Below are 125,241 nucleotides of genomic sequence, written 5' to 3' on the forward strand. Positions count from 1 at the left end.
GCTACGAGTTGCTTTTTTTCTTTGTGCAATTATTTGTGTGAAGTTTTTGACACATAGGCTAAATAGAGATATCTAGAGAAATTTCTTTCTTTTTAAATAATTTCTCTTTTAAATTAAATTAAATGATTTTATTTATTTTTTTAAGTAAGCTATATGTCAGTGTGGGGCTTAAATTCACAACCCCAAGATCAAGAGTTGCCTGCTCTACCATCTGACAAGTCAGCTGCCCTGAAATTCATTTCTTTCTTACAGCTTTTGGTTCATCACCAATCCAGGACAGTTAGAAGCCCAACTAATGACATGAAGTTACTTTTGTCCAATGGTCAATGGCCAAGCAAATTTGGACTACAAATCATAGAATCTTTAGTCCGTGATTGCAGATTTCTTGAAAGAGTGGTTTGTTCACTTTTTGCTGACTCAGAGGCAAATGTCTGTAGAATATTCTCATACTTGAAGATAGACTAGATTTGGTTTGGCTGGGAGAAGACATTTTGAGCAATCACTTCATCACCCAACATTGCTACTTCACTTATTTGTGAGTATGAACTGGAGTTGAAAAAAGCTGGATCCATAACAACAAAGAAGGGAATTAGTTGAAAGATGCCATTTAGGAGTCACTTCTTCACCCAAACAGACTTGAGTGCCTGCAGTGTATAGATCGAGTTCTACTCTCCAATCACTGCTCCAAATGTTGAAAATTGTCATTCTTTTCCATTCCTGGCTCCCAATGCCCATTCCCAGAACATGTACTTCTCTTTCTATGTAAAAGAATTCCACACTTCAACAATCTTTGGGGCAGATATAGCTCCATCCATTGATTAGGGGAACCCACTTTGCTAGGATATGCGTTTGGACATGACATGACAGGACATGCAGTTGGACATGACATGAAGCATCAACAGTCACCTGCCAGATTTTGACTAAGGACACGTGACAGACACACTGGGACAGCATCCATGCATTTGGCACAGGTGGTTTGGGTATGTCACAATAGAGTCATGCAGCTACAAGAGGTAGTAGTGATAGCAGTCCTAACCTTGGGGTCAAGTGTCCTGCATCAGGGGAGTCACTGGTGTGAATGGTGGCATTGATACACAGTAGCAGGGCCTTGAGTGTAGGTGGGCCTCCACCTAGGGTTCACACTAGATTCTGTTCCTGGCTGTGTAACTTCAAGCCTGTATTGTGGTTTTCCTTGAAATAAAACAAGGTCTTCAATCTCTTTTCCCCAAGTATCTCTGTAACTGTACATATGTATCACAAGGGGTCATAAACCCTTGTAGGAAAGGGTTTCCAAGAGCAAGAATTCAGACATTTTTTTCCAGCTTTATGAAGATGTGATTGATATTCACCATTGTGTGAGTTTAGGGGTACAACCTGCTGATTGATACATTTCTATACTGCACATGATAGCAACCACTACAACCATAGCATTAGCTAACACCTGTATGATGACACATAGTTACCATTTCCTTTTCTGTGGTGCGAACATTTAAGACCTACATTCTTAGTAACTCAGAGATTTTATGTTGAGCTGATAACTTCCTCAATCTGCCACCTGTCTGTGTCCCATGGAAGAGAAAATGTGCATCTCCCAGCATATCTTGCATTTTGCTTCCTACAAAAATAGTATTACATATTTTATTAATTCAATATTCCAGAGATGGACAGAGTTCATGTGGACAAACAGGGGGAAGGGCAGGGGGAGAGAGAAAGAATATCAAGCAGACTCTGCACTGAGTGTGGAGCCCAACTCAGAGCTCCATCTCACCACCCTGTTATCATGACATCAGCTAAAACAAAGAGTTGGATGCCCAACTGACTGAGCCACAAGGTGCTCACCAAAACCCTTTAAATGTGTATGTAAGACCCCTTCCCACAATGAGGGCTCTCATCAATGATTCAATGACTCTCTATCTGCAGAGCCCCAGGATTGCTTGTGGGTTTGTGACAAATACTCAGGCCTCTCCCCAGACCCACCACCTTAGAATGTTGGACGTGGGGCCAGGAATCACTTACTTAATAAGTCCTACAGGACGGGCTGATGCACAGCCATGTGGGAATCCTGCTTCGTGTGCTTGCTACTCCATGTGGTATCTGAAGAGCAGTAGCAACACCACCAACCTTGTTATTAACGCAGCATCTCATGCTCTACCTCAGACTGTCTAGATCTTCATATCCCAGGAAATTCCTGTGCACACTGAAGGCTGAGCCTCCCTGGTCTATGTGCCTTCTAGACGCAGAACCACATCGTGCAGTGCACTCTGGGTGTGCGCTCTGATCAATTTGCTTAGCCCTGAGAAGTCCAGGGTTTCTTCCTATTCCTTTATCTTCTATGGTCATGACCCTCTTGGTCACCTCATCTATGCTGAAAGCTCTAATCATCATTTACATGATATCATCTCCCAAATCTATTTCTCCAACCTAGATACTTCTCTTACTCTGCAATCTATATCCAACTGTCAATCTCTTTCCATTTCTAGTAGACATTTCTATTCCACACACCTAAACTGGATGCCTGTGATGATGGTTCCCCAATGTCCCCCTTCCAGAGTCTTTCCTGTTCCCATGGATAGCACTCTGCATTTCTACTTGCAGTGTGAAATACTGGATGTCCTTCTTGATTCCTTCTTCTCACCACCCAGAACTATTCCAATAGGAAATGCTACAAAGTTCATCTTTAACTCTCTCCCATAGTCGATCACTTCCTATTGTCTTCCCTCCTCATACCCCATATGTGTCAGGTGTGCCCCATTTTCTTGGGTGAATGCCCCATCCTGGGACACTGCTGTAGTTTCCTACAAGTTCCCTTTGTTTGCTCCCATTGCAACTCTCAATTCTGAATAGGAGCAAAAAGATACTACTTAAGAAAAATCAATCCTTTTGATCTGTTCATTCCTTTTTTTAATTGTGTTATGGCAGTCACCATACAGTACATCATTAGTTTTTGATGTGGTATTCCATGATTCATTGTTTGCATATAACACCCAGTGCTCTACACAATCCATGCCTTCCTTAATACCCATCACCAGGATCACCCATCCCCCAGCCCCTCCATCACTTCTAAAACTCTCCGTTTGTTTCCCAGAGTCCATAGTCTCTCTTGGTTCACCTTGCACTCCCATTTCTCTCCCTTCATTTTCCCTTCTCCCAATGTCCTCCATGCTATTCCTTATGTTCCACCGATAAGTGACACTATATGATAATTGACTTTCTTTGTTTGACTTAATCCACTTAGCATAATCTCCTCCAGTCCCATCCATGTTGATGTAAAAGTTGTGTACTCATCTCTCTTTCTTTTTTCTTTTTTAAAATTTTTATTTATTTATGAGATTAAGAGTCACTTATGGTTTGTCTCCCTCCCAATCCCATCTTGTTTCATTTATTCTTCTACCCACTTAAGCCTCCATGTTGCATCACCACTTCCTCATATCAGGGAGATCATATGATAGTTGTCTTTCTCTGCTTGACTTATTTCGCTAAGCATGATACGCTCTAGTTCCATCCATGTTGTTGCAAATGGCAAGATTTCATTTCTTTTGATGGCTGCATAGTATTCCATTGTGTATATATACCACATCTTCTTGATCCATTCATCTGTTGAGGGTTGCCGGGGGGAGGGGGTTGGGGAGAAGGGGGTGGGATTATGGACATTGGGGAGGGTATGTGATTTGGTGAGTGCTGTGAAGTGTGTAAACCTGGTGATTCACAGACCTGGGGATAAAAATATATGTATATAAAAAATATATGTTTATAAAAAATAAAAAAAAAATAAAAATAAAAAAAAAAAAAAAAGAAAAAAAAAAAAAAATTTTTATTTATTTAAAATTTCTTTTTAGTATTCCAGAATTCATTGTTTATGCACCACATCCAGGGCTCCATGCCATATGTGCCCTCCATAATACCCACCACCAGGCTCACCCAATCTCCCTCCCCCCACCCCTCCAAAACCCTCAGATTGTTTTTCAGAGTCCACAGTCTCTCAAGGTTCATCTCCCCCTCCAGTTTCCCTCAACTCCCTTCTCTTCTCCATCTCCCCATTTCTTCCATGCTATTCCTTATACTCCACAAATAAGCAAAACCATATGATAATGGACTCTCTCTGCTTGACTTATTTTACTCAATAATCTCTTCCAGTCCTGTCCATGTTGATACAAAAGTTGGGTATTCATCTTTCTGAAGCTGAGTATATTCTGTTGTGTATATGGACCACATCTTCTTTATTCATTTGTCTGTTGAAGGGGATCTTGGCTCTTTCCATATTTTGTCTACTTGGACATTGCTGTTATGAACACTGGTGTGCATATGGCCCTTCTTTTCACTACATCTGTATCTTTGGGGTAAATACCCAGTAGTGCAATTGCTGAGTCATAGGGTAGGTCTATTTTTAATTTTTTGAGGAAACCTCTACATTGTTTTCCCAAGTGACGGTACCAATTTGCATTTCCACCAACAGTGTAAGAGGGTCCCCTTTCTCCACAACTTCTCTAACATTTGTTCTTTCTGCCATTCTAACTGGTATAATTTACTGCTGTAACGGTCTATTTCTGAGAGTGGGGTGTTAAGGTATCCTACAATTAATGTATTATTATCAGTATGTCTCTTTATTTTGATTAACAGTTGGCTTATATAGTTGGTTACTCCCATGCTGGGGGCATAGATACTTACCATTGTTAGATCTTCTTGTTGAATAGACCCTTTAAGAATGATATAATGTTCTTCTTTATCTCTAACTAAAGTCTTTAGCTTAAAATCTAATTTGTATAAAATGAGAATTGCTATCTCAGCTTTCTTTTGAGGTATATAGACATGAAAGACAGTTCTCCATCCCTTCACTTTCAGTCTGGATGTATCTTTAGGTTAAAAATGAGTCTCTTGTGGACAGCATAGGGATGGGTCCTGTCTTTTTATCCAATCTGCAACCCTGTGCCATTTTATGGGAGCATTTAGACCATTCATATTGAGAGTGATTATGAACAGACAGGATTTTGTTGTCATCATGTTGCCTTTGAAGTCCTCGTTTCTATGGATTGTCTCTTGTATATCTCTGTCTGTATCACTCTTGGGGTATTTCTCCTTTTATAGAAGCCCCCTTAATATATCTTGCAAGGCCAGCTTAGTGGTCACAAATTGTTTTAGTCTCGATTGGTCCTGGAAGTTTCTTATTTCTCCATCTATTCTGAATGAGAGCCTTGCTAGGTAAAGAATTCTTAGCTGTGTTTTCTTCTCCTTTAGTACCCTGAATATGCCTTGCCAGCCCTTTCTGTCTTGCCAGGCTTCTGTGGACAGGTCTGCCATTTTTCTGATGCTCCCCCCATCTATGTGAGTATTCTTGCCCCCAAGAGTCCTCAAAATGGTTTCCTTTGTTCTAAGATTTGTGGGTTTTACTATTACATGCCTGGGGATGGATCTGCTCTCATTGATCTTGAGGGGTGACCTATCTACTTCTAGGACATGATTATTTGTTTTATCCTGTAGATTGGGGAAGTTCTCAGCTACAATTTGGTCAAATATATCTTCTAGTCCTCTCTCTCTCCATTCTCTCAGGGATCCCAACAATTCTGACATGGGAACATTTCATGGCATCATTTATTTTTCTAATTCTATTTTTGTGGATTTTAAGCTGTTTGTTGCAGGCCTCCTCCTGCTCCTTGTTTTCTATCAGTTTGCCTTCAAGATCACTAGTTCATTCTTCTACTTCATTTCCCATAACTCTTAGAGTATCTAGATTAGATTGGATCTCATTGATTGCCTTTTAAAGTTCTGCCAGATCTTCTCTCACTTCTGCCCTTGACCAATCTATGTTGCCATTAATAGTTTTCTCTAGCTTGACTATTGTCTTCATAATTGCTACCTTGAAGTCTAGTTCTGATATCTTGCTTAGATTCATATCCATTAGATCTGCTGGAGAGGCCATTGTCTGTGGGTCTTTTATTTGTTGGGAATTCCTCTTCCTTGTCATTCTTTTGAGTTGTGGTTGAGAGGATGTATAGCTGAAAATATCAACAACTATCCATGCTAGGTGAACCCTGGGAAGTTTCAGAGCAATGGAAGTCATCTCTAAACGAAACAAAACAAACAAGCAAAAACCCAGCCAAAATGGGCCCCAAGACTAAGCTTTATAAAGTACAAAAATAAAAACAAGCAAACAAATAAAAAGACTGACAAAAGAAGAAAAAGAAAAAAAACTAAAGAGGGGGAGAGGTGGCTGGAAGGTGGTTATAATCCCTAGATGTGGGTGAGGAGGGTATTTCAGTTCTTTCTGTATGTATCTTATCTTTATTAGAGAACTCAAATTTCTAGAGATACAGGGAAATTAGAACAGGTATTTATATAAAGGTAATATTGAATAGGAAAAAATGGCTACATTGAAGCTTATATATATATATACATATAAAAAAGAAAAAAGAAAAAGATACATATGTAGAAAAAATTGAAATTACAAAGTTCCTATGGAAAATGTTGTATTAAATATCTAGTCGAGGGGTGCCTGGGTGGCTCAGTGGGTTAAGCTGCTGCCTTCGGTTCGGGTCATGATCTCAGGGTCCTGGGATCAAGTCCCGCATCGGGCTCTCTGCTCAGCAGGGAGCCTGCTTCCCTCTCTCTCTCTCTGCCTGCCTCTCCATCTACTTGCGATTTCTCTCTGTCAAATAAATAAATAAAATCTTTAAAAAATAAATAAATAAATATCTAGTTGAAGTGATAAGTAAGTTAAAAAAAAAAAACAAGAATAATGAGAAATAATTTTAAAAAGAGATAGAGAAAAGTTGTATCTAAGAAATATACAGGTTGTTAGGCAATACCAGGAGCTTAATATACTGTTTTCTGCTTATGGTGGGGTTTTGCAGTTTTATGGGGACCCTGTGGTGGTTGTTCTTTTGTTCTTTTGGCTTGTCTTCTGGGGGACAGGCCTGCCACGTTGCTTTTCTGTCAGTCTTGCTTGGACTGAGTTACCCTACCCTCTATCAAGGGACTTGGCTCTGTGGAAACTGTTTTTTTTTTTTGGTTTTTTTTTTTTTTTTTTTTTTTTTTTGGCTTTTGTTCTCTAGACACTTTTGTTCTCTGGTGGCTTTTTGCACCTGTTTAGAGCGTCAGAGTACAGTAAACTGTGTACACCTCTACCTACAAGTCAGAGAGAAGCCTCAGTCTTCTTCCCTCTGGATGGTTGAGAACACACAGACTCCTGCTCTGCAAACTCCACTGAACACTGCAACCTCCCACAGGAAGTGTGCATCCCCAGCTACCATCTCAGTGATCACTGGAGGACCCTGCTTGTTTTTGTACCAACATGTCACCAAAACCATGAGGGATATTGGTCTGGGTGAGCCTGGTCCCATGGCTGCAGTTCTTGAGACTGCTGACTCAAGTCCACGTCAGGTCCTCTCAGACGTAGACAGGTGGGTGGTCAGTGGGTGGCTGAGCTGTCTCTGGACTGTGGGCTTAGGTCCATGCCTGAAGCCACCCAGTTCCAGCAATTGTCCCTTTGTTCTGTCTGAGTGCTATTATCAGTCCCTTTCCATCTCGCAGCCACTGGTCTCCAAGCTATTGCTGGTCCCCAGCTCAGGACACTTTCACTTTGGGCTATTTTTTCCAATGGCTCACTTGTGCTGGGTCCCTCCCCCTTCTGTTTCTCCTCCGATATCTGTCTGCACAATCCCAGCTCCATGTTTTGTACCTCTTGAGTGATGATCCTCTGCCCCCATAGAGATCCAGATGTATAATCTTACATTTCAGGCTGATGTCATGGGTGTTCAGAGTGCTCTGATGGCTATTCAGCTCAATTCAGGGGACCGGTTGAAATAGGGTCCCCTACTCCTCTGCCATCTTGCCCCTACCCAGATCTGTTCATTCTTGTAACTCCACATTTCACTCAGAGAAAACTCAAAACATTTCTCACACCCTCAGGCCTGCATGATGTGGTCAGTATCTGACCTCATGTCACCTGATCTCTGCTGCAGCTGCAGTGACCTCCTCACCCCTCCTTGAACACAGGACATGCTCCTGCCCTAGTGCGTGTGCACTGGAGGATCCCTGCCTGAAAAGAACTCCCCCCAGGCCTCCTCTTACACAATTCCTTCATGTCCTTCCAATCTCTCAGAGGTCACTTTCTCAAGGAGGCTCACACTTACCACTGTTGTAAAATAGCCATCTTCCTTGTCCCCACACAGGTCTCCTCCAGGTCCCCTTCCTCACAGCACTTCCCAACTTCTAAAACACACACTTCCCTTAGTTACTAACAGACAGCCTTCCCCTCACTGCCAGAACATATGACCCACCAGGCGGACCCATTTGGTCTGTTTCTACTTCACTGAGGTGTCCCAGATGCCACAATAGTGTTCCTGAATCTGACACTCATTTATCACTTGGAGAAATGATCTGCACAGAGAACCTCTGTCTTCTAGATGAGTCTTAGGCCACAGCTGTTCCTGGAAGCTATCACTTTTCTCACCAGTGGTGGTCTCCTCCATGTCCCTATGTCCTCCTCCCCACATCACCCCCTCCTGCATGCACAGGAAACAATGACAGTTATCCTTTCAGAAAAGGTGTATCTAGGCCTATGGGTCATGTATTCCAGAGAAATGTGAATTCAAATTAAACACTGTTTCATCACTCTGTGAATCAGGAGTGGAACCAGAACTGGAATTACTAGTGTCAAGAACAGGGGAGCATGTGGAAAATAGACACTAAATAAGGAAATGTAATAAGGATGAGAAATTATCAGTTGCTGTCTCTAACTCAATAATCTGCTTTTTAAAAAAGATGGGGAGGGTGCCTGGGTAGCTCAGTTGGTTAAATGACTGTCTTCAGCTCAGGTCATGATCCTGGAGTCCCAGGATCGAGTCCCGCATTAGGCTCCCACCTCCACAGGGAGTCTGCTTCTTCCTCTGACCTTCCTCTCTCATGCTCTCTCTCACTGTCTCTCTCTGTCTCTCAAATAATAAATAAAATATTAAAAATAAATAAATAAATAAAAAAGATGGGGAAGGATGGAAAGAATGATCCAGAACAGCCCTAGAAGGAGATGAGCCCTTGAAGAGATGGACGAGTCTGAAAAGTCACCTTTAAACTCCACAGATACTCCTGTGGGCTCCAGGGGGCCTTGTGGGGACAATGAGAGACCAGAGGACCCTTGGGGCTGTCCCAGACTGGGAATACTGGGATTGGGGGGGGGGGGGGATGGGAGAAGGGGAGGGGGAGGAGAAGGAGAAAAGACAGACAAAACTTGGGGGCTGAGTCCTGACCCAGGCCTAAGCCTTGGCAACCCTGTTCACAGGAAGCTCTTGCTTCCCAAAGTCCAGGAGACAAGAGAGATCAAGTTCTTGTAATCCCTGGGCCTGGTGGGACAAGTTTCCACTGATGGGACAAGGGACAAAGGAGCAACAAATATTACCAGCAGAGCAGTGACCATGTCAAAGCCCAGGATACACTGAGCACAGGCTGGGCACAGTCCCCTCCATGCTGGCTCCTCACACACTCTTGCATCCCCACACCCAGAGGAAGCCCAGCAAACTTGCAGACCCTGGAATGCCCTCAGTGCTTCTGTTTATTTCCTCTCTTAAACTTTAGGAGTCCTCTTTTTATCTTTTAATTTTTATCTTTTAACTTTTTCCAACACTTTAAAATTTAAATTCAGTTAATTAACATCAGAGTATTACTGGTTTCAGAGTACAGGCCGGTGGTTCATCAGTCTTATATAACACCCAGTGCTCATTACAAATGTGTCCTCCTTAATGTCCATCACCCAGTGGCGCCATCCCTCCACCCATGTCTCCTCCAGCAACCCTCAGTTTGTTTCATATGATTAAGAGTCCCTTATGGTTTGTCTCTCTCACTGGTTTTATCTTGTTTTGTTTTTTCCTCTCTTCCTCTGAGATTCTGTTTCATTTCTCAAACTCCACATATGAGTGATATCATATAACTATCATTCTCTGGTTGACTTATTTTGCTTAGCATAATATCTCCTACTTCCATTTACATCATTGCAAATAGCAAAATTTCATTTTTTTGACTGCTGAGTAATATTCCAGTGTGTGCGTGTGTGTGTGTGTGTGTGTATACCATATCTATATCTATTCATCATCAGTGGGCATATGGGCTCTCTCTATAGTTTTGCTATTGTGCACATTGTTGCTATAAACATTGGGATGCACGTGCCCTTTTGGATCACTCCATTGGTATCTTTAGGTTAAATATCCAGTGGTACAATTGCTGGGTTGTAGGTTAGCTCTATTTTCAACTTTTTGAGGAACATCCATACTGTTTTCCAGAGTGGCTGCAACAGCTTGCATTCCCACAAACAGTGTAAGAGGATTCTCCTTTCTCCACATTCTTGCCAACATTTGATGTCTCCTGACTTATGAATTTCTGACTTGTGAGAGGTGATATCTCAATGTGATTTTGATTTTTTTAATAATTTTTTAATTTTTTATTTAAACATATATTTTTATCCCGAGGGGTACAGGTCTGTGAATCGCCAGGTGTGATTTTGATTTTAATTTCCCTGATGGCTAGTGATGAACATTTTTCATGTGTCTGTCAGACATTTATATATCTTCCCCAGAGAAGTGTCTGTTCATGTCTTCTGACCATTTTTCAACTTGACTGTTTTTTGGGATGTTGAGGTTAAGAAGTTCTTTATAGATCTTCAATATCAACCCTTTGACTGTGGTGCCATTGGCAAAAATCTTCTCCCATTTGTGGATTGCCTCTTTTCTTTTTATCTTAACAAAGTTCCAAAAGTTCATTTTCACTTTAGTTTCCCTCGCCTTTGGAGACATGTCTTAAAGTTGCAGTAGCCAATGTTGAAGAGGTTGCTGCCTATGTTCTCCTCTAGGATTTTGATGGATTCCTGTCTCAAATTGAGGAGGACCATTCCTGTCTCACATTGACAGCACCATTTATTGAAGTCTGTCTTTCTTCCATTGGATATTTTTTCCTGCTTTTTTGAAGATTAGTTGACCATAAAGTTGAGAGTCTATATCTGGGCTCTCTATTCTGTCCAATTGATCTATGTGTCTGTTTTTGTGCCAGTACCATGCTGTCTTGGTGATCACAGCTTCATAACATAGCTTGAAATCAGGCAACGTGATGCCCCCCAGCTTTGTTTTTCTTTTTAACATTTTTAAAAATTTTTTAAATTTTATTTTATTTTTTAAAATTATTTATTTGACAGACAGAGATCACAAGAGGGCAGAGAGGCAGACAGAGAGAGAGGAAGGGAAGCAGGCTCCCTGCTGAGCAGAAAGCCTGATGCGGGGCTCCATCCCAGGATCCCAGGATCATGACCTCAGCCAAAGGTAGAGGCTTCAAACCACTGAGCCATCCAGGCGCCCCCATTTGTGTGTGTGTGTGTGTGTGTGTGTGTGTGTGTGTGTGTGTGTGACTTGCGGTCTTTTCTGGTTCCATACAAATTTTAGGATTGTTTGTTTCAGCACTTTGAAAAACGCCATTGGTATTTTGATTGGGATGGCATTGAAAGTATAGATTGCTCTGGACAGCATAATCATTTTAACAATACTTATTCTTCCAATCCATGAGCATGGAATGTTTTTCCATCTTTTTGTGTATTCTTCAATTTCTCTCATGGGTGTTTTGTAGTTCCTACTATATAGATCCTTTACCTCCTTGGTTAGGTTTATTCCAAGATATCTTATGGGTTTTGGTACTATTGTAAATGGAACCGATTCTCTAATTTCTCTTTCTACAGTTTCATTGTTAGTGTATAAGAAAGCAACTGGTATCTGTAGATTGATTTTGAACCTGGCCACATTACTGAATTGCTGTATGCGTTCTAGTAATTTGAGGGTAGAGACTTTTGGGTTTTCCACATAGTGTACATGCCATCTGCAAAGAGAGAGAGTTCGACTTCTTCTTTGCTAATTTGAATACACATTAGTTCATTTTGTGGTCTGATTGCTGTTGCTGGGCCTTCTGGTACTATGTTGAACAATAGTGGCAAGAGTGGGCATCCTTGTCATTTTCCTGATCTCCATGGGAACCTTTTCCCTATTGGGAATGATATTCACTGTGGGTTCTTCATAGATGGATTTTATGAACTTGAGGAATATTCCCTCTATCCCTATACTCTGAAGAGTTTTAATCCAGAAAGGATGTTGTATTTTGTCAAATGCTTTTTGTGCATCAATTGAGAGGACCATGTGGTTCTTGTCTCTTCTCTTATTTATGTTTTATCACATTGATTGATTAGGAATGCTGGACCACCGTTGAATCCCAGGGTTAAATCCCACCTGGTGGTGATGGCTAATCCTTTAAATGTACTGTTGGATTGTATTAGCCGGGATCTTGTTGAGAATTTTGACATCCAATTCATCAGGGATATTGGCCTGAAATTCTCCTTTTTGATGGGGTCATTGCCTGGCTTGGGGCTCAAGGAAATGCTGGCCTCTTAGAATAAGTCAGAAAGCTTTCCTTCTCTATTTTTGAAACAGTTTCAGAAGAATAGGTATTATTTCTTCTTTGAATGTTTGGTAGAACTCCCCAGAGAATCCATCAGGCCCCAGACTCTTATTTTTTGGGAGGCTTTGATCACTACTTCAATTTCTGGATTCCACTAGGTGATGCTGTTTTGGCCCCTGAGGCTTTCAGCTCTGGTCAGTGGGGTGAATATGGCTGCACCTTGCTCTCTAGACCTGATCTGAAACTTCGCACTTCCCACTCTTTAGTGAGCCTGCACAGAAAAGCAATCAATCAGTCTGGTCTCCCCGGTCTCCCTATGAACTCTGCGTTCACCCAAGCGTTTTTATGTCAGGAACATGACTGAGTCTCAAAACTCCAAACTTGATGGACTCCTGCAGCAGGGACTGGTGCAGTTCCACCCAGGGGAGGTGGGGGTCTGCCTGTGCTTCTGTTGCTTATTCAGCCCCTGCTCAGAGAGTCGTTCACTAAATTGTGCAGCGGTTTCTGATTTATGGCAACATAGAGCAGAACGCCAACACCTAGACTCGCAGCATGCAGCTGGTTTCCTGGCTCCGATGCCTGGGAATTTTGCACACTCAGGCACCCCTGTTCTTTCTGTGACCCTGGGGATCCTGAGACCATGCTGTCCCACCTCAGATTCCGCCCCACTCCAACACCTCAGTACCTTTAAGCCAGGGACCTCCCGCACTGGAGCAGATTTCCTAAAGTCCCGATTTTGTGCTCTGCTGTTTATAATACTTGGCAGCTGCCTCCTGAAGCAAGCTGACTCTGCTCTGCCGTATCCTCTGATATTTCACCCGGGATTCATGTCTCCACACCTCCTACCTCCCAAACAGTGGTCCCTTTCCTACTTGTAGCCTTGTGGCATTTCTTTCTTCACACCTCCCCTTGATTCCTATGTGTTCAGAATGGTTTGATAACTATCTTGCTGATTCCAGGTACGAGATGAACTTTGGGTTTCCTACTCCTCCATCATCTTAAATCCTCCCTAAATTCCTGAATTTTCTGACCCTTCTCTTCAGATGCCCCAAAGACACATATCACCTACTATCCCTTCTCTGACCGTGAGGTCATGTTGAGGTGCTGGACCCTGGGCTTCTACCCTACAGAGATCACCCTGACCTAGCAGCATGATGAGTAGGACCTGACCCAGGACACAGAGCTTGTGGAGATCAGGCCTGCAGGAGATGGAAACTTCCAGAAGAGGGCAGCTGTGGTGGTGCCTTCTGGACAGGAGCAGAGATACACATGCCAAGTGCAGCATGAGGGGCTACCCAAGCACATTACCTTCAGATGCATTAAGGAGGGGCACCTGGGCACAGAGCCTCCTGTCAGGGACTTCAGGAGCTGTTGTGAAGATCTTCAGTAGGCTCTGGGCTGAGACCTAGGGGTCAAGACTCTCACCTTATCCTCTCTTCACAGAGTCCCCTCCATAGCCCCTCCTTCCCATCGTGGGCATCGTGGCTGGCCTGACTGTTGTTGTGGTCACTGGTACTGTGGTGGTTGGAGCTGTCATGTGGAGGAGGGAGAGCTCAGGTAGGGAAGGGAAGTGCTCTGAGTTTTCTTGTCCTTCTGCAGTGTCTCAAGCTCAGGTGGAAGTCTGTCCTGCCTTGTGTATGGGCAATGTCTTCTGCACACATGTGCCTGTCCACTGTGTGCTCATTGCTACATTCACTGTAGTAAAGCACAGGTGAGAGTAAGGGACATATTAATCACCCTGATGAATGTGGTGGGAACCCAATTCCCAGAAGTCACAGAGCAAGGTCCTTGCTGAGGACAGGCAACAGGAAGACGGTTAGTCTCACCCTGCCATCTCTTTCCTTCATGTCCCTGATCCTGCCCTCAGTCTGTAATGACTGTTCTGGAAACTTCCCTGTGGTCCAGGCTACCTATTTCATCTAGGATCCCGGGCCCTGTCTCCTGCATGTCATCTCATGGGATGTTTTCTTTCACCAGGTGAAAAAGGAAGGAGTAATGCTCAGGCTGAAAGTATGTATGGTGGGGGTTACCCATTGGCCATGTGCCAAATAGTCGGAGTCTGTGAGTCTGGGGAGATTGGGAGTCTGTGGGTCTGGGGAGAGGCCCGTGTGTTCTGAGAAGCCACACAAGCAAGCCTGGTGCTCAGCCAGATCTGGAACCACTGAGGTCAGAAAGGAGAGCAGGCCAGGTGGGGAGGGGAATTAAAATCACATTTACTATGTTTTTTCCCCCGTAAAGAGAGGGAGTACGTTTGTTTTCATAAGGTGTGTGATGTGTGAGATTTATGGCATCGTTTCATCACAGGGTGTCATCAGGGGGAGGATTAGGGAGCAGTTCACAGGGGGATGACGAGCATCTTGGAACGCTTGTTCTCTGCAGCTGTTCCTCTGAGCAAACCCTGGACCCAGCCCTGCGCAAACTTGGACAGGAGGTAGTGCACAAACACACGTATGCATGTGCGTCTTGTGTGGATGTAACGTGTTCCTGGGGGACGGTCATGGAACAGGCTGGGCTGTGTAGCCAGGAGCACACCTGCAGTGGCCACATCTGCAGCCACAGAAATCACTCTCTCACCGCTGACTTGATTGGGTCGGGACATGGGGGACACATGTCACTCACACCCCCGTCACATGCATCATGCACAGCGGCATCCTCTCTCTATCCCCGGGTCATGAGTTGGGTTCCGTGTGTGCTCCCCTGTTGGTGGAGCCTCAGGCCAGATCCCGTGGAAGGATGTGGGAGAAACTGGTCTTTCTGTCTGTGGAGGAAGGCAGTCTCTTCCGAATCCCTGACCGCGGAATTTTCCTCATGTCCAAAGGCCACTGGGGTGCTGGGGGTGGGGGATGGAGAGAGAACAACTAACTGTCATTCTCAGAGCACAGATCTGAGGCTGCAGCTTGACCTGATGCTTTGTAGGTGCTCAGGTTTGGCCGAGGGAACAAGTGGGTAATAAGTGACAGCTGTCCTCTTGTTTTCCTGACACTACGTGATTAGTCCCAGCTGTTGTCCACTGCAGTTCTCACAAACATGGGCAGTGGTGAGGTGGGCTGCTGGCCTAATGGCTCGGGGCAGATTTGCCCTCCTTTGTTCTTGCAAGGATGAGGAGCCCCAGGTCTGCAAGACGTGAGTGGTCTGTGTGCACCCAAGTGTCGTGTGTCTGTGTCTATTTCCCCGTGTGTGGCGATGTTCTGGGGAGAGACTCTCTAGCATCTCTCAGCATTCACGGGACCGCTGCCCAACTTGAACAACAGTGGCAGGGACAGGAGAACCTGAGAGCTAAAGTCATGGTAGATTAAGTTTGATGTTCTCGGTGGTGTGTGGCATCTGTGACTCCATGCTGGGCCCGCTGTCTCCTTTCTCAATAGGACCTGGAACAGCTGGTCGCATGTAGGCGGATGGACATGATAGACAGGCTTCCGTTCTGCTTATCCTTTGCTCCTAACAGGACGAGACTCAGGTTACTTGCTTGCTCTAACTCTCAAATTCTCTTTGTGGAGTGGAGAGGGTTTCTTCCCCCAACTGACCAGCTCTCTTATTCCCTGTCACCACCTGGATACCCTCTGATTTGTTCATTTCACACCTGACCCTGTCGATCTGGGGCGAGCACAGGTGTGAGGACTCATCTTGCAAGTTGACCTCAGCTCAGGGGCAAGTCTAAACTCTCAGGTTCCCATGTCCCTGGCACGGTTGTTTAAGTTGGGGGTACCATGGACGTTCAGTAGTTTGCTAGAAGGACTCCTAGGTCTCAGGAGAACTCTATGCTGACTCTGATGGTTTATTATAAGGACAGGCACAAGCAGCCAGATGAAGAGGCTTGGGAGTGTGGGAGCGTGCAGGTCCCAGTGCAGGAGTTTCTGTCCCTGTGGACTTGGAATGTGCCCCCCTTAGAGAAAGTGGACGTGTTCGCCATTTCAGAAGCTCTGTGAACCCCACTGTAGAGCAGTCTTTGTGGAAGCTTCATGACATAGGCACGCTTGATTCAGTCACTGTTTGTTGGGGACGGAGGTCAGCCTCCAGAGCCTCTCCACAGAGGTTGGGGAGTGAGGCTGATGGCACCAACTCTCTAGTCATGGCTTGGTCCTCCTGGTCGCTAGACACAACCTCAACTGTCTAAGACCCTCGGCCAAGTCATCTCATTAGAGTACCAGTGACAGTCTTATCACTCAGGAGATCCCAAGGGCTAGGGAGCTGGGTGCCAGGAACTGGGGACAAAGACCACATATTTTTCTTATCCTGCAGCCACACTGTGGTCTTTGAGCACAGATCCCCTGTAGCAGTGGGACCAGAACTGTGGAGATACTGGCCCAGTACTCATGTCCCATCAGGTCATTAACAGTCAGCCCATCTTCCTGCTGGAGGACAGTGTCTCCACTCAGGCCTGCTGGGTCCATTCAGTATTGCCAGGTTCCAGAATCAGGAATGTTCTCAGAGCACACGGCTTTTTCTCTCAGCGTCTGGGATGATGGATCTAAGAGACAGTATCATCTCTTGCTCACACTTCTAACAAGGTGCTGATATACCATGGATTTCCCTCATTATATAGTGAATTTATACCCTCTTTTACCCTCAGTTACTATTTCTACTTCTCTGCATTTATACCTCACTTTCGGCCATTGGAAGGGACATTATGTGTGGCTGCTGTGCTGGTATAGACTGCGGGCAGCAACATGAGTTAGACAAGCTCCCTTCGCCCCCCAGCCTACTCTCAGTCATAGCAGGGAGGGAAACACACGGACAGAACTGGCCGTTAAAGGACCACCAGCAGATGTAGCTGTGCTCGCTGTCAGCCCCAGCTTTGTCGGATGGGGTGAAGGCACAGCCCTCCCCTTCAGGCCCTCTGGATTCCACATCAGGGTTTAACACAGTACTTACAGTGTCTTAGGATCCTTCTCATTTCTGGCACTCACACTCGCATCCCTGTCTTGAGAGCCTGCATTGTGTAGGATGAGAGAATGTTGAGGTGAACATATATGTAAACATATATATAAAGTCATACCGAGGTCCTTTCCCTTGGGAAGGAGTGTAGAGTCACACTGGCACCTGTCCCCTCCCCTCTTCCTCAGATCCCCAAGGGAAAAGTGTGTAGTGGGGACCATCCTGTAGCCCCACTCATGCCAGGTGGAAGCGCACACTTGTGCAAACCAGCACTTCACACCTCCACGACCCCGATACCCCTTTTCCACAATGTTTCTGTTGCCTGTTCCCATGCTCTATGAAGCTGTTATTCTGTCAGCATGTGTGTATGCCCCTTGTGGGATGTTTTGGCTTGTCATGTGTTTGTGGTGTGAGGAACTGTGACTGAGCATTCTTCACTGGTTCAGTACTTTTTTTTTTTTTTTGAGGTTGCAGTTTTTTTTTTATATATAATTTTTTATTTTTTATAAACATATATTTTTATCCCCAGGGGTACAGGTCTGTGGGGATTATGGACATTGGGGAGGGTATGTGCTTTGGTGAGTGCTGTGAAGTGGTCCAGTACTTTTTTTCCACACACGCACCAAGAGCCGTGTACGAAAATGTCTCAGCAGTACTGTGTATGATCGCCCCAATGGGAAACAACTTAGACGCGTATGACGGGAAAATACATACATAAGTTGTAGCTTATCCATACAGTGGGATATCATGCAGCCCCGAGGAAGACTGGACCATGGCTACACCCTACAGCGTGGGGGAATCTCACGGACATAGCACTGAGAGAAAGAAGCCACACACAGGAGTATGACCCTTTGTATGTGAAGTTGAAGATCAGGACTAATTTATTATGTCAGAAGTCGGAGAGTGGTTACCTTTTCTGGTGACGTATTGACTGGGAATCTCTGTGAAGCTCAGCATGTTCTGCATCTTGCTCTGGGGGTAGTGCGTGGAGGTGTGCACATGTAACATTTCCTGAGCTGTCCTCCCAGGACCAGTCCTCTCTGTGCATTTTATTTTTTTAGACTTTTAATTGAAGCATAGCTACAATTTGTTTTAATAGCACTCTGACCATTTGCATCTACCACTGGGTGAACAAAGTACAATCCAGAATATGCATTCCTGTCAAGACCCTTTTGTCGCCCCTTGGGGTTACAGTTATGGCTCTGACTTGCCAGTTATGTTCAAGGCTTTCCTACTGAGGGGTCAGTCTCCTAGCTCTCTGTGGTGTTTGGTTGGCAGCCAGAACAGTTCTGTTTGGTATTTTGTGCCACAGAAGATGCAAGTGGACTGCAGAATTTCAGCCTTTCCCTGCATTCCCAGAACCCCCTCTGTCCCCTTATTTCCCTGACCTAGGTGGCTACCCCAAGAGAGGACACCAGGACACCCACTCATCCGTTCCAATCCACTTCCAAACTAAGAAGGTGGTTCTTGTGATGGGCATCAACATGTCCTCCTTCGAAGCACGCCCCAAATTCCCATAATGAGCAAGGGCCCAGACCCCCTGTGGCTATTCCTTTAATAGACCATGTTTCCATTACCATTCTGCCTCATCATGTGGCTGGCTGTTGGCCACTGGCCATGAATTGGTAAGTCCAAAACACGGGGGCTTTTCCCATTGTTCTATTTCTTCACTGTTATGCATCAACATAAACATTAGAACTGCCCTATGACAAAGAGACAAAATAATCCTGAGCCTGATACAGCCGTGGGGTCTTGGGTAATGTTGGAAAAACACTAATGGAGAGGACAGTGCCCAGAAGAATTCCATTAAAAGGTGGTAACAGTTAAAAAATTCTTTTACACACAATTTAGAAAACAGTATGACAAAATTAATGGCACATCCTACATAGTCTTCTGTAACCTTGACATTAAGAACACAGAAATGAACAGCTCAGTGAGCTGACCTGTGGGGAGTGATCTAACAGTTCTCCTGTAGTAAAGCTGGATTTTTTAAAAGCTAGGATTGGAATCCTCAATACAATGATTTTGGTTTTGCAAAACTTTGCTATGTGCCTGCTGCTTTGGGTGTTCTTCTTCATAAAGGAAGTCCACTGTCAACTCATCCCCATTTTCTCTCTTGATCTTTCTTTATTTTCTTTTTTTTTTTTTAAGATTTTATTTATTTGAAGGGCGCCTGGGTTGCTCAGTGGGTTAAGCCTCTGCCTTCAGCTCAGGTGATGATCTCAGGGTCTTGAAATCGAGCCCCACATGGGGCTCTATGCTCTGCGGGAAACCTGCTTCCCTCTCTCTCTCTGCCTGCCTGTCTACTTGTGATCTCTGTTTGTCAAATAAATAAAATTTAAAAATATATTTTATTTATTTGAGATAGAGAGAGAGAGACCATGCACAAGCAGAGGGGAGGGCAGAGGGAGAGAGATAAGCAGGCTCCCTGCCAAGCAGAGAGCAAGACATGGGGCTTGATCCCATGTCCCTGAGATCATGACCTGAGCTGAAGGCAGACACTTAACTGACTGAGGCCCAAGCACCCTATCTCGATCTTTCTAATGAAGTCCATTTGTAGTTGTCTTTCAATAGTTTCTGGCAGAGGGCTCTCACAGCTAGAATACAGTACCCGTTCTCTTTACTGCATGTCTATCCAGGCATTGAATAAATAAAAACTATGGACTTCAAACCGTCTCCTTCATGGGAACGTTTATATAGGAAGAAATCGTAGCATGCTAAATCCTTGGGAATCCTCCCTGGCAAGTCTTTCAGTTCTGTCTTTGTTGTGTTGGCCAAAATTATAATTTCATCTTTCATATCTATTTCCAATTACACATAGCTGTTACTTCATGTTTCCTAAGCTTGAAAAGCTTCTCGAAATATAGGAAATGCTACTCATGTAGTGTTTAATGCTGCGTGTCCTCACCCATGTCAGTTTGTACCTCATTAATTTTAATCTGTTGTGTTTCTTCCTCAGCTGTGGTCAATGGGGCAGGAGAAGATTGTGATGGCAAGTGTTTTTTATATCTGTGTAATGATGCATCTTCCTTTACTGTTCTGAACACTTCATCTGTAATGTGGCTCCCTTCAAACTCCCTTTTCAGATTCACACTTGTTCCTGCATTCAACAAATTTTGATGATCATGAGAATGTTCTGGAGACCAGGCAGTGAATATCCAGTCATATCCCTGGGCATCCTGAGAGTCTAACCTAAACACTATGTAGCACAGCTATTTGTCCTCCAGGAGGCGTAAGGAATCATAATGCTTGACCCAGGAATCAGAACACTGATTACAGGATCCAATCATGAGTTTCTCATTTTCTTTTTTTTTTTTAATTAATTATTTATTTATTTTCAGCATAACAGTATTCATTATTTTTGCACCACACCCAGTGCTCCATGCAATCCGTGCCCTCTATAATACCCACCACCTTGTACCGTGACCTCCCACCCCCCGCCCCTTCAAAACCCTCAGATTGTTTTTCAGAGTCCATAGTCTCTCATGGTTCACCTCCCCTTCCAATTTACCCCAACTCCCTTCTCTCTAACACCCCTTGTCCTCCATGCTATTTGTTATGCTCCACAAATAAGTGAAACCATATGATAATTGACTCTCTCTGCTTGACTTATTTCACTCAGCATAATCTCTACCAGTCCCATCCATGTTGCTACAAAAGTTGGGTATTCGTCCTTTCTGATGGAGGCATAATACTCCATAGTGTATATGGACCACATCTTCCTTATCCATTCGTCTGTTGAAGGGCATCTTGGTTCTTTCCACAGTTTGGCGACTGAGCCATTGCTGCTATAAACATTGAGGTACAGATGGCCCTTCTTTTCACTACATCTGTATCTTTGGGGTAAATACCCAGGAGTGCAATGGAAGGGTCATAGGGAAGTTCTATTTATAATTTCTTGAGGAATCTCCACACTGTTCTCCAAAGAGGCTGCGCCAACTTACATTCCCACCAACAGTATAAGAGGGTTCCCCTTTCTCCACATCCCCTCCAACACATGTTGTTTCGTGTCTTGCTAATTTTGGCCATTCGAACTGGTGTAAGGTGATATCTCAATGTGGTTTTAATTTGAATCTCCCTGATACCTAGTGATGATGAACATTTTTTCATGGATCTGATAGCCATTTGTATGTCTTCATTGGAGAAGTGTCTGTTCATATCTTCTGCCCATTTTTTGATATGATTGTCTGTTTTGTGTGTGTTGAGTTGGAGGAGTTCATTATAGAGCCTGGATATCAACCTTTTGTCTGTACTGTCATTTGCAAATATCTTCTCCCATTCCGTGGGTTGCCTCTTTGCTTTCTTGACTGTTTCCTTTGCTGTGCAGAAGCTTTTGATTTTGATGAAGTCCCAAAAGTTTATTTTCGCTTTTGTTTCCTTTACCTTTGGAGAGATATCTTGAAAGAAGTTGCTGTGGCTGATATCGAAGAGATTACTGCCTATGTTCTCCTCTAGGATTCTAATGGATTCCTGTCTCACGTTGAGGTCTTTTATCCATTTTGAGTTTATCTTTGTGTACGGTGTAAGAGAATGGTCGAGTTTTATTCTTCTACTTATAGCTGTCCAGTTTTCCCAGCACCATTTATAGAAGAGACTGTCTTTTTTCCACTGTATATTTGTTCCCATTTTGTCGAAGATTATTTGACCATAGAGTTGAGGGTCCATATCTGGGCTCTCTACTCTGTTCCACTGGTCTATGTGTCTGTTTTTATGCCAGTACCATGCTGTCTTGGTGATCACAGCTTTGTAGTAAAGCTTGAAATCAGGTAAAGTGATGCTCCCCATTTTATTTTTGTTTTTCAACATTTCCTTAGTGATTTGGGGTCTCTTCTGATTCCATACAAATTTTTGGATTATTTGCTCCAGCTCTTTGAAGAATACCGGTGGGATTTTTATCGGAATGGCATTAAAAGTATAGATTGCTCTAGGCAGTATAGACATTTTAACAATGTTTATTCTTCCGATCCAAGAGCATGGAATGGTCTTCCATCTTTTTGTGCCTTCTTCAATTTCTTTCATGAGTATTCTGTAGTTCCTCCTTTACCTCTTTGGTTAGGTTTATTCCCAGGTATTTTATGGTTCTTGGTGCTATAGTAAATGGAATCGATTCTCTAATTTCCCTTTCTGCATTTTCATTATTAGTGTATAAGAAGGCCACTGATTTCTGTGCATTGACTTTGTATCCTGCCATGTTGCTGAATTGTTGTATGAGTTCTAGTAGTTTGGGGGTAGAGTCTTTTGGGTCTTCCATATAAAGAATCATGTCATCTTCAAAGAGAGAGAGTTTGACTTCTTCATTACCAATTTGGATACCTTTTATTTCTCTTTGTTGTCTGATTGCTGTTGCTAGGACTTCTAATACTATGTTAAACAAGAGTGGTGAGAGTGGGCATCCTTGTTGTGTTCCTGATCTCAATGGGAAGGCTGCAAGCTTTTTCCCATTAAGGATGATATTTGCTGTGGGTCTTTCATAGATAGATTTTATGAAGTTCAGGAATGTTCTGTCTGTCCCTATACTTTGAAGCGTTTTAATCAGGAACAGATGCTGGATTTTGTCAAATGTTTTTTCTGCATCAATTGAGAGGACCATGTGGTTCTTCTCTCTTCTTTTATTAATTTTTTCTATCTCATTGATTGATTTGTGAGTGTTGAACCATCCTTGTAGCCCAGGAATAAATCCCACCTGGTCATGGTGGATAATCTTTTTAATGTGCTGTTGGATCCTGTTTGCTAGGATCTTGTTGAGAATCTTAGCATCCATATTCATCAGTGATATTAGTCTGAAATTCTCTTTTTTGGCAGGGTCTTTGCCTGGTTTGGGTATCACGGTAATGCTGACTTCATAGAAAGAGTCTGGAAGTTTTCCTTCTGCTTCAATTTTTGAAACAGCTTCAGGAGAATAGGTGTTATTTCTTCTTTGAAAGTTTGGTAGAATTCCCCAGGGAATCCATCAGGTCCTGGGCTCTTGTTTTTTTGGGAGGTTTTTGATCACTACTTCAATCTCGCTACTAGATATTGGTCTATTCAGGTTGTCAATTTCTTCCCGGTTCAATTTTGGGAGTTTATAGCTTTCCAGGAATGCATCCATTTCATCTAGGTTGCTTAGCTTATTGGCATATAACTGCTGATAATAACTTCTGATTATTTCTACTTCCTTGGTGTTCGTTGTGATCTCTCCCTTTTCATTCCTAATTTTCTTTTGGATTAGTGTCGCCAATGGTTTATTGATCTTATTGATTCTTTCAAAAAACCAGCTTCTAGTTTCATTGATACATTCTACTGTATCTCTGGTTTCTACCTCATTGATCTCAGCTCTAATCTTGATGATTTCCCTTCTTATGTGTGGAGTTGGTTTGATTTGTTGTTGATTCTCCAGTTCTTTAAGGTGTAGAGACAGCTGGTGTGTTCTGGATTTTTCAATTTTTTTGAGGGATGCTTGGCTGGCTATGTATTTCCCCCTTAGGACTGCCTTTCCTGTATCCCATAGGTTTTGGACTGAAGTGTCTTCATTCTCATTGGTTTCCATGAATTGTTTCAATTCTTCTTTGATCTCCTAGTTGATCCAAGCATTCTTAAGCAAGGTGGTCTTTAGCTTCCAGGTGTTTGAGTTCCTCCTGAACTTTTCCTTGTGATTGAGCTCCAGTTTCAAAGCATTGTGATCTGAGAATGTGCAAGGAATAATCTCAGTCTTTTGGTATCAGTTGAGTCCTGATTTGTGACCCGGTATGTGGTCTATTCTGGAGAAGGTTCCATGTGCACTTGAGAAGAATGAATATTCTGTTGTTTTAGGGTGGAATGTTCTGTATATATCTATGAGGTCCATCTGGTCCAATGTGTCATTCAATGCTCTTGTTTCTTTATTGATTTTCTGCTTCAATGATCTGTCTGTTTCTGAGAGAGGCATGTTAAGATCTCCTACAATTAGTGTATTCATATCAATATGACTCTTTATCTTGATTAACAGTTTTTTTATGTAATTGGCTGCTCCCATATTGGGGGCATAGATATTTACAATTGTTAGATCATCTTGGTGGATAGTCCCTTTAAGAATGATGTAGTGTCCTTCTGGATCTCTGACTACAGTCTTTAGCTTAAAATCTAATTTGTCTTATATGAGAATCGCTACCCCAGCCTTTTTTTGAGGCCCATTGGCATGAAAGATGCTTCTCAATCCTTTCACTTTCAGTCTGGGTGTATCTTTAGGTTCAAAATGGGTCTCTTGTAGACAGATGCTCTAGCATTTTACACAACGCAGAGTACTAACCACTATACGATCACGGCCTAGCATTTTACATTTTTGCAATCTCTGTTACATTAAAATCCACAGGCCCATCTGGCACAGGAAACAGATCTTGTACTAATGCATGATTTTTAAAAAAGTAATGTGCTGAATGGCCAAAATTAACAAGACAGTAAACAACATTTGTTGGAGAGGATGTGGGGAAAGGGGAACCCTCTGACACTGTTGGTGGGAATGCAACTTGGTGCAGCCACTTTGGAAAACAGTGTGGACATTCCTTAAGAAACTAAAAATAGAGTTTCCCTATGACCCTGCCACTGCACTACTGGGTATTTACCCCAATGATACAGATGTCGTGAAAAGAAGGGCCATCTGTACCCTAATGTTCATAGCAGCAATGGTCACAGTCACCAAGCTGTGGAAAGAACCAAGATGCCCTTCAACAGACAAATGGATAAAGAATATGTGGTCCATATATATATACACAATGGAGTATTATACCTCCATCAGAAAGGATGAATACCCAACTTTTGTAGCAACATGGATGGGACTAGAAGATTATACTGAGGGAAAATAGTCAGGCAGAGAGAGTCAATTATCATATGGTTTCGCTTATTTGTAGAGCATAAGGAATAATACTGAGGACATAGGGAGATGGAGAGGAGAAGTGAGTTGGGGGAAACTGGAGGGAGAATCTGTGGACTCTGAGAAATAAACTGAGGGTTTTGAAGGAGAGAGGAGTGGGAGGTTGGGTGAGCCTGGTGGTGTGTACTATGGAGGGCACATATTGCATGGAGCACTGGGTGTGGTGCATAAACAATGAATTCTGGAACACTGTAAAGAAATAAAATAAATAAATAAAAATTTTTAAAAAGTGATGTGTTGTTTAAGTTATGTACATGTACCAGTGTAGATGAGATTGAAATTGATTTATCAAAAAGTCATATTTTGGGGGCTCCTGGTGATTCAGTGGGTTAAACTTCTGCCTTAAGCTCGGGTCATGATCTCAGGGTCTTGGGATAGAGCCCTGCATCAGGCTCTCTGCTCAGCAGGGAGCCTGCTTCCCCCTCTCTCTCTGCCTGCTTCTCTGCCTACTTGTGATCCTTCTCTCTCTGTCAAATAAATAAATAAAATCTTAAAAAACAATATGCCTTTTTAAAAGATTTTATTTATTTATTTGACAAAGAGAGAGCACAAGTAGGCATAGTAGCAGGCAGAGGAAGAGGGAGAAGCTCTCCAGTGAGCAGAGAATCTGATGTGGGGCTCTATCCCTGGACACTTGGATCATGACCTGAGCCAAAGGCAGATGCTTAACTGACTGAGCCACGCAGGAACCCCCATATTTGTTTTAATATTACCCCAGATCCCAATAGAAAAGTTTGTCAGTAATGGGAGGCTGTGAAGTTTATTGGTACATCACAAGCTTCTGATTTTCTCTTGAGAGCTTACATTTGATCAAGGCAACAAGTACTCAGCTGGCATATGTGAGTTGATTTTCATGAAAGGTTAAGTTCATGTTCATTTTCCAGAAACTGGATATGTACTGTCTGAATAGTAACTATGAGCCACCTATGGCAACTTCCAGAAACTGTCTTGCCAAATGTCCTAGTCTTAATAATCCAAGTTTCTGTGTCATTCATTCCTTCAGTTAAAAAGTAATTCTGTTAAAAAAGAAAAGGGGGGCAGTTAATTTTACACAAATTATTTTCCAAGCGGTTTCTGTATGTAGAAGGGCTATACACCCCACATCATCATATAGACATGTTTGAATGTGGATTGTTGAGAATGTTTAATAAAGATGAATTGTTGAAAATGATTAATAAAGATAATTTTTAATGCTGCAATCAGAATGCTTTAATGTGATTCTAGTATTGTTTTGTCCTACTTTTGTTTTGAGGTATTTTACTTGCACATAGGCATTACCTCCCTAGAGAAAGAATCCAAGGATTTCCCCTCATGTGTGTTTTTGTCTTGCTTCTTCATGGTGCCAGCTGAGGTTCTCAGGACAAGGAAACCAAAATGGAGGGATGGGTCTGGATTCCTCTGCCATTTTTCTAGATCTTTAAGTTGTACATTAAATCTGTGGCTTCTCACTTCACTGGAGTTTAAGCTGCCCATGAGGTTCCCAGCAATGTTCCCAGCTCAGTGATCATCAGTGATTTCAAATTCCCAATATAACCTGCTTCGTCATCACAGTTAGAAATGGTATGATGACTTTGGAGCATGGCCTAACAAGATCTGCCTTTGCTTCTCTTCTAGGCATTAATACTCTTGAGAGCATCTGCTGGGACATTCATGGGACCATTATGGTGGGTTGGGAAAATGGTGGAAAGAGTGTTTTGTCTTTTTATGGAAGTGAGTAGTGGTGAAGAATAACAATTGCCCTGTGCACCCATCACCTCCATTCTTACTAAGTTTTACCTGAGTGTGAATGTAAAAGTGGTGAAAAGGCAAACAATGTCTAAGTGATGTTATGAAAATAGTGTTAATTTCATGGATTCTGTGCAAGGTACTCAGTGACTTCAGGTGTTCCCCAGACCACACTTTGAGAATGGCTGCTCTGAAAACCCTGGGAGAGTCTCCCACTTGTCCTGCTCTGGCCTCCTCCTCACTCAGCAGAATCCCTCTCCCTGAGCTACACTTCCTGGTCTGAAAACTCAGCTCTGACTCTAGCCCCTGAGTGCATTTGGAAGAGAACTCATCTCCTGGAAATGAGATGGAAGAGAGGGTCCCCAGTCTGGGAAGGGAGGTGGAGGGACAGGGATTTCCCTTTTGTAACTGGGGACAGTTTTTACCTGTAGGCACGAGATCCATACATAACCGACTTTGATTTTGTGACACATCGGCTTCATATGTATTCACATCCCAGACAGAAATCTGATGTCATCTGTAAGAGAAATCATGTTGGTCTTTTCACTCTACATGTGTCTAATATGTTTGACTTGAGACCCACAAAGCATGAAGCACAGCACCTTCCAATACAACAGTCTGTGTGGAAGGAATTGTTCTGTATCTGCGTTGTCCAGTATGGTGGCCACAAGATGCAAGTGCCTCTTGAGATGCAGGTGGCACTTGAAATGGGGCTGGTGTGCTGAGAAGTTGCATTTTTAATTGTTTTAAATGAATAGGAGTTTAGCCACAGGTGGCTCATAGCTACTATTCAGACAATACCTATCTAGAATGCTCTTAGTTGTCAGGATCCTCCTCAAAGAAGAGACTGTGTGACTCATGGGTGTATGTGTATTAAATTTACCTTTAAATGGAAGTCGTAGATTTGTCTATGTGGATCTGAAACATATGCCTAAAATATAGCATGAAAGTGTAATTACCATGCATTGAGACAGCTGAAGTGTACAGACATGAGCAAAAACGTGATTATCACATCTAGGTCATAAGTGTTCAAGATGCCCACCCCTGGAGCTCACTGTTATCTCTATTACTTTGGATGTCTTGGTGTTGGTTGTGTTCACCTGGTAAACATAAGGAGGCTTACTAAGTCTTCACTGAGCCCAGGTGAGAGGGTATATTGGCTACAACATGTACCTTGTAGGCTCTGTACGTACTTGTAAACGTCATAAAGCAGAAGACGGACATCTTAGATTTCACCACCTTAGCATCCTTTACCTCTTGCTCCTCCCCACACTTTTGCCCAAGTTCAGACAATTCTCCATGTTTCCGTTCACCCTTGTGAAACCCTCTGCTCCTCATTTCTACCAAGGTGAAAATATACATGAAATGTTTACAACTGTAGGATGAAGAAATTCTCTAAGCACAGTCTAGTGTCGAAAACCTATAGGAAAAGTACGAAATATCTGCATGTTAATCACACTCTCACAAAGATACAAACTCATGTCCATGAGCAAATTAAAAGACACAAAAACAATTGTGAAAGACAAAAGGGTAACATGGTTCAATGCTCTTCAGCCCAAGACCACCAGGAGCACCTGTGGGGCATTCAAATTGGCTCTATTATCTGTTGCAGTGAGAGAGAACGCACACCTTTGGGGGTCACGGGGCATCTTAATATGAAGGTGTTGAAACCTAAGGGACATGGACTTTGAATGGGAATTTTGGAGAGGACCCACGAAAGTTGGGGCCCATTCTAGATTTCATGTTGTCAGGACGTGTGGGCAATCCCATGGTTGAGCATCTCAGTGAGTCCGCTCTCCAGCAGCCAGACCAGAGCGAGGAGAGAGCAGTTATGGTGGAGAAGCAGCAATTGCTCACATCAGCTGACACACAGACGTGTGTTATTCTGTGGGTTGTACAGTGCCTTGTTTTTCTGTAATGACACAGAGTGATGTCGTGGTTTCAGAATGGTGATGTTTTGTGAGGTGACTGGCTGAAGTCCCACAGGAGAAGAATATGGCCAAGTGGTAGACATTAGCCAGCTTCTGACCACACTGAGCCCAACTGTCAGTGTCAGAGCAGCTCTCGATGTTGGGGGCTGCTGGCTCTTCTCTGTTTAATTCCAAACTTTAGGGGTGCCTGGGTGGCTCAGTGGGTTAAAGCCCCTGCCTTCAGCTCAGGTCATGATCTCAAGATCCTGGGATCGAGTCCCTCATTGGGCTCTCTGCTCAGTGGGAAGCCTGCTTCCCACTCTCTCTCTCTCTGCCTTCCTCTCTGCCTACTTGTGATCTCTGTCTGTCAAATAAATAAAAAATATTTTTAAAATTCCGTATTTTAAAAGAGCTACAACTGATTCAAAACACAATTATAGAATTGGTATTTCTCTTTTCCTTGGGTAAATACCCAAGAGTGGAATTGTTGGATTACATGGCAAATCACTATGTTGTACAGCTGAAATGAGCATAACATTGTGTGTCAAATGCAGTCAAATAATAAAAAAAGAAAAAGAAAGAAAAGAGAATTAAAAATATTAGAAAACACTTATGGTTTGTCTCCCTCCCAATCCCATCTTGTTTCATTTATTAATAAAAAATTAAAAAAAAAATTAGAAAACAGTTTGGGAAGGTGGAAATGAAACATCAAACCAATGTAATTGTAATAAGAAAACATAAACAAATATGAGAATGTGGAATAAAGCTATAAAAGGAATAAAGCTATAAAATAAATAAAATATTTCTATATATAAAATAAATCTATGTACTTGGCAAAGACGAAAGTAAGGGATGAGAGTGTTCATCAGAGGGTCAGGGAAACACTGTCATAAAGGTTGATGCAAGTGATCACTGGGACACAATTTTCAATGGGTGCTTTAGAAAAATATCTCCACAAATGCTGTGTGCTTATATTGTGACACAGACATTTTCTTTGAGGACTTTATCCTAAGGAGATAATTACAAACATTCACAAGGATGTGCGTTCACTTGTGGTTTATAAAAACAAAGAACGGAAGTTATGTAATCGCTATAATCAATATGATGAAGGTAAGTACAGATAGTGGAACATTAGCATGCGTCAGGGATTTACCATGTGATTTACACAGAGGGTTGAACTTAATCATGAAAGCCAGCCCAGGAGGCATCCTGTAAGGCATCCGTTTGTTCAGACAGGGAAAGGGAGACTCGGAGACAAGGATGTGGTGGAGCTAGTGTTCAGCCCAAAATGTTTGCTCCCAGAGACCTTGCTGATTTGCTCATTGCTTCTTGTCTGGGGTGGGGGTGGGGGGCGGTATGTCTGTGCACTCTAGGAAAGTGAGCTGTGGCAATATTCCAGAATGTTTGGTGATGGGAGGCTGCTGGGCTCAGAGCCCAGGAGAACATTAAGGAGCAATGTGACTCAGCTGCTCAAATCACACTAAAGTCCGTCATCCAGTGGACATCTCGAGGCATCCAGGGACTCAGGATCAGCTGGCCTCTAGAGCTACAGCGCAGAGCAAGGGTGACACCCTGGACAGAACACTGGCACTGTCATGTGGGAGATGGGCATGGAGCAGAAATGACAGAGGAAAATGTAAGTCGCTCCTCAGAGGAGTGTTGTGTGGAGAAAGGTCATGAAAGCAGAAACCAGGAGACCTAGCAGGGCCCTTACCACTAGGATCAGTCACATCTACAGGATGCAACAGACATATGGATGTGAAAAAAAACACAACTCCACACAGTGCTGTACAATCATGGAACAGGAAAGAGCTCTGGGAAACTAACAATATAACCATAGGAATGAATAATTGAGTGGATACACTGGGTGATAACTGTTTTCCTTCCCCGAAGTCATAAAATCAGGAATGTGATGGTAGCAGGAGAGAAGACCTGTTTGTTTCTCGATCAAATGTTCCCAACAAGTTAATAACAACATTTTTAAAAACAATGGTGAGGAGTGCCTGGGTGGCTCAGTCATTATCCCAGGGTCCTGCCCTGGTACCTGCTCAGCGGGAAGCCTGCTTCTCCCTCTCTCACTTCCCCTGTTGTTTTCCCTCTGTCACTGTGTTTCTCTGTCAAATAAATCTTTAAAGAAAATTACGTGAATAGAAAATAATGAAAAAATTTCAAGAGTATTCCTCCAAGCTTATAGGGATAAACACACTTGTTGAGAGACCGACTCCAATTCTTACCTAGAGCAGGTGAGAGGAGAGCCACACCAGGACACTTCGTAGTGAAATGTCAGAAAGAGGGTGGAAGGGTAGATGCCTTGAAAACTCCAAGAGACAACAACACAGGCCTGGGAGCTGGAAGGCATGAGACAAGGCCCCCAAATCCCGAGGACATCTCTGTCCAGCGCAATCTCTGTCACGCTACTGTGTGACAGTCTCCGCTGGTGTGAGATTTTCTGTTCTCCTTTCCATGTTTCCTTCCACAGGACAGCAGTAGGCAGAGTGGGACAAACGATGGAGAAAACCAAACAGGGGGAGCAATTGGGATCCTGACCACAGGGAGCCAGCAGGAGAGAGGCCTAGTTCCCCCAGGAAGAGCTGCAGGAGGTCTGGGTGTCAGCCCTGCCCCAGGTGTGCTGGCATCCCCTCCCCATGGGGCAGGACTGAGGGCTGCCGACCAGGCGGCTATACAGACATGAAGATGGGAGAGGAGTGGATGGGCTCCAGTATGTTCATGAAGGTTTACTCAGGGGGAGCAGAGGAAGGATTTAAAAAGAGAAAAAGAGAAAAAAAGTAAATGAAGAAATAAGATATTTATTTACTCTGGGGAAAAATAAAAAGTTGATTCAGGAAAGGGATCGCAATCATAAGTCTACAGAAGACTCAGTTGTGACTAGCATTTCATGGTCATAATAGAGGAAACACTGAACATTGAGCTCATCGAAATTATCAAATAATTATATGGAGCAGATGGGAGAGTGTGAAAGAGGAGCCAATTCAGGAAAGATGACACATAAACCTGAAGACCAGAGAAGGAGTCTGAGAAGCAGGCTGCTGAGAGGCACAGAAGCAATAATCAGAGAATCAGCCAGAAGAACTAATGCAGCTGTTCTCTGAGATTCAGGAAATGGGGGCATCGAAGCTTGGGGTCATCTGTCTTGATATCAAGGACCGTAGAAGGATTTGACTTGTAAAACTCTGTGCCTCTAACCATTGGCTACAAAGACAACACGGGGGGTGAGATGATGGGTCAGGACGAGTTCTGCACGGAGGCCATAGAGATGGGGCAGGAGTTGGAGGAGTCATGGGATCAAGTGTTGTTTTTATGGAATGATTTTATTTTGGTTGATTTAGTTTTGCCTTAAGTGGCTGCATGGGAGTCATCCCAGCATGTTTGTAGCAGGAATGGCTGAGCCAGGAGGGAGGGGGAAGGGCATGATGCAGGTGAGTGAGGGGCCGGGTGTGACGTGAATGGGCAGCCTGAGACAGGAGGGCCCCTCCCCCATCACTGCTTAGAAGATGAGGACACAGGTGCAGAGGTGGGGAGTGAGGTGGGGGGCCTGTGCAGTTCTCACCTGAGTCCTTCTTTTCTGAGTGAGGAACAAATGAGCTCATCCCCTCAGAGGGGAGCAGAGAGGGAGTCAAGGAAGCTGAGGAGGGAGGAAGAAGTGAGAGGCAGCCCTCTCAGGAGGGTGACAGGGAGCTGACTGGGGAAATGGCATCTGGAGAGAGCACAGCTGGGTCCCTGAACTCTGTGCTCTTCACCTTAGAGAGAGAGAGAGAGAGAGAGAGATTTTCAGCAGCAGGAGGATAGATAAGAGAATAGAAGTAAATGCAACAAAACAGCTCAAATGTGAGAATTACATTGTTTTTACTTTGTCATTTATCACTTTTCCCATTTTATAATTTTTCTATGGTGAATATAGATTACATCATATATATTGTACATCATACATACTCATCATAATGAGAATGTAAATGCTTTAAAAGAGAAGGAGATGGTAAGAAAATCAGCATCTCAGGGCACAGAGCTGGAAGGGCTGGTCTGTGCTCTGAGCAGGGAACTCACAGAGACTTTGCTTGAAGCAGGGTCTTTCCCTTCTTTTTGGGGTGTGCTCATTGTTTTACTTATTATTATCCTGTCTTTTCATGTTTTCAAGACAATGGTTTTTCTACATTGCATGCATTTTAAGCTATTTTACTGGGAGAATTTATCCATACAATCTAGCCCACCTGGTTCAGACAAAGAAATTCAAAAGTGAAATAATTTGGTGAAAAGATGATTAGTTGGTGATGATGAAGACGACTCAGGTTCAGATGAGAACCTGAGTCTTCAATTATGGTCTGAGGATGATCTGTCAGGTGTTAGGGATTTTAGGGTAGTTTCTTTTTAAAACATTATTCATTCACCTGCTAGAGAATTCAATAGATACAAATGTTCAAAAATAAAGAAGTCATATGGTAATCCCTCATCCTCCAGTAACCCACGTTCTCTACCCAAAATCCAGCGCAGTCAGCCATTTGTAATGTCTCCTATTTGAAAAATACACCTGTGCCCTAATGTCCACTGTTATATCAGGAAACAAGCTCAGGCCACAGACTGGGAGAAAATATTTACAAATCACAAATCACAGTGTGATAAAGGACTTGTTTTAGAATACTCATAAAACCCTTAAAAAGGACCAATAAGAAAACAACTCATTAAAAAATGAGCAAAAGTATGGAGAGCTGAAGATGTACTCATGGGTAATAAGCGCATGAAAAGATGTTCAGCAGCAGGTGTCATCAGGGAAATGCAGGTGACAACAGTGATCTGCCATCACACACTGGTAGATGGTGGGAATCCAGACAATGATAGTGTCACCTGCTGACCAGGACAGGGAGCCACAGAAAGCTTCAGTCACTAATGGCGGGAAGACAGAACAGCACAGCTCCTGTAGGAGATGGTCAGCAGCTTCTTATAAAGTCAAACATAGACTAAGCACACAAGCTGCTGATCCCCCTGTAAGGTACTTACCCAAGTCATTTGAGAACTCATGTTTGCACAACAACCTGCATGCAAATTGTCCCAGTGGAACAGCCCTCACCTGTGGGCTGTACTTCGTGACCTCCTGCAAAGACTACGGACAGGGACAAAGCCAAAGAAGGAACTTCACAGGGAGCATCTGGATTAGACGACCTCAGCCTAGGGGTGAAGGTCAACTTCATCCATGACGAGCGAGTGATCACTGTATGTTCTTGTAATGTTGTGTGGAGAACGGCCTGCCCAGGTGTGGTTTTCCCAAACTCCACAGCCTCAGTCAGCCTGATTCACAATGAGAGACAGTCTACAAAGTACGCAAACCATCTCCTCAAACATGTCAGGGTCATGAAAAACAGGGACACTCTGAGACACAGTCACAGCCAGAGGAGACGGAAGGAGCCATAATGGGACTCAATGAGGCAATTTGGTTGGGATCTTGGGAAAGAAAACAAAACCATGACAGCAAATCCGGTGTGGAGATAGTAATGTGTGAATATTGTGACGGTGAGATTGGGGTTAACGGACAGGACAAGAGAGTGTGGGGTGCTCAGGGACTCTGCACTAACTTTGTCACTTCTCTGTAAATCTCCAACTATTCTAAGATAAAAGAGTGTCTTTTGTAAAATAGCCCTCAAAGAGGGAATCGGTCCAGAAGGATTGAGGATCTACTTTTCCGTTTTCCTGGACTTGCGGTCCAGGGCCTGGAAAGATGTGTTGTGGGGAGGACAGATGGCAACTCAGACAACGGGCAGGGCTCCAGAGCGCTCCTCTCTCCGGATCCCTGACCCACCGCTGCACCTGCCCCCCAGCGCTGCTCAGAAGGCCCCTTACTCTCCCCCAGGACACGGAGTTTGCAGTTCCTCCATCTGGACCCTACTCAGCGGAGCCTCGTGCACCCCCTGGCGGTTAAGGACGGGAGCGCAGCAGCACCATCCTCCCACCCACCCACCCACCCTCCCGGTGTGGCAACAGGGCTGAGAGTAGAAGACCTGAGGGGCCTTTGAGTCTCTCCCCAGGGACCTCCCCGGGGTCTCCTTGGGCCCCCCATCAGGGACACAGGGCTGTGCACCCAGGAGAAGGTCCCATCCAGGGTCAGTCTCCAGTCTGAATTATCTATTTATATTCAAACAAATTGATTCTTCATTCTGCCTCTCCAGGCTTTCAATGCAGTTTACCTATGGAATTTTACTATATATCTTTCTTTTTGTTCTAGAATTCCTATTTGGTCTTCTTAGTTCATTCTGCTTCTTTGTTCCAGTTTCCTTTCTGTTCACCATTTAATAACAAGATTTTCTTGTTATTAAATTCCTTCAACACATATTTATTCAGTTCTTTGAACATATTTCCTGAAGCTATGTGGGAGCCTTTGGTGCTGATTCCCACATCTGGGCGCACTGGGAATACGTTTCTGTTGACTTTCTCATTAGAGTCACACATTTCTGTTTGAATAAGTCATACATTTCTTTGTATGTCTGGTAATATGTTCTTTAAAAGTGGATTATGGATTTTATGTTTAAACAAATCTGGAATCTATTTTATTTTTTTTGAAGACTGTTCTTTTCCTAGAATTGTTTAGCCTGAGCAGACCCCACTATGGCCTGAGCCCCTGCAGTGCTGACAGCTGTTGTCCGTGCCCTGTTTTTCTGCATCCAGTGGCTGCATTTTTGCCCTAGGTCCTGAGTGAGCTGCCCTCCGCCTGTGCGATTAGTGGAGAATCAAGGATGTGCAGTTTCTACTCAGATTATGATACTGACCTTCTCTGTGGTTACATTGTTCCTGAGATTTCCCGGAGACTTCCAAGTGCCCTGCCAACCATGAAGTCTGACGTTTGATGCATTCATCCGGTATTGAATAGGGAAAGGTTTAAGGTGTAGGCAGGAAGAGGCAGGGGCCCCCTGGCTGAGACACCATTCCTGGCAGGCAGAAGCTCTAATCCAGAGTCAACAAGAGAAAAGGAAACAGACCCCTGGCCTCCGAAGGGGTCGAATGGTCAGGAGTATTTTTCTTTGGCAGCTACAGTGTATCACAGAAAATGACCAAACTCCAAAGAAGTAATTCATTAACAGTTTCTCAATGGTCCTTGCTCAAGCCAATATGTTACAAGAATCTCAAGGCCACAAGCTTCCCAGTTAGTTCTCAAGAAGAGACTGCCACTAAAAGCCATCAGAGGCAGCCCATTCAGGACCCCTGTCACTCTAGAGAGCTTTCTCTTTCCTTTCTGTTCTCACCTTCACTATAAACTTTTGCTTCCCTTCACCCCCCTTTTGAAAAAAATATTTTATTTATTGGACACAGAGAGAGAGATTACAACTAGGCAGTGAGGCAGGCAGAGAGAGAGGGGGAAGCACGCTCCCTGCTGAGCAGAGAGCCCGATGTGGGGCTTGATCCCAGGACCCTGAGATCATGACCTGAGCCCAAGGCAGAGGCTTAACCCACTGAGCCACCCAGGCACCCCAGGTATTTATATTTTTAATTTGTTTTCATCTTGCTTTGTGTAAATTAAATATACATTTATACATTTTATCAATTCTCGTATCCAATATTAGAATTTGCCATGCATATTCAGTAATGTAAAATGTTAAAACAGCTGAAATCATAAGAAAATAATTTTAAAAAGTATTTAAATTTGGGGTATAGTTAACACATAATGTTCCAGTAGTCTCCAGTGTAAAAGGAACGATGTGACAAGTTCGCATGTCACGCTCTATTCCTCACAGGTGTCGCTCCCATCTGCCCGATGCAGCCCTATGGCAGTGTCATCCACTGTCTTCCTTGTGCTATGCCTTTTATTCCTGTCACTTATTCATTCTGGAACTGGAAGCCTGTGTACTCCCTCCCTCTCCCGCATGTCCCCAGCCTCTACTCCTCCCTTCTGGCAACCATCTCAGATGATCATTTACTGAAAGAGTAATGCCTGTGAACAAGAGAATCCTGTGACTAGAAAGTGCACTGTGTAAACATTGGATGGTCTGCTTCACGGCTCAGAGGGCAGCGCAAGCTTCTGATGACACCGTTTCCATGTTTGCCGCTCTTATCACCCATCAGTACTATTATAGAAAGTTCTACTGTTCCCAGGATGTTCCTGCATGCAGCTCATTTATAACGTTCTTCAGAAGGTTCTTTTTGATGATGGCCAATGATTTCCATTGCATCCCGAGCACGGACAGCACGTGCTCACACGTTCAGCTCTCACACAGCTTTGGGGCGTGATCTGCATGTCATCCTTACATGGCTGGCAAGAGCAAGACACCAGTGAGTTTCGACAAAAGGAGCACAGACTTTTTTGTTAAAAATCTGGATATGACAATAAATAAATAAATAAAAATCTGGATATGCCAAATAGTGTTCGCTTTGCCGGAAATCACACACAATCTGCATTCTACGGGGGCACCATGGGTGTGGGATTGAAATATGACTGTCCCAGGGGGTGGGAGACAGGGAGGGATGTTATGTCGTTGTCTCCCATTGTGTTATGTTGTGTGCCTTGTCCCCCTGTCACACAACACATGTGTGTACACAAACACACACAGAGACATACACACACCCATACACAGATACACACACATTCCCCACGCCTGCATCACTAGGTCCTCACTCAGGGAATCCTGGATCCTCCTCCAAAGCCCCCTGTCTTCTCCTTCAGGACAGCGCTCTCTGCAGTATTCCCCCTCAGCGGGGTCAGAGCTGCTCCAGGAGCAGCATTTCCTGCCTTGGGCTCCATGGACTTGCCACCTTCCTCTGCCATGACCCTGAGGAGAGGGAGACAGAGTCTGGAGTCCAGTGGTGCACACAGGAGCCAAGTTCTTCAGATGACGAGACCAAGATCTGCATGAGCCAGATGAAGAGGAACCCCAAAACCTGAGGAATGTGCAGCGATCCTACTGCCAAACCCCATGACAGCCAGCAGCTTGGGGCCTGGGAGAAAGCAGAGAGAGTAGAGCACACCCCTCACCCCAGGGGCATGAGACCCTCTTGTCTGGTGCCCCCTGCCCCGTGTCAGGCTGGGGCAGGAAGGTATGCACAAGCTGTCACATGAGAGTGAAGGGGGGGGACATTCTGCTCAGGGGGTGGGTCCTTGTGTCATTAAGTAGTTAACTAACCGAACTCCATGGGTCATGGACACAGTTTAGGTCCCTGCAGTTGGGAAACCAGAAGGCCTAAGCTAGTGTTTGTCCTCACAGAGCCTACAGTGAAGATGGGGATGCGCCCACATTTCTAAGAGCACGTGACTGAGGGTGTGAGGCAGACTGAGAGCTACTGAAGACAGACACCTCCTTAGATGTCACACGAGAAGCAGACACATGGTTTAAGCAGGGATCATAGGCCAGACCCCCAGTAGTCGGGGAAGGTTCATGAATGAGCTGGAACTCTGTGTAGACCCTGATGTGTGTGTACGATCTGGGTTGATGGGTGGGGTGGGTGAGGCCCCAAGCAGTCAGCAGTCAGGCTGGGCAAGGTGTGGGTGACATTGGACACATGGAGGACAGGACATAGGTGTAGTTAATCATTTCTAGTTAATGTCTGGAGGTTTTAGAATATGAAATAGTTAGTGGAGGGCCTTGCATGTGGGATCCAGGCATAAACCAGTGAGAGGCACGATTAGGGCTCAGACTTTCTCATACAGGAGCGTGAATTCCACAGTTTACCAGATAGGGTTCTGTTTCAGGCCCCAGGTTCTGTTTCACTCCTGCCTTCTCAGGGCTCACTGCTTCAGAGGAGAGAGACGATATGCAGTGAGGTTTGGTACAGTGTGTAAGGATGGGACCAGGATCTTTCCAGAACTTTTTTAGGATCTGGGAACAAAATCTAGGAAGAGGTGCTCCTATGACTCCCATCACTCAGGCCGTTACAGAGGTGTTAAGAGCTGCGCAGGAGGAGGAAGACCAAGTATGTCCTTCTTACTATGTCACACTAGCACAGTCTAGACAGTGAATGTTCCCTACGGAGAAGCTGGTGGGGGTGTGACGCAGAGACAAATGCTGGGGGGCTCTGGAGATGTGCTCTGTCCTGGCTGACACTGCCTGGCGCTGGAGAGAAGGTGGGCAGGCCTCCCACCCTGTAGGTCACCATGGCTGGGAGCTCCAGGAGGATAACGGGACCCTGGATCAGTGACAGGATGACTAGGATAACTTGTCATCCATGGTAGTCTTATCAGAGATAGGAGGCCAGTGGGCACTTCATGGAGGGACGAGATGGACTCAAGAAGCTGTGTTTCCTGTCACTGCAGAGACACTTGGGGTTTGGGAAAAGAACATGAGCCACACTGGTAAGGACTCCCCACAGCCCAGCCCTGCAGCTCTGCCCAGCCCAGCCTGGGGCTGCCCTCTCTCCAGAGCTACTCACACACAGGGGTGGGGGACATCTAGTGTGGGATGGGGGGCCATGCGCTGACAGCAGATGCGCTGAGTCCCCTGGGAATTGGCATGGCACACACTCTTCTTAGGCCCACAATGGGGCATGTTCTCGTGGGAGAGCACAGCAGTACCTCTGAGGCTCGTGGAGGTTTCTCACTCTTCAGGCTCTTTCCCACTAGAGACACAGTAGCTGTGAGGACCTATCAATACTGAGCTAGAGATACTGAGTTATAAGCTTCATAAGCAGATGGAGAGTCTCTGAAAAGGTTCTTCCCTTGGAGGAAAATGTCAGAGGTGGTTCCCTCCCTCTTGTCTTGGGTGCAGGCCTGGCTACTGCTGGTTCCTTCTGCCCCCTAAAAGGGAACACTCCCTGCCTCGCCTTGGCAGGCAGCCAGACCTCAGCAGGTATTCCATCTTGGTCTGTGGAGTCAATGCTTTTCTAGAAAGCCTTGCCTTAGCGCTCCCTGTTTGCTCTTCCACAAAGCCTCCCAGAGCACATGACCCAACCCAAACCCCTGACTGTGGGGTCACCCTGAGGGGCTGTGTGCCCTGGACTCCTGCCCTGCAGAGATGACTGTGACCTGGCAATGGGCCAGGGAGCACCAGATCTAGTACAAGGCAGAAGGGGATGGAAACATCCAGATATGGACAGCCATTGTGCTGCCTTCTGAAGAACAAGAGAGATACACAGGCTGTGTGCAGCATGAGGGGCTGCCTGAGCCCATCACCATGAGACAGAGGGGTGGGGTATGAGGAGTGGAGCCCAATATCAGGGATTCAGGAACCTTCTAGAGACTTCCAGCAGAGTCAGGGCACAGGGGCACCCCTCAGTTTTCCTTTTCACCTCTGATCCATTTGCCCAGCCCACCATGGTCCTCAAGGGGGCATCTGCTGGCTAGGTTCTCCTTCATGTTCTCATCATTGGGGTTGTTTTAGCAGAGATTTAGACTGTTGGAACTATAGTTGCTAGAGTTGTGTTCTAGAACAACAAGAACTCGGGGGTGAGGAGATCTAGTTTCCTCATTCTGATCTGCCTGTCTCACCCCCAGGGTTCAAATGAAACCCTTGTTCCTGTTTATTCTGAAAGAGATATGGAGGCATGTTGCTGTGCAGCAAGGCTGGGGGTGTGGTGGGGGCAAGGGGGTTTCCCTGTCTGGTAGGAGGGCAGGCTAGGGCATGGGGGTTTCCCTGGCTGGTGGGAGGGCAGGCTAGGAGAAGGTTCGAGGCTCAAGACCTGCTGTACCCCAGAGCCCCAATACCACCTGGGGCAATATACAGGCTGCCTCTGGATTCCAGGATCTCGATCTAAGGTCACATCTCCCGTTCCTGTAGGAGGGTTCCAGGAACAGGCAAGCAGGAGATCCAGAGTGCACCAGAGTTCTGGGGAGGGGGTCACTTGGTGGTGGTAAAAAAAATTCTCAGGTCCTTTTCCCTCAAGATCCTAAATTTTAAAAAATGTTTTGTATTTTTTTTAAGATTTTATTTATTTATTTGAGAGAGAGAGAGAGCAAGAGCATGAGAGGAAAGAGGACAGTGGGAGAAACAGACTCTCTGGCGATCAGAGACCCTCATGTGGGACTCGATCCCAAACTCCAGGATCATGACCTGAGCAGAAGGCAGTTGCTTAACTAACTGAGCCACCCAGGAGCCCCTGTTTTGTATTTAAATTCAATTTAGTTAATATATACTTTATTATTAGGTTTGGGGGTAGAATTTAGCAATTAATCAGTTGCATATAACACCCAGTGCTCCTAACATCATGTACCCTCCTGCTCATCACCCAGTTATCCCTTCCCCTGACTCACCTCCCTTTCAGCAAGCCTCATTAAGATTCTCTTATAGTTTACCTCCATCTCTGTTTTTATTTTATTTTCTTTTTTTCTTCCCTTCCCCTACATTCATCTGTTTTGTTTCTTAAATTCCACATATGAATGAAATCAAATGGTATTTATCTTTCTCTGACTGACTTAATTCAATTTGTATAATAGCTTCTGGTTCCATCTAGGTCATTGCAAAAGGCTTTCTTTCTTTCTGATGGATGAGTAATATTCCATTGTGTCTGTCTATTTATCTGTCCACCACCTCTTCTTTATTAATTCATCAGTCAATGCACAACTGCCATCAGAACCTAGATTTCTTAGAAAGAGGAAGGAAGAGTAAGCCAGACTCCAAATAAAGTAGGAAATGTGATGCAAGTGTGTCATGTACATATGTCTGTCTGGGGGGGCAGGTCCACAATCCTGTAGAAATGTGTACAGAAATTTGTGTGGAGGTTTGTATATATGTGTGTGAGTGAGCACGTGCAAGCATGTATGAGTGTTCGTGTGTATACGCATGCCTGTGTTTATGTGTGCGCGTGCACTCTCTGCTCTGAGAATTCCTCATCCTTGCGTCTACCCTGGCCAGTTCATGGTTGCCCCACCCCCACCCCCACCCATGGGCTACAAATTCCATCTGCAGCAGGTGAGAAAATGAGAGGGGCTCGGGATGATGAGTGAGGGGGTGAACTGGTACATGTCATGGTAGGAAGAAGAGAACAGGAGCTACATTGGTGGGACTTGCTTCCTCCCCAGGGTTCTGCTTGAGAAAAGCATCAGACACAGTTTTAAGGGTTTTGTATGAATTGAATCATTTAAAATGTCCTAATAACCCTGTGAGATAGGGAAAGGTACCAACTCCATTTATAGGCAAGGAAACCAAGGTCACTATGAGGTTAACTGAGTCAACTGGCTGAGCCATGACTCTAATGTTAATGGTCAGGTGCTGAGTCCAAGTGCCCACCATTTTTTTTGACCCCTGGACACTGTTCACTGGCCTCAGTAAGGGTCACCACCTTCTATGTCTCTGACAGCTTCTCCTTCTCCAGCACTGAGTCTTGTCAGGTGTATGCATTTCTCACTGTCCCTGTAAGGAAATCCATGGGGTTTGAGGGGACAGGAGAGCTGGTTGTACGTTGGCAGATGGAGTGTGTTTGCTGGAGGTGGAGGGGAGGGAGGGCACATCTGGGCTGTAGGGAATCCGTGGAGTCTGCATCTGGGGTGTGAGGTGGGCTGTCCAGCATGCAGAATTGGGGACACCAGCTGTGGGTGGGCAGAGTCCACTTACTGTTTTGTTGACAGTCTGAAAGCACAGCCTGAGTGAGCCTGAGAGACACTAGGGTGAGCACTCATGACCTTCCAATCCTGCTGCCTCTGACTTGTCTTCTTCCAGCTGACTTCCTGGTGAGGCCTGCTCTCCAAGGTGAGAAGTGACGTGAAGGTGGCACTTCCTGATATCCTGACAGTAGCTCCCTCATGGGCCTTTCCAGATAGAGTGAGAGGAAGGCAAGTAGGTTGGTAAGAACTTGACATTCATGTTGGAAAGAGAAAATGGAATGTCTGTCTTCAAAAAAGGGGAGAGCTGCCCTCTGGGGAGGACTGAGTAGTTCCTTATGGGCTGGTGGACTGGGGGCCTCAGCATCTTGCTGGATGTAGGCAGCAGGCTGACCTCAGTTTCAGTTCTTTCCAACACAGCTGCTTGCTTCAGCAAAGCTTGCAAGGGGGGGGGAAGACTGTAGAAACTCAGCAGGAGAAATGGAAGTTATGATCATATATATTCCAAGGTCACCACTGACACATTTTATTGGTTAAAAAGATATTCTAGGTCCCGCCCATACTCAGTAGGAGGAGATTTCACAAGGCCATTTGGACCAGGAGGTGGGGACACTGGGCCTTTTTATAGAATCTGAACAGGGATGTTCCACGTGACAGGTGGAAGGAATGGAGGGTAGCAAGGTCTCTGCACTGGATGTGTTCACACACTGGATGTGTTCATAGATCTGTACTTACCAGGCTGTTGCCCTGCACAGTCACTGAGCAACATAGTTATCACTCTGGGTCCCATGCTATAGAGGACCTGCAGACTGAGTTGTGTTATCCAAGCAGGATCTTGGCTTACAAGATACACGCTGTATTTGGCAAGGTGTGTCTCAACTTTGTGGAACCTGAGAGGTCATCCTCTCTGAATAGTTCCCCCCTCATTTGTCAGACCTTCTACTTCTCTAGGAAAGCACCATCACTACACTCAACCATTGTGTTTCTTTCCTGCATCGTGCTGCCTGGCTAATCCTGGTCTCCCACTATTTCTGCCAGTCTGTCTCAGACAGGATTCCACCAAGACATTTCTTGTGATTCCACTCTGTCAGTTTCTTTCCCTTCATCCAGATGATTTGTTAGTAGCTTTCTCTTGTATTGATGAGTCAGTTACATTAGAAAGTCACTATTCTCTAATTAAATCTTCCTAATAACTTTTGGGCCAGATGGATAAAGGTTCTCTTTCCAAGTCTCAGGTCCTTCCCACACAGGGACAAGACAGTAGTACGGTTCCCGGAGAGTCAGGAGTTGGTATAGAACCTCATAAGCATGAGACAGGTAGGTCACAAAGGTGTGTACCTGTATTTTCTTCCTGTCCCAAGCATGTAGTACAACACCTGGCTCACAGTAGGCACTCAGTTAGCTTCTGTGTGGAGGCTGTTTCCGTAAACTTCATCAGGATAGTTACATTTACCAGGTTCTTCGCTCCACTCTGAATTCCTTCATGTTTCTCTCACTGAGCCTAACAGAGAGCCTGACATCTGCTACTGCATATTATGTGTCTGCTAAATGGAGGTGGGGTTTCTTGGGCAATTCAGAATTTATTTCAACAGACTGATACATGCACAAGGTTGAAAACATTTATATAACACAAAAGAGTATACAGTGAAAAGTAAATTTCCTCCTCTATCACCTCTATAATTCTTCCAAACTCGCTCCTGGGACATAAGAGCTGTTACCAGATTCCACAGTATTATTATAGGAGAGATTTCCATTTTAGGAGGTTGCATTTTACCAAATAATCTACCCCTAACTTTGTTCTCAATTAACAAAATATTCTGAGAAGAGACCAGTTTTTACATAAAAAACTCATTCAGGATTAGATATTGATATTAGATATTGGTAATGACAATTTTGCCACAGGTGATTTTTTAAAATTTAAGTAACGCAAAAATCATCCTTATTCCACAGTGACACAATTTCATGGAGTACATGTTCCCTCAGATTAAAGACAGCCTCATTCACCAGTCTCCCAGGAGGCTACTTTTGTCTGTGTGACTATATTCTGACCGTTATGGGGACGCAGAATGTGGTAGCAGGTTTTGTCCCAAAAAGAGGGGAACATCCGGAACTAGAGCGTATCATGCTTAGCGAAACAAGTCAAGCAGAGAAAGACAACTATCATATGATCTCCCTGATATGAGGAAGTGGTGATGCAACATGGGGGCTTAAGTGGGTACGAGAAGAATCAATGAAACAAGATGGGATTGGGAGGGAGACAAACCATAAGTGACTCTTAATCTCACAAAACAAACTGAGGGTTGCAGGGGGGAGGGGGGTTGGAAGAAAGGGGGTGGGGTTATGGACATTGGGGAGGATATGTGCTTTGGTGAGTGCTGTGAAGTGTGTAAACCTGGTGATTCACAGACCTGTACCCCTGGGGATAAAAATATATGTTTATAAAAAATAAAAAATTAAAAAAAAAAAAGAGGGGAACATCCACTTTTTCTGCTTTCCCTTCCCTACTCACAGACCACAGGCATGGTCTTAGGTGCCCTGGTCATGCTAATAAGGAAACTTCCCAGGGTCATCATCACCAGTGTGTCTGGATAGCCCCATGGTGCAGACTAACCCTACGGTCCCGGATGGCTCACCTCACTCGTGGGACACACACAAGCTGCTGTCTCATGGACAATCACTGTTAGGTGGTTTTCTGTGGCACACAACTGAACTAATGCATATGGAGAGGGGACAGGTTCCTGGAGGGGGTGGCCATGGTGGTCTGTTCTGGAGATGAGCAGAGACAGATACACAGGGGGCAGACTGGGGGCTGTGTTGGAGGAAGGGAGAGCTGGGCCCCAGGGGCAGCACAGGGAGACTGGAGACTGTTCTCCTCTCACCTTTGTAGCCTGGGGCTGTCCTGGGGCGTGCATGGACTCACCAGCTGTTACATTTGGGGGCCTGTGTTTCTTCTCTTCCCTTCCTGTACTTTTTACAGAATTCCCCTGTGGACTGCAGCCAGGACGAGAATCCCTGCTGGTGACCTTTCCTCCTCGTCCTCCTGTCTGAGCGCAGTAGTTTTGGGGGTTGAGATCTGGAGAAGAAACCCCTCAGAGGGAAAAGGAACGCAGGATGATTTGTCATGAGGTTCCACCAGAAATCTGCACTTATCCAGGCTGGCTTGGACAGCCCACCTTGAGACTGTGGACCCCAGGCCCCTCATATCTTGTGTCCTGGTGATTCCAGATACTCGCTGCATGACTTCACTCTATTCTGTGTGTCACCAGCAAGTCACTATGTCCAACTTCTGTTCCCAAAGTGGGTATTATTATACAAGGGCATGATACCAGAGGATGGGAACACTGGGGCCATCTTGGGATCTGCCTACAGCAGGGGTGACTTTGGGAACCACCTGAATGTGTGGCCTCTCACAGGCCTGTGGCTAGGAATGCAGAGACCAGACCAAATGAAGAGTTCAAGTCCGAGGATGTTGGTGATCACTCCCCAGGAATCCAGATCAGAGTTGGGATGTCACGCACAGTTGCAGAGGGACAGGGCCTGAGGCTCCACCAATCAGGTGACCACATGCCAGACTCTGACTCAGATGTGTGTGTGACACAGATGCTAGGACAGTGCTGCGTGCATTTGGCACAGGTGGTATGAGTGGCCGTCATGTCATCCAGCTTCCAAGAGCAGCAGTGACAGCAGTCCTGGCCTCAGGGTGCAGTGGTGTAAACAGCTGGACCTGTGCCCTGCACCAGGGGCAATGGTTCCTCTTTGGGCCTTGAACTGGGGTGTGATGGTGGATTCTGTTCCTGACTGTGCAGCCTTGGGCCTGTGGTCTGTGGCTTTCCCTGAAATGAAATGAGGCCAAATATTCTCCCTAACTAACTAACTGTATATATATATACATAATACATTTATTTTCCCACAGATATATTTATTTATAATATATAAATATAATTTATATTTCATATTCCTTTAATCCTAAAATATATTTTATTTTATTATATATTGTATAACATTTATTTCATTACATGTAATTTACATTTTATTTTTATATTAAATTATATATATGTAATTTTCCTTGACTATGCATCTACACATATATGTTTCCATATAAGTATTTATAGTTTCAATTAAAACAACTTCTACTCTGTTGTTGAAAACGAGGAGTGAGAAATCCATGAAGGAATACTTTCAGAGAGCATGGATTCAGAATTGTTTTCCAGTTTTATTGAGAAATAACTGACATAACGTTTTATAAATTTAAGGGTACAACCTTTTGATTTGATATATTTATATGCTGCAAACTGATTACCACTATAGCATTAGCTAAGACCTACAGCCTGTCACAGTTGCCGGGGTGAGTGTTGGGGGATGGGTAGGACCATTTGAGACCTATTTATTTATTTATTTATTTATTGTTTAAAATGATTTTTTATTGCCCAGGATATTTTTTTCTTGTGTCTTGTTTTTTTGTTTGTTTGTTTTCTTTTTTAATAACTATAAATTCAAGCTTAGTGAAGCTTGCTTTGTCTTGAAAAAACAAAACAAAACAAAACAACAAAGCTGTTCTATCATTTGCTAATCTGATCTCATTTGAAGAGAGAGATGGTAGTTATCTTGCAAGTGTAAAATTTATACCATGAATGATGCAGGTCTAAGTCTGGTGGCACTAAAAGGAGACGATAGCATTGTTGACAAAATTATAATCTACTCGTGGCATTTGCGGAAAAGAAGCCTTTGCAAATTTCTAAGTAACAGTAAACTCTGTTAGGAAATTCTAAAGTGTCTTACAGGACAAAAAGGGAATGAGGTTAATAAAATGCCTCAACAGAGTTTGAATAAAATACTGGATTTGAGAGTTTTGGGGACTTGGATATGTAAAAATAGGGCGGCAGGTTGGGTCATGCTTACAATGGTCTCAAGTTCAAATAAACTACTGTGACAATACACCACTTCACAGATCACACGCTTTTCTGGGGCTGTTCTTTCCTTCAGTAGGTGCTGGGAGAAGGTGTGCTGAGTCGCTTTCCAATATAGATGCCTAGGCCCAAAGCCAAAACATGAGAGAGGAAGAGAGACGGAATGAACACCTTAAGGAATTCTGCAGAGAAAATACCCCCTTTCTTCATGGCCCCACTTTTCCTCATGCTTAAAGAGACAGAGCACTTGGCGTGTCTGAAGTGGAACTCCTTAGGTGGAATGTTTTCAGGTCTACTGGACCAGTCAGACACCCAGTCAACGCTTTTCTTCAACGCATCAACTTCTTTCTCTCCTTCTGCAACTTCTTCTTCTGACTGAGAGCTATGGTCCCTGCTGGTGTGCATCTCCACATCAAACATAATCTGCCCATCTTCTTGTGGGGAAGGGCTGTCACAGTGAGAACTGGCTCTTGAACTACTCTGTCCTGATTCGTGTTGTGCATCCAAAAGAATCTTCTCCATGTCTCCATTGTGGATAGAGGATGAGGACGGTACATGTTCTAGCCCCCCATTTTCCCCATTGCCATTATCATTGCCATTGCTGCTGTTCATGGGTAGCTCCACCCAGGAACTGTTGAGGCTGGCTGGCGGGGGCAAAGGCTGTTCACCTTCCTCGCAGTTGTTGTTGTTGTTGTGCGGGGGCAGCGGCTGCTCTACTAAATGAGACGACATTGTCAGGGGGCTGGAAGGGCTTGTGGCCACAGCAGGACTGTCTCTGGTTCTCCGGCAGCAACACAACAAGCCGAGTCCCCTATTTTTTATTTTTTATTTTTTTTAAAGATTTTATTTATTTATTTGACAGATAGCACAAGTAGGCAGAGAGGCAGGCAGAGAGAGAGAGAGGAGGAGGAAGCAGGCTCCCAGCAGAGCAGAGAGCTAGATGTGGGACTCCAATCCCAGGATCCTGGGATCATGACCGGAGCTGAAGGCAGACCCTGAGCCACCCACGTGCTCCTAAGACCTATTCTTTTAGAAATCAGATGTTTTCTTTATATTAAGCTTCCTCCATCTGCTGCCTGGCTGTGCCCCACAGAGGAGAAAATATGTATCTCCCAGCATGCCTTGCATTTTTCTTCATACCAAAAAACCAATAGGGGCACCTGGGTGGCTCAGTGTAACTCACCTCTGCCTTTGGCTCAGGTGATGATCCAGGTTCTTGGGATTGAGCCCCGCATCGGGCTCTCTGCTCAGCAGGGAGCCTGCTTCCCCTCCTCCCCCGCCCCCGCCACCTGCATCTCTGTCTACTTGTGATCTCTGTCTGTCAAATAAATAAATAAAATATTTTTTAAAATTTTATTTATTTGAGAGAGAGAAAGAGAGACCATGCACAAGCAGAGGGGAGGGCAGAGGGAAGGGAGAAACAAGCTCCCTACCAAACAGGGCTCAAGACGTGGGGCTTGATCCCATGACCCTGGATCTGAAGGCAGACACTTGTCTGACTGAGCCACCCAAGCACCCTATCTCAATCTTCCTAATGACGTCCATTTGTAGTTGTCTTTCAACAGTTTCTGGCAGAGGGCTCTCACAGCTAGAATACAGTATCCGTTCTCTTTACTGCATGTGTATCCCGGCCTTTGAATAAATAAAAACTATGGACTTCAAACCGTCTCCTTCATGGGAATGTTTCCACAAGAAGAAATGGTAGCACACTGAATCCTTAGGAATCCTTGGCAAGTGTTTCTGTTCTGTCTTTGTTGTGTTGGCCAAAATTATAATTTCGTCTTTCATATCTATTTCCAATTGCACATAGTTGAACTGTTACTTAATGTGTCCAAAGTTTGAAAAGCTTCTCGAGAAATAGGAAATGTTACTCCTTATAGTGTTTGATGCTGCGTGTCTCCACCCATGTCAGTTTGTGCCTCATTAATTTTAATCTGTCGTGATTCTTCCTCAGCTGCAGTCAATGGGGCAGGAGAAGATTGTGACAGAAGATTGTGTTTTTTATATCTGTGTAATGATGCATCTTCCTTTACTGTTCCAAACACTTCCTCTGTAATGTGGCCCCCTCCAAACCCCATTTTCAGAGTTGCACTTGTTCCTGCATACAACAAATTTTTATGATTACTAGAATGTTCTGGAGACCAGGCAGTGGATATCCAGTCACATCCCTGGGTATTCTGAGAATCTAACCAGAACACTATATAGCACGGCTGTCTGTCTCCAGGAGGGGTAAATAAAGGAATCATAATCCTTACCCCAGGAATGGAAGACTGTCTACAGGATCCAATCACAAGTATCTCATTTTCAGTAGATACTATTAGAAGTCTGTACTTTCCATTTCTCCTCTGGCAAAGGTATCTTTAATATCTTCCACTTGCTTGGAGGCAGGTCTCATGGACGTGACAGCCGCGGGCTCCCAGGTCTGGTGCCAAGTCTGTGCAGAGACATTCCAGCCTAAGTGGCAGGGGTGTCATCCAGGTGCCAGAAGCAGTAGACAGCAGTTCCTACCGAGGCTCAGGTGTCCTGTGTCAGAGGAGTCATGACATCTGTACCTTTAGCTTGAAACTTACCCAGTGTGTTGTACAGGGAGACGCTGCTTTGGGAAGTATCCCTGGTGTTCTCCTTTACATGTGAGTAAAACCTTTTCTTTCCCTATTCTTTGGCTTCATTGAATCTTTTGCCTTGAATCCATCAAGAGATGTGCCCAGTTTTCAGAAACACAGCTGCCAACCTGACAACCTCACTTGGAATTTCCCTTTTTAAATTTAATTTAACTTTATTTATTTATTTGAGATCGAGAGAGCACAAGCAGGGGGAGTGCAGGCAGAAGGAGAGGGAGAAGCAGGTTCCCCGCGGAGCAGGGAGCCTGTGCAGGCTCGATCCAGGACCCTGGGACCATGATCCTGGGGTCATGACCTGAGCCAAAAGTTGACTATTAACTGACTGAACCGCCCAGGCACCCCTCCAGCACAATGTGTAATAGAAGCCGTGAGTGAACATTATTTTCATGTTGCTGATCTTGGGAAAAAACAACCAGTCTTTCACCATTAGGTAAGATGTTAGCCTAAGGGTTTTCATAAATGCCTTTCATCAGATTGAAAAAATTCCCTCTATTAGTAGTTGAGTTTTTAATCTTGAGAAGGTGTCCGATTTTGTCAAATGCTTCTTGTCTATCTGTTAAGATAAGCATGTTTTTCTCCTAGTATATTTCCAGATATTAATATATAATATATACCATATATATGTTTTACTTTGATTGGTAAGGATTTTTAACCAATCTTGCATTCCCAAAATAAATTTCATTAGGTTTGTTTAACTCTATATGTTGCTAGATTTGATTTGCTACATTTTGTTGAGATCTTTGTGTGTATGTGTGTGTACATTCATAAGAGATATTGGTCTGTAGTTTTCTTGTCTTGTGATAATCTTTGTATGTTTTGGTGTCTGAATAATCTTAGCCTCATAGAATGACTTGGGTTCCCTCCTCTTTTTGGGGGCGGCAGGGTTCGTAAAGAATTGTTATTAATTCTTTCAGCATATGGTATAATTTGCAAGTGAAGCCATTTGGAACTGGGCTTTTATGTGGAATAGTTTTTGACAATTGACTCTATGTTCTACCTCATAGGTACATTCAGATGGTCTATTTCTTCTTCAGTCAGCTTTAGTCATTTGTGTCTTTCTGTGTTTTTGTCTATTTTATAGAGGCAAGTTAATATTTTAGCATATAATTGTGCATCATAATCTCCTAATTCTCTTGATTTCTGTGTGGTCAGTACTAATATCACCTCTTTCATTGCTGATCCCAGCAATGTGGGTCATTTCTCTTTCCCTCTCTCTTTTTTAGTGAGTCTAGTTAAAGATTTGTCAGTTTGGTTGATCTTTCAGAGGATCACATTTGATTCAGTTAGTTTCCTATACTGTTATTTTATTCTCTTTTCTCTATTTCATTAACTTCTGCTCTCATCTTTATTTTTTTCTTTCCCTTTGCCTCCTTTTGCTTTCGTTTGCTCCTCTTCCTCTTTTGACTTAATGTGGAAGTTCAGGTAATCGAGTGGAGATGTTTCTTTTTCATACAGGCAGTTCCAACTATATATTTCTTCAGCACTGCTTTAGTCGGACCCCCTCGGGGTTGGTATGCTCTGTCTTCATTTCTATTAATCTCTAAGTATTTTCTGATTTCCATTTTGACATCTTTGACCCTTGATTATGTAAAAGTGTGTTAATTCTGCATATTGTGAGTTTCCCAAATTCATTCCAGTTATTTCTTTCTGGTGTCATGCCACTGTGTTATTTGCATTATTTTTACCCCTTTAAATTCAATGAGTTTTTTATGGCCTAGCATAGGGCTTATCTTCTAGAAAGCTCCATGTGCATTTGAAATGAATGTATATTCTGTTCATGGCTGGAATGTTCTATATATGTCAGACTTACACTGTTGTTTTATAGTATGGCTCAAGTCTTCTTTATCTTCATTGATCTCTGCATAGTTGTCCTATCCATTATTGAAAGTGATATATTGAGTTTAACTATTATTGTCATACTGTCTGTTTCTCAGTTTCTGTCAGTTTTGCTACAAGAAGTTAGGTGTTGAATTATTAGGTGATATATGTTTAGAGTTTTTTCATCTTTCTGATTAATTGACCATTTTATCATTACAAAATGGTCCTGTTTATCTTACTAGCATTTTTATTTTTAATTTTATTTTTAAAGATTTTATTTATTTGTTAGAGACACAGTGAGACAGGGAACACAAGCAGGGGGAGGGAGAGGGGGAGAAGCAGGCTTCCCACTGAGCAGGAAGCCCAATGTGAGGCTCAGTGGACCATGACCTGAGCCAAAGGCAGACTCTTAACAACTGAGTCACCCAGGTGCCCCCTTACTATAATGAGTGTATTCACACCAGCTTTCCTATGGTTGTTTGCCTGAGGTAACTTTTTCCATCCCTTTGAGTTTAATCTGTTTGTAACTGAGATCAAGTGCATCTACTGTAGACTGCATAGGGGGACCCTGTTTTGTGTTCAGTCTAATAATCTGCACTTTGACTGACTTATTTAAGCCATTCACTTGCAATGTTAATATTGACACTGTTGATTTATGTCACCGTCTTACTTTTTTGCTTTTAGTTTTCCATGACTCACTCATTTTTCTCTCTCTCTTTTTAAAAAGATTTTATTTCTTTAAGGGAGAGGAGAGAGAGAGAGCACAGAAGCAGGGGAGTGGCAGAGGGATGGGGGAATAGAAACAAGGCTTTCCACTGAACAGGGAGCCAGCAGCTGGGCTTGACCCAGGACCCTGGGGTCATGACCTGAGCAGAAGGCTGACATTTATCAGCTGAGCCACCCAGGTGTCCCTCCACTCATTCTTCTTTTGCTGACAACTTCTTATTCAGTGAATAAACTGTAATATTTTCATTTTTTAATCATTAATCATTTTATTTTGTAGTTATTTTCTTAAGACGTGCTTTTGCTTTTGCCATGTTTTCTACATATTAAATTTTGTGATTTTTTTCTTTATATCATACCCATAATATATATTCAAATAATGTATGTTTATATATTTTTATCATATCCTGGTCCTCTTATATTACATCTTATAGTTCCAATATTTCATGAACTTTTTGCTACTCAATTATTCTAAAGTTACTTAGTCACAGTTTTTTTTTTTATTTTAACTTTAATTTCTTTCTATGAGTTGCTTTTTTTTTTTCCTCTGTGCAATTTTCTGTGTAAGTTTTTTGACACGTAAGTTAAATAGAGATTTCTCTAGAGAAATTTGTTTCTTAAAATTTTGGGGCATCACCAATTCAGGACAATTATGAATTAAGCTGATGACATGAAGTTATTTTGTCCCAACGGCCAATTGGAAAGCAAATTTGGACTACAAATCACTGATGGGTTCGTCTGTGTCTGCAAATTTTTGAAATAGTTGTTTGCTCACTTTTTCCTGACTCAAAGGCAAATTTCCTCAGAATGCTCTTGGACTTGAAAATAGAACAGATTTGATTGTGTCACCCTGTTCTGAGGATGTGAATCTTAGGTTGCCAGATTTTTCAGGGAGAGGATTTTTTTCTGCTGCTCACATGGAGCAGCTCTGGGCGTTGTCTCCTCTCTATGAAGCTCCTGAGCTTGAGAAGCCAAGCTAAGATTTTCTAGATTTGAAAAATACTCCACAGATCAGAACAACTATTCTCTGGGGCTTATAGCCCATATTTAAATTTTGGGCTAATTGATATTTCTCTTGATTGTTCTATTGTGATTTTGGATGATTTTATGTTTTTTCTATCATTTCCATTTTTGGGAAAACGGGCAGCTTTATTTCTTAAAAAATTTTTTTATTTAAATTCAATTAGCCAACAGAGTACATCATTAGTTTCATATGTAGAGTTCAATAGTTAATCAGTTGCATATAACACCAGTTCTCGTCACCTCACATGGAGCAGCTGCCTTTGGCTCAGGTCATGATCCCAGCATCCTGGGATCAAGTCCCACATCGGGCTCCTTGCTCGGCAGGGAACCTGCTTCTCCCTCTGCCTCTGCCTGCCATTCTGTCTGCCTGTGCTCACTCTCTCTTCCTCTCTCCCTCTGACAAATAAATAAAATCTTTAAATAAAAAAAAAAAAAAAGGAAGTTGAAAGTGAGTATAAGTCAGAAATTTCTAACTTCTCCTGTCTGAGACTGGTTATTTCCAAACAAAAATGAGGATGAATATCACGTCATTGGATCTGCTGAGACACTGTGATCATTAACTGTTCATGGACCAGAGATGAAATAGTCAGTGTCTACACGGGAATGGTTTTCAGACTTTTGTGGAGGTCACATAAACCTGATGAAATTATGGATACTCTCCCCAGAAATATGTATATATAGAAAGAAACATCAAATGCCAGTGTGTATACGAGGATCATCTGAAGTGACATAGATCTGAGTTTTTAATCCCAGGAAGAGACAAAGGATGAAGATGACATGTTGAGCAATCACTTCATGACCCAACAATGCTACTCCACTCATCTGTGAGTAGGGACTGGAATGGACAAACCTGGGCCCATAACAACCATCAATAAGTTGAAAGATGAGTTTATTTATGAGTCACTCCTCATCCAAGCAGACTTGAGTGCCTGCAGTGTCCAGATCAAGTCCTAGTCTCAGATCATGGCTCCAAATGTGGAAATTTGTCATTCTTTTCCATTCCTGGCTCCCAATGTCTATTCCCAAAACTGGTACCTCTCTTGCCATGTGCAGGAATGCCAGACATCAATAATCTTATTGGGGGCACAGACACCTCCATCCACAGAGAGGAGAACCTATATTTCCAAACAGTCCAGCACTTGGACATGACATGAAACTTCAACAGTCACATGCCAGACTCTGACTCCAGACATGTGACAGGCACACTGGGCCAGTATCCATGCATTAGGCACAGGGGGTTTGAGGAGTGTCACAGTCATATCATGCAGCATAGCAGTCCCAGCCGCAGGGTCCTGTGGCCTCTGTCAGGAGAGTCAGTGGTGTCCATACCCAGTAGCAGGAGCTGGTTGTCTATGGGTCTCCATCCAGGGTCCAGTGTGGATTCAGCTTCTGGCTGTGTAGTCTTAAGCCTGTATTGTGGCTTTCCTGGAAATAAAAAAGGTCCCATATATTCTCTCTCTTCCCTAAGTCTCTCTGTAACTGTATGTTTGTATCACAAGGAGTCAGAAACCCACATGGGGAAGAGTTTCCAAGAGCAAGATTTCAGACATCTTTTACCAACCTTATAAAGATATGATTGACATACACCATTGTGTGAGTTTAGGGTACAACCTGCTGATCGATACATTTCTGTACTGCACAGTGATTACAACCATAACATTAGCTAACACGTGCATCATGTCACGTAGTTACCATTTCCTTTTGTGTGATGCAGACATTTAAGATCTACGCTCTCGGTAACTCAGACCTTTTATGTTGAGATGAAAATTTCCTCAGTCTGCAACCTGGCTGTGCCCTACAGGAAAGAAAAAAATGCAGCTCCCAGCATGTCTTGCACTTTTCTTCCTACAAAAAGACATCTGAAGATTTTATTTATTTATTTGAGACAGAAAGAGAGAGAGAGCATGCACAAGAGAGGCAGGGAGGGGTTGAGGGAGAGAGAAGACGTTTCAAGCAGACTCTGTACTGGGTGCAGCGCCAAATGTGGGCCAGTTCTCATGACCCCGAGGTCATGACCTGAGCTGAAACCAAGAGTGGGACACCCAGACGTCCACAAAGAAACAAAATCCCTTCCCACAACGAGGGCTCTCATCAATGACTTCAGTGCTTCTCTATGTGGTGGAGTCACAGGATTGCCTGTGGCTTTGTTACCAAATACTCAGGACTCTCGCCAGCCCCCCTCAGCTTAGAATGTTGGATGTGGGTCCAGGTATCACTGGCATGATAAGCCCTACTGGAGAGGCTGATGCAGGGCCATGTGGAGATTCTGCTTCCTGTGCTCACTACTCCATGTGGGATCTGAAAACCAGCAGCAGCAGCACTGACCTTGCTATCAACCCAGCATCTTGTGCTCTACCCCAAACTGTCTAGATTTTCGCAGTCCAGGAAATTCCTGTGCCCACTGAAGGCTAGGTCTCCCTGGTCTCTGTGCCTTCTAGACACAGAACCAGACTGTGCAGTGCACTCTGGGTGTGCGCTCTGATCAGCCTGCTTAGCCCGGAGGAGTCCAGGGTTTGGTCCTGTTTCTTTCTCTTCTATGGCCCTCAACCCTTTGGTGACCTCATCTCTGCTGAAGACTCTAAACATCATGTATATGCTGTCACCTCCCAAGTCCATTTCTCCAATCGGGATATTTCTCCTGCCCTGCACTCTGTATCCAACTGCCAACCTCAGTGCATTTCTACTGGACATCTCAGATTCCACATGCCCAAACTGGTTTCTGTGATGCTGCTTCCCCCAATGTCCTGCTTCAAGATTCTTCCCCATATCTAAGGAAGGCGCTCCACATTTCTACTTGGCAGTCTAAAATACTGGATGCCCTCCTTGATTCCTCCTACTCACCACCCAGATTTGGTGGTTGGGAAATGCCACAAAGTCCATCTGTAAATATCCAGCACCCGACCATTTCCTGTATCTTCCCTTCTCAAACCCCAGATGTACATCCCACATCACCTTCCTGGCTCACAGCACTGGTTTCCTACATTGTCCCCACTGGTCACTCACGCTGTACCTCTTGATTCTCACAGCAGCAATCAGGTGCTGCTTAGAAAGTCAATCCCATTGATATGTTCATTCTGGTAACTCCACTCCTCACTCAGAGAAAACTCAAAAGCCTTCTAATATCCTCAGACTTTCATGATGAGGTCACCTTCTGGGTAAACTGGCTCCCCTGATCCCTGGAGTAAAAAAAGCCATCGTCCCCATCCCTGCACAGGTGCTAACTGGGTCTTCTTCCTCACAGCACCTGCCAACTTCCAACCTAAACAGTTCCCTTATTACTGCACTTACATAATACACAGTTCACCTCCAAATGACACTGGTTGCATGGTGTATGTGCACCTATGTGCGGACTTTTTTTACAGTAGGTACTATCCATGCATTTCCTCTTCTTTGTGATTTCTAATTTTTGCAGCATTCATTGTTAGAAGACTGTTTCCTACATGTAACATAAACATGTGTTAAGTGACTCTTCATATTATCAATGAGGCTTCCAGCAACAGTAGGCTATTAGTTATGCTGAGGGAGTCAAAAGCTATATTTGCATTCCTGACTTCATGGGGAGGGGTCACTGCCCCAGTCCCCACGTTGTTCGACGGTCATGTGCAATCTGCCCCTTACACTAAAACATACCCTCCATAAGACCAGCACATTTTCTTTCTTCTTAGTCTCACTCAGGTGCGCAGATGTAAACATAGCATGTCCTGTATGTGGCACACAATTATCAGTTGAATGAATGAGCAGCTAGAGGAGTCCTTCTTCTAGATAAGTCTCAGGCATAGCTGTTCTGAGGCAGCTCCTGCCCCACGTGCACCCACCTCACCATCAGTGCTCTCTCTCCCCCCTCACAGGGCTGCCCTCCCTTCCCTCTCTCTGCTCAGCCCCTCCCCCCACACCATCTCTCCTGCACAGCACAGCACACAGAGTTCTCTTTCCAGAAACACTGTACTCGGGCTTTATGGATCTTTTTCTCCAACCACAAAGAGATCTACATTAGACTCTGCTTTATAAATCCATGAATTTGGATCCACGCCAGCACTAGGATCATTGAACTAAAGGTAGGGGAGAGAGGGCAGAGCAGCTGAAGAGAGAGACTAACTGATGTTTATTAAGGCTGAGAAACTTTCAGATTCCTCCTCTATCTCCAGAATCCTGAGAATAATCTAGAAAACAGGTATAGATTGTGGGGAAGAGATGGATGAATCTGAAAGTTCATCTTTCCATACTACAGAGACTCCTGTGCGCCAGGGACAACCTAGGCCTGTGGGAACACAGCCCAAAGGACACCTGCTGCTATAACTGACAGGGTCAAGCAGGGAGAATGGGACAAGAACTGGTACACAACAGCAAGAACTGGCCTGATGCTCAAGAGAAACAATGAAAAAAGTCCACCCCGGAATGGAGGCTATGACCCAACCCAGGACTGAGGTGAGGCTGACCCAGTCACAGGAAGCTCTTGCTGCACAGGTTCCCAGTGACAGGTGATATCCAAGTCCCTATGATCACAGCTCCTAGTGATACAAGTTTCGACACAGGGGCAAAAAACACAGAACAGAGAGATGACCAAGCTGAGGAGTGAGCACGTCACCCCCATGATGCATTGAGCTCACACTGGGCACAGGACCCATCCCCACTGGTCTCCTCACAGCCTTCTGACCCCACCTGCAACAGACTTAGCACAGTAAATGCATGGATTCTAGAAGGTTCTCAGCGCTTCCATTTATTTGCTGTCTCAATTTTACAAATCTCCTCTTTTATTACCTAATCAATCCCATATGGAAGAATTAGGAAACACAACTCATGTCTGGATTCTTATTTTCAATACAGAAATAAGTCATTTGTACTCAGCCCAGCATGAAATAAAGACAGAGATGGAGATGGTCCAGCCCTGCCTCTTTTGGAACAGGAAAGCACATCAGAAAGGAGAATAAAATCAGAATAGGGAGGGGTCTGGTGGGCAAATCTCCTCATGTCCTCATATATGCTCAAAGGAACTCAGACACATTCTGACATATTCTGCACAAACAGAAGTCAGGGGTTGCTGATGTCACCAAGTGGGGGTGTGAAGAAATCTTCCATCTCTTAGCTCCCACAAGGCAACTGGTCTCACACTGTAAAAAAAAATCATGTACAAATTGAGGTCAGTCCCATAAGTGGGGACATCTCAGCAGCCCCCCTCATGCGCAAAGTGTCCCTAGTGCCCCAACCCTTCCCCATGTCAGGGTCTCCAGGGTCTCACCTTTAACAGCCGTGAGAGACACATCAGAGCCCTGGGCACTATCATCGCCTAGGGGAGAACAAACAGGACGTGGTCAGAGCCCACAGGAGAGGAGACTACAGGAGGAGCTATGGGGTGTGTGAGCTCCCCATGGGGTCCTGTCTACACTATCCCAGGGTCTCAGGGATCACCCCTCCATACGTACGTGCAGCATGAGAGTAGCCTGGTTTTTTCTCTCCTGTGGGGGAAAAATATCATGTCAGAGGCCTGGGACAGGGCTGGGCTATGAGATCCTAGAGGAAGCTCCCAGTCCTGGTTGTAAATAAAGTTTCCAGAATTGTAACAGAACACCGAGGACACGACAGAAAACATGAAAAATGAGGTGAGGAGTCACTGGGTCACTGGACTTGCTGGCATTCTGTCCTCAGCAGGGACTTCCCTCTCTGTCCTGTGACTGCTGGGCATGAGGTCCCCATCATCAGAATTAACAAGATGAAAATGTGTCTTTCATTTTCACAAGTCTCTGCTACAGAGTGTGTGTTCATGATCTGCTCCAGAGCAGGCAATTCCATTTGTGAGGATGGTATTTCCCAGTAACAAGGCAGGACAGTCTGCTACCTAGGAGACTCCCCAGAGGGACAAGAAACCTCAGATCTCCCCACTCCATTCCTTACCTGAGCACTTCCTCCAGATCACAAATCCAAGCACTGCAATGACCACCAGGAGAGCCAGGAGACCCAGACCAGCAATGATCCACGTGATGAGGTTGGTAGATGGCTCTGGAAATGGAGAGAAGGAGAGGGGTATAGAGCTCTGGTAAGTGTCCTGGCTCTGCTGAAGTTCTCCAGAAGGACTTCTGCTTTCCTTATGAAGAGGCTCTACCCAAAACCCTCCTTACCCCATCTCAAGGTGACAGGCTTGGGCAGTCCCTCATGCTGCACGTGGCATGTGTATCTCTGCTCCTGTCCAGAAGGCACCACCACAGCCACCCACTTCTGGAAGGTTCCATCTCCTGCAGGCCTGGTCTCTACAAGCTCTGTGTCCTGGGTCAGGTCCTCTCCATCTCGCTGCCAGGTCAGGGTGATCTCCGCAGGGTAGAAGTCCAAGGCCCAGCACCTCAGGGTGACATCACGGTGAGAGATGGGGTGGTGGGTCACGCGTGTATTGGGGGGTTCTGAGGAAGAGAATCAGAAAATCCACACTTGGGTTTGCCTTTATGGCCACTGAAACGGCATTCATGTGACCATCCGGAGATGAACTGGGTATTGGTTCGGATGGAAGAAGCACAAAACCCAGTCATCAGCACAGCCCTTGGGATCTTCTAATCCTGGAAAGTTCTAGACTCAGGGAGAGCGTCCAGGATAGGAGGCTGTAGGTTTAAGGGAGAGCGTGTACTAATGGTCCTGAATGTGGCCGGGGTTGAATGACTCAAAACACCCAGTCAGACCTCCAAAGATGTTTGTATTGGAGAAAAAGGCCTTGAGAGGTTCTGTCATGGTTTCCAGGGTGGCTGCCAGGGTCAAAGGGAACCGCTGATGGGTTATTGCAGGGATGGTCTCCACCTGTCTCCTAGGAGAGACTGGATTCCTCCACTGTCCTTTAGAGAAAAGCGGCCCTCTGGGTGAGTCACTCTCTAGTAGGAACCTGAACACCCAGGCGGAACTCCCTCTCCCCACCCGTGGGAGGGCGGTGTTTCCACACTGAGTCCATTTTCCCTTCCTGAGAAGCCAGCCACAGGGGAGGGGAGATCAGGGAGGCCCCGCGGCCCCGGTACCTGCGCGCAGCAGCGTCTCCTTCCCGTTCTCCAGGTACCTGCGGAGCCACTCCACGCAGTCTCCCTCCAGGTAGTTCCTCTCATGCTCTGCCTCACCGGCCACCTCCCACTTGCGCCAGGAGATCTGCGCCGCCGCGTCCGCCACGGTCCAGGAGCGCAGGTCCTCGTTCAGGGCGAGGTAATCCGCGCCGTCGTAGGCTAACTGACTGTACCCGCGGAGGAGGCGCCCGTCGGGCCCCACGTCACAGCCGTACATGCGCTGGATGGTGTGAGACCCTGGCCCCGCCCCGACAGGCAGGGGGTTAAAGTCGAAAGAGAAAATAAAACAGCGTGAAAGTTCCCGCGGTTGTTCCCTGTTAGGGGTACTGGTGGGTCCCGCAGCCTCAGGGTGGCGCTCGGACCCCGACACCTGGATAGGCCCTGGGAGGAACGTGGGGATGGGGGTCGTGACCTGGACCCGGGCCCTGTCGCTCACCCGCCTCGCTCTGGTTGTAGTAGCCCCGCAGGGTGTTCAGGTTCACTCGGAAAGTCAGTGCGGTGTCCTTGAGGTTCCGGGTCTGCCGGTCCCAATACTCCGGCCTCTCCTGCTCCATCCATGGCGCCCGCGGCTCCATCCTCCGACTGGGAGAGTCGCTGTCGAACCGCACGAACTGCGTGTCGTCCACGTAGCCCACGGAGATGAAGCGGGGCTCCCCGCGGCCGGGCCGGGACACCGCGGTGTCGAAATACCTCAGGGAGTGGGAGCCTGCGGGCGCGGAGGGGCTGAGACCCGCCCGACCCTCCTCCCGGCGCGGGGCCCCGGGCCCAGGGCCCAGGTGGAGGCGGCCGGGAGGGTAATGGAAGGGGCACCGAGTGGGGAAGAGCAGGGCGGAGGCGGGGAGGGATGGGGGAGCACAGGCAGGGGTGGGGCCGGGGGGCTGGGGTCTGGGGCGGGGGCGGCGGAGAGGCGCCTTCCTCAAGGGTTCCGCGTCCCCGCCCGGGCGTCCCCTCGCTCCTGTCCCGCAGAGCCCTTTCCTCCCGCCCCGCACTCACCCGCCCAGGTCTCGGTCACGGCCAGCGCCCCCGACAGGAGCAGGAGAAGGACTGGGGACCCCATGGTCCAGACCCTCAGGGTCTGAGGAGCAACTGGGTCTCCGCGGGTCTGGGGAGGACTTCAGAACCCGGAACCGGTGTTCCGCTGACTGACTTCGACGGAAACCTGACGCCCAATGGGAGTGCGAATTGGGACCGCATCACGAGTATCCAGGCAAGAGGAGGTGACACAGGTTGTGAGAGGGAGAAGTGAAACCCGCGGAGAAGGGGACTCCCCAGCATTGGGCTTCCAGGCCCCACACAGGGTGCTAGGGCCTGAGACCTTGAGAGGCAGGTACAGGGACCTCGGCCTTTACATTGACCCCTCACCTACTGCTCGGGGTGCTCTCTGTCACATTGTCTCCTTGAGTCATGGCCCAGGAGCTGTGTCAGTGATTCTGAAACATTTTGTTAGAAGGTTATCTTTACAGTCTCACAGATTACTGAGGACCCCAACGATAATTTTGCGAATGTAGGTTATAGCTATCAATATTGATCATAGTAGGGAAAAGGCTGTTTAAAAAAATTTACCAGGGCGCCTGGGTGGTTCAGTCAGCTAAGGGAGCAACTCCTTATTTCAGGTGATGAGATCAAGCCACACCTCGGTCTCAGGGCTGACCTTGGAGCCCGCTTAAGATTCTCTCCTCCCTCAGCCCCTCTCTGCTCACTCTGTATCTCTAAGAAAGTGCAAATAATAATAATAATAATAATTCGCTTAGAATCATATTAATAACCCATGGCATGAAAACAGCAATGCTGTTTTTATGAAAAATTAGTTCCCCCAAATTAACAGGGTAGTGAGAAGAGTTGGATTTGTTATACTTTGCATTTTTGTAAATCTTTTTCTTAACTACCTGAACCACTAGATGTTCAGATTTGCTTCTTTCTGCATTTATTGCATTGCTTTGAGTGAAGTATATGAAAAACATTTACAGCCTTGCACAGAGATAGGAGAACAGTAGGTTTCATAACCTTTTCAGATATTCAGCTTTGATACTATATTCACACTACATAAGTTGTACTTTCTCTAAGGTTATTGGTGAAGTGGCACCTGAACAGTATCATTGGCTATTTCCTTTTCTTTTACATTAAAATCCACAGGTCCATCTTGTGCACTGAATGGATCTTGTACTAACGCATGAATTTTTTTTTAAGTAATGTGTTGTTTCACTAAAATCTTAAAGGTGTTTCAGTGTTGAAACTGAAAAGAATTATTGGAAAGTCACATTTGTTTTAATATTACCACAAATCCCAACAGAAAAATTTGTCAGTAGTGAGAACCTGTCAGGTTTGTTGGTGGATCACAGGTTTTCCAAAATTGAGAGCTTATATTTGATCAAGGCAACAAGTATTCTCAGCTGTCCTGTGTGAGTTGATTCATGAATGGATACATTCCTGTTCATTTTCCAGAAACTGCCTGTCAAATTGCCCAGTCTAAATAATACAAGTTTCTATGTCATCCATTCCTTCAGGTAAAAATGACATTGTGTAGAGAAAAAAAAAAAAAATGAAACCACTTAATCAGTTAAGTTCATACAAATTTCATACAAATTATTTACCTTGGAGCTTAGGGATGTGGCAGACTGCTACTGCCCATCTCACATATCATGTAAGACATGTTTAAAAATGGATTTGAGAATAACTTAGTAAAGATAATAATTTTTGATGATTCAACTGGGATGTTTAATGTGATGTTAGCTTCTTTTTGTTTTCCACTGAGTCATTTTATTTACATGTATGTATTACATCCCTAGAAAAAGAGTCTCAGGGTTTTCCCTTGTGTGTGTTTTTGTCTTGCTTCTTCAGGGTCCATGATGCCAGCTGAGGTTGTCAGTTCAAAGAAACCAAACTGGAGGAAAGGGAAGATTTTTCTGCCATTTTGGTAGATCTTTGAACTGTACATCAAATCTGGGGCTGACTGCTCCACACGTGTTTAACTTGTCCTTGAGGTTCCCAAAAAGGTTTCCATCTCGGTGATCAGTAGTGATTTCAAATTCCCAATGTAACCGTGCTTCATATTTTGGGTTGGTGAGCACCAGGTGCCTCCCCCAGGCTTTAAGCTCCGGCCCAGCAACCACCTCCGGACACCCTCCATGGGCTGTGGATCTGTCCTCTCAGTTACCTGCTGCCCCACGTCTTCACCCTTAATGGAGACTTTGAACCCTTGGTGTTTCTAGTTCCTCATCACTTAACTGTCTTTTAACCTGGAAAAGTGAAATATGTTACATAGAAAACGAAGTTGAGATTTATGGTTCCATCAGCCCAATTACGGTGTCCCTCTAAACTGTTCTGGAAAGGCACAGTCAGGTTGAAGATTTTCTGGGAAGAGCTCTGTGGGGTTTCATGCCTTTCTTTGGGGCTTGGGGATCTCCCTTCAGTGTGTCTTGTGCTTTCCATGGCTTTGCAGGGGAATCCTAGGAGGCCCCACATAGGTCAGTGCACTGTACGTATTGGGTACAGAAATGAGTAAATGGTTGGAAGCACCAGAAAAAAAAAAAACCAAAGAAACAAAAAACAAAAACAAAACCATGCTTTGTCATCACAGTTAGAAACTGGGCAATGACTTTGGAGCATGGACTAATAAGACTTGACTTTTGCCTCTGTTCTAGGCATAGTGACTGCTCTGGAGAGCATCTGCCAAGATATTCATGTGACTGTTAAGGTGGATCAGAAAGTTGGCCGAAAGAGTGTTTTTGTTTTTTTTATGAAAGCAAGTAATGGTGAAGAATAACAATTGCCTTGTGGACCCATCACCTCCATTCTTGTTAAGTTTTACCTCAGTGCGAGTGTCAACATGGTGAAAATGTCTAAGTGGTGTTATAACAGTTTTAACCTTGTGGATTCTGTGAAAGGGCCTCAGTGACTTCAGGTGTTCCCCAGAACACACTTTGAGAACGGCTGCTCTGAACAACCCTGGGAGAGTCTCCCACCGACCCTGCCCTGGCCTCCTCCTCACTCAGCAGAATCCTTTTCCCTGAGATGCACTTCCTGCCTCTGAAAACTGAGCTCTGACTTTAGCCCCTGAGTGCATCTAGAAGAGACCTCACCTCCTGAAAATGTGATGGCAAAGAGGGTCCCCAGTCTGGGAAGGGAAGTAGAGGACAGGGATTTCCCTTTTGTAACTGGGGACAGTTTGCCCCTGAAGGCACCAGACCCAGGCATAATCGACTTTGATTTTGTGACATATCAGCTTCATATGTGTTCAAATCCCAGACAGAAATCTGGTGTCATCTGTAAGAGAAATCATGTTGGTCTTTTCACTTTACATGTGTCTCATGCATCTGACTTGAGACTCACCAAGTATGGAGAGCAGTACCACCCAATACTACAGTCTATGCGGAAGCAATTGTTCTGTATCCACACTGTCCAATATGGTGGCCACAAGATACATGTGGTTCCTGAGATGCAGGTGGCACTTGAAATGGGGCTGGTGTGCTGAGCAGTTGCATTTTTAATTGTTTTAAGTTAGTAGGAATTTAAGTAGCCATAGTGGCTCATAGCTACTATTCAGACAGTATGTACCTAAAACACTCTTAGCTGTCAGGATCCTCCTCAAAGAAGATACTGTGTGACTCATAGGTGTATGTGTATTAAACTTGCCTTTAAATGGAAGTTATGAAGTTGTCTATGTTGGTCTGAGACATAGCCTTAAGAGACAGCATGAAAGTTTAATTAACTTGCATTATAACAGCTAAAGTGTGCAGACATTAACCAAAACATAATGTATCACATCAAGGTCATATAAGTGTTGAAAAAAGCCCATTACTGGAGCTAACTGATGTCTCTATTACTTTGGCTGTCGTCTTGGTGTTGTTTGCATTCAGCTGGTAAACATAAGCAGGCATATAAGTCTTCATTGAGCCCAAATGAGAGGATTTATTGAACACACATATATCAGATACCTCGTAGGCGCTGTACATACTTGTAAAAATCATAAAGCAGAAGATGGACATCTTAGATTCCACCACCTTAGAAACTTTATGTGTTCTCCTCCCCATACTTTTACCCAAATTCAGACAATTCTCTACATTTCCCTTCTCCTTCAAAACCCTCTGCTCTTCATTTCCACTGAGGGGAAAATATACATGAAATGTTTACAAGGGTGGGATGAAGAATTCTCTAAGCATGGCCTAATGATGAAAACCCATAAAGAAGAACATGAAATTTCGGCATGTGATCCACACACTCACAAAGATACAAACACATGTCCATGATCAAAGTAAAAAACAGAAAAACAATATTCACAGAAAAAGGGTAACATGGTTCAATATTGTTGAGCCCAAGACCACTAGGAGGACCTGTGAGCATTCAAGTTGGATCTATTACCTATTGCAGTGAGAGAGAACACACCCCTTTGGGGGCCATGGGACATCTTAATTAATGAAGGTGTTAGAACCTGTGGGACATGGGCTTTGGATGGGAGTTTTGGAGAGGATCCATGGATGTGGGGTCCACTCCCAACTGCATGTTGTCAGGATGTGTACACAAATCCTATGGCTGAGCATCTCGGTGAGTCCGCTCTCCAGGCAGGCCAGACCAGAGTGAGGAGAGAGCAGTCATGGTAAAGAAGCAGCAGTTGCTCACACTGGCTGACACAGGGAGGTGTATGTTATTCTGTGGGTTGTTTAGTGCCTTGTTTTGTCTGTAATGACACAAAGTGAAGTTGTGGTTTCAGAGTGTCCTTGTCTGATGCTGATGTTTTGTGAGGTGACTGACTTATGTCCCACAGGAGAGGAATATGGCCAAATGGACATTCACCAGCTTCTGACCACTGAGTCCAACTGTCAGTGTCAGACCAGCTTCTGCTATTGGGGGCTGCTGGCTCTTCTCTCTTCAATTCCATATTTTAAAATAGGCACAACCTATTGAAAACACAATTATAGAATTGGTGTTTCAATAACTTTGGGTAAATACCCAAGAATGGAATTGTTAGATTATATGGCAGATCACTATGTTGTACACCTAAAAGGCATGGAATATTGTGGGTCAACTGTACTCACATAATAAAAGAGAAAATGAAAGAAAAAGGAATTAAATAATTACAAGACAATTTGGAAAGGACGAAATGAAATATCAAACAAGTATATTGTAATAAGTAAACAAAAACAAAAATGAGAATGTGCACTAAGAAATGGGAATAGAACTTAGAATATATGAACTTAACACAGATGAAAGTAACTGATGAGAGTGCCCCATAGAAGGGTCAGTAAAACACACCATCCTAAAGTTGATGGGAAGGTCGCCTAGATGGCTCAGTCAGTTAACAGACTCACGTGTGATTCTGACTTAGGGCATGATCATTTGGGTCATGAGATCCAGCCCTAAGTAGGGCTCTGCACTCAGCAGGGAATCTGTTTGAGATTCTCTCTGTCTGCCCCTCCACCCACTCATACTCTCTCTCAAATAAATAAATAAATCTTAATAAAAAATAAATAAATGTTGATGGGAGTGAACACTGGTATATAGTTTTTAATGGGTGTTTTTGAAAAATATCTCCATAATTTAAATGCGCTTATATTGTGACACATACATATTCTTTTAGGAGATTATCCTAAGGAGTTAATCACACATGTTTTTGAAAGCATATTTTCAAGAACGTTTCTTGAATTGTGGTTTAAGAAAACAAAGAATAAAACTTATGTAAGTATTATAATCAATATGATAATTGTGAGTATAAATAGTGGAACACTTAACATGTCTTGGGGATTATCATCATGTGTTTTACACAGAGTGTCAAACTTCATCATGAAATAAAACTCATGAGGCACCCCATAGGGGATCCCTTTGTACAGACAGGCAAGAGAGGACTTGGAGAAAAGGAGGTGGTAGAGGCAGGGTTCAGCCCAGAAAGTTTGCTCTCAGAGGCCTTGCTGACTTGTCTTTTACTGTTAGCTATCCTTCAGAAGGGGTTTGATGTGCACTCCATGCTAGCAAGCTGTTCCAATGTTCCAGAATGTTCTGTGATGGGAGGATGCTGGACTCAGAGCCTAGGAGGACATTAACAAGCAATATGACTCAGCTGTTCAAAGCACACTAAAGTCCATCATCCAGTGGATATCTCGAGGCCTCCAGGAGCTTAGGATCAGCTGACCTCTGGAGTTACAGCACAGAGTAACAGCAAGAGTGACACCCTGGTCACAGGACACTGGCAGAGTCATGTGGGAGATGGGCATGGAGCAAAAATGACAGAAGGCAATGTAAGTCGCTCCTGAGATGAGTGCTATGTGGAGAAAGGTCATGATATCATGAAAGCAGAATCCAGGAGACCTAGCAGGTCCCCTACCACTAGCATCAGTCTCATCTATAGGATGCACCAGGCATATGGGTATGAAGCAAAAACACAACTCCACACAGTGCTGTACAATCATAGAGCAGGAGAGAGCTGTGGGGAAATAATAATATGACCATAGGAATGAATAATTGAGTGGATACACTGGATGATTACAGTTGTCCTTCCCCAAAGCCATACAATCAGGAGGGTGATGGCAACAGGAGAGAAGACCTCTTTGTTTCTTAATCAAGTGATTCCAACAAGTTAATAATAATTGTTTTATAAAGAATGGAGATAGGAAATGATGAAAAACAATTTCAGGAATATTTCTTCAATTTCACAGGGAAAGACCTACCCAAATTCTTACCTAGAGGAGAGGAGACCCACACCAGGACACATCACAGTGAAATGTCACAAGGAGGATGGAAGGGCAAACACCCTGAAGACTCCAAGAGGCAACACAGGCCTATGGGCTGGAAGACATGAGACAAGGCCCCCAAATCCTGAGGACAACTCTGTCCAGCACAAAGTCTCTGTCACGTCACCATGTGACTCAGGGTGAGGGCAGCCTAAAGTCTCCTCAGATGTGAGGGTTTCTGTTCTACTTTCCATGTTTCCTTCTACAGGATACCAGTAGGGAACAAGGGACAAAAGATGGAGAAAACTAAACAAGGGGAGCATGTGGGATCCCAGCAACAGGGAGCCAGCAGGAGAGAGGCCAAGTGCCCCTGGTAGGTGCTTCAGGGGGTCTGGGTGTCAGCCCTACACCAGGGGTGTAGGCATCCCTTCCCCATGGGGCAGGGCTGAAGACTGCAGGCCAGGCGGCTGCACAGACATGAAATGGGAGAAGATTGGATTGGCTCAAATATGTCCATGAAGATTTACCCAATAGGATGGGGTGAGGGAAGGATTTAAAGGAGCACAGTAGAAACTGAGCAAATGATGGTATAAGATAGTTATTTACTCCAGGGAAAATAAAAAGTTGATTCAGGAAGGAAATCATAATCATAGTCTATGAAAAGCTCAGTTGTGACTAACATTTCATGATCATAATCATGCAAACACTGCACATTGAGCTCATCAAAATTATCAAATAATTATATGGGGCAGATGAGAGAGTGTGAAAGAGGCGCCAATTCAGTCAAGATGACACATAAACCTGAAGACCAGAGAAAGAGTCTGAGAAGCAGGCTACTTAGAGGCACAGAAGCAGTAATCAGAGAATCAGCTAGAAGAACTAATGCAGGTGGTCTCTGAGATTCAGGAAATAGGGACATGGAAGCTTTGGGACATCTGTCTTAAAATCAAGGACTGTAAAACTGTTCCTCTATCCATTTGCTATAAAGACAACATGGTGGATGAGGTGATGGGTCAGGATGAGTTCTACACAGAAGTCATAGAGATGGGGCAGGAGTTGGAGGACTCATGGGTGAAAATGCTGGTTTTTTATGGGATGATTTTGTTTTGATTAATTTTGTTTCCTGTTGCTGAATGGGAGTCATCCCCACATGTTTCTAGGAGGAATGGCTGAACCAGAAAAGAGGGGGAAGTGCATGATACAGGTGAGTGAGGGGCCATGTGTGCCCACATGGAAGGGGAGCCTGAGACAGGAAGACCCTTCCCCCATCACTGCTTAGAAGGTGAGGACACAGGTGCAGAGGTGGGGTGAGGGGTGGGGAGAGTGTGCAGTTCTCACCTGAGTCTTTCTTTTCTGAGTGAGAAAGAAATGACTAGGGAAATGGCATCCAGATAAAGCAGGGCTGGAGCCCCTTGAGCTCTGTGCTCTTCACTTTATAGAGACAGACTTCTAGCATTAGGAGGACATATAAGAGACTAGAAGCAAATGCAACAAATAGCTCAGGTATAAAGACTACCATCCTTTTTATCTTGTCATTTATCATCTTATCAATTTATAATTTTTCTGCAGTGAATATATGTGACACTCTGTATTGTTCATCATCATACACATCAGAATCAGAATGTAAATGTTTTATTTATACTTTAAAAGGGAAAGAGATGGTAAGAAAGAGCAGCTCAGGGCACAGAGCTGAAAGGTCTGGGCCTGCCTGTCTGCACTCTGTGCAGGGGACTCACAGAGCCTTTGCTCCATGTTTCAGGACCCTGCTCTCTGGGGGGCCAAGTAGGGTCTTTCCCCTCTTTCTGGGGTGTGCTCATTAACTCATTTATTACTGTCTTGTGAACCTTAGTGCTTTCTAGATGATGGTTTTTCCAAGTTACATGACATTTCAAGCTATTTCAGTGGGAGAATTTGTCCATACAATCCAGCCCACATGCTTTGGAAATGGAAATTTGAGGTAAAATAGTTCAGTGAAAAGATGATTGGTCCTAAAGGGGAAGATCAGAACCTGATCATTCATGGTCTGAGGATGATATGTCAGTTATTTGCTATTTTACAGTACTTTATTTTTAGAAACATTATTCATACACATACAAGATAATTCAATAGATATTCAAAAATATACAAAAATAAGGAAGTTACGTAGTAACCCCTCATTCCTCAGTCCATTAAGTTCTTTACATAAACTCAGCAACATGGCCCCAGGGATGGTGGGTCAAAGCCTCAATTTAGGATTCCTGAGGTGGTGCACAGAGTGACAAGACTGCATATATGATGGTGGATCAAAACCCCCATCAGGACTCAGCAAGAGGGGTGTAGAACAGTAGTTGCATGGCCCTAGTATCATTTGCTCAAATTTCCAAATGTGGAACAAGGGGCGGAGCACAGTGCAGCTGCATCTCCAGCCCTTGTAGATGGTGAGGTTCTGTGGGATCCTAATCCTGGAGAATGGAGCACAGCAGGGACTTGGGCCACTGGGGGCAGGTCTCACCACTGTGAGAGCTCCAGCGCTGGGAAGGAGATGAAGTGGCAGGACTCTGGACAGCTCCGTCAGGGGGTTCAGCATTACTAGAGACTCTCTGTGGGGTCCTTGATGGCAAAGGATGCAGATTCCACAGGTAAGCAAGATGACAAGAGTCCTCCTGTTCTCTTTTTCCTGCAGGTGAAATCATCCCTCTGAGGGCATCTTCCTTGTGCTGATCTGCTCCAGACTGACGGATGGGGTGACATGAGTAAAATGTTTCCTGCACTTTTCTATGTAGCCATCCTTGGGTTTTGTGCTCTAAAGCATTCTGCTATTTCCTCAGGGTGGTCCAGAGCTTTCCCAGAGCCACTGTCATCAATTATGTAGTTTATTGTTTTTATTGATGTTTTTACAGAAACAAGGGTTGTACCTGATTAATTGATTGATAAATTGATATTTTTATCGTGTGTGTGTGTGTGTGTGTGTGTGTGTGTGTGTGTGTGTGTGTTGTTTTTCTAGAGAGAACAGTATTGGGAGGCTCCTAGTCAACCATCATCTGACTTCAGCTGGAACATCAGTAAGACTGTTGCCTTAACGCCCTTGTCTAGCAGGTTTGCCATCTGCTTGTGTACTGAACACATTAGAGGACAATTGTACAGATTTCTTCTACCATCTGTTCAGGTCCTAGCATCTGTCCCCATGTGATGGGCCTTGCAATCCTTTAGCACAGGTGCCATCCATGCTGTTGCCAGCCAGAGTCACTCCCTTTGGTGCTGCCCTAGATCGCGTCCCTTCTTGTCTGATTACAAGTACTTATCCAGCAATTCTTCCCCTGTTCTCTTTTTCTTCACCAATGTTTGTTCTCAAGTGAATTATAGTGGTGGCTTTGAGAAGACACAACCCTGACCCTTGGCTTGAGGGTATGTAACTGATCCCTGGCCCTGGCTGTGTGCCCTCAAATCTGATGCCATGTGTGCTCTTAGAATGCACTTCCTCTAGAATTCCTCCAGCCTGTCCTTGAGAACAGCACAGAAACTGAGGCAGAACTCTTTCTCCTCTGCAGGCTGACTGAGGCTCCAGGGCTTCCTGATACCCTGATAAACTTGTCTGACTCTGCACTGGGTCTAGGACACTTCTAGCCAAACTTCCTTCTCTCTCCTTCCCTCGGATTCAGACTTGCATCAAGATTTGCTGTTCTTCCAGCCTTTCTGGCTCCTTCGCCATGTCTTCTCACAAGGCTTTCTCCTAACACATTCCTTACAGTCAGTTCCCCTGTGGGAAAAACCCAAGATCCTGCAGACATGATCAATTTCCTCCCAGTGGATGCCCTTCAGCACCCTCTGGACACATGAAGGAGGCTCGCCCTTCTCTACTAATGGTTAACACTTCCTGTGCTGGACAATGGTGCAGATGCAAGTGGTATCTACTCAGTAGGTTTGCGAGAATGACCTAGCATGCATGTGTAGGAGCATGAACAGCAGCTCTGGGATTGGATTCTGAGGATGCTTGATCGAGGGGCCAGAATATCAGGATGGAGAAGGGAAAATGCATTGACTAGGAGCACTTTTCAGGATGTGGTTTTATCCAGAAGCCCAAGACATGGGACAATATCACCATTGGGGTGGCTCTATGTAGATGGGGAAAGTGGTGTCCAACTCTCCACAAAGTAGACATGACTTAGTTGCCCTAATAAAGAGACAGTAAAACTTGGGATAAAGAAGCTGAAGGAAGTAGACATGCAGAATGCAGGTATTATGTGTAGAAAAAAGACCCACCAGATGATTACATTCCACAAGAGGATCCTGAAGACTCACCTTTCCTGAAAGTCATCAGCAAAGTGTTGGGAAGAGGGAACAGGACATCACTAGAAATTTGAGGGTATTTTCCTCTACAGGGCAGAGATCAGGCAGGACAGATGTCCTAGAATTCGCTCATTAATATCAGTGGGGATGAACGGGCCCTGAATAGACAGGTGGGAACTCCATGAAAGGTAGATTGGGTGAAGGACCTCTTCCACCAGGTATTCAATCAAACACTGATGTAGGTGCTGTTGGCCAGGAACCTTGCAGATATGTTAGGTCTCAAATCAGCTGACTTTAAGACAGGGAGATTCCCCTGTCTTAGATTCTCCTGGTGAGGTGAGGATTTAATTAATTAATTAGTTAATTAATTAATTTTGCCTTTAGTTTTTTTTTTAATTATGTTCGGTTAGCCAGCATGTGGTACATCATAAGTTTTTGTTGTAGTGTCCAATGATTCAATAGTTGTGTATAAAACTCCATGCTCATCCCAACATGCGCCCTCCTTAATACCCATCATCTAGTCACCCCAGACTCCCATCCACCTCCCTTCTGTAAACCTCTGTTTCCTGGAGTCCACAATCCCTCATGGTTTGTCTCCTTCTCTGATTTCTTCCCACTCAGTTTCCCCTCCCTTCTCCTGTGGTTCTGCATGCTATTCCTTATGTTCTATATATGAGAGAAACCATATGATAATCATCTTTTTCTGCTTAACTTATTTCACTTAGAATAATCTCCTCCAATTCCATCCATGTTGAAGCAAATGGTGAGTATTCATCCTTTCTGATGACTAATACTCCATTCTATTTATGTACCACATCTTTTTTTTAATCCATTCCTCTGTTGAAGGGCATCTTGGTTCCTTCCATTGTTTGGCTGTTGTGGACATTGCTGCTATGAACATTGGAGTACATGTGCCCCTTCTTTTTACTACATCTGTATTTTGGGGGTAAATGCCTAGTAGTATAATTCCTGAATCATAGGGTAGCTCTATTTTTAAAGTCTTGAGGAAGCTCCATACTGTTTTTCAGAATGGTTGTACCAGGTTGTAATCCCATCAACAATGAAAGTGGGTCCCCTTTCTCCACAACCTTGCCAACAATTTCTTTTAACTATCTTGTTAATTTTGACCATTCTAGCTGGTATAAGGTGGTATCTCATTTATCTCATTGTGGTTTTGATTTGTATCTCCCTGATGGTTAGAGATGTTGAACATTTTTTCATGTGTCTGTTAGCTATTTGAATGTTTTCTTTGGAGAACTGTCTGCTTATGTTTTCTGCCCATTTCATGACTGGATTATTTGCTTTTTGGGTTATTGAGTCTGATAAGTTCTTTAAATCTTGATATAAATATATTGGATATATTGATATCCAAGATCTATCTATTATAGATCTTAGATATCAGCCCTTTATCTGAAATGTCATTTGCAAATATCTTCTCCCATTCTGGGGATTGCCTTTGTTTTTGTTGACTGTTTCCTTTGCTGTGCAAAAGCTTTCTATCTTGATAAAGTCCCAAAAGTTCATTTTTGCTTTTGTCAAAGAGGTTCCTGACTATGTTCTCCTCTGGGATTTTGATGGATTCCTATCTTTCATTTAGGTCTTTCATCCATTTTGAGTTTATTTTTGTGTATGGTGTAAGAGATTATTTCATTCTTCTGAATGTGGCTGTCCAGTTTCTCCAGGATTATTTATTGAAGAGACTGTCTTTTTTCCATTGGATATTCTTTCCTGATTTGTTGAAGATTATTAGCTGGCCATAGAGTTGAGGGTCCATTTCTGGACTCTCTATTCTGTTCCATTGATTTGTGTGTCTGCTTTTGTGCCAATACCATGCTGTCTTGATGGCCACTGCTTTGTAATATAGCTTGAAGTCAAGCATTGTGATGCCCCCACCTTCAGTTTTCGTTATCGGCATTCCCCTGGCGATTTGTGGTCTTTTCTAGTTGCATACAAATTTTAGGATTATTTGTTCCAGCTCTGTGAAGAATGTCAGTGGCAATTTGAAAGGGATTGCATTGAAAGTGTGGATTGCTCTGGGCAGCATAGACATATTCATAATGTTTATTCTTCCAATCCATGAGCATGGAATGGTTTTCCATCTCTTTGTGTCCTTCTCAGTTTCTTTATAGGTGTTCTGTAGTTTCTAGAGTATAAATCCTTTACCTCTTTGGTTAGGTTTATTCCAAGGTATTCGATGGTTTTTGGTATTATTGCAAATGGAATCCATTCCTTAATTTCTCTTTCTTCAGTCACATTGTTAGTGTATAGAAATGCAACTGATTTCTGTGCATTGATTTTGTATCCTGCCACATTGCTGAATTGCTGTATGAGTTCTAATAATTTGGGGGTAGAGTCTTTTGGGTTTTCCACATAAAGAATGTCATCGGCAAAGAGAGAGTTTGACTTCTTTGCCAATTTGAATACCTTTTATTTCTTTTTGTTGTCTGATTGCCGATGCTAGGACTTCTAGTATTATTTTGAACAATAATGGTGAGAGTGGGAATCCCTGTCATGTTCCTGACCTTAAGGGAAAAGTTTTCAGTTTTTCCCCATTGAGAATGATATTCATGATGGGTGTTTCACAGATGGCTTTTATGATATTAGGTATGGTCCCTCTAATCCTGTACTTTGAAAAGTTTTAATCAGGAAGGGATGCTATATTTTGTCAAATGCTTTCTCTGTATTGATTGAGAGGATCATATGATTCTTGTCTTTTCTTTTATTTTATTTTTTTTTTTAAAGATTTTATTTATTTGTCAGAGAGAGTGAGCGAGAGCAAGCACAGGCAGACAGAGTGGAAGGCAGAGTCAGACGGAGAAGCAGGCTCCCTGCGGAGCAAGGAGCCCGATATGGGACTCGATCCCAGGACGCTGGGATCATGACCTGAGCTGAAGGCAGCTGCTTAACCAACTGAGCCACCCAGGCGTCCCTGTCTTTTCTTTTATTAATGTGGTCTGTCACACTGGTGGATTTCCAGATGTTAAACCCAAGAATAAATCCCTCCTGGTCATGGTGACCAATCCTTCTAATGTGCTGTTGGATCTTATTGGCTAGGGTCTTATTGAGTATTTTGGCACTGGTATTCATCAGGGATATTGGTCTGTAATTCTCCTTTGAGAATTGATGAGGTCTTTGTCTGGCTTGGGGGTCAAGGCAATGCTGGCCTCATAGAATGAGTTTGGCAGTTTTCCTCCCATTTCTATTTTTTGGAACAGTTTCAGTAGAATAGGTATTATTTCTTCTTTAAATGTTAGATAGAATTCCCCTGGGAAGCCAGGGGAATTCTGGACTCTTATTTATTATTTCAATTTCCTTTCTGGTTATGGGTCTATTCAGATTGTCTATTTCTGCCTGTTTCAGTCTTGGTAGTTTATAAGTTTCCAGGAATGCATCCATTTCTTCTAGATTGCTTAATTTGTTGGCATATAGTAATAATTTCTAATACTTGTTTCTATTTCCTTGGTGTTAGTCATGACCTCTGACCTTTCATTCATGATTTTATTAATTTGAGTCCTTTCCATTTTCTTTTCAACAACTCTGGCCAGCAGTTTATTGATCTTATTAATTCTTTCAAAGAATGAACTTCTAGGGGGGAGGAGTCAAGATGGCGGAGAAGTAGCAAGCTGAGACTGCTTCAGCTAGCCGGAGATCAGCTAGATAGCTTATCTAAAGATTGCAAACACCTGAAAATCCATCGGCAGATCGAAGAGAAGAAGAACAGCAATTCTGGAAACAGAAAATCAACCACTTTCTGAAAGGTAGGACCGGCGGAGAAGTGAATCCAAAGCGACGGGAAGATAGACCCCGGGGGGAGGGGCCGGCTCCCGGCAAGCGGCGGAGCAACCGCGCACAAAATCAGGACTTTTAAAAGTCTGTTCCGCTGAGGGACATCGCTCCAGAGGCTAAACCGGGGCGAAGCCCACGCGGGGTCAGCGTGGCCTCAGGTCCCGCAGGGTCACAGAAGGATCGGGGGTGTCTGAGTGTCGCAGAGCTTGCGGGTATTGGAACGGGAAAGCCGGCTACAGAGACAGAGCTGACAGTAAGCTCGCAGCTCCGTGTTACCTTGAACCGGTCGCAGGCTCGGTGAGCTCGGAGCGCGGCCGGAGGTCAGGCAGACGGGAGTGACTGGGCGCTGTTCTCTGAGGGCGCACTGAGGAGTGGGGCCCTGGGCTCTCGGCTCCTCCGGGCCGGAGACCAGGAGGCCGCCATTTGTATTCCCGTCCTCTGGAACTCTACGGAAAGCGCTCAGGGAACAAAAGCTCCTGAAAGCAAACCCGAGCGGATTACTCACCCCGGCCCCGGGTAAGGGCGGTGTAATTCCGCCTGGGGCAAAGACACTTGAGAATCACTACAACAGGCCCCTCCCCCCAGAAGATCAACAAGAAATCGGGCCGAGACCAAGTTCACCTACCAAGGAGTGCAGTTTCAATACCAAGGAGAGCAGCAGAATTCCAGAGGAGGAGAAAGCCAAGCACGGAACTCATGGCTTTTTTCCTGTGATTTTTTTTAGTCTTGCAGTTAATTTAATTTTTTCTTTTTCATTTTTTTTTTCTTTTTTTTTTTTTCTCGCCTTCGGGTAAAATTTTTTTTTTTTAACTGTTACCTTTTTCTTTTTTAACGATTTTTTACTAGTTTATCTAATATATATATATATATTTTTTTTTTTTTTACATTTTTCTTAGGTGTTTTCTTTTTTTAAAATTCTTTTCTTTTCTTTTCTTTTTTTTTTTTTTTCTTTTTTCTCTCTTCCTTTTTGAACCTCTTTTTATCCCCTTTCTCCCCACTCACGATTTTGGATCTCTTCTAATTTGGTTAAAGCATATTTTCCTGGGGTTGTTGCCACCCTTTTAGTATTTTACTTGCCCCTTCATTTACTCTTATCTGGACAAAATGACAAGACGTAAAAATTCAACACAAAAAAAAGAACAAGAGGCAGTACCGAAGGCTAGGGACCTAATCAATACAGACATCGGTAATATGTCAGATCTAGAGTTCAGAATGACAATTCTCAAGGTTCTAGCCGGGCTCGAAAAAGGCATGGAAGATATTAGAGAAACCCTCTCGAGAGATATAAAAGCCCTTTCTGGAGAAATAAAAGAACTAAAATCTAACCAAGTTGAAATCAAAAAAGCTATTAATGAGGTGCAATCAAAAATGGAGGCTCTCACTGCTAGGATAAATGAGGCAGAAGAAAGAATTAGTGATATAGAAGACCAAATGACAGAGAATAAAGAAGCTGATCAAAAGAGGGACAAACAGCTACTGGACCACGAGGGGAGAATTCGAGAGATAAGTGACACCATAAGACGAAACAACATTAGAATAATTGGGATTCCAGAAGAAGAAGAAAGTGAGAGGGGAGCAGAAGGTATACTGGAGAGAATTATTGGGGAGAATTTCCCCAATATGGCAAAGGGAACGAGCATCAAAATTCAGGAGGTTCAGAGAATGCCCCTCAAAATCAATAAGAATAGGCCCACACCCCGTCACCTAATAGTAAAATTTACAAGTCTCAATGACAAAGAGAAAATCCTGAAAGCAGCCCGGGAAAAGAAGTCTGTAACATACAATGGTAAAAATATTAGATTGGCAGCTGACTTATCCACAGAGACCTGGCAGGCCAGAAAGAGCTGGCATGATATTTTCAGAGCACTAAACGAGAAAAACATGCAGCCAAGAATACTATATCCAGCTAGGCTATCATTGAAAATAGAAGGAGAGATTAAAAGCTTCCAGGACAAACAACAACTGAAAGAATTTGCAAATACCAAACCAGCTCTACAGGAAATCTTGAAAGGGGTCCTCTAAGCAAAGAGAGAGCCTACAAGTGGTAGATCAGAAAGGAACAGAGACCATATACAGTAACAGTCACCTTACAGGCAATACAATGGCACTAAATTCATATCTCTCAATAGTTACCCTGAATGTTAATGGGCTAAATGCCCCTGTCAAAAGACACAGGGTATCAGAATGGATAAAAAAACAAAACCCATCTATATGTTGCCTCCAAGAAACACATTTTAAGCCCGAAGACACCTCCAGATTTAAAGTGAGGGGGTGGAAAAGAATTTACCATGCTAATGGACATCAGAAGAAAGCAGGAGTGGCAATCCTTATATCAGATCAATTAGATTTTAAGCCAAAGACTATAATAAGAGATGAGGAAGGACACTATATCATACTCAAAGGGTCTGTCCAACAAGAAGATTTAACAATTTTAAATATCTATGCCCCCAATGTGGGAGCAGCCAACTATATAAACCAATTAATAACAAAATCAAAGAAACACATCAACAATAATACAATGATAGTAGGGGACTTTAACACTCCCCTCACTGAAATGGACAGGTCATCCAAGCAAAAGATCAGCAAGGATATAAAGGCCTTAAATGACACACTGGACCAGATGGACATCACAGATATATTCAGAATATTTCATCCCAAAGCAACAGAATACACATTCTTCTCTAGTGCACATGGAACATTCTCCAGAATAGATCACATCCTCGGTCCTAAATCAGGACTCAACCGGTATCAAAAGATTGGGATCATTCCCTGCATATTTTCAGACCACAATGCTCTAAAGCTAGAACTCAACCACAAAAGGAAGTTTGGAAAGAACCCAAATACATGGAGACTAAACAGTATCCTTCTAAAGAATGAATGGGTCAACCGGGAAATTAAAGAAGAATTGAAAAAAATCATGGAAACAAATGATAATGAAAACACAACGGTTCAAAATCTGTGGGACACAACAAAGGCAGTCCTGAGAGGAAAATATATAGCGGTACAAGCCTTTCTCAAGAAACAAGAAAGGTCTCAGGTACACAACCTAACCCTACACCTAAAGGAGCTGGAGAAAGAACAAGAAAGAAACCCTAAGCCCAGCAGGAGAAGAGATATCATAAAGATCAGAGCAGAAATCAATGAAATAGAAACCAAAAAAACAATAGAACAAATCAACGAAACTAGGAGCTGGTTCTTTGAAAGAATTAATAAAATTGATAAACCCCTGGCCCGACTTATCAAAAAGAAAAGAGAAAGGACCCAAATAAATAAAATCATGAATGAAAGAGGAGAGATCACAACTAACACCAAAGAAATACAAACTATTATAAGAACATACTATGAGCAACTCTACGGCAATAAATTTGACAATCTGGAAGAAATGGATGCATTCCTAGAAACATATAAACTACCACAACTGAACCAGGAAGAAATAGAAAGCCTGAACAGACCCATAACCAGTAAGGAGATTGAAACAGTCATTAAAAATCTCCAAACAAACAAAAGCCCAGGGCCAGACGGCTTCCCGGGGGAATTCTACCAAACATTTAAAGAAGAACTAATTCCTATTCTCCTGAAACTGTTCCAAAAAATAGAAATGGAAGGAAAACTTCCAAACTCATTTTATGAGGCCAGCATCACCTTGATCCCAAAACCAGACAAGGATCCCACCAAAAAAGAGAGCTATAGACCAATATCCTTGATGAACACAGATGCGAAAATACTCAACAAAATACTAGCCAATAGGATTCAACAGTACATTAAAAAGATTATTCACCACGACCAAGTGGGATTTATTCCAGGGCTGCAAGGTTGGTTCAACATCCGCAAATCAGTCAATGTGATACAACACATCAATAAAAGTAAGAACAAGAACCATATGATACTCTCAATAGATGCTGAAAAAGCATTTGACAAAGTACAACATCCCTTCCTGATCAAAACTCTTCAAAGTGTAGGGATAGAGGGCACATACCTCAATATCATCAAAGCCATCTATGAAAAACCCACCGCAAATATCATTCTCAATGGAGAAAAACTGAAAGCTTTTCCGCTAAGGTCAGGAACACGGCAGGGATGTCCATTATCACCACTGCTATTCAACATCGTACTAGAGGTCCTAGCCTCAGCAATCAGACAACAAAAGGAAATTAAAGGCATCCAAATCGGCAAAGAAGAAGTCAAATTATCACTCTTCGCAGATGATATGATACTATATGTGGAAAACCCAAAAGACTGCACTCCAAAACTGCTAGAACTTATACAGGAATTCAGTAAAGTGTCAGGATATAAAATCAATGCACAGAAATCAGTTGCATTTCTCTACACCAACAGCAAGACAGAAGAAAGAGATATTAAGGAGTCAATCCCATTTACAATTGCATCCAAAACCATAAGATACCTAGGAATAAACCTAACCAAAGAGACACAGAATCTATACTCAGAAAACTATAAAGTACTCATGAAAGAAATTGAGGAAGACACAAAGAAATGGAAAAATGTTCCATGCTCCTGGATTGGAAGAATAAATATTGTGAAAATGTCTATGCTACCTAAAGCAATCTACACATTTAATGCAATTCCTATCAAAGTACCATCCATCTTTTTCAAAGAAATGGAACAAATAATTCTAAAATTTATATGGAACCAGAAAAGACCTCGAATAGCCAAAGGGATATTGAAAAAGAAAGCCAACGTTGGTGGCATCACAATTCCGGACTTCAGGCTCTATTACAAAGCTGTCATCATCAAGACAGCATGGTACTGGCACAAAAACAGACACATAGATCAATGGAACAGAATAGAGAGCCCAGAAATAGACCCTCAAATCTATGGTCAACTAATCTTCGACAAAGCAGGAAAGAATGTCCAATGGAAAAAAGACAGCCTTTTCAATAAATGGTGCTGGGAAAATTGGACAGCCACATGCAGAAAAATGAAATTGGACCATTTCCTTACACCACACACAAAAATAGACTCAAAATGGATGAAGGACCTCAATGTACGAAAGGAATCCATCAAAATCCTTGAGGAGAACACGGGCAGCAACCTCTTCGACCTCTGCCGCAGCAACATCTTCCTAGGAACAACGCAAAAGGCAAGGGAAGCAAGGGCAAAAATGAACTATTGGGATTTCATCAAGATCAAAAGCTTTTGCACAGCAAAGGAAACAGTTAACAAAATCAAAAGACAACTGACAGAATGGGAGAAGATATTTGCAAACGACATATCAGATAAAGGACTAGTGTCCAGAATCTATAAAGAACTTAGCAAACTCAACACCCAAAGAACAAATAATCCAATCAAGAAATGGGCAGAAGACATGAACAGACATTTCTGCAAAGAAGACATCCAGATGGCCAACAGACACATGAAAAAGTGCTCCATATCACTCGGCATCAGGGAAATACAAATCAAAACCACAATGAGATATCACCTCACACCAGTCAGAATGGCTAAAATCAACAAGTCAGGAAATGACAGATGCTGGCGAGGATGCGGAGAAAGGGGAACCCTCCTACACTGTTGGTGGGAATGCAAGCTGGTGCAGCCACTCTGGAAAACAGCATGGAGGTTCCTCAAAATGTTGAAAATAGAACTGCCCTATGACCCAGCAATTGCACTATTGGGTATTTACCCTAAAGATACAAATGTAGTGATCCAAAGGGACACATGCACCCGAATGTTTATAGCAGCAATGTCCACAATAGCCAAACTATGGAAAGAATCTAGATGTCCATCAACAGATGAATGGATCAAGAAGATGTGGTATATATACACAATGGAATACTATGCAGCCATCAAAAGAAATGAAATCTTGCCATTTGCAACAACATGGATGGAACTAGAGCGTATCATGCTTAGCGAAATAAGTCAAGCAGAGAAAGACAACTATCATATGATCTCCCTGATATGAGGAAGTGGTGATGCAACATGGAGGCTTAAGTGGGTAGAAGAATAAATGAAACAAGATGGGATTGGGAGGGAGACAAACCATAAGTGACTCTTAATCTCACAACAAACTGAGGGTTGCCGGGGGGAGGGGGTTTGGGAGAAGGGGGTGGGATTATGGACATTGGGGAGGGTATGTGATTTGGTGAGTGCTGTGAAGTGTGTAAACCTGGTGATTCACAGACCTGTACCCCTGGGGATAAAAATATATGTTTATAAAAAATAAAAAATTTAAAAAAAATAAAAATAAAGAATATTTCCCCTTCAAAAAAAAAAAAAAAAAAAAAAGAATGAACTTCTAGTTTTGCTGATCTGTTCTACTGTTTTCTGGTTTCTATTTCATTGATTCCTGTCTAATTTTTTTATTTCTCTTCTCCTACTTGGTTTAGACTTTATTTGCCGTTCTTTCTCCAGATCTTTTAGGTGTAAGGTTAGCTTGTTCTTTTGGGATTTTTCTAGTTTTTTGAGAAAGGCTTGGATGGCTATGTATTTCTCTGTTAGGACTGCCTTTGCAGTATCCCATAGGTTTTGGACTAATGTGTTTTCATTCTCATTAGTTTCCATGAATTTTTTTTTAATTTTAAAAAATATTTTATTTATTTATGTGACAGAATGTGCACAAGCAGAGGGAGTATCAGAGGGAGAGGGAGAAGTAGTCTCCCCACCAAGCAGGGAGCCCAGTGTGGGGCTTGATCCCAGGACCCTGGGATCATGACCTGAGCCAAAGGCAGACATTAACCAACTGAGCTACCCAGGTGTCCCAGTTTCCATGAATTATTTAAATTCTCCTTTAATTTCCTGGTTAACCTAATCATTCTTTAGCAAGATGCTCTTTAACTTCCAAGTATTTGAGTTCCTTCCAAATTTCTTCTTGTGGTTGAGTTACAGTTTCACAGCATTGTGCTCTGAAAATATGCAGGGGATAATCTCAATCTTTTGGTATCCATTGAGACCTCATTTGTAACCCAGTATATGGTCTATTCTGAAGAAAGTTCCATGTGCATTCAAGAAGAATGAATATTCTGTTGTTTTAGGATGGAATGTTATGTGTATATCTACAAAGTCCATCTGGTCCAAAGCTCTTGTTTCTTTCTTGACCTTCTGATTAGATAATCTGTCCACTGCTGTGGTGGAGTTTGAGGTCTCCTACTACTATAGGAGACCTATATGTTTCTGTCTATATGTTTATTTTGCTATTAACTGTCTATATGTTTATTTTGCTTATTAACTGGATTATATAATTGGCTGCTCCCATGTTGGGGGTGTAGATATTTACAATTGTTATCTCTTCTTGTTTGATAGACCCTTTAGGTATGATACAATGGCCCTCTACACCTCTTACTACAGTCTTTGGTTTAAACTCTAATTTGTCTGATACAAGAATTGCTACCCCAGCTTTCTTTTGAGGTCCATTGGCATGGTACATGGCTTTCCATCCCCTTACCTTCAATCTGGATGTGTCTTTAGGTTCAAAATGAGACTCTTATAGACAGCATATGGATAGGTCCTGTTTTTTTATCCAACCAGACACTCTGTGTCCCTTGATGTGAGCATTCAGTCCTCTCACATTGAGAGTAGCTATTGAAAGATATTAATTTAGTGTCATTTTATTGTCTATAGAGTCCCAGTTTCTGTAGGTTTTCTGTTTTTTGTTTTTCTGGGCTTTGTGACTTTTGGGGTTTCTCTTGGTTTACAAAATCCCCTTCAATATTTCTTGTGGGGCTGGCTTGGTAGTCATAATTCTTTCTGTTTCTGCCTGTTGTGAAAGCTCTTTATCTCTCCATCTGCTCTGAATGGCAGTATTGCTGGGTAAAGTATTCTTGGATGCATGTTCTTTTCATTTAATACTTTGAGTATGTCCTGATAACCCTTTCTGGTTTTCCAGGTCTCTGTGGACAGGTCTGATCTTATTCTGATGTACCTCTTTCTGTACATAAGGAGTCTCTTTCCCCTAGCTGCTCTAAGAATAGCTTTCTGGGCTCTAAGATTTGCAAGCTTCACTAGTATATTTTGTATATATATACTAGTAGATACTTCACTAGTATATGTGTCGATCTACTTTTATTAATTTTGGGAAGGGTCCTCTCTGCTTCTTGGACTTGAATGTTTGTTTCTTTCCCCAAATTAGGGAAGTTCTCAGCTATAGAGTTGCTCAAATATACCTTCTAATCCTCTCTCTCCCTCCACCCCCTCAGGGATCCAAATAATTCTGACATTGGAGTATTTCATCGCATTGTTGATTTCTGTAAGTCTAATCTCATGTGCCACTAGCTGCCTATACCTCTCTTCTTCACTTTCCTCCTTTCTATCAGCTTATTTTCTAGCTCACTAATTCATTCTTCTGTCTCATTTACCCTGGCTATTAGAATATTCCATTTAGATTGCATTTCATTCAAAGCATTTTTTATTTCAGCCTGATTAGATCTCATTTCTGCCCTTAGAGATTCTCTATTATCGATAATGCCTTTTTCAAGCCTAGCTATTGATTTCATGATTGCTATCCTGAAGTCTGCCTTTGATATCTTGCTTATATCTATATCTATTAGTTCTGTGGCAGAGGACATTGTGTCTGGTTCTTTTCTTTATTGAGAGTTCTTCTTAGTCACTCTGTTAATGGATGATTGAACAAATGGACAGAGTCCAAAATACCAACCACAAGCCAAAGCAGCTGCATCCTAGCAAAATTCTGGGTGGTCAGATGTTACCATTGAAAATCAAAACCAAAATGAAACAAAAGAATAAAATTAAGAAATTGAAAAAAATTCTAAACATGTATAAATATATATTATCAAAAATATGTAAATATTTGAAAATAAAGAAAAAAGGGGGGGAAGAGGGATTATTATCTCTCAGTGTGGACAAAACAGGGAGTTTCAGTTGTTCCTGGGTGTACTTTGGTCTCTGTGTTAGAGGACACTACATCCCCAAATAACTAGGAAAATAAAACTTGTATATATTAAAAAGTGAAACTGAATAGAGTGAAAAACAGGCTAGAAACATATATCTATAAAAAATATAGGTGTGTAGAAATACAAGTTAAAAAGCATCTATGAAAAGATGAGTTGGTGTAATAGATATCTAGTTGAAATGAGAAGTTTCAAGGAAAAAAACAGCAGGGGAAAACAGCATGAGATAGAGAGGGAAAAAAAGAAAGAAAAGAAAAGAAAAGGAAAATTATATCTGAAAAGTAAACATTTGAGAGGCCACATGTGGAGCTCAATATATAATTTTCCCTTTTTGTGGGGATTTTACAGTCATCCACCTGTTCTTCCAGTCTGTCTTCTGGGGGACAGGTCTGCCCTGCAATTTCTTGGGTAACCCAGCCTTGGCAGAGTTGCCCCACCCCCTGTCTGGGGGATGGGCTCAGTGGAAACGGGTTTTCTGAGTCTCTTTTTTTCCCTGGGGGTTTTCTGCACTTCTTCAGGGGATCAGAGCAAAAATGGCTGCAGCCAAGCCTCTGGTGCAGAGCAGAAAAATCTCAGTCTGCCCTCTCTAATAAACTCTCAAGGGCAAATAGTCTCCACTTCTGCTTGTGCCACTGAAAACTGTACCCCCCCACAGAGCACGCCCACAGCTACTCTCTCAGAAGTGTTTTCAGGCCCCCATTGTATCTCTGTCCTTTGTGCTTTCAAACCACCAGCAACCGTGGGCTAGCACTGGCACAGGGTTTGCCCTGGCCGGAGGTGGGGGCGGGGTGTTGTTGTTTGTAGGCTACTGAGTCTGTTCTGGTTCTCCCCTGGAGCCCCTTCCCAGCCACTATTGTTCTGCAAGTTTTTGCCCTTTCACAGGCACTGTTTCCAGATTTTTTTCAGAATGTTTAAGGAAAGAGCAGCTATCAACCCACCCAGTGAGGTTCTAGGTTCATGGGTTTCTGGGGATCCTCTTTGTGAATGCCTTCTGGCTCTTGCTGGCCACTTCCTGGCCCCAGGGCTCAGGCTCTCCACCATTTCAGAAATCCCCTTTTGCTCTGTGGCCCCTGTATCCTAAGACCACAGTGTTCTACCTAGATATCTGCCTTTTCATTTCCAAAACCTCCCAGGGTGGGGGGAGGTCTCTTACTAGAACAGATTTCCAAGGACTCCAATTTTGCCCTCAGGTGTTATATCACTTTCCAGGCACCAGCTTATGGTGGCTCCCTCCCCCTTCTGTTTATCTTCCATTATCACGCACAGATTCATGACTCTGCCCTTCCTACCTTGCCAAAAGCAAGTGCTTTTCTGCTTATAGAAATCCAGATATATATTCTGTAAGGTTTTTCCGTCGAGATAAACACAACACCAGGCAAAGTGAGTGTAAGGCAAGGTTTATTAAAGGTTCTCTCCGGTGAAGTTTCAGGGCCCAGGTGAAGGGGAGCCAAGAAAGTTGCACCGGGAGGAGGTGGGCACCCTCCGGCGAGGTTCCGCAACTCTGGAAAGCAGAGTGGGGGAAGTCGTGCCCAAGGCAGGGAGGAGGGGGCTTTTAAGGGGTCTTGGGGGTATAGCTCAGGGGTCTTTTGGCAAGTTTCCCTTATTTGGATATCCCTCCTGCTCATCAGGATCCCATTGGTCCACAGGAGCCCGGGGCGGGGGTCTCAGGTTCCTGCTTGGGCCTTTGTTCTCCTGTCCAAGCTCAGGTCGTGTGGCGGGAACTTTCGCCATCTTGGTCCTTTGTTCTCCTGTCTGAGTTCAGGTCTTGTGGCGGGAATTTTCGCCATCTTTGGTAGCCCTTCTTGCCAGCCCAACATATTCTAACGTCTCAGGTTAATTTCATGGATGTTCAAAATGGTTTGTAGATAGCCAGCTAAATTCAGGGACCAGTTTAAATAAGGTCCCCTTCTCCTCTGCCATCTTGCCTTCCTCCCTCAAATGAGTCTTTAAAAGGAATGGATTCTTCCTAAGGAAAAAATTTAAAGTGTGATAGGGTTCAATGTGAAGGGTTTCTCTATTGTTGGCTTTGGAAATGGAGGTCAGAATGGCTAAAATGCTTGTGGGCATGAGGACCATTCCAGCTGGCAAGGAAATGGGGACCTCAGTCTTATAACTGTAGGAAACAGAATTCTGCCAACACCTCTGTATGAACTTGAAGGAGCAGCCCACCTCAAGTTGAGAACACAACTTTGTGAAATCCTGAACAGAGAATCCATCTACACCATGCCTGAATTTCTTTTTCCTTTTTTTTTTTTTAAAGTAATATCTACATGAACTTCTGACTCAAACTTATGACCCTGGGATCAAGAGTCACACACTCGACCAGCTAAGACAGTCTGAAGCCCACTATGCCTGGGTTTATGTCTAAAAAACAGCAAACAAATAAATTGATGTTCTTTTGAGCCATGAAGTTTGTAGTAATTAGCTATGCAGTAATAGAAAATGAATACCCAGGCTCACTGTGCAACAAATAGACACATAGCACTTCTTCCCCTGACATAAATTTATGAACTACTGTGCACACTAGTTGCATGAATGAAAACCTTTTCTGATTTTTGGTATATTCCCTGTTGTGATTTTTATGGAATGAATTAAGTTCTGATAGAATAGTATTTCATTCTTTCACTCAACAACAACTAATTTAGTGTCTACTATGTATCAGGAATGGTTTTCTATCCTGTGGATACAGATTTCACTGAAATAGCCCAAAGCCTGTGCTCATGTGCCTTATATTCTAGAAGTTTCCCAGGAGTGAGACAGAGCCACTGAAGCATTTTCAGTGAAGACCTGACCTGAGCTGACTCACATCAGCAGGATCGCTGACCCCTGTTGGGAGAAGGGCCCTGGACAGCAGACAATGGGGAGGCGGTGACATAGACCTGGGCGAGTGAGTGTAGGGCGGGAAGAAAGGGCTCTGCAGTGTCTTAGCAAGGGGACCCCGGGCACGGACGGACGTGGGATCCCCGGGAAAGGCGCCTCTCCACCGCCCCGCCCCAGACCCCCAGCCGCCCCCGCCCGGCTCCAGGCCTGTGCTCCCAGGTCCCCCCCCACCTCCGCCCTGCTCTCCCCAACCATCCTGCCCGCCTCCACCTGGGCCCCGAACCGTGCAGGGAGGACAGTTGGGCAGTGTCTCAGCCCCTCCGCGCCCGCAGGCTCCCACTCCCTGAGGTATTTCTACACTGCGGTGTCCCAGCCCAGGCCGCAGGGAGCCCCACTCCGTCGCCCCGCTTCCCCTCCCTCCCTTCCCCCTCACCCCCACCACTGCTCTGCTCTCACCTGCCCTCTCTCCCGCATCTGCTCTCTGGTTCTAGCAGGGGGTACCTGGGCCCTCTCCATTCCTGTCTGTGCTTCGTGTCCCATGGAGCTGCAGCTGAATTTGTTTTCTTCTGTGACTGCCAGGAGGGGTTGATGGGTTACTGAAAAAAAAGGATTCCTAAAGTGTGAGAGAGGAAATCAACAGAAGCACTGAGAACCTTCCAGGATTTTCATGTTTGCTGGGCTTCCTCTGGGGAAGAGGAAGAGGAGAGGCTGTGAGGAACCTGCATGGAGGGGACTGTGCCCAGCCTGTGCTCACTGCATCCTGGGCTTTGACATGGTCACGCCTCTGCTGGGTCATCATCGCTGCTCCCTGATCCCTGTCCTTTTGGTGGAACCTTGTCCCACTGGGCCCTGGGGTCACAGGGACTCAGATCTCTCCTGTTTCCAGTACCTTATGCAACAAGAGCTTCCTGTGAGGGGGACAGCCTAGACATGAACTTGGTCAGGACTCAGCCTCCAAGCTTTGCTTGTCTTTTTCTCCTCCTCCTCCTCCCCCCTTCCCCCTTCTCTTCCCCTCCCCTCCCCTCTCCCTTCTCCTCCCTCTTCCTCCTCCTCCTCCTCTGCTTCTTCTTCCTCCTCTTCTTCTTCTCCTCCTCCTCCTTCTTTTCTTTTTTCTTTGGAGACTTAGGCCAATTCTTCTTCTCCTGTACGAGTTCTGGTCTCATGTTCCTCTGGTGTGCCCAGTCTGGGACAGCTGCAAATGTCATTTGGCTTCTCATTGTCCCCACAAGACCCAGTGAGCCCCTGCACACAGAAGTCTCTGTGAAAGTGAATGGTGAGTTTTCAGACCCATCTATCACTTCTCCTTCTAGGACTGTTCTGGATTATTCTTTCCATCCCCCCCCCCATCTCTTTAGAAAGCAGATCCTGGAGTTAGGGACAGGATCTGAGAGTTTCTCATCCTTACTAAATTTTGCTTAGTTTCTTTCTTCTCTGCTCACCTGTCTCCTTCCCCCCCCCCCCAACTCCTGCTCTTGGCTTTAGTGATACTTGTTCTGGTTCTACTCTTAATTGATAGAATGATAAAGCAGTGTCTAATTTGAATCCACATTTGTCTGGAATACATGACCCATAAGCCTAGGAAGGATGGTGTGGGAAGGAGTATGTGGGGACATGGAGGAGACCACCACTGGTGAGAAAAGTGGCAGCTGCCACTAGATAGTCTGAGGCTCATCTAGAAGAGAGAGGTGCTCTTTGTGGATCATTTCTCCAAGTGATAATTGAGCATCAGACACAGGAACACTATTGTAGCATCTAGGACACCTCACTGAAGTGAAAACAGACAAAATGGGCCTGCCTGGTGGGGCATATGTGCTGGTAGTGAGGGGCACTGTGTGGGGACAGGGAAGATGGCTACTTTACTGGGGTGGTGTGAGCTTCACTGAGAAGGTGACCTTTGAGAGACTTGAAGGACATGAAGGAATTGTGCAAGAGGAGGTCTGGGGTAAGTTCTTTCCAGGCAGAGAACACCCAGTGCACATGCACTAGGGCAGGAGCCTGTCCTGTGTTGAAGGCAGGCTGAGGAAGTCACTGCAGCTTGAGCAGAGAGCAGGTGACATGAGATCGGAGGTCAGTCTCATCATGGGGGTCTGAGGATATGAGAAGGGTTTTGAATTTTCTCTGAGTGAGGTGTGGAGTTACGAGATGGTTTTGAACAGATGATCCACCTGTAGGACTTGCTTTAGAAGCACCTGTTTGCTGCTGTGCGGAATTGAGAGATGCAGGGAGAGCGACCAGTAGAGAAACTGTAGGAAACCAGTGCAGTGTCAGGAGCCTCGGTGGTTCAGTTTGCTAAGCATTTCCTTCAGCTCAGGTCATGATCTCGAGGTCCTGGGATCTAGCCCTAGATCTGGCTCCCTGCTCAGAAGGGAGCCTGCTTCTCCTTCTCTCTCTGCCCCTTCCCCACCCCTGCTCATGCTTTCTTGCTCTGTGCTCTCTCTTTCAAATAAATAAATAAATTCTTTAAAAAAGAAGAAGAACAAGAACAAGAAGAACAAGAACAAGAAGGAAAGCAACCAGTGCAGTGTCCCAGGAGGGGGGTGTGGGAAATGGGTATGAGGAGGAAAGACAATAGGAAGTGATTGGGTGCTAGAGATATTTAAAGTAAATTTAGTAAATTTAGTAAATCCTTTACAGGATTTACTAATGGATTCATTGTGGGTGGTGAGAAGGAGGAATCAGGGAGGGCATCCAGTATTTCAGACTGCAGGTAGAAATGTGCAGTGCCTTCCGTGGATATGGGGAAGGTTCTGGAAGCAGGACATTTGGGGAAACAGCAAGACAAGCATCCAATTTAGGAATATTAAATCTAAGATGTCTGCCAAAAATGCAAGTGAGGGGGCTCATGGGTGGCTCAGTACACAGAGCATGTGAGTCTTGGTTTCAGCTCAGGTCATGATCTCATGGTCCTGATATCAAGCCTTGTGACAGACTACTCACTCAGCGTAGAGTGTGCTGGAGATTCTTTCCCTCTCCCTCTGTCCTTTCCCTGCTCATGCTCTCTCCTTAAATAAATAAACAAATAAATAAACTTTTCTTTTTTAAAGAAAAGGGGGACACCTAGGTGACTCAGTCAATTAAGCCCCTGCTTTTTGCTCAAGTCATGATTCCAGAGTCCTGGGATTGAGTCCCACATCAGGCTCCTTGGTCAGCGGCAAGACTCCTTCTCCCTCTGCCTGCCTCTTCCCCTACTTGTGCACTCTCTCTCTCCAACAAAGAAATAACATCTTTAGAAAAAAGGAAAGAAATGCAAACATGGATACAGAGTGCAGGGTTAGAGACATATCAAAGTTGGAGAAATAGATTTGGGAGGTGACAACATGTGAATGATGATTAGAGCCTTCAGCAGAGATGAGGTCACCAGGGGTCGAGGGCCATAGAAGAAAAAGGAGCAGGACCAAACCCTGGACTCCTCAGGGCTAAGCAGGCTGATCAGAGCTCACACCCAGAGCGCACTGCACAGTCTGGTTCTGCGTCTAGAAGGCACACAGACCAAGGAGGCCCAGCCTTCAGTATGCACAGGAATTTCCTGGACTATGAAGATCTAGACAGTCTGGGGTAGAGCATGAGATGCTGGGTTGATAACAAGGTTGGTGCTGCTGCTGCTGGTCTTCAGATCCCACACTGAGTAGCGAGCACAGGAAGCAGGATCCCCATATGGCCATGCATCAGCCTCTCCTGTAGGGCTTATCATGTCAGTGATGCCTGGGCCCACGCCCAACATTCTAAGATGGTGAGTTTGAGGAGGGTCCTGAGTATTTGGTACCAAAGCCACAAGCAATCCTGTGACTCTACCAGATAGGGAAGCACTGAAGTCATTGATGAGAGCCCTCACTGTGGGGAGGGGTCTTACACATTTATTGGTTTTTTTGTACAAAGAAAAATGCAAGGCATGTCAGGAGATACATATTTTCTGTGGGGCACAGCCAGGCAGCAGGTGGAGGAAGTGGTCATTAGCTCAACATAAATAAAACGTCTGCTTTCTAAAAGAATAGGTCTCAAATGGTCCTAATAACACACACACACACTCACCCCAACAACTGTGACAGGATGCAGGTCTTAGCTAATGCTTATAGTGGTAACCAGTTTGCAGCATATAAATATATCAAATCAAAAGGTTGTAACCTTAAATTTATAAAATGTTATGTCAGTTATTTCTCAATAAAACTGGTAAACAATTCTGAATCCCTGCTCTCTGAAAGTATTCTTTCATGGATTTCTCACTCCTTATTTTCAACAACAGAGTATAAGTTGTTTTAATTGAAACTATAAATACTTATATGGAAATATATATGTGTATGTGCATAGTCAAGGAGAATTATATATATATAAAAAATATAATACATAAATAAAATGTAAATTACATGTAATAAAATAAATGTTATATATAATAAAATAAAATATATTTTAGGATTAAAGGAATATGAAATATAAGTTATATTTATATATTATAAATAAATATATTTATGGGAGAATAAATGTATTATGTATATATATACAGTTAGTTAGTTAGGGAGAATATTTGGCCTCATTTCATTTCAGGGAAAGCCACAGGCCACAGGCCCAAGGCTGCACAGGTAGGAATAGAATCCACCATCGCACCCCAGTTCAAGGCCCAAAAACGAACCACTGCCCATGGTGCTGGGCACAGGTCCCACTGCTCACACCACTGCACCCTGAGGCCAAGACTGCTGTCACTGCTGCTCCTGGCAACGGGATGACACGACGGCCACTCACGCCACCTGTGTCAAATGCATATAGCCCTGTCCCAGCATCTGTGTCACACACACATCCTGAGTCAGAGTCTGGCACCTGGTCACCTGAATGGTGGAGCCTCAGGCCTTGGCCCCCTGCAACAGTGTGTGATGTCCTAACTCTGATCTGGATTCCTGGGGAGTGATCACCAACATCCTCGGATTTGAACTCTTCTTTTGGTCTGGTCTCTGCATTCCTAGCCACAGGCCTGTGAGAGGCCACACATTCAAGTGGTTCCCAAAGTCACCCCTGCTGTAGGCAGATACCACGATGGCTCCAGTGTTCCCATCTGCCGGTATTCATGCCCTTGTGTAATAAATACCCACTTTGGGAACAGAAGCAGGACATAATGACTTGCTGGTGACACACAGAATAGAGTAAAGTCATGCAGTGAGTACCTGGAATCACCAGGACACAAGATATGAGGCATTTGGGGTCCACAGTCTCAAGGTGGGCCGTGGAAGCCAGCCTGGATAAGTGCAGATTTCTGGTGGAACCTCATGACAAATCATCCTGCGTTCCTTTTCCCTCTGAGGGGTTTCTTCTCCAGATCTCAACCCCCACAGCCACTGCCCTCAGACAGGAGGAGGAGGAAGAAGGGTCACCAGCAGGGATTCTCATCCTGGCTGCAGTCAACAGGGGAATTCTGTAGAAAGTACAGGAAGGGAAGAGAAGAAACACAGGCTCCCAAATGTAACAGCTGATGAGTCCATGCATGCTTCCAGGGCAGCCCCGTGGCTACAAAGGTGAGAGGAGAACAGTCTCCAGTCTCCCTGTGCTGCCCCTGGGGCCCAGCATTCCCTTCCTCCAACACAGACAGTGTCCCAGGGAGCCCCCAGTGCTGCCCCCTATGTATCTGTCTCTGCTCATCTCCAGATCAGACCACCACAGCCACCCCCTCCAGGAAGCCATCCCCTCTCCACATGCATTAGTTCAATTGTGTGCAACAGAAAACCAGCTAACAGTGGTGTCGACGGAACAATGTGTATATGTCGCATGTGAGGTGAGCCGTCCAGGGCTGTAGCGTCACTCTGCACCACAGGGCTGTCCAGACACATGGGTGACAATGACCTTGGAAGATTTGCTTATTAGTATGACCAGGGCACTTAACACCATGTCTGTGGTCCATGAGCAGGGCAGGGAAAGCAGAAAAGGAGAAAGTTTCCTTCCTTTTACGGTAACACCTACTACCTCATTCTGTGTCATCATAATGGCTGGAATGTAGCAACACAGACAAAAGTAGCCTCCTGGGAGGCTGGTGAATGAGGCTGTTTTTAATCTGAGGGACCATGTGCTCCCATGAAATTGTGAAGCACATCCTGCTTTCTCTTCACAAGATGAATGTCGAGTTCATGTCAAACCCCAAGAGGGAACTGTAGGCAGGGTGGGAGGAAGTGCCATGAGCAGGGGTAAGGCTAGACTTGCCCTCACCTCTCACATTGGAGAGCAGGTCTCACCAGGAAGTCAGTTGGAAGAAGAGGACTCAGGGGCAGCAGAATTGCAAGGTCATGAGTGCTCACCCCAGTGTCTCTCAGGCTCACTCAGGCTGTGCTTTCAGACTGTGAACAAAGCAGTAAGTGAACTCTGCCCACCTACTGCTGGTCTCCCCACTTCTGCATGCTGGACAGCCCACCTCACACCCCAGATGCAGACTCCACTGATTCCCTACAGCCCAGATGTGACCTGCCTCCCCTCCACCTCCAGCAAACACACTCCATCAGCCAACGTACAACCAGCTCTCCCGTCCCCTCAAACCCCATGTTCTCCCCTTCAGGGATGGTGAAAAATGCATATGACTGACAAGACTCAGTTCTGGAGAAGGAGAAGCTGTCAGAGACACAGAAGGTGGTGACCGTTAATGAACAGGTAAACAGTGTCAGAGGCCAAACACAAAATGAAACAAAATAGTGGGCACTTGGGCTCAGCTCCTGACTGTTCTGTTAGAATCATGGCTCAGCCAATTGAGTCACTTAACCTCTGAGTGACCTTGATTTCCTTGCCTAAAATGGAGATGATAGCTTTCCCCCTCTCACAACATTATTATGAAACTTTAAACAATTCAATTCATGTACATCCTTAACACAGTGTCTGATGCTTTTATCAAGCAGAACCCTGGGGAGGAAGAGAGTCCCACCAACGTAGCTCCTGTTCTCTTCTTCCTACCATGACATGTACTGTTATGCTCCAATAATGGGTCCATGATTAAAGGAGTGAGACTGATACAAAGCGAAGGTCAAGCAAAGCTTTATTTCACGCCAAGCATCAAGAATCTAACCAAACATTCGGGGGCGACCCTTCTCTGTTTCACAGACTAGCTTTTAAGGGCAAAGGCCATGCGATTGGGCCTGGCCATGCACAGGTGGCCAATGAGATTGTAACACACACAGGAAACTCCAGTGATGCTAGGTGACCAATTGAGTTACAATTTACCCTAGTAGACAGCCTATTACACCTTGATTGGGATTGGTGCCCAAAGGGCAGGGCCCATACTCCTTGGTAACCAAGGAGACAGTATGCATCCCCCCCCCCCACTGATCAATGTCTCCACCTGACCTGGCCCACCTTTGTATCTGGGCTTTGTTACCTGAAGCTGGTTCCCAAGACTTGTCTCCAAGTAAATGCCCTGGGGGAAAGGGAGCAGGGACTGTTTCTAAATAGGTCCTTGCATGTACCAGTTCACCCCCTCACTCATCACCTCCCCCGCCCCCTGCCCAGCCCCTCTCACTTTCTTACCTGCCACAGACTGGAGAGCTGTTCTGTGCTATAACCCATGGGGTGGGGGTGCGGCAACCATGAACTGGCCAGGCTGTATGCAAGGGTGACAAATTCTCAGAGCAGCACATGTCAGCGCGCACACATACATACACACCTGATGAAGTTCTTGAACCTAGGTGAGGTTCAGTGGGGTGAGGTTCAGAGCCGACAGCTAAGAAAGAATGCTTACGACATCTTTGGTGCAAAAAGGTGGTTTATTAGAGCACCAGGGACAGGACCCGTGGGCAGACAGAGATGCTGCCCCGGGGATGTGAGGAGTCGCTGATTATATACACAGGAGTTGGGTAGGTGAGGACAAAGGGGTGTTCAGAAGGGCTATTGGGGTAAAGAAGACTGTCAGGATATTGAAGGCCTGGTTACTATCAAGCCAAGGCCGCTTTCCCTCTAATGGGGCACTAACATAAAGACTATTGGGACTCTCCTGGTGGAATGTTACATTCCTGCTATCAGGCGTCCTTGTTAGTGAGATTTAGGGTTTTTTTGTTTTGTTTTGTTTTGTTTTGTTTTTTCAAAGCCAAACAGTAAGGGTCGTTTATTACGAGTTCGAACCCGGACCTCCGCGCACTGGTTGCCGGTGATGCTAAGAGGTCCCGAGCTCGGAATCACAACACCTTTTATACACTATTTTTGGGGAGGCAGGGACTTAGCATACATCATAGTATCTTGTAACAAATTGCCACATACCGCGGGAAAATCAAAAAAGAACTCTATAATATGACTGGCGTGCTACAGAGCGGGAAAAGGCTGGGAACAGATTATTGGTTAGGTCAAAGGGCTGTCATTCTTCAAACTGCTGAGTTGGCGCCGCCAGGGTATGTGTCACCTCAGGATTGACCGGGCTCTTCCTGTCAAGCTGCGGGGTGCCAGATGGTTGTTATCTCTCGGCCCAGAGCTGGATTTGCGGGGGGGGGGGGGGGGGGGTGTCCAGGAGCAGTCATTCTGTCACGTCCATATCCGGGTGGGGGTTTCCTCTTGGCCCAGAGCGGGGGGAGGGGTCCAGGAGCAGCCATTCTGTCAGGTTCAATTCTGGGTGTGGGATGTGTGGCTACAGAGTGTCCATAGAAAGTCTGCTGGTATTTTTCCATCTCCTCATGGGTTAGCAAGCGAAGGTACAGAAGCAGAAATAGCGGTAATGGTTATAATTTAGGCATCTCATGGTATTCCCCACGTCAACCTTCTCAAATGTTCAGGTTTGTTGAAGTGATGGTGGAGAAGGTGCTTAGAGAAGAACACTGGTTCACATTTCTGAAACGATCCGTCAAAATCATTGCACTAGGGGATCCTGGGTGCTTCAGTGGGTTTAAAGCCTCTGCCTTCAGCTCAGGTCATGATCCCAGGGTCTTGGGATCGAGCCTCACATTGGGCTTTTTGCTCAGCAGGGAGATTTAGGTTTAAAAGAAATTTAACTTTATTTACTTTTCCTTCTACCTCAGCCTCCTTCAGTTTTGTTTATGGAGGGGAGGGTGACATTAGGGCTTGAGGAACTGAGTTATGTGCCTCTGGAAATTGGGCTATTGATAAGGTAACTTCTTTGTTGTAAATCTCAAGGACATTTGTAAACCAAGGGAGACTCCTACCTTGCAGGATTGTGATCTCTGAAAGTTAACTATTTGTTTTTCTTTTAGGCAGTCGGGGGTGCCTGAGGAATGTGACACATATTACTGAGGGGATCAGGTGGAGAGGAGGTGCAAGCTGCCAGCTTTTGCTTTGTCCTCAGCCAACCTCCTACTCCCTCATCACACCCAGAGGCACACATATACAATAAACACCTATACATGATTGTATGCACTCACACACATATGTACAAATTTCCACACACAAATACCTATACACATTTCTAAAGGACTGTGAACTCCTCCAGACAGACATACAACCACATAACACACTCCCTTCATATTTGCCAATTCAATTGGGGTCTGAGTTCATCCCACTTCATCATTAAAAAAATGGAGGATTATGAAGAAGGAGGCCCTGAGAATTTCTGTTCCGCCGGAAAGAGAACCCCCCCCCTCCCTAGGAACTCTGGCACTCTCTGGATCTCCTGCATGCCTGCTTCTGGAACCTATCTACAGGAGCAGGAGATGTGACCTTAGATCGAGATCCTGGATTCCAGAGGCAACTGCATGCATTGCCCCAGGTGGCACTGAGGCTCTGGGGGTCCAGCTGGTCTCCAGCCTCTCACCTTTCTTAGCCTAGTCTCCCACCAGCCAGCAGTCTCCCTGTGCCTCCTCAGGCTTTGGTGCACAGCAGGAAGTCTCCATATCTCCTTCAGAATTAACAGGATCAGGAGCTTCAGGTGAACTCTTGGGGTGAGACAGGTATAGATCAAAATGAGGAAACTAGATCACCTCCTCCCCACCTGAGTTCTTATTGTTCTAGAGCACAACTCTAGCAACTATAGTTCCAACAATCTAAACTTCTGCTAAGGGGTGTCTGGGTGCCTCAGTCAGTCAAGCATCTGCCTTCGGCTTAGGTCATGGTCCCAGGCTCCTGAGATCAAGCCCTGAATGGGGGAGGGGTTGGGGGGGATACTGCTTCTCCCTCTCCATCTGCCCCTCTCCCTTACTCCTGCTCTTTCTGTCTCTTTCATATAAATAAATAAAATTTAAAATAATAATAATAATAAAATAAATTCCTGCTTAAACAACCCCGAAGACCAGAGTGTCAAAGAAATGTAACAAGCAAATGCACCCTTGAGGAGCATGGTGGGCTGGGCAAATGGATCCGAGGAGAAAAGGAAAAGTGAGGTGTGACCCTGTGCCCTGACTCTGCTAAGAGTCTCTAGAAGGCTCCTGAGTCCCTGATATTGGGCTCCACTGCTCATTTCACCTCCCTCATGACTCATGGTGATGGACTCAGGCAGCCCCTTATGCTGCACACAGCACATGTATCTCTCTTCATCTCCAGAAGGCAGCACAATGGCCACTCACTTCTGGATGGTTTCATCCCCTTCTGCTTTTTCTCCACAACCTCTTTGTCCCAGGTCTGGTGCTCCCCAGCCCACAGCCAGATCAGGGTCATCTCTGCAGGGTAGGAGCCCAGGGTGCACAGCCCCTCAGGGTGACCCCACAGTCAGGGGAGTGGGGGTGGGTCATGTGTGTTCTGGGAGGCTCTGTGGAAGAGCAAACAGGGAGCACTAAGGCAAGGCCTTCTAGAAAAGCATCGACTCCACAGACCAAGATGTGCTGAGGGTCTGGCTGCCTGCCAGGGCGAGGCAGGGAGTGTTTCCTATCGGGGGCAGAAGGAACCAGCACTAGCCAGGCCTGGGCCCAAGAGAAGGGGGTGGGAACCTCTTCTGACATTTTCCTCCAAGAGAAGAGCCTTTTCAGAGACTCTCTACTTGCTTATGAAGCCTCTAACTCTGTATCTCTAAGTCAGTATTGATAGGTCCTCACAGCTACTATGTCTCTGGTGGGAAAGAGACTGAAGAGGGAGAAACCTCCATGAGCCTCAGAGCTAATCCTGTGCTCTCCCGAGAGAATGTTCCCCAGCGTAGGCCTAAGAAGAGTGTATGCCATGGCACTGCCCAGGGGACTCAGGATGGGCCGCTGTCCTCAGCGCATGGCCCCCCATCCCACACTAGATGTCCTCCACCTCTGTGTGTGAGTAGCTCTGGAGAGAGGGCGGCCCCAGGCTGGGCTGGGGAAAGCTGCAGGACTGGGCTGTGGGGAGTCCTTACCAGTGCGGCTGATGTTCTTGTCCCAAATTCCAAGTGTCTCTGCAGTGACAGAAAAGGCAGTTTCTGAAGTCCATCTCGTCCCTCCATGAAGGGCCCACTGGCCTCCTATCTCTGCTGGAGTAGTGGCAACAATGAGACTACCATGGATGGTAGAGGCTCCATGTTGAATCTCAGTCTGTCATTGTCCTAGTCATCCTGTCACTGCCCTAGGGTCCTGTTGTCCTCCTGGAGCTCCCAGCCATGATGACCTGCAGAGTGGGGGGCTTGCCCACCTCCACCCCAGGACCAGGCAGTGTCAGTCAGGGCAGAGCATGCCTCTGGAGCCCCTCATCATTTGTCCCTGTGCCCCAGCCCCACCAGGTTCTCCATAGGGAACATGACCTGTCTAAGCTGTGCTATTGTGACACAGTAAAAAGGATGTACTTGGTCTTCCTTCTCCTGCACAGCTCTTAATACCTCTGTAATGGCCTGAGTAATGGGAGTCATAGAAGCACCTCTTCTTAGGTTTTGTTCCCAGATCCTAAAAAAGTTCTGGAAAGATCCTGGTCCCATCCTTACACACTGTATCAAACCTCACTGCATATCGTCTCTCTCCTCTGATGCTGTGAGCCCTGAGAAGGCAAGACTCTGTTGGGGCCTGAAACAGAACCATCTGGTAAACTGTGGAATTCACTCTTTTGTACTGGAAAGTCTAAGCCCTAATTGTGCCTCTCACAGGTTTATGCCTGGATCCCACAGACAAGGTCCTCCACCAACTGTTTCATGTGTTAAACCCTCAAGACCTTAACTAGAAATGATTAACTACACCTATGTCCTGACCTCCCTGTGTCCAATGTCACCCACACCTTGCCCAGCCCGACTACTGACTGCTTGGAACCTCACCCCCCATGAATGCAGATCGTACACACACATCAGGGTCTACACAGAGTTCCAGCTCATTCATGAACCTTCCCCCTATCACTGGAGGTCTGGCCTATGAACCCAGGAAACTGTGTCTCTGCTTCTCGTGTGACATCTAAGGAGGCGTCTGTCTTCAGTAGCTCTCAGTCTGCCTCACATGCTCAATCACGTGCTCTCAAAAGTGTGGGTGCCTCTCGCATCCTCACTGTAAGCTCTGTGAGGACAAACACTAGCTTATACCTTCTGGTTCCTCCCCTACAGAAACCTAAACCTAATCCATGACCTACTGATTCTGGTTAGTTAGCCACTAAATAACACAAATAACCGGCCCCCATTAGCAGATTGTCCTTCACTCTCATTTGACAGCTTGTGTGCACCCGCCTGCTCCAGCCTGATATGGGGGAGGGGGGAATACCTGACAAGAGGGTCTCATGTCCCTGGGTTGAGGGGCGTGCATGGCTCCCTCTGCTTTCTCCCAGGTCCAGAGCTGCTGTTTGTTTGTTTGTTTGTTTGTTTGTTTAAGATTGCTTTTTTTTTTTTAAGATTGTATTTATTTGACAGAGATCACAAATAGGCAGAAAGGCATGCGGTGGGGGGTGATGGGGGGAAGTAGGCTCCCCTCTGAGCAGAGAGCTGGACTCTGGCAGAGGCTTCACTTAAAAAAAAAAAAAAAAAGATTTTATTTATTTGACAGAGAGGCAGAGGCTTAACCCACTGAGCCACCCATGCGCCCCTGTCATCTCTGCTTTTTGTCCAGCCTGAGCCCTGGGGTTTAGCAGTAGTATCACTGCACATTTCTCAGGTTTGGGGGTTACTCTTCATCTGCCTCGTGAAGATCTTGCTTGGTCTTGTCGTCTGAAGAACTTGGCTCTTGCATACACCACAGGACTCCAGACTCTGTCTTCCTCTCCTCAGGTCATGGCAGAGGAAGTTGGCCTGTCTGTGGAGCCCAAGGCAGGAAATGCAGGGCCTCCTGGAACAGCTCCCACCCCACTGAGGGAGAATACTGCAGAGAGCCCTGTCCTGAGGGAGGAAGGGTGGTGTGGTTTGGAGGAGGTTCCAGCTTTCACTGACTGAGAACCTAGTGCACATGTGGGGAATGCGTATGTATCTGTGTGTGTGTGTGTGTGTGTGTGTGTACAAACATGTGTTGTATGACAGGAGAGACAAGGCACACAACATAACACAGTGGGAGACAACTACACAACATCATTCCCTGTCTCCCGCCCGCTGTGACAGTCATATTCCAATCCCACACTCATGGTGCTCCCATAGAATACAGAGATTGTGTATGATTGCCTGCAAAGGAGACACTATTTGGTATTTTTACAATTAAAAAAAAAAAATCTTGGAGTGCCTGAGTGGCTCAGTGGGTTAAAGCCTCTGCCTTCAGCTCAGGTCATGGTCTCAGGGTTCTGGGATCGAGCCCCACATCAGGTTCTCTGCTCAGCAGGAAGCCTGCATCCCCGTCTCTCTCTGCCCGCCTCTCTGCCTACTTGTGATCTCTCTCTGTCAAAATAAATTTAAAAATAAAGCCCCTGCTACATTGTCAAAACTCACTGGTGTCTTGCTCTTGCCAGCTGTGTACAGAGGACATGCAGATCACGCCCCAAAGCTGTGTGAGAGCTGAACGTGTGAGCACATGCTGTCCGTGCTCAGGATGCAATGGAAATCATCGTCCATCATCAAAAAGAACAGTTGAGGGACACCTGGGTGGCCCAGTTCCTTAAGCGTCTGCTTTTGGCTCAGGTCATGATCCCAGGGTCCAGGGATAGATCCCCACATCGCATCGCTCAGCAGGGAGTATGCTTCTCCCTCTGCCTCTGCCTGCTGCTCCTCCTGCTTGGGTTCTCTCTCTGTCAAGTAAATAAAATCTTTTTTTTTTTAAATGAATGTTTGAAGAACATTATAAATGAGCTGCACACAGGAACGTCCTGGGAACAGTAGAACTTTCTATAATAGTACCGATGGGTGATAACAGTGGCAAACATGGAAACAGTGTCATCGGAAGCTCGCTCTGTCCTCTGAGCCGTGAAGCCGAGCATCACATGTGTTGACCGAGGCTGTGACCAGACCAGGAGCCACGCGTGTCCCTACAGGCTCTGTCACTGCTTCTGCTGGTTGCCACCCTGTGTCTACCAGAATGAGACTCGTGTGGGGAAAAGTTATCAGTCTGGCAATAAATCCTTACCCGTGTTGTTTCAAGTATGTCACAAAAATGTGTTCTAATCACTTGCTTGGAGGCTCAATTTAAGATGTGTAAAAATGAAGGATTTGGGGGTGCCTGGGTGGCTCAGTGGGTTAAAGACTCTGCCTTCGGCTCAGGTCATGATCTCAGGGTCCTGGGATCGAGCCCCGCATCGGGCTCTCTGCTCAGTGGAAAGCCTGCTTCCTCCTCTCTCTCTGCCTGCCTCTCTGCCTACTTGTGATCTCTGTTAAATAAATAAATAAAATCTTTTTTAAAAAATGAGGGTTTTGTTCATGTGAGGAGTTCACTACATCAGGTGTCGTCACTGGGGCTCTGAGAAGCTGGGAAACCGTTACATGGTGGGACAGAAGTTCCCGGCCTCAGACAAAGTTCTAGAGAGATTTCTGGATGTTCTCACTTGGTCCTGCAGAAGTCTCTATAGTCCATGATTTCAGGATGATATAGTAAAGTGTTAACTCAAATAAGTCACTTTGAATATCTACACAGTGCATTTTCTATTCACAGGATTCTCTTGTTCACAGGTATTACTCATCCAGTAAATGATCATCTGAGACCATCGCCAGAAGGGAAGGGGTGAGGGCTGGGGACATGGGGAAGCAGCAGTGGAGACACAGGCTTCCATTTCCAGAATGAATATGTGATGAGAATAAAAGGCACAGCACGAGGAAGACAGTGGATGATACTATCATAGGGCTGCGTCGAGCAGATGGGAGCTACAGTTGTGAGGAATAGAGTGTGATGTGCCAACTTGTTACATCATTACTTTGTAAGCCTAAGACTAATGGAACATTATGTGTCAAGTATACCCCAAATTTAAATACTTTTAAAAATTATCCTATTACAATTTGAGCTGGTTTCTTTTCACATTTTACATTAAGTGAATATACATAGCAAATTCTAATCTTGTGTATGAAAACTGATAAATAAAATGTGTAATAATGACATTTAACTTCTCTGAGGACTTGGTGCAGATAATGTAAGAAAATTCTCACGTGTGGTACGTGTTGTTTCCACAGTAAAAAGCAGTCAGATGGGAGTGGGGTGGGTGAGTCCTTCTTTGTCATTGTGGGTCCTGTCAGGTCAGTTGTGAGCCCAGATCCCAGGCCATCATGGAGAAACCTGAATACAGAATCCCAAGTGCCTGAACCCTCACTGGTCTCACAAGATCACATCACGGGCTGTGACCTCTTTACCCAAATCCTCTCTCAAGTAAGACTTCTGGTAATGGCAGGAGGAAGGGCTTGACTCAGTTCTTCCCCAGAAAACAATTATGAAAACTAGGAAAAAAAATTAAAAAATAAATATTTGAGGAATGCCTGGGCGGCTCCATCAGCTAAATATCAGACTCTTGACCACAGTCCATGTCTTGATCTAGAGTCATGAGTTCAAAGCCCACATTGGGGTCCTCCCTGGGCATGATACCTACTTAAAAACTAAGTAAATAAATAAATAAATATTTGAAGTCACTGAAAAGTAAATGAAGTAAATGAGAAACATGAGAGAACTTTAATCTTGAATAACTACCACTAGGATGGGCATGAACTGCAAGTTTGTAGCCTTCCTCCCTGTGCGTGTTTCCCCCCTCCCCCAGCGTAATTGCAGCCCCCATGGCTGAAGGGAGCAGATGACAGCAGTCACAGTGCCAAAAAGCTAGATATTTAAAGGCTTAAATTGGAAAATGAGGCAGCAACAGAGGGTTGAAATGTGAAATCTGAACACAAGCTGAGTCAAAATCCCTGCATGATCACTACACTCTGCAGGGCTGGGAGACAATCAGGAGACACTGCTGAAAAAAAACAAAAAACAAAAAACAAAAAACAAAAAACAAAAGAACCAGAGTGAGGTCTAGCTTTAAAGACACAATCGTCCTGGCTGAAAGGTACCTCGCTCCGTTGGCAGAACACGCTACTCTTGTTCTGGGGTCATCAGTTCAAGCCTCATGATCGTGTAGAGCTTACTAAAAAAAATAAAATCATACTGGATTAACATATCAAAGGTCAGAATTGTCGCAGACAGGGTATTTGGAAGTTTAGGGGAAATCTCAGGAACAAGGCGAGCACAGAGAAGATGAGCACCAAAGTCTGAGTACAAACCACACAAGTCACCCGGATGGAGGGCAGGTCACTGAAGCAGCTGAGACGGGCACAGACAATAGCTGTCAGCTCTTCAGGGGGTCAGGTCATAGTGGAGTCCACGCAGGTGACACACTTCTAGGATACAAGCAAAATTCAAAAAAATAAAATAGATTCCAGATTTGCTAAAATACAAAGCTCAAGTCCACTTTTAAGGAACATACTCTCAAACATACAAAAAAAAAAAAAATGTGTGACTCAAATGTGTGACTGGGAATAAGTTTCTCTTGATATGTTAATAAGTTTCTCTTGAAACTTATTCCCAGTGTGCCCAGATGTTGGGGGAATCAGCACGAAGCTTCAGGAAATATGCTCAAAGGACTGAATAAATATGGACTGAATGAATGTGAGAATGTGAGAATATCTTGTCATTAAATGGTGAACAGAGAGGAAATCATAATGAAGAAGTAGAATGTACAAAGAAAACTGAATAGAAATTCTAGAACTGAAAAGAAATTAAGTGTAATAAAATTTCAGTGCGCAAACTCCACTGAAGGGCTAGGAAAGCAGAATAAAGAATCAATGAGGTCAACAGGAAACTCTAGGACCAGAAAGTCGCTCATTATACTCCTCATGGGACTAGTTCCATGAGTCTGTCTAATCAGTGGTTGACATTCATCTAACTCTACAACTACGGTTGGGAATATTTTTCATATGAACACCATAGAAACGAGACAAAATTAGGGAAAATATCAAAGTAACGATAAATATAAACCAGGTAAATATAAATGAGAAGATAAATTTTAAAATAAATATAATATAGATAAATATAAACTAAAAGAATTCACTGACACCTCTCCTGCCCTGAACTAATTTTTTTTTTTTAAGAGTTTATTTATTTGACAGAGAGGGAGACAGCGAGAGAGGGAATACAAGCAGGGAGAGTGGGAGAGGGAAAAACAGGCTTCCTGTGGAGCAGGGAGTCTGATGCAGGGCTTGAATGCAGGAGCCTGGGATCATGACCTGAGCGGAAGGTAGATGCTTAACTTACTGTGCCACCCAGGCACCCCTGCCCAGAATTAATTTTAGAGGAAGTCCTGCAGCCAAATGTAAGTGACACTGGATGGTATCACTGGATGGTATCATGAACCAAATGAAGTAATTAACAACAGAAATGGTATCATGCTGTTTATGTACATTTTCTTTTTAAAAAATATGGCTGGGGGCACCTGGGTGGCTCAGTTGGTTGAGCGACTGCCTTGGGCTCAGATCATGATCCCGGACTTCCAGGATCGTGTCCTGCATTGGGCTCCCAGCTCCTTGGGGAGACTGCTTCTCCCTCTGACCTTCTCCTCTCTCATGCTCTCACTCATTCTCTCTCAAATAAATAAATAAAATCTTTAAAACAACAACAACATATGACTGTTGGAAACACTAAATAGTTCATGATATTCTCTGGCTTATGTGTATTGTTGACACATGTGCCGATAGCAGCACAGGGGGCCTAAATGGAACTCCGTTGTTAAAAGTTTCCTCTCTTCACTGGATGGAGTTCAATGTTACCTTAAGCAGACTGTGAAAAGTTAAAGATGCAGGTTTCTTTTTCTTCTTCTTCTCCTCCTCCTCCCCCTCATTCTCCCCCTTCTTCTTCTTTCCTCCTCTACCACCTCCTCCTCCTCCTTCTTCTTCTTTTTTAGAGAGAGAGAGGGAGCATGTGAACATGAGTTGGGGGGAAATGCAGAGAATCTTTGGCAGGCTCCTCGCTCAGCATGGAGCCCAAAGACGGGCTCCATCCCAGGACTCAGAGATCATGACTTGAGCCAAAGATCAAGATTTGGACACTTGGAGCACCTGGGTAGTTCAGTTGTTAAGCGTCTGCCTTCACCTCAAGTCATGATCCCAGTGTCCTGGGATCGAGCCCCACTTTGGGCTCCCTGCTCAGTAGGAAGCCTGCTTCTCCCTCTCCCGTTCCCCCTGCTTGTGTTCCATCTCTTGCTGAGTTTCTCCCTGTCAAATAAATAAATATAAAGTCTTTAAAAACAAACAAACAATAAAAGATTTGGACACTTAACCAACTGAGCTATCCAGGTGCGCCCAGAGATGCAGGTTCAATTCCTACAACATCAATAAGAATTAATGGAAATAAATACAGCTAAAAAGCCACTAGAAGAATCAAATCAGAAACAAAAAATATTTGCTTCTAACCAAGAACATATGAAAGGAGGAAAAGAGTGGGGAAAAAGGACAATTCAGGAACAAATAGCAAAATGGTAAAATGATAGAACAAAATCCCAGCATGTCAGGAATCATATAAACTATAAACCAACTAAATTTCCAATCAAAAGGTAGAGACTACCAGACTGCATAAATATCAAGATAGGCCATATGCTATGTAGAGTATAAAAATTTGAAATATAAAAATAAAAATAGACCAAAGTTGTAGGGTTAAATAGTACCCCATAGGAATAAGAAGCATAAGAAATCTGGAATGTTGCATTTTTCTGAAGCAAAATAAGCTTTCACACTAGGAGCATCACTAGAGACAAAGAAGGACTTTCTGTGAGGGTAACAGATATGATCTTGATGCTGATCACAAAAGACAAAATTACTGAATGAGAAGAACCTAATTACAGAGTTCTAGCATAGGTGACACATAAAGGGGCAGAACTGTAAAGAAATAGACAAATTAACAATAAACTGTTAAATAACAAATTAACTAAATAACAAATTAACTATTATACTTAGAGGTCAACCCTCCTTTCACATTAATAGAACAAATAAGAATTAGAGTAATTTAACAATACCATGAGCCAAAACAGACCACAGACTAGCCCTAAAATCAGTCTCATAAATTTAAAGGCAGTGAGATTATAGACTATACTCTGTGACCACAATTAAAAATCTGTAACATGAAGATCTCTGGAAGATCCTCAAATATTTGGAAATTAGTAACACATCTCAAATACATGGGTCATCATGACTTAGAGAAGTAATCACGAGGGACATCAGAATTCTCTTCACCCGAATGACCATGTACAGAAATGAGAATGTGGTATCTGTAGATGCAACAAGAGCAGAAATTGTCATTTCCCAGTTTGCAGGGGCAGGAAGCCAGGCCTGAGGAAGGCAGACAGCAGGTTCCTATGTCTAAGGGGCAGCAAGGGATAGAAGAGACAGCATGCCAGGGTCCTGGGTGCTCCAGGCAGGGGAGAGGGGGCCACCCTCCAGGCTGCAAAAGGTGGGGGTCTGACCCTGCACCAGAGCCTCCCCACTTGGCCATCTTGCGCATGGTGTTCAGATACCTGGGTCCTACAGCCCTGGGTAGAGGACAGGAGATACATCTGGCTCCTGGGTGAAATGTGAGATAGAAGCCTGGGCCCTGAGTCCTGGCTAATCTCCTTGTATAATGGCCATGTCGAGCCTCCATCCCACCTACTGCCACCCAGCTCCAGGATTACATTGCCTTGGTTTCAGCTGCTGGGCCCCTCCCTGTCCAAGGCCCTGGAGCTGCTCTTCCTGGAGCAGGGCTTCCACTGTCTTCACAAGTAGAGAATGTTTCCAGGTGGCAGAGACCGGGAAACATGAGTGGACAGAAGGCGGCTTTGAAACAGTAGTACCTGCCCTCAGCTCAGGTCATGGTCTCAGGGTCCTGGGATCGAGCCCCACATCGGGCTCTCTGCTCAGCGGAGAGCCAGCTTCCCCCCTCCCTCTCTCTCTGCCTGCCTCTCTGCCTGCTTGTGATCTCTCTGTGTCAAATAAATAAATAAATTCTTTAAAAAAAAAAAAAAAGAAAGTAAAGAAACAGTAGTATAGGGAGTGGGAATCTGGAAACTACAGAATCAGAAACCAGGGCTGGCCCTTCATGGTACACAGGCCTGGCTCCACCTCCTCTCAGTTCCTTGATGCCCCCAGAGCCCCCATCCAGAAGCCCCTGTGCTCTTCCAGACAGAACCCATCCTCCCCGCACAAAAGTCCCCTATGATGACCCCTTCCCCTGACCTTCTCATCTCTGGTTCCCCCTCCTGTACTCTTGTTGGTCTCCACCCCTAATGTCACTACTTCCTCTCTGTGCCCACTCCTCCAGGAGCATCCCAGGTTCCAGGCCATCACTCAGGGAGCTCATCCCCTGCCTCCTCCCCTCCTTCTCCTGCTCTTAGCGACTAAGACTCCAGAACTGGTTCCCTGGAGGAGGACCTGTTAGCCCTGAAGCAGCAGTAGGAAGAAGAGGCAGGGACTCTGGGGTCAAGGTCCCAGGATGAGACTGAGAGCACTCAGTATGTGTGTGGGGTCCACTGCAGACCTGGGAAGCTGTTGTTACAGCCTGAAGATTGGTTCCTCCCTCAGGCCAGAGTCCATGGTCATTCAATGGGGAGAAAGCACCTGTGTCAGTGTGTATTTGGGGAGACAATTCAGACGGGGGACCTGACACTGGATGGAGGCTTCTCCTGTGTGTACAGCCCTGTGCCCTGCTGGGAGCCAAAGGAGACCCTGGGGAGGTCCCTGGGGAGATGCCCAAAGGGTACTCCAGTTTCCTGCCTTCAACCCTGCTGCACCCAGGTCCTGAACCACCAGGGAGCACAGGACTGAGCTGAGTCAGGCTCAAATGGAGGACCTGCAGGTTGAGCATAATGGGGGGGAGGAAGGGGCCTTCTGAGCAGTCCTGGAGCCAGGTGCGTGGGCAGTGCTGGGATCCGAGGAGAGGAGCACCCTGAAGCTCTGCCCCATGTCTGAATTTCCATCTGTCCTCCCCACAACCTCTCTCCAGTCCCTAGATGACAAGCTTAGGAAAAATGAAAAGTAGATCCTTGTTTTCCTCCTGGATCTATTCCCTCTCTGAGGACTATTTTACAAAAGACACTCTTTCATCTTAGAATAGTTGGGGATTTACAGAGAAGTGACAAAGTTAGTGCAGTCCCTGTGCACCTCACACTCACTTGTCCTGTCATTAACCCCAATCTCACTGTCATGCATTTTTCCCAGCTAATGACATAATATTCACACATTACTACTGATCTCCACACAGGATTTGCTTTCACGGTTTTGTTTTCTCTCCCAAGATCCCATCCAAGTTGCCTCATTGAGTCCCATCATAGCTCCTTCAGGATCCTCTGGCTGTGACCATGTCTCAGACTGTCCCTGTTTTTCATGACCTTGACATGCTGGAGGAGATGGTATGGGTACTTTGTAGACTGTCTCTCATCGTGAGTCAGGCTGGCTGAGGCTGTGGGGTTTGGGAACACCACACCTAGGCGGGCCGTTTACCACACAACATAGCCAGAATATACCGTGATCGCTCACTCATCACAGATGAAGTTCACCTTCACCCACTGGCTAAGGTCGTCTAACCCAGATGCTCCCTGTGAAGTTCCTTCTTTGGCTTTGTCCCTTTCCATAAAGTAGTCTTTGGAAGGAAGTCAGGATGTGCAGCCCACAGGTGAGGGCTATTCTACTGGGACAACTTGCATGCAGGCTGTTGTGCAAACATGAGTTCTTAAATGATTTGGGTAAATACCTTACAGAGGGATCAGCTGCTTGTGTGCTTAGTCTGCGTCTGACTTTATAAGAACCCACTGACCGTCTCCCACAGCGGCTGTGCTATTTTGTCTTCCTGCCATTAGTGACTGAGGCTTTCTGTGGCTCCCTGTCCTGGTCATCAGGTGACATTATCAGTGTTTGGATTCCCACCATCTAACAGGTGTGTGATGGCAGATCACTGCCGTCTCTGATGACACCTGCTGCTGAATATCTTTTCATGTGCTTATTAACCCATGAGTATATCTTCTTGGTGATGTGTCTGCTCAGAGTTTTGCTCATTTTTAAAATTTCTTATTGTTCCTTTTTAAGGATTTTATGACTATTCTAAAAGAAGGCTTTTATCACTTATGTGATTTGCAAATATTTTCGACCAGTCTGTGGTCAGACTTGTTTCCTGATATAACAGTAGACATTAGGGGACACGTGTATTTTTCAAGACATGAGAAATGACTGACTATGATGGATTTTGGGTAGAGAACTTGGGTGACTAGGGGATGAGGGGTTATAACCATTCAAGTATTTTTAAACATTTTTGAGTATCTATTGAATTATTTTATAAGTGCCTGTACAAAGTTTTCAAAAATAAATTGCTTTAATATCCCTATACCTGATAAGATCATCCTCAGACCATGAATGACGACTCAGGTTCTGATCATCTACTTTACGACCAATCATCTTTTCACTGAATTATTTTGCCTTTTTATTTCAATTTCTGAAGCAGGTGGCATAGATTATATGGAGGAATTCTCACAGTAAAATACCTTTAAATGTCATGTAACATAGAAAATCCATGTCTTAAAATCATTAAAATTGACAAGTTAGTAATAAATGAAACAATGAGCACAGCTTAAAAGAAGGGAAAGACTCTGCTTGGCCCCCCAGGGAGCAGGGTCCTGAGACATGGAGCAAAGGCTCTGTGTGTTCCCTGCCCTGAGCGCAGACAGGTGGGCCCAGTCCTTCCAGCTCTGTGCCCTGAGCTGCTGACTCTCCCAGCATCTCCTGCCCTTTTCAAGCATAAATAAAGTGTTTACATTCTGATTGTGATGTTTATATATAATGTACAATATATATGATGTCATGTCTGTTCACTGCAGAAAAATTATAAAATGAGAAAAACAATAAAAGACAAAGTAGAAGATGTTAAAAATAATAACATAAAATAAAAGACAAAGTAAAAAGATGTAATCCTCATCCCTGAGCTGTTTTGTTGCATTTGCTTCTAGTCTCTTATCTATCCTCCTGCTGCTAGAAGTCTCTCTCTCTCTCTCTAAGATGATGAACACAGAGCTCAGGGGCCTCAGCCTTGCTCTCTCCAGATGCCATTTCCCCACTCAGCTCCCTGTCATCCTCCTGAGAGGCTGCCTCTCACTTCCTTCTCCTTTCTCAGGCTCCTTCACTCATTCCTTGCTCCCCTCTCTGAGGTGATAGGCTCGTTTTTTCTTCACCCAGGAAAGGACTCAGGTGAGAACTGCACACTTCCCCCATTTGCTCCCCTCACCTCTACACCTGTGTCCTCAGCTTCTAAGCAATGATGGGGGAGGGGCCCTCCTGTCTCAGGCTGCCCCTCCCATGTGGGCACACATGGCCCCTCACTCACCTGTATCATACAATTCCCTTTCTCTCCTGGTTCAGCCATTCCTTCTACAAGCATACAGGAATGACTGCCATTCAACAACGAGAAGCAAAACTAAATAAACCAAAACAAAATCATCCCACTTATTTGTGGAGCATAACAAAAAGCATGGAGGACATGGGGAGTTAGAGAGAAGGGGGTTGGGGTAAATTGGAAGGGGAGGTGAATCATGAGAGACTATGGACTCTGAAAAACAATCTGAGGGATTTGAAGTGGCGGGGGGGTGGGAGCTTGGGGTACCAGGTGGTGGGTATTATAGAGGGCACGGATTGCATGGAGCACTGGGTGTGGTGAAAAAAATAATGATACTGTTATGCTGAAAATAAATAAATTTAAAAACAAAAACAAAAACAAAATCATCCCATAAATCCAATAGTTGATCTCATGATTCCTCCAACTCCTGCCCCATCTCTATGGCCTCTGCAGAACTCCCACCATGTGGGTGAAACAAACAAGTGGAAGAAACAAATTCTCCTGCTGTCATCACCATCCTGATTGCATGACTTCTGGGATGGACTTCTACTGTATTCACTCAATTACTCATCTCTATCATCATATTGTTAATTTCCCCAGAGATCTTTCCTGTTCTATGATTGTACAGCACTGTGTGTAGTTGTGTTTTTGCTTCACATCCATAGGCCTGTTGTATCCTGTAAATGTGACTGATCCTAGTGGTAGGAGATGTAAGGGCCTACTTAGCCAGAGAGAGCCATTTTGTTGTTTATGCAGTAAACTTAGATTGACCCTGCCCCTCCCAGAGGAACTTATTTAAAAGCAAGTCTGGGAAACCAGTCCCAGGTACCAAAGCCCAGATACAAGGGCGAGTCAGGTCAGGTGGAGACATCCAATCAGTGAGGCACACATACTGTCTCCCTAGCTACCAAGGAGAGTGGGCCCCGCCTTTTGGGTGCCAATTCTGACCAAGGTGATAGGCTAGTTCAAATATCTACTAGGGTAAATTGAAATTCAATTGGCCACCAATGTGTGACCTAGCATGACTGTGCAGTTTTCTCTCAACCACATGGTCTTTGCTCTATAAAAGTTAGTCTGTGAGGCTGGGAGGGTTCTTCTCTTTGTAAGAGACGGCCCCAACTGGTTGGTTTGATTCTCGATGCTTGGCATGAAATAAAGCTTTGCTTGACCTTCGCTTTGTATCAGTCTCTCTCCTTTGATCACAGACCCATTATTGGGGGACATATCAGGGGACCTTCTAGGTCTCCTGGTTTCTGCTTCTGATATCATGACCTTTCTCCACACAGCACTCATCTCAAGAGTGATTTATGTTTCCCTCTGTCATTTCTGTCCCATGCCCATCTCCCACATGAGAGTGCTAGTGTCCTGTCACCAGGGTGTCACCCTTGCTCTCTGTTGTAGCTCCAGAGGCCAGCTGATCCTGAGTCCCTGGAGGCCTCAAGATGCCCACTGATGATAGACTTTAGTGTGATTTGAGCAGCTGAGTCACGTTGCTCCTTAATGTCCTCCTAGGCTCTGAGCCCAGCAACCTCCCATCTCAGAACATTCTGGAACATTATAACAGCTCACTTGCTTGTAGTGCACAGTCACAACCACCTCCTGATAGTCAGGGAACAATGACAGACAAGTCGGGGAACAATGACAGACAAGACAATAAGTCCTCTGAGAACAAACCTTCTCCCTTTCCCTCTATGTACAAAGAGATCCCCTATGGGATACCTCCTGGGTTTGCCTTCATGATGAACTGTGACCCTCTGTGTAAATCTCATGGTAATAATCCTTGAGACATGTTAGTGTTCTACTTTTTATACTTACAAACATCATACTGTTTATAGAGCTTACATAATTTCCCTTCTTTATTCTATAAACCACAAGTCAAGAAACATCTTTGAAAATATACTTTTGATAATATATGTGATTATCTCCTCAGGATAAACTCCTCAAAGAAAATGTCTGTGTCACAACATAAGCACATTTCATTTGTAGAGACAGTTTTCAAAGCCCCTTAAAAAAATGCTTCCCAGTGTTCACTCCCATCAACTTTTCTGATGGTGTGTTTTTCCGACGCTCTGATGGACACTCTCATCCCTTACTTTCATCTTTGCAAAGTTCATAGATCCTAGGTTTTATTCCCATTACTTTTTCTACATTCTCCTATATTTGTTTATGTTTACTTATTACAAATACAACTTGTTTTCATAAATTTGTTTACAAATTTGTTTATACAAATTTGACATTTAATTTCCTCCTTTCCAAATTATTTTCTAGCATTTTAAATTCTTTTTTTCTTTCTTTTTCTGTTTTTATTATTTGAGTGCTTTTGATACACAATGTCACCCTCCCTTAAGGTGTACAACATAGTGAATCCCCATGTAATCCCAGGAGTGGAAACTCCTGGGTATTTGCCCTAAAAATATGGAACACCAATTCTATGATTATATTTTGAATGGGGTGCAGTTATTTTAAAATACAAAATTTAAGAGGGAAAAAGACAGTTTCCCCCAACATCAGGAGGTGGTCTGACACTGACAGCTGGACTCAGTATGGTCAGAAGCTGGCAAATATTTACCCCTTGACCATATTCTTCTCCTGTGGGATGTGAGTTAGTCACCTCACAGAACATCAACATCAGACAAGAACACTCTGAAACCACGACATCACTCTGTGTCATTACAGACAAAACAAGGCACTGAACAACCCACAGAATAACACGCATCCCCCTGTGTCAGCCAACGTGAGCAATCAACTGCTTCTTCACCATGACTGCTCTCTCCTCACTCTGGTCTGGCCTGCCTGGAGAGGGGACTCACTGAGATGCTCAACCATAGAATTACCCACACATCCTGACAACATGCAGTTGGGAGTAGGCCCCAGGTCCCATGGTTCCTCTCCAAGACTCCCATCCAAATCGCAGATCCCTATAGGTTCCAACACCTTCATATTAAGATGCCCCGTGGCCCCCAAAGGGATGCGTTCTCTCTCACTGCAACTGGTAATAGATCCAAATTGAAAGCTCACAGGTGCTCCTGGTTGTTTTGGACTAAAGAACATTGAACCATGCTACCCTTTTGTCTGTGAAAATTGTTTTTACTTTGATCATAGACATGTGTTTGTATCTTTGTGAGTGTGTGGATCACATGCTGAAATTTCTTGTTCTTTATGGGTTTTCATCACCAGGCCATGCTTAGAGAATTTCTTCATCCCACAGTTGTAAACATTTCATGTATATTTTCAACTTAGTAGAAATGAGGAGCAGAGGGTTTCAAAGGTGAAGGGAAATACAGAGAATTGTCTGAACTTGGGAAAAAGTATGGGGAGGAGCAAGAGGTAAAAGATAATAAATAATTGGGCTCCAAGATGTCCATTTTCTTCTTTATGACATTTGCAAGTACGTACAAAGCCTACAAGGTACATGTTTTAGTCAATATACCCTCTAACCTGGGCTCAGTGAAGACTTATGAGCCTCCTTATGTTTACCAGGTAAACATAACCAATATCAAAACATCCAAAGTAATAGAGACAACAATGAGTCCAGGGATGGGCATTTCTGAATGCTTATGACCTAGATGTGATAATCATGTTTTGGTTCATGTCTGTATACTTGAGTTGTTATAATGCATGGTAATTAAACTTTCATGTTTCATTTTAAGGATATTTCTCAGACCTACATAGATAATCCATGTCTTCCATTTGAAGATAAATTTAATATGAGTCACACAGCATCTTCTTTGAGGAGAATCCTGAACACTGAAAACATTCTAGATATATACTGTCTGAATAGTAGTTTTGAGCCACTTATACTACTTAAATCCCTATTCATTTAAAACAATAAGAAATGAAACTGCTCAGCACACCAGCCCCATTTCAAGTGCCACCTGTATCTCAGGAGCCACATGCATCTTGTGGCCACCATACTGGACAGAGTGTATATAGGACACTTCCTTCCACACAGTGTGTTGCTTTGGATGGTATTGTGCTTCATGCTTTGTGGTCCTTGAGTCAGATGCATTAGACACATGTAAAATGAAATGACCAATATGATTTCTCTTACAGACAACATTAGATTTATATTTGGGATGTGAAGCTGGTGGTCACAAATCAAATGAAGCTGGTGGCTCCCAAAATCAAAGTCAGTTATGTCTCTGTTTGGTGCCTTCAGATACAAACTGTCCCTAGTTTGTACAGACAGTTCGTAGACAGAGACCAGGGAGGGAGGAGTGATTGACTACTTTTCTCTGAGCGTCCACTAAGGAGTGGGGCCCCAAGATGCTGGCTCATCTGGGGCCAGAGATTAGAAGGCTGCCCTTTTGATTTTCATCCTCCAAAGCTGCACATAATGTCTTCTGGGAGCAAAAGCCACATCGAGCAAACTGGAACCAATTACTTAGCCATGCCCCCTAGCAAGGGTGGTGCAATTCAGCCTCAGATAAAGACATTTGAGAATGAGTGCAACAGGTCCCTCCCTCAGAAGATCAGCAAGAACATTCAACCAAGACCAAGTTTACTGATAAATGAGAACTGCAAAACTCCAGCAGTAGGGCAATACAGCACATAGAACTCATGGCTTTCTTCCCATGGTTCTTTATTCTTTCAAAGTTAATTTTTAAATTTTTCTTTATTTTTTTTCTTTTTCATTTTTTCAGGTTTTTTTCTTTCCCTTTTCAACCAACTTCTTATCAGTTCCTTTTTAAAATCTTTTTTAATTTCCTTTTTTACAGTCATATTACATCCCTTCATTGTATTTAACCTAAACAGAGTTTTTCTTTCTTTACAATTTTGGGATACAGTTTCTTCTAACAGACCAAAATATACTTTAAGTCTAGTATATGACTCTGTTCTATTCCCCAACCTGTCACATTCAATCTCTCTCTCTCTCTTTTAAATGTTCTTCTTTATTTTTTCAACCAACTCCTTTACCAATTCCTTTAAAAATTTTTAATATTTATTTCTATATTCATATTCTATCTCTTAATTGTATTTAAACTTACTTTTGTACATACATGTTTTTCTTTCTTTAAAATGTTGGGAGGCAGTTTCTTTTAACAGACCAAAATACACAAAATCTAGTGTTCTATTCACGAGCCTGATCACATTCTTTTTTTTTTTTTTCCCTCCTCCCCCTGCCATTTTTAGGTCTCTTCTGATTTGTTTACTATATATTTCTCTGGCGTTTTTGCTGTCCTTTTAGCATTTTGTTCTCTCACTCATCCATTCTTTTCTGGACAAAATGACAAGGTGAAAAATCTCACCTCAGGAAAAAAAGAAAAAAGAAAAAAAAAAGAGGCAGTAGTGACTGCCAGGCATGTAATTAACATGGACATTAGTAAGACGTCAAAACTAGAGTTCAGAACAATTATTATAAAGATACCAGCTGGCCTTGGAAAAGGCATAGAAGACACTAGAGAATCTCTTTCTGGAGAAACAAAATCTAACCAAGTCAAAATCAAATAGGCTATTAATGAAGTGTAATAAAAAATGGAGGCTCTAACTGCTAGGATGAATGAGACCAAAGAGAGAATTAGTGATATAGAAGACCAAATAAAGAAACTGAGAAAAAGAGAGATAAACAACTATTGGATGATGAAGGGGAGAATTTGAGAGATAAGTGATACAATTGAGTGAAACAATATTAGAAATAATTGGGACCCCAGAAGAAGAAAGAGAGGGATGGGTAGAAGGTATATTGGAGCAAATTATACCAGAGAACTTCCCTAATTTGGCAAAGGAAACAGAAATCAAAATCCAGAAGGCACAGAGAACCCCTCAAAATCAATAAAAATAGGTAACACCCCAAAATCTAATAGGAAAACTTGTAAATCTCAGAGCAAAGAGAAAACCCTGAGAGCACCTCAGGACAAGAGGTCTGTAAACTACAACTATAGAAACATTATTGGCAGCAGACCAATCCACAGAGACCTGGCAGGCCAGAAAGGACAGGCATAATATATTAAGGGTACTAAATGAGAAAAATATGCAGCCAAGAATACTATATGAAGGTAGGCTGTCATTGAAAAGAGAAGGAAAGATAAAAAGCTTCCAGGACAAACAGAAACTAAAAGAATTTGCATTAAAAATAGAGCTACCAGGGCACCTGGGTGGATAAGTGGTAAAGTCTCTGCCTTCGGCTCAGGTCATGATCCCAGGGTCCTGGGATTGAGCCCTGCATCAGGCTCTCTCTCTGCTTGGGAGGACGCCTGCTTCCCTTCCTCTCTCTCTGCCTGCCTCTCTGCCTACTTGTGATCTCTGTCTGTCAAATAAATAAATAAAATCTTAAAAAAAAATAGAGCTACCCCAGGGGCACCTTGGTGGCATAGTAGGTTAAAGCTTCTGCCTTCAGCTCAGGTCATGATCTCAGGGTCCTGGGATCAAGCCCCGCATTGGGCGCTCTGCTCAGCAGGGAGCCTGCTTCCCCCCCCTCCCTGCCTGCCTCTCTGACTACTTGTGATCTCTCTCTCTCTCTGTCAAATAAAGAAGAAAAAAAATGTTCCTTTAAAAAAAAATAGAGGGCACCTGGGTGGCTCAGTTGGTTGAGCGACTGCCTTCGGCTCAGGTCATGATCCCAGACTTCCGGGATCAAATCCTGAATCGGGCTCCCAGCTCCTTGGGGAGTCTGCTTCTCCCTCTGACCTTCTCCTCTCTCATGCTCTCTCTCACTCGTTCTCTCTCAAATAAATAAATAAAATCTTAAAAAAAAAATTAGAGGGGCACCTGGGTGGCTCAGTGGGTTAGGCCTCTGCCTTCAGCTCAGGTTATGATCTCAGGATCCTGGGATCAAGCCCCACATTGGGCTCTCTGCTCAGCAGTGAGCCTGCTTTCCCCTCCCCCTCTGCCTGCCTCTCTGTCTACTTGTGATCTCTGTCTGTCAAATAAATAAATAAAATCTTTTAAATAAATCAAAAAAGAAAGAAAAGGAAAGGAAATAGGAGAAAAGAAAAGAAAAATAAATAAATAAAAGAATTTGTGATCACCAAACCAGCACTACAAGAAATATTGCAAGGGTCCTCCAAGCAAAGAGAAAGCCCAAAACTAACACAGACCAGAAAGGAACAGAGACAATATACAGTAAGTCACCTTACAGGCAATGCAATGGCACTAAATTCATTCCTTTCAATAGTTACCTTGAATGTAAATGCTCCGATCAAAAGACACAGGGTATCAGATTGAATTTAAAAAAAAACAAGACCCATTGATATGTTGTCTGTAAGAGACTCATTTTAGACCCAAAGACACTTTCAGATTTTAAGTGAGGGGATGGAAAACCATTTACCATGTTAATGGACATCAAAATAAAGCTTGGGTGGCAATCCTTATGTCATAAAAATTAGATTTAAACCAAAACCTGTAAAAAGAGATGAGAAATGACACTATATCATACTTTTTTTTAAAAGATTTTATTTATTTATTTGACAGAGAAAGATTACAAGTAGGCAGAGAGACAGGCACAGAGAGAGGGGGGAGCAGTCTCCCTGCTGAGCAGAGAGCCCATTGTGGGACTTGATCCCAGGACCCTGAGATCATGACCTGAGCCAAAGGAAGAGGCCCAACCCACTGAGCCACCCAGGCTCCCCGACAGTATATCATACTTAAAGGGTCTATCCAACAAGAAAATCTAACAGTTGTAAATATCTGTGCCCTTAACATAGGATCAACCAGTTATATAAACCAATTAATAACAAAATCAAAGAAGCACATTGGCAGTAATACAACTATAATAGGGGATTTAACACCCCTTCACTTAAATGGACAGATCAGCTAAGCAAAAGATCAATAAGAAATTAAGGGCTTTGAAGTCCTTCTGGAGCAGAAGGACTTCAAAGATATACTCAGAACATTCCAAGACAGAGCAACAGAATACACATCCTTCTCTAGTGCACATGGAACATTCTCCAGAATAGATCATGTCCTGGGTCACAAATGAGGTCTCATCTGTTACCAAAAGATTGGGATCATTCCCTGCATATTTTCAGACCACAATGCTTTGATAGTTTAACCCAATCACAAGAGGAAATTTGGAAAGAACTCAAATACATACAGGCTAAAGAGCATCCTGCTAAAGAATTAATCATTCAACCATATAATTGAAGTAGAATTTTAAAAATTCATGGAAACTAACGAAAATGATAATACAAATGTTCAAAATCTTTGGGATGCAGCAAAGGCAGTCCTAAGAGGGAAGTATACAGCAATGCAAGCTTTTCTCAAGAAACAAGAAAGGTCTCAAATACACAACCCAACCCTACACCTAGGAGGAGCTGGACTAACAGCAAATAAAGCTTAAACCCAGCAGAAGAGAAATAATAAAGACCAGAGGAGAAATCAATGAAATAGAAACCAGAAAAACAGTAGAATAGATCAACAAAATTCAGAGCTGGTTCTTTGAAAGAATTATTCAGATTGATAACCCCAGACCAGACCTATGAAAAAAAGTGAAAGGACCAAAATTAATAAAATCATGAATGAAAGAGGAGAGATCACAACAAATACTGAAGAAATACAAAGAATTATAAGAACATATTATGATCAAATACATGTCAAAAAATTATACACTCTAGAAAAAATGGATGCATTCCTAGAGACATATAAACTGCCAAAACTCAACTAGAAAAAAAAAAAAACTGAATAGACCATCACCAGCAAAGAAATTGAAGCAGTAATAAAACACCTCTCAATAAAAAGAGCCCAGGGTAAGGTGGCTTCCCAGAAGAATTTTACCAAACATTGAAAGAATTAATACCTATTCTTCTGAAACTGTTCCAAAACTTAGAAATGGAAGAAAAACTTTCAAACTCATTTTATGAGACCAATATCACCTTGATCTCCAAACCAAAGACCCCAACAAAAGGAGAATTATAGACCAATATCCCTGATGAACATGCATGCAAGAATTCTTACCAAAATACTAGCCAATAGAATCCAACTGTACAGTACATGGATTATTCACAACCAATTAGGATTTACTCCTGGGATGCAAGAGTGGTTCAACATCTGAAAATCAATCAGTGTAATACACTACATTAATAAAAGAAAGGACAAGAACCATATGATCCTGTCGATAGATGCAGAAAAACCATGTGACAAAATACAGCATCTTTTGTTGGTTAAAACAATTCACAGTGTAGGGATAAAAGGTACATACCTCAGGGCACCTGGGTGGCTCAGTGGGTTAAGCCTCTGCCTTCAACTCAGGTCACGATCCCAGGGTCCTGGGATTGAGCCCCGCGTCGGGCTCTCTGCTCAGCGGGGAGCCTGCTTCCCTTCTTCTCTCTCTCTCTCTCTGCCTGCCTCTCTGCCTACTTGTGATCTCTGTCATCAAATAAATAAATAAATAAAATCTTTTTTTTTTAAGGGTACATACCATAATCCATTCACAATATCATTAAAGACATCTATGAAAAACCCACAGTGAATATCATTCGTAATGGGGAAAAACTGAGAGCTTTTTCCCCTATGGTCAGGAACATGGCAGGGATGTCCAAATCACCACTGCTATTCAACACAGCCATCAGACAACAAAAAGAAATAAAAGTCATCCAAAATGGCAAGAAGTCAAACTCTTGCTCTTTGCAGATGACATGATACTCTATATGGAAAACCCAAAGACTCTACCCCAAAACTGCTAGAACTCATACAGGAATTCAGTAAATCAGTAAAGGATAATTCATAAAGGATAGTTCAGTAAAGGATATAAATTCAGTAAAGGATAGAAAATCAATGCAAAGAAATCAGTTACATTTCTATACACCAATAATGAGACAGAAGAAAGAGAAATTAAGGGGTCGATCCCATTTACAATTACAATGAAAACCATGATATACCTAGGAATAAACACAGGCAAAGAGATCAAGTCTGTATACTCTGAAAAGTATAGAACACTAATTAATGAAATTGAGGAAGACCCAAAGAAATGGAAAAAAGTTCCATGCTCAAGGATTGGAAAAACAAATATTGTTAAAGTGTCTATGCTACCTAGAGCAATCTACACATTCAATGCAATTCCTATCAAAATACCATCCACTTTTTTCACAGAAATGGAACAAATAATCCTAAAATTTGTATGGAACCAGAAAAGTCTCCAAATAGCCAAAGGAATGTTAAAAAGAAAAACAAAGCTGGTGGGGTCTCAATTCTGGACTGCAAGCTCTATGTCAAAGCTATCATCATCAAGGCAGTGTGGTACTGGCACAAAAACAGACACATAGATCAGTGGAACAGAACAGAGAGCCCAGAAATGGACCCTCAACTCTATGGTCAACTAATCTTCAACAAAGCAGGAAAGAATGTCCAGTAGAGAAAAGACAGTCTCTTCAACAAATTGTGTTGGGAAAATTGGACAGCCACATGCAGAAGAATGAAACTGGATCATTTCCTTACACCACACACAAAAATACTCAAAATGCATGGAAGTCCTCAATGTGAGACAGAAATCCACTAAGCACAGGAAGCAACCTCTTCGACCTCAGCCACAGCAACCTCTTCCTAGAAACATTACCAAGGCAAGGGTAGCAAGGGCAAAAATGAACTATTGGGACTTCATCAAGAGAAAACTCTTTTGCCCAACAAAACAGTCAACAAAACCAAAAGACAACAGATAGAATGGGAGAAAATATTTGTGAATGACATATCAGATAAAGGGCTAGAATCCAAAACTTATAAGGAACTTATAAACCCAACACCCAAGGAACAAATAATCCAATCATGAAATGGGAAGAAAACATGAGCAGTCATTTCTCCAAAAAAGACATCGAAATGGCCAACAGACACATAAAAAAGTTCTCAGCATTACTCAGCATCAGGGAGATACAAATCAAAACCTTAATAAGGTACCACCTCACACCAGTCACAACGGCTAAAATTAACATGTCAGGAAATGTTGGCAGGGTGTGTAGGAAGGGGAACTCGCCTACACTGTTGCTGGGAATGCAAGCTGGTACAGCCACTCTGTAAAACAGTATGAAGGATCCTCAAAAGGTTGAAAATAGAGCTCCTCTATGACCCAGTAATTGCGCTACCATGTATTTACCCCCAAAATGCAAATGTAGTAATCCAAAGGGGCACAACAGCCCAATGTTTATGGTATCAATGTCCTCAATAGTCAATCTATTGAAAGAGTCCAGAAGTCCATCAACAGATGAATGGATAAAAAAAGATGTGGTATATATATAATGGAATATTATGCAGCCATCAAAAAATGAAATCTTGCCATTTGCAAAGATATGAATTTACAGCCTTGCACAGATAGGGGAGAATGGCAGGTTTCATAACCTTCTCAGATAATTATAGATATTTGTCTTAGTTAGACACTATATTACAAATACACAGGTTGTACTTTCTCTAAGGTTATTGGCAAAGTGGAAATTGAAACAGTATCATTGACTATGTTCTTCTCTTGTACATTAATATCCCTGGCCCATCCTGCACATGGAATGGATCTTGTACTATTGCATGACTTCTTTTTTTAAGTACTGTGTTTCTGGAAGTTATATAGGTGCTCCAGTGTTGATTAGACTGGAATAGAATTATCAAAAAGTCATATTTGTTTTAATATTACCACAGATCCCAACAAAAAGGTTTGTCATTAGAGCTATCAAGTTTATTGGTGTTTTCCAAAATTCTGATTTTTCTCTTGAGAGCTTACTTTTGATCAAGGCAAAAAGTGCTCTCAATTTTCATGTGAGTTTATTTTCATGAAAGAATAGGTTCCTGTTCATTTTCCAGAAACTGTCAAATAACCCAGTCTAAATATTCCAAGTTTCTGTGTCATTGATTCTTTCAGGTAAAAATGGTATTCTGTATGGGGCACTTGGGTGGCTCAGTCATTAAGCATCTGCCTTCAGCTCAGGTCATGATCCCAGGGTCCTGGGATAGAGCCTTGCATCAGGCTCCCTGCTCAGTGGGAAGCCTGCTTCTCCCTACCCCACTCCCCCTGCTTGTGTTCCCTCTTTCACTATCTCTTTCTCTGTCAAATAAGTAAATAAATAAAAATCTTTTTTTTAAATGGTATTCTGTTAAAAAAAAAAAAGAAGAAGAAGAAGGAGGAGGAGGTGGAGGAGGAGAAGAAGAAAGAGGTCAGTTAATTTCACATAAATTATTTTCCTTGGGATGTAGCAGAAGTGCTGTACATCCCATGTCATCATGTAAGATATGTTTAAAATTGGGATTTGAGAATAATTTTTTTAAAGATTTTATTTATTTATTTGACAGAGAGAAATCACAAGTAGATGGAGAGGCAGGCAGAGAGAGAGAGAGGGAAGCAGGCTCTCTGCTGAGCAGAGAGCCTGATGTGGGACTCGATCCCAGGACTCTGAGATCATGACCCGAGCCAAAGGCAGCGGCCTAACCCACTGAGCCACCCAGGTGCCCCAACCAGGACGCTTTAATATGATACTAGTTTTGTTTTGCTGTTTTTTGTTTTTGAGACATTTTTATTTGCACATAATACTACAGGTGTATTACATCTGTAGGAAAAGAATCTCTGGATTTTCCCTGGTGGGTGTTTTCATCTTGCTTCTTCATGGTCCATGATGCCAGCTGAGGTTGTCAGGACAATGAAACCAAAATGGAGAGATTCTTCTACCATTTTTGTAGATTCTTGATTTGTACATCAAATCTGGGGCTGGTCTTTAAACTGGTCTTTAAACTGCCCCTGAGGTTCACAGCAGTATTCCCAGCTCTGTGTTCATCAGTGACTTCAGATTCACCAAAGTAACCAAGCTTCCTCATCACCGTTAGAAACAGGATGATGACTTTGGAGCATAGCCTAATGAGACCTGACTTTTTCCTCTCTCTTAGTCATTGTTAACATTTTTGAGAGTATCTGCAGAACATTCATGCAACCACTATCATGGCACTGAAAGATGGCAGAAACAGTGTTTTTGTGTGGTGAAGAATAACAACTATTGCTGTTTGCACCCATCACCTTCATTCTTGCTAAGTTTTACCTCAGTGTGAATGTCAATGTGGTGAAAAGGCAAATAATGTCTAAGTAATGTTATAAAAATAGTGTTAACCTCATAGATTCTGTGAAAGAACCTCAGTGACATGAGCTGTTCCACAGACCACACTTTGAGAACAGCTGCTCTTAATAACCCAGGGACAGTTTCCTAGCTGGCCCTGGCCTGGCCTCCTATTTACTCGGCAGGATCTCTTTTCCTGAGCTGCATTTCCTACCTCTGAAAACCCAGCTCTGACTTTAGCCCTGAGTGCATCTAGAAGAGACCTCACTTTTCACTGATTGACTTATTTCACTTAGCATGACACCCTTGTGTTGCACCCATGTTGCTGCAAATGGCAACATTTCATTCTTTTTGATGGCTGAGTAATATTCCTGGGTATATTTATCCCACTTTTTCTTATTCATTCATCTGTTGGTGGACAACAGGGCTTTTTCCACATTTTAGCTACCATGGAGAGTGCTGCTATAAACACTAGACCCTGCTCCCTCAAATTACTATGTTTGTATACTTTGGATAAATACCTTATAGTGCAATTGCTGGGCCATAGGGTAGCTCTCTTTTTAACTTTTTGAGGAACTTCATTACTGTTTTCCAGAGTTGCTGCACCAGTTTACATTTCCACCAACAGTGTAACAGAGTTCTCCTTTCTTTGCATCCTCACCAATATCTATTGACTCCTGAGTTGTTCATTTTAACCATTCTAACCAGTATGAAGTGGTATCTCATTGTGGTTTTGTTTTGTATTTCCCTGATGCCAAGTGATGTTGAATATTTGTTCATATGTCTGTTGGCCATTTCTTTTTCTTCTTTGGAGAAATGTCTGTCCATGTCTTCTGCCTATGTCATAACTGGTTTTGTCTCACATTGATGATTTCCATGCATTTTGAGTATTTTTGTGTGCGCTGTATGGAAATGGTCCGGTTTCATTCTTCTGTATGTGGCTGTCCGTTGACCATGGAGTTGAGGGTCCATTTCTGG

General features: G+C 44.0%; 2 protein-coding genes, 2 long non-coding RNA genes and 2 pseudogenes across 6 annotated transcripts; 1 reads left to right on the forward strand and 5 right to left on the reverse strand.

The window, feature by feature from the left end:
• Positions 1-19,278: 19,278 nt before the first annotated feature.
• Positions 19,279-24,577, reverse strand: LOC131834705 (twinfilin-1-like; annotated as a pseudogene).
• Positions 24,578-25,716: 1,139 nt separating this feature from the next.
• Positions 25,717-35,798, reverse strand: LOC131834393 (uncharacterized). Its single transcript, XR_009354836.1, has 3 exons — positions 35,580-35,798; positions 27,325-27,416; positions 25,717-26,190 (listed from the first exon to the last, which is right to left on the reverse strand). It is a non-coding gene; the product is annotated as an uncharacterized LOC131834393 (long non-coding RNA).
• An 11,016-nt stretch (positions 35,799-46,814) lies between these two features.
• LOC131834386 (BCL2/adenovirus E1B 19 kDa protein-interacting protein 3-like) lies at positions 46,815-47,984 on the reverse strand. Its single transcript, XM_059178975.1, has one exon. It carries the CDS (start codon positions 47,908-47,910, stop codon positions 47,251-47,253), a length of 660 nt encoding a protein of 219 aa, XP_059034958.1. The 5' UTR covers positions 47,911-47,984; the 3' UTR covers positions 46,815-47,250.
• A 243-nt stretch (positions 47,985-48,227) lies between these two features.
• On the reverse strand, positions 48,228-55,979 carry LOC131834706 (twinfilin-1-like; annotated as a pseudogene).
• Positions 55,980-58,054: 2,075 nt separating this feature from the next.
• On the reverse strand, positions 58,055-61,543 carry LOC131834381 (DLA class I histocompatibility antigen, A9/A9 alpha chain-like). 2 transcript variants are annotated; one of them, XM_059178969.1, is made up of 9 exons: positions 61,385-61,543; positions 60,828-61,097; positions 60,353-60,628; positions 60,026-60,175; positions 59,477-59,752; positions 59,253-59,357; positions 58,784-58,816; positions 58,600-58,647; positions 58,055-58,471 (listed from the first exon to the last, which is right to left on the reverse strand). In XM_059178969.1, exons 1-9 carry the CDS (start codon positions 61,446-61,448, stop codon positions 58,467-58,469), a joined length of 1,227 nt encoding a protein of 408 aa, XP_059034952.1. In that variant the 5' UTR covers positions 61,449-61,543; the 3' UTR covers positions 58,055-58,466. The 2 variants fall into 2 exon arrangements, with proteins under 2 accessions (XP_059034952.1, XP_059034953.1); XM_059178970.1 differs by lacking the exon at positions 60,026-60,175.
• Positions 61,544-61,639: 96 nt separating this feature from the next.
• On the forward strand, positions 61,640-77,102 carry LOC131834392 (uncharacterized). Of its 2 annotated transcripts, none has more exons than XR_009354835.1 (3): positions 61,640-68,252; positions 69,193-70,009; positions 70,715-77,102. It is a non-coding gene; the product is annotated as an uncharacterized LOC131834392 (long non-coding RNA). The 2 variants fall into 2 exon arrangements; XR_009354834.1 differs by having other exon boundaries at positions 69,213-70,009.
• Positions 77,103-125,241: the final 48,139 nt, after the last annotated feature.

Source organism: Mustela lutreola, chromosome 6 (genome assembly GCF_030435805.1).
Source record: "Mustela lutreola isolate mMusLut2 chromosome 6, mMusLut2.pri, whole genome shotgun sequence".
Lineage (NCBI taxonomy): Eukaryota > Metazoa > Chordata > Mammalia > Carnivora > Mustelidae > Mustela > Mustela lutreola.

Coding starts and splice junctions, on each gene's coding strand:
- LOC131834386 (XM_059178975.1), bottom strand. CDS start 47,910: ATGTCGTCTCATTTAGTAGAGCAGCCGCTGCCCCCGCACAACAACAAC.
- LOC131834381 (XM_059178969.1), bottom strand. CDS start 61,448: ATGGGGTCCCCAGTCCTTCTCCTGCTCCTGTCGGGGGCGCTGGCCGTG. Junction 61,098..61,384: donor CGTGACCGAGACCTGGGCGG/GTGAGTGCGGGG, acceptor CCGCGCCCGCAG/GCTCCCACTCCCTGAGGTAT. Junction 59,753..60,025: donor CAATACAAACATCTTTGGAG/GTCTGACTGGGT, acceptor TCTCTTCCTCAG/AACCCCCCAATACACGCGTG.